This window comes from Zingiber officinale, chromosome 6A, assembly GCF_018446385.1.
Source record: "Zingiber officinale cultivar Zhangliang chromosome 6A, Zo_v1.1, whole genome shotgun sequence".
In the NCBI taxonomy this organism is placed as follows: Eukaryota; Viridiplantae; Streptophyta; class Magnoliopsida; order Zingiberales; family Zingiberaceae; genus Zingiber; species Zingiber officinale.
This window is the reverse complement of record NC_055997.1, coordinates 116,446,068-116,577,691: the sequence shown is the minus strand read 5'-3', so window position 1 is coordinate 116,577,691 and position 131,624 is coordinate 116,446,068. Positions and strand designations below refer to the sequence as shown.

Here is a 131,624-nt window from a genome sequence, read left to right as displayed (position 1 = left end):
CCTTTCACGCTGCTTTTGACTCTTCCACCTTTTCTTGCTCTTCCTACGAAGACTTCCTTCCAGACTTGTCTCTTGCAAACATTTCTTCTCCTCCTCTTCATCCTCCTCGCTTCTCTCATGGCTAAAGGTAATATGGTACCCTGATATTTGTATTATATTTCAGACTTAGATGATAGCGACCTGCCCCAGATTCAGGCGAGCCTGCACCTTACTCATGATTACCAACTGTGAGCTCCCCGACCGAATGAGTACCCTTCTTCCCCTCCCCAAGGTTTTGTAACTTTCTTTAATGACCTGTTCTTGGGAGGTCTCCGTTTTCCTCTTCATCCATTTTTCTCTTCCCTGAGTCAGTATTTTGGTATTCCACTCTCATAGTTTGCTCTCAATGCTTTTCGTGCTATCTGTGGCATGATCATCCTCTGTAAGGTGTACCAGATTCCCTTGACTGCACAACTTTTCCACCACTTTTATTTTTTGAAACGATCTGAGCCCAGGCTATTCATGGTGCAGTCCCGGGTCAGGTGTAAATTCTTTCCTGACATGCCCTCCTCTAATAAGGGTTGGAAGTCCCGCTTCTTCTTCGTCCGACTGCCTGAATCGGTATCTTGGCCGACCAACTCGCGTTTCAGCCTTCCCTCTCCTTTTGAACTGTATGAACATAGGCACGAACCTATCTGCCAGACAGCTTCAGATAAAATGAAGGGATTCCAGCTTCTTCTGTTGGTAATACTACGAGAGGGCTTTTTGTACTTTTTTGGAATCAGCCCAGTCCCTGCAGAGATAGGAGCTCCATTTGGTAAGACGTTACTTTCCCTTCTGCTAGTCTTCGTTAACTGAGGTATTTTCTTCTTGCTTTGCAGAGGCTGCTATGTTCCAGGATTACTCGCGAGAGTCCAGCAAGTTGCCCAACAATGTTTTGAAGGTCGTGGGCGCCGACATCTCAAGAAGCCTTGTAGCTCCTTCGATTGCTTCCTCCCATGACACAACGGAGGAGCCATCGGAATCCTCCACTCCCCTTCTTCTAGACGCGGGCCTGAGGCCGACCCTACATCTCTGGAACCCATCGAGGAAGAGCGGGCTCCTTCTCCTCCTCCAGATAAACACCTGCGCCTCCAGCACAAACGTAAGAGAGTCGCTCCTTTAGCCCAATCTTCTCCCTCGCTTCCTCCCCTCGGAAAGACTTCTTCCAAGGTCCCCAGAATCCAAGCACAAACAGCTAGAGTTCCTGCTCAGGAGTCCCCTCGGGTGGCGGAAGTCTTGGCCCCTACTCTTGTCCAGGTCTTGGCTCCAGAGCAGGCTGGTCCCTCTACTGGAGACCAGCACGGGAGCTCTGCTACTCCCTCTACTCTTCCTGCCGCCCCCTCCCCGTCAGCTGCTCGCACCAGGGCACGATCCAAGAGGAGCGAATAAGATTTCACAGCTTTCTGGCGCCTACCCTCCGTGGCCGAAGCAGACCCAGTGGGGACTTCAGTAGAGGCTGGGGACTTCAGCTGCACGGTGACCTAGCCACCTTTTGGCGACCAGCCAACGAGCAATTCTAGGGAGGCTCTTAGTGGAAAAGCCTAGACCTGGTTTCCCAACATATTATATCGGTGAGTTTTCCTTTTCCTGGCCTGGCTCTGCCATTGTTTCTGACCCTCTTCTTTCTACCGGGCAGGCCTGCTCCAGTGGCATGAGCTTGACCCAGTTTGCCGCTGACTTGCTGTGATAAAACAAGTCACTGAAGGCTCGTCTACGAGAGTTGGAGTTGCCACTTACTCCCCGCGATCCGCTTGACCCGCTCGATTCTTATCTACACGCGGTCGGAGAGTCCACTCAGTCTGCTTGGAACCTGGCTCAGGAGTCTTTCGAGAAGATAAAGGAACTACAGGCGGCCTTGAAGACCAGCGACTCCAAGCTAAACTCGGAAGGGCAGCGTCGCCGCCAACTGGTGACCAAGCTGGAGGAGAAGGAGGCAAAGCTGGCCACTCTTTCTGCGGATCTGAAGGCACTCCAGGAGTCCAATAAGGTTATACAGAAAGACCTGGAGGTTGCCCGAGCGAACCTGTCTTCTAGTACTGACCGGGAAAAAACTCTTAAGGCGCAGCGGGATCGGGATCATGCCACCATCAAGTCTCTCCAGGCAGATCTCCTCAAAGTCCAAGCGGAGGCCTCCACCCTTAAGCGGGAGAATGCGCTGGCTCTGGCAGCTGCCGACACAGTAAGGGTAGAACTGGTGGAGTACAGGTCGGGTGAAAATGATCGCCTCAGAGCTTACAGAATTTCCTACGTGAAGTCTTCATTCTTCCGGAAGAAGATAGGCGATCTACTCGACTCGTTGCTCTGCTATGGGGGTGCGGGTGCTACGCGCTAATTATTTGAATAAGGACTTCTTCGCTCTGCCCCTTCAGATGACTTCCTGGATAGGGATCGCCTGATGCGAGAACTTCCCGATGAAGCCTTTCCCTCCTTTATTGATGATAACGATTTTTTGACTATTTCTATACCTCTTCTGAGTGATGTACCCTCTGCAGATCCTCAACCATGATGTAAAAACTTTAATGCATAAATATTCCAAATCTGCCTATGTTCGATGTTACAACTCTATCGGTCTATTTTTATCTTAAATTTCTTAAACTTAGTCAATGTCTTGGTGATCGTCTCTATTTTTATTTGCTCATGGACCCCAAATCTGTTTTGCCCATGATGGCCTTCCAATCGGTGCCCCTGATCTGGGCTTCTGATGATTGCTTAGTACCCCGAGCTGGGTTAGCCCCCCGACACTTTGGCAAACCAGGACGAAGGAAGGAGAGAGCGAAAACATGCAAAGATCCCAAACACTTCGTGCTACAGTAACGCGCTTTCCCGAAGCAACCCATGAGGACCCTCGTATATCGTGCCTTCTACAGTGTCTTCATTTTCTGTGATGATCTGACGGCTCCTTTTACTTGGATACCCTAAATCACTTTGATTGTGAGCCATTGGATGGTGATTTGACCGTGATGCCCTTGTGCATATCTGCTATAAATAGATCGCCTCCGTTGCTCCATAGAACTTTTTCGTCTGCTTCCTCTGTTATCGCTCTCTGCTCTCGCCTACCTCTTGCTTCCTTGTGCCCTCTGCCTCATCCGCTTATTCCTGGCTTCCTCTTAATCTTTCCTATGGGCTTTCCTAATATCGTTTACCCCCTGGAGTTTCTATTTTTGTTGGTGTAAACCTGGATGACCTTCGCTTCACCTATGAAATCTCCGATGACCTGCATATCATCATCCTAATACACTGCACCAGGCCTCTTCTCCTCCAGCAGGCTACATCACATTCTACAAGGAACAATTCGTGGCAGAGCTTCTTTCCCCATTCATCCTTTGTTATCCGACATAAGCCGTTATTTCAGAATTTCTCTGGGCCAGCTAATTCTCAATTCTATAAGGATTCTATGCGGCTTTGTAGTCTTGTGTGAAGTCTGCGACATATCTTGGTTTGCCCGCCTATTCCACTATTTCTTCACCCCTCGCCAACATAGTGAGGGTTTGTTTCGCTTCCAGGCCCGCACATGGGCTACCTTCTTCTGTCCCATTCCCTCATCTGAACCTACTTGGAAGGATAAGTATCTTTTCCTCAAGTTTCCTTCTGCTGTGGAGTGGCCTGCTCGATGGCAGTGAACCCTTCCTATAATGTCTTATATGGGGGACTTCAGTAATGACCTCCTCTTTACAGATGCTCTGGCTCAGCTGAGGTGATAGCGACTGGATTTGACAAGGCTGCTATCTGAGGACATGATGTCCTTCTTTAGGCTGAGCCACATCTCTTCTGCCGAGCTGCCATGTTCTCTGGGTGAGTTTTGCCTGACCTTGAATGACTTCACCGTTATTTGATGTGGTGACTACACTCTGGTTTCCCTGTGCAGCCAACACCTTGCTCCGCGCATCAGACGTTCAACCTCTTCCCTTTAGCGAATAGGAAATAATGTGGAGAAGCAGAATCATATTAGATAGGAGACTTCTCCCCCACGCTGCCCCTGCCAGGCTAGGAACAACTATCACTGTCATTCCTCAGTCAGTCCCTCAATCAACTCCCCAGTCTGCCCCTCAAAAAGTTCCGGAACCTTCTGTCAAACAAACCCCACGACCTCCTTCAGGGTCAGTGGACATTCCCCCTGTCAGTCCTTTCCGAGAGACGTCCCGGGCAGCCTGGCAGGCGCGTCTCGCTATCAATCCCACCAGCAGACCTGCTGCGCCCCCTTCGGCTCGACGATCTTGACCTTCCTCTGAAGAGTCGAACTCGGATGACCAGCCCTTGGCTTGCAGACTTTGTCGAAGGTATGTTGAACCAGACCTAAGTGTTTACAGTCCGTCCGCCGAACCAGTCGCCAGGTCTCCTATTCCACTTCCGGCCTTGCACGTCCAGGATCTCCTTGTGTCTATCAGTAGTCCTGCGACCACCACGGATCTGTTGGATCGAGACGCGCTAGAGGGGGGGGGGTGAATAGCGCTCGTGGCTATAATCGTTCGATTATCGGAATCGTAAAACGTAAGAGTTAATGCAGCGGAATAAAATAACACAGAGAGACAAGGGATTTTTACTTCGTTCGGAGCCTGTGACGACTCCTACTCGAAGGCCCGCGATCCTTGATCGCTTTCCCTGGGCAACAACTATAAGCTCGACAAGAGTACAAGTATTACAGTTAAGTATTAAAAAGAATACAGTTATACCGACGACAATATCGTAATCTGAAGATTCAGAGCTCCGGGTCGTCGATGTCTCGCAACAACACTTTGGAATCGTCTCGTGAGCAGCTTGTAGCAGTAAGATCACTTAAAAGTTGTTATTTGAAGCTGCTGGTCGAGACCCCTTATAAAGGGGGTTCAAGGCGCCTTATACTGTTCACCAAGGCGTCTTGAACGAGCCGAGTCACCCGCGTGGATCAGCACGGACCTGGTCGAACTCTATCTGGTTCAAGGCGCCTTCAGCCTATCCTTCAACCTCCGGTCCAAGGCGCCTTGAACTCCATTCAAGGTGCCTCGATCTTCTGGCCTTTTCTGGCTCGCACCGGCGCCTCAAGCTCCATGGGCGCCTCGGACATATTCATCAAGTTGTAACTTGCCCTTTGTTTACGCAAAATGTGTTAGTCCCAAACACATACCTGCAAAACAAAGTTAGCACGAAAACATAATGAATGATAATAATAAAAGTTTTGACATTGAGCATGCGGGTTCGACTTGGGTTTCCAGGAAACCCTAGGTCGACCTAGCGCCTCTATTCCTCTCACGGGGGCGTCCTCACCTACTCCCTCGGAGATTTACATTGCCGATCGATCCTCCGGATCGACTGGACTTTGCTCGACACTTTCGATGCTTCGGACTTCTGCTGAACATCCGCTTCACCGGCGATTCGGACTTTCACCGTTCGCGACACGGGACTTTCCACCCAGGGTTACCACCCCTAGGACTTTTGCTGAAGCCATCGACCGCCAAGGCTTTCCGCAGGGTTACCACCCCCTATGACCTAGGGTTACCACCCCTAGGGTTTTACTTGCCCACAGTTAGGACTTTCTGAAACACTCATAGAAATGCCTGACTCACCTTAACTTTGAATCCTTTGCCATTATCAAAACTTAGGTTCGATCGTTAGATGCTTCCCGCACCAACAATCTCCCTTTTTGATTCAAAGTTAAGTAAAAACAGATGCACAGGTAGCAAAAAAATGTAATTGAGCAAGCTTAAGTATATAATTTCAAATGAACGCCTAGCTTAAGCTAACACTTAAACTTTTGTGATGCTCCCCCTTAATACAGGGTTCCCTTTTTAAATTTTTACTTTTGAATTACTTTTGAATTTCCTACTCTCCCCCTTTGCCATTTATAAAAAAAAATAAGCCAGTTTTCAATTTTTTTTCAAAAAAAACAAGATTAGTGCTAAGTTAAAAACTAAATCTTAATACTTTGAAGAATATAGCTTAAGTGAAAGAGACTTAGCTTAATTTTGAATACAAAACCTTGTTAATTTTTAAGTTGAAGAGAGAGAGTAGCTAGAATCTTAATTTAGGTAATTTATTCAGTTGGTCCTTAAGTCCAAACATGAGTCAAGTAAATTGGTGTTGATTAGGTATCAGAGCCTTAAAATAATCTGGTAAAGTAATTTGATTAGAACCTTAAAGTACAATCATGCTTAAACAAAAAATTGAAACACACTTTTCCCAATTGTCTAACCTTTAGCTACTTGCTGATTGCCTAGAGGGCAGTAGCTTTCACATGGTTAGTCAAGTTGAGTTATTTTGATCCAGGTAGACTTGACTAGAGCTGGAGAACTTAACTTGATTAATGTTTATTGCATATTTAACGCCCAGACTCATATTGATGCACAGATATAAGCATTCTTGAGTCCAGGCAATACCCTATGCATCTCACGCCTTTTTTCTAAGTTTTTCAAAACACAAGCAAGGTATACCTAGGTGTTTGTGAGATGCTCTGGCTTAAAGCTAGAGGAACATGATTTCTAGGGGGAAACCTAGGCGTAATCCGACTTTTTGAAAATTCTAAGAAATTGGAGTTTTGAAATAAGTATTTTCCTAGAAATTTTAAAAGCAAATGATAACCAATTTAAAAAACATTGTCTATTCTACCCAACACATTCCTATTTGTCTTCTAAGTGAGCTGAACTCAAGTTCAGGTAAGGGTTTTGTGAAGATGTCAGCTAGATTTGATTTTGACTCAACATAGTTGAGTATAATATCACCCTTAGCTACATGATCCCTTACAAAATGGTGTTTTACTTCTATATGTTTAGTCCTTGAGTGATGAATTGGGTTTTTTGTTAAATTTATGGAACTTATATTATCAATTGAGATTTTTGTGTTATGATAGTTCAGTTGATAGTCTTTAAAAGTGTGCATCATCCAAAGCAATTGAGATGTGCATTCACCTAAGGCTATATATTCAGTGGTAGATAAAGCAACACAATGTTGCTTTCTACTTGACCAACTTACTAGGCAGTGTCCTAGAAATTGACAACTACCACTTGTGCTTTTTCTATCTAACTTGCATCCGGCGTAATCCGAGTCAGAATAGCCAAGAAGGTCAAAGGTGCAAGTTCTAGGGTACCAGAGTCCTATATTTAGAGTACCTTTAATGTACCTAAGTATTCTTTTAACATAGGTTAGATGTGACTCTTTTGCACAAGATTGGTATCTTGCGCACATACCAACCGCAAATAATATGTCGGGTCGACTTGCAGTTAGGTAAAGCAAGCTTCCTATGGCACTCCTATAGTACTTTGGATCTACTGGTTTTCCTTCAGGGTCAGAGTCTATGTTAATGTTGGTTGCCATTGGAGTATTTATTATTTTTGAATTTTCCATGCAGAATTTTTTAATTAATTCCTTTGCATATTTAGTTTGATAGATGTATATTCCATCTTTAGTTTGTTTTATTTGTAAGCCTAAGAAAAAATTAAGTTCACCAACCATACTCATTTCAAATTCATTTTTCATTAATCTAATAAATTCTTTTAAAAATTTAGAGTTATTTGATCCAAAAATTATATCATCAACATAGATTTGAGCTATGAAGATGTCTTTTCTCTGATTTTACAAATAGAGTTGGATCTATTTGACCTTGGTTGAAACCTTTGGATATTAAGTGATTTGATAATCGTTCATACCATGCCCTAGGGGCTTGTTTAAGTCCGTACAAGGCCTTTTTTAACTTAAATACATGATTAGGATATCCTAAGTCCTCAAATCTTGGGGGTTGACTTACATATACTTCCTCCTTAATAAATCCATTTAAGAATGCTGACTTGACATCCATTTGGTATAGTTTAAATCCTTTGTTTGCTGCATAGGCTAACAACATTCTAATGGATTCGAGTCTAGCTACTGGGGCATAGGTTTCATCATAGTCCAAACCTTCAACTTGGCTAAATCCTTTAGCTACAAGCCTAGCCTTATTTCTAATTATTTCGCCTTGATCATCTAGCTTGTTTCTAAATACCCATTTTGTATCGATTATTGATTTATTTGAGGGTTTAGATACAAGTTCCCAGACTTGATTTCTCTCAAATTGGGCTAACTCTTCCTGCATAGCTATGATCCAGTCCGGGTCAGGTAGTGCTTCTTCTATTGTTTTTGGTTCGATTTTAGAAATTAGGGCAATCTGACTGTGGATTCTATAGGAGGATCTAGTTCTGACTCCTAGGTTTGGATCACCCAAAATTTGATCAGATGGGTGAGAGGTACTGACCCTAGTTGGTCTTATAAGTGGGTCAGGGGCTGGTTCCTCTAGTTTATTAAGACTTGGTTGAATTTCATCATCTTCTATATTTCTTGGATCAATATCAACATTCTCATTTATATTTGGTAGATTATTTTCTTCATCAAATATTATATTAGTTGTTTCTTCAACCTTCAGGGTGTTTTGATTGTAGACTCTATAGGCTCGACTGTTTGAGGAGTATCCTAAAAATATTCCTTTGTTAGATTTGGGTGTGAATTTTCTTAAATAATCTTTAGTATTTAAAATGTGAACTTTACATCCAAATACTTTTAAATAATTTAAGTTAGGAATTTTATGATAATATAGTTCATAAGGAGTTTTCTTGTGAAATTTGTTGATCAAGATTCTATTTTGAATATGATTTGCAGTATTTATTGCTTCAGCCCAAAATTGGTGATTTAAATTATATTCATTTAGCATGGTTCTAGCGGCTTCTTGTAGTGTTCTATTTTTACGTTCCACTAGACCATTTTGTTGGGGGGTTCTAGGACATGAAAATTCATGTTGATATCCATTTATTTTAAAAAGTTGGGTAAACCTATGATTTTCAAATTCTCCCCCATGATCACTTCTTATTCGTTTAATTTTAGTGTCTTTTTCATTTTCTACTAATTTGCAAAAATTACTGAATATTTCATAGGTTTCATCTTTTGTTTTTAGAAATTTTACCCATGTGAACTTAGAGTAGTCATCAATTATCACTAAACAATACTGGTTTTTGTTTAGTGACTTGGCTCCATGTGAATCAAATAGGTCAAGGTGAAGGAGCTCAAGTAAAGTGTTAGTTCTTTCTAGATTGGTTGACTTGGTTTGTTTTCCTTGTTGACAAGCATTACAGATTGAGTTTTCAATAAATTTTAATTTGGGCAAACCTCTAACTAGACCATTATGACTCATTTTTGAAATGAGTCTAGTGTGAGTGTGACACAATCTTCTGTGCCACAAATCAGTTTCCTCTTCTTGTGTTAGAAAACACTTTGTTGAGGATGTCGGTAGATTAATTGAATACATATTATTTATCCTAAGTCCTTTAAGTAAGATTTCAGGATTTTCAATGCTTTTAACTAAACACTTGGTTTTGTCAAAAGTTACTAAGTATCCGCTATCACACAATTGGCTTATACTTAGTAAATTAAACTTGAAATTTTCAACTAAAAGGACTTTTCGAATAATAAAATCGGAGTTGAGTTCGATATTACCTCTTCCGATTACCTTAAGTTGACCTTCGTTACCGAATGCAACTGATCCTAAGTTCTTGTACGTGAGTTTAGTAAACTTCAATTTATCTCCAGTCATGTGTCTGGAGCAGCCACTATCTAACATCCATTGATCCAATTCCTACATAGGACGTGGTTGAATTGTTTTAATGGATTTCACGATAGTTAAATTGAAGTAAACTTGTTAGAGATAAATTTTGAAAGATTTTTGAAATTTAGTTTTGAAATAATTTTGAAGTTTAATTTCATTTCGAAGTTTAGTTTTTAAAATAATTTTGAAATTTAGTTTTTTTTAAAATAATTTTGAAATTTAAGTTTTTTTTAAAATAATTTTGAAATTTAAGTTTTTAAAATAATTTTGAAATTTAGTTTTTAAAATAATTTTAAAATTTATTTTTTAAAATAATTTTGAAATTTAGTTTTTAAAATAATTTGAAATTTAAGTTTTTAAAATAATTTTGAAATTTAAGTTTTTAAAATAATTTTGAAATTTAGTTTTTAAAATAATTTTGAAATTTAGTTTTTGAAATTTAAGTTTTTTTTTTAAAATAATTTTGAAATTTAAGTTTTTAAAATAATTTTGAAATTTAGGTTTTTTTTTTTTTAAATAATTTGAAATTTAAGTTTTTTTTTTAAAATAATTTTGAAATTTAGTTTTTAAAATAATTTTAAAATTTAAGTTTTTAAAATAATTTTGAAATTTAGTTTTTAAAATAATTTTGAAATTTAAGTTTTTTTTTAAATAATTTTGAAATTTAAGTTTTTAAAATAATTTTGAAATTTAGGTTTTTTTTTTAAAATAATTTTGAAATTTAAGTTTTTTAAAATAATTTTGAAATTTAAGTTTTTTTTTTTAAAAATAATTTTGAAATTTAAGTTTTTTTTTAAAATAATTTTGAAATTTAAGTTTTTTAAAATAATTTTGAAATTTAAGTTTTTAAAATAATTTTGAAATTTAGTTTTTAAAATAATTTTGAAATTTAGTTTTTAAAATAATTATGAAATTTAGTTTTTAAAATAATTTTGAAATTTAGTTTTTAAAATAATTTTGAAATTTAGGTTTTTAAAATAATTTTGAAATTTAGGTTTTTAAAAATAATTGTGAAATTTAAGTTTTTAAAATAATTTTGAAATTTAGTTTTTAAAATAATTTTGAAATTTAGTTTTTAAAATAATTTTGAAAAGAGTTTTGAATAATTTTGAAAAGATTTTTGAATAATTTTGAAAAGATTTTTGAATAAATTTGAAAAGATTTTTGAATAATTTTGAAAAGATTTTTGAATAATTTTGAAAAGATTTTTTTTTTGAATAATAGTTTTGAAAAGAATTTTAATACTTATTCATCTCACCAGATCTAAATTTTCAATCAGGGAATCCTATAATTGATGTGAGATGATTTATTGAATTCAGGAATCTGATTTAACTTTGTGTTAGATTCAGGTTTAGCTTTGGGTACAACAAGTAAGTATTCTTTGGATAAACTTCTGGGCTGTGGTGAGTCACAAGGAGCTCATTAAAGTAACCATGCCTTCGAAGTTTCCAAATAGTCCTACCCATTGAGCTTAATACTAAACCTTGGTCTAACTAGTTAGGATTCATTTAAGGGTAGCTTCGGTCAGTTCCACTTGGCCAAATGCACCAGGTTGAAGCCATATCTTCCTAGACATGCGATGCCCAAGCTTCCCTAACGTACTATCATCCAAAAACTTCACCAGTACTGTGGTTCAAGTTAAACTTATCCCGTTTTTAATCTAATCTTAATTACCCTGCCGGGTAATTTATTCTTGCTTTACCCATTCCGGGTAGATTAGGTTCAGTTACCTTGCCGGGTAATTTAGTTGGGGGTGCCAGCAAGTCTGGATCCTCCATCTTTATTTTGAGTTTTAATTTCAAGTCTTGAATTTAATTTTAAATTTTGAAGTTAATTTTAATTTCAATTTTGAATTTTGATTTTAACTTTGAATTTATAATTTAATTTTGAATTTTGAATTTAATTTTAAATTTTGAATTTAATTTTAATTTCAATTTCAAATTTTGAATTTTAATTTTAATTTTGAATTTATAATTTAATTTTGAATTTAATTTTAAATTTTGAATTTAATTTTAATTTCAATTTTGAATTTTAATTTTAATTTTGAATTTAGAATTTAATTTTGAATTTTGAATTTGAATTTTAATTTTGAATTTAGAATTTTAAATTTTTAGGATTGTTTTTCTTTTTGCTCCCCCTGGATCACGACCTCGATATGGTCTATCGAGGTAGTATATTTGATCCTTCGGAACCCAGTATTGGCCAAGTCCAACTTGATTGACCAAGTTAGACTTGGAGACCCATGCTTGGACTGATTTAATACTTTGTTTGTTTATTAATGATAAATAAGATCTATATTTACTTTTGTATCCCAGCCCAGTTCTGTTGTAGACGACTCTTTGTGTCCCAAGAATCAAGTCCAAATTCTTGGAGCCCAAAGTAAACCGTTCTAAGGTATTTTCTAAATCTTTAACCTGATTTGTTAGAGTTGAATTTTCTTCCTCAAGTTTTTGAACTTGAGTTGGAAATTCAGTCTGACTCTGGTCAGGTGAGAGTTTGGTGTCAGCCACTTCTTTAAGGACACTTACTTCCTTTAGAAGTGACTTAACTTTCAGGTTTGACTTAGCTAATTTGCGCAATAAATAGCTAACTAAAATGTTCAATCGGGAGATACTTACAGTGGGGCTTCGGAAACGGATGCGGATCGTGGCTTTGCTCGGAGTCTGCTTCTGATTCGCTGATCCGGTCCCGGGCCATCAATGCGAGTAGACTCGTTTGGTCGAGTTCGTCGTCTTAGTCCTCCGATGAAGATTCGTCCCATGTTGCCTTAAGGACCTTTTTCCTTCTTTGCTTTTGACCTCCTTGAGGTTAGGGCGATTTGGTTTGATGTGCCCTTTTTGGTTACACGTAGCATGTAACTTCAAACCTCATCTTTGTATTTTGTGGGCCTTCCTTTGATTTCATGCCTTCTTTAGATCTCTTTTGTCGAATCCTTTGCGTCTTGTAGAGCTTCTTCACGAGGTTTACCAGCTCGGTTGTAATGTCACCTTCTTCATCGTCAGAATCTGGTCCAGCTTCCGATGCTGGTTCGGTTCTCCGTCGTGGTCTCGGTTCCGGGTTCGCTTATACCTGCAACCAACACAATACCTTTCTCGGTTGGCTGTGCATTAGTCCGCTCATGAAGTTCAAATTCACTAAAAAGTTCATCTAGTTTTAAAGAAGATAAATCCTTGGAAACTTTGTAGGCATCTACCATTGATGCCCACAATGTATTCCTTGGAAACAAGTTTAGGGCATACCTTATTACGTCCCGATTTTCTATCTTTTGGCCAATTCCGTGAAGAGAGTTAAGGATGTCTTGTATTCTCGCGTGAAGAGAACTCGTCGCCTTCCTGCATTTTTAGATTATATAATTTATTAAGCAAAGATCTCTTTACTTACCTTGGTGTCGTCAGTGCCTTCATGGAGTTTGATGAGCTTTTCCCGAGCTCCTTTGCGGAGGAGAACGGCCAACTCTGTTGAGTTCTTCCTTGGTAAGACCACACTGGAGGTGCAGGTAGCTTTGGCGTCGGCTTCCACCTTTTTATTAGAAGCGTCCCACTTCTCGCGGGGTGTAGTTTTGCGTCGTCATCGATTGGCGCTTTCGGTCCGTCTTTATGATCATCCACGTTTCGAATTGTATCTTTAGATACGTTTCCATTCTTCCCTTCCGGTAGCCAAAATCCTCTCCGGAGAATAGTGGGGGCGTACAGTGCTGAAACCCTCTTGTTGGGCCATTTATAATATGTAACAAAAGAAAACAATAGAATATGTTCCAAGACTAAGTCTTGGATTAGTAGTGCTGGAATAAAGAATAATAAAAACGAACTCGAGTGGGGTTGCACCTACTTAGAGCAAAAGTCGATTCGAGGGAAACAAAAATTAGAATATAGCTATAAGGCTAAATTCTAATTCGACTCAAAACGAAAAAACTGCGAAAATTTGTTTTGAAAGGTGGTTGAACCAATTCAAAACGACCTCGATACCAATTGTTGGATCGAGGCGCTAGAGGGGTGAATAGCGCTCGTGGCTATAATCGTTCGATTATCGGAATCGTAAAACGTAAGAGTTAATGCAGTGGAATAAAATAAAGTAAGAGACAAGGATTTTTACTGTTGGAGCCTGTGGCGACTCCTACTCGAAGGCCCGCGATCCTTGATCGCTTTCCCTGGGCAACAACTATAAGCTCGACAAGAGTACAAGTATTACAGTTAAGTATTAAAAAGAATACAGTTATACCGACGACAATATCGTAATCTGAAGATTCAGAGCTCCGGGTCGTCGATGTCTCGCAACAACACTTTGGAATCGTCTCGTGAGCAGCTTGTAGCAGTAAGATCACTTAAAAGTTGTTATTTGAAGCTGCTGGTCGAGACCCCTTATAAAGGGGGTTCAAGGCGCCTTATACTGTTCACCAAGGCGTCTTGAACGAGCCGAGTCACCCGCGTGGATCAGCACGGACCTGGTCGAACTCTATCTGGTTCAAGGCGCCTTCAGCCTATCCAAGGCGCCTTCAACCTCCGGTCCAAGGCGCCTTGAACTCCATTCAAGGTGCCTCCAGTCTGCTGCGCTGGCCTTTTCCTGGCTCGCACCCGAGGCGCCTCCAAGCTCCATGGAGGCGCCTCGGACACTGTTCATCCGAGGTCTTAAGTGCTGAAAATTGTTAGCACATAATCGTGTTGAACAAGTTAGCATGAAAAATAATGAAAGATAATAATAAAAGTTTGTGATGAATGTCTTGCGTTTTTAATTCGTAGTTGCGTGTTGATTTCCTAGCTGCTCTGAGTACGGAACGGGGTCACCTACTACTTTGTGAGATTTAAGTGTTGATCCAGATCGACTGGACTTTTGCTCGGCACTCGATGCTTCCGGACTTTCTGCTGAACATCCGCTTCACCGGCCAGTTCAGACTTTCACCTGGTTCGCGACACCAGGACTTTCCACCTAGGGTTACCACCCCCTAGGACTTTTGCCTGAAGCCATCGACCTGCCAAGGCTTTCCGCATAGGGTTACCACCCCCTATGACCTAGGGTTACCACCCCCTAGGGTTTTTACTTGCCTAACCGCAGTTAGGACTTTCCTGAAACACTCAGCAAAAGCTGTTAGATCACAACTCACCTTAACTTTGAATCCTTTGCCATTATCAAAACTTAGGTTCGATCGTTAGATGCTTCCCGCACCAACAGGATCTCCCTCCCCCACGTTCACAGGAGCAAGCTCCCACTTCCTCTCGACCTGCTTCTTCCTCTTTGCCTGTCAATGCTCCTTCAAGAACACCAGGCAGTGTGACATGTCCCTCAACAATTCCCCTGCCTGATGAATCGCATCCAGGGCCATCTCACTCAACCCCACTCAATCCTCTTGATCCTGTGGAAACAGCTTCACAGCCACCGGGCCCCTCCTAACACCAGTATTGTTCCACCAAGCCTTCTGAGCCAAGGCTAATGCAACAACAAGACGCTCCCACTATTTGCCTTATCTTAAGAGGTCAACTGGCTACCTGTTGGGATGAAAGCGTTCAGCAGATGGAGGGCTTATCTGTACTTGACCGGATGGAGAAGTTCTCGGAGCTGTATGTCCAGGTGAGCTTTACCCATTCGTGCAACAAAACTCTTTCCGCCCTTCTCAAACACTTTACTTTTTTGGCTCAGGTTCATGCTGAATCTCTGGTGGTGAAAAAAATGCTTCATCTCTAGTTCCACCGTAATAAGGGGCTATCAGATAGGGTAGTTGAGCTGGAATTGTAACTGAACGATCCTGCAGCAGCCAACCACGTCCAAAGGGCCGAAATAGGGGCCCTGAAGAGGACCAACGCTCAACATCTTCAATCTCTGCGGGCAGCCAACCAAGACCTCCAAGCCCTTCGTGAAGAGAAAAGTCAGGCCGAGGGTCTCCATAAGCAAACAGTGGATCAGCTGACCCAAGAGTTGAAATCTAAAGAGGCCCTCCTACAAGAGCAGAGCCAGACTTTGGAATCTCAGGCCGCTGAACTGCTTGCCCTGAAAGCTGAACTGTCACAAACCCATTTTGGCCTTTCAGGAGTTACCTCAGCTCTGGAAATATATAAAGCGGGGGAAGACGAACGTTGCAGGCAGAGCCGAGAGGCCTACCTCCATTCTCGAGAGTTCGATGTCCAGGTCGGGGATCACCTCGTAACTTCCATAGCTTATGGTGCGACAGGGGCCATGCGACAACTATATGAGCAAGGATATTTCAGGTCTGCTCCCCTTGAAGACTTCTTAGATTATCGTCACATCTTGGACGAAATACCTGACGAAGTCTTTTCTGCCTTTAAATAATTTGTATTTGTATTCTGTATAAGCCGAACTACTTTCTACTTAATGTTCTATCTTAGCTTCTGCTTTCTGTGTATGCGCCCAGAATGAGTTTGATGATTTACAAAGAACGTAACAATCCTGACCAGGCAAACATTCTCACTGGCCGGTCGGGTAAGTACTCCCAAACTGGCTTATCCTACCCTCCGCAGACCTATACTTATCGAGGCCCGGTCTTACAAAATATTGTCTATGTGCGGTAAGGTCGAAGACAATTTGCACTCCAGGGCCGGTCTAGATTCCTACCCCGGTCGTCCTGTAAGTAGTACGCACCCGATGCCAACCTCTTAATAACTTTGTAAGGTCCATCCCATTAAGGTGCTAGCTTGGCTACGTCTCCCACGGGTTTCACTCGCTTCTAGACCAGGTCCCCTTCTCTAAAGAAGCGAGGAACCACCTTCCTATCATAATTTTGCCTCATCCTCTGTCGATAGGCAATTAGCCGGGTTGCCGTTCGCTCGCGAGTCTCGCTAATGAGGTCTAGCTCTACTAGTCGTCGCTCGGCGTTCTCCTCATCGTATAGCATTCTCCTAGTGGAAGGCACCCCGACCTCCACGAGTACCACTGCCTCACTGTCGTAGACTAGATGAAAAGGAGTGAGGCCTGTGCTCTCTCGAGGCGTTGTGCGGTAGGTCCAGAGAATGCTTTGCAATTCCTCCAACCAATCTCCTCCAACATTGTCTAGCTTAACTTTCAATTCCCGCACAATTTCTCGGTTGATGACCTCTGTTTGCCTGTTACTTTATGGGTATGCTATGGATGTGAACGCCTGAGTAATGCTAAACCCTCAACACCAGGCCTGGATCTTCTGACCTTGAAACTGTCTTTTATTATCTGATACCAGCTTATGGGGTATGTCGAATCTGCACAGAATGTTCCTCCATAAAAATTGAATAACTGCTCTCTCGGTAATCCTGGCCAGAGCTTTGGCTTCCACCCACTTGGAAAAGTAGTCCATGACCACCAGTAAGAATCGCCTTTGACCGGATGCCATAGGGAAGGGTCCGACAATGTCCATACCCCACTGATCGAAGGGGCAAGAAAATATAGATGTCTTTAGCGTTGAGGTGAACATATGTGTCAGATTTTGATGTTTCTGGCAAGACAGGTAAGTGTTCACCAGTTGCCGAACATCCCTCTGTAGAGTGGGCCAGAAATATCCGGCCAACAACACCTTACGAGCTAGCGTTCGGCCTCCAGGATGACTGCCACAACACCCCAAATGCATTTCTCTCAAGACCTCATCCGCCTCTTCCATGCTTATACACTTGAGTAAAGGCATGGAAAACACCCGCTTATATAATTGATCTCCTATCATGGTATAGGCATGAGCCTTTTTCCTGACCAGTCGTGCTTGTTCCAGGTCTGTTGGCAGGGTACCTTGTTGAAGATAGCTAATCATCGGTGCTCTCCAATCAATAATCTCGTCCCTATTATTTTGCAGATCTATCTAGGTTATGAGAAAGGTCTATGCTATTGACCTATCCAGTACCCATGTGGTCAGAGAACTGGCCATTTTGGCTAACTCGTCAGCTCGACCATTTTCTGCTCTAGGAATCTTGCTCATCGTGACCTCTTTGAATTCTTCTTTCATCTTCTCATAAGTCTCCCAATATACTTGCAGCTTGTCGCTGTTGATCTCAAAGTTGTCGGTTACTTGCTGAGTTACTAATTGGGAGTCTAAATAAATGATAACTCGGGCAGCTCCCACATGTCAGGCTGCCTGCAGCCCTGCCAATAAAGCCTCATACTCTACCTCGTTATTGATAGCTCTAAATTTAATCGTACAGCTAGCTGCAAGATGTCTTCTTGAGGGGATATCAGAAGAACTCCGACGCCACTCCCCTGACGTGTGGCTGATCTATCCACATATACTTTCCAAGTTTCTTCTGAATCCGTTTAATGAACCTTGGTCAAGAAATCAGCCAAGGCCTGTGCCTTAATAGCTGTGTGAGGTTGATAGGTGATATTGTACTCTCCCAATTCGGTCACCCACTTGATAAGTCGACCAGCAACTTCAACGTTGGTAAGAGCTTTACCCATAATGTTATTGGTCAGAACCATGATGGGATGCGCCAGAAAATAGAGCCTTAAATGCCGAGCCATAAGCACCAATCCATAGACCAACTTTTCCAGAGCTGTGTATCGAGACTCAGCTTCCTTTAATAAATGACTGAAAAAATACACTGGCCGCTGTACATTGTCTTGCTCTTTCACTAATACCGCCCCCACGGCCTCAGGGGTAGCTAATAGGTAGATCCAGAGCGGTTCTCCTACAGGCTTGAACAAAGAAGGCAAGGTCTCCAAATACTTCTTCAGCTCTTCAAAAGCCCGCGTGCACTCCTCGTCCCACTGGAATTTAGAGACTTTCTGGAGAACTTTAAAGAAGGGTGCCGCCTTGTCTGCTGATCGGGAGACAAATCTAGACAGGACTGTTATCCTGCCTACCAACTTCTGGGCCTCTTTCAGGTTTTACGGGGCCTTCATGTCCCGAAGTACTTGAACCTTCTCTGGGTTGGCTTCAATTCCCCGCTCAGTGACGAGATAGCTCAAGAATTTCCCTCCTTTAGCTCCAAATAGGCACTTCAAGGGATTTAATTTTATCCCATACTGCCAGAGGTGCTACAGGTTTCCTCCACGTCAGCTATCAGGTTCGCAGCTAAGGGAGATTTGATAAGTATGTCGTCTACATAGACTTCCACATTATGCCCGGCCTGCTCCCGGAAGATTTTGTCCATCATCCTTTGGTAAGTAGCTCCAGCATTCTTGATCCTGAAAGGCATGACAGTGTAGTAGAAAGTACCATCTGTCGTGATAAAACTAACCTTCTCTTGATCTTCCATGGCCAGGGGGATTTGATGGTACCCCTGATAAGCGTCCAGCATGCAAATTCTTTCGCAGCCGGCAGTTGAATCTACTAGCTGATCAATTCTGGGTAAAGGATAACAATCTTTAGGGCTGACCCAATTAAGATCCTGGAAGTCTATGCAGACTCTCCATTTACTATCGGGTTTAGCCACCAGGACCACGTTAGAGAGCCAGGACGGAAACTGTACTTCCCTAACGTGACCCACTTTCCTGAGCTGGTCCACTTCAGCTCGAATAATTTTATTTTGATCAACTGAGAAGTTCCTCTTCTTCTTATTGACTGACCTGGCGTCAGGCAAGAGATGTAGCTTGTGCTTGGCTACTTCAGGCTTGAGCCCCGGTAATTCTCTGGTAGACTAGGCGAAGACGTTCCTATTGCGGATCAAACACCGGATCAACTCTTCTTTAAGCTCAGGAGGTAGATCTCCAGCTATACAAGTGAGAGTCTCCGAACGTTCAGGATATAACTGGACCTCTTCACAGGGAATGAGCTCCTCAGCTATAGGCATAGGCTCCTCCTGAATGGCATGAACGACCCCGTCTTGCGTCCTCTGAGCCTTGAGAGCTTCCACTTTGACCATGTCAATATAGCATCGCCGAGAAACCCTTTGCTCCCCTCTCACTTCCTCGACCTGCTCTCCCACAGGGAACTTGATCTTCTGGTGGAAGGTGGAGACGACAACCCTGAATTCATTCAAGGCTGGTCAGCCTAAAATAACATTGTAAGAGGAGGGCGAGTCTACTACGATGAAGGTGCTCCTCCTGGTCCTTACTAATGGTTCACTCCCTAAGGATATAGCCAACTTGATCTGGCCCATGGGTTTTACTTCGTTGCTAGTAAAACCATATAAAGAAGTGGCCACCGGCTGAAGCTCGTTAGCGTCGATCTGCATTTCTTCAAAAGCAGACCTGAACAATACGTTAACAGAGCTTCCAGTGTCAACGAAGACTCGAGCCACCCGGCTATTGGCTATGACAGCCTTGATGATGAGGGCATCGTCATGGGACAGCTTCAGTTCCTCCAAGTCCTGGGGCCCAAAGTTAATAACAAGGCCAGCAGCTTGCTCCCGGCTACATCCTACAACATGGATCTCCAACCGACGCTCATGGGATTTACGTGCCCTGCCTGAATCTCTGTCGGTGGATCCTCCAGAGATCATACTAATGTCTCGGATGGCCACATTGCCCCTATTTTCGGCTTCACGAGCTTCTCCTGGCTCCCCAGTGTGTCCTTGTTGTGGTATGCTATGTCCTCCCTGATCTACTTGGGGTCTCCCTGCTTGTTCCATTGAGTTGCGTCTCTCCTCCATCATTCTTTGGACCTGAGGAGCCAGGGAGGTGGCAAGCCCAACTCAGCAGCACGACGGGAGTCTCGAACGAATTGCACATAATCACTGGTGGTATGCGTGTGCGCCCGGTGGTAAGTACAATAACGCGGCCCCCAAGGCCCAGGTCGGGGGACCTGGACTACAACTATACGCGGGCCCGACCGAATGTCCTGACCGGGGGGGGGGGGGGGGGGGGAAGGTAGGTCAGGCTTCCCGACCACGCAGGAGAGGTTGAGCAGGCGGTTGAGGTGCTCTTCTTTCCGGTCTGTTAGTAGAGGGAGACAGTTTGTCTGCCTTCCTTCGCGCCGCCTGCGCTTTCTCCACATTGATGTAGCTAGTCGCCTTCTCCAGCATCTCGTCAAAATTCTTTATGGGATTCCTGATGAGATCCCTAAAGAATTCCCCCTTGGTTAGTCCATGGGAGAAGACACTCATAAGTATTTCTGATGTGGCCGAAGGGACGTCCTGGGCCACCTGATTGAAGCGCTTGATATAGCTTCTCAATGGTTCAGCGGACCCTTGCTTGAGAGCGAACAAGCAGTGGTCGGTCTTTTGATATTTCCTGCTGTTGGCAAAGTGGCGTAGGAAGACAATCTTGAAATTTGAGAAATAGGTGATGGACCCGTGCGACAGTCCATCAAACCATTTTTGGGCAGAGCCCGATAGGGTATTCAAGAATACCCGACATTTAACTGCATCGCTGTACTGATGTAGCAGAGCCGCATTTCTAAACTTGCGGAGATGATCTTCAGGGTCCTTGCTGCCATCATACTCCCCAATAGCAGGGGGTCGATACCCTTTGGGTAGCCTTTCCTCTAATATTTTGGAAGAGAAAGGCACTTTTTCTTCTGGCTCCCCCCGACATTTTTCACGAAGGACGGTAGACTTTCCCTTTTTTGAGTCTCTAGGCAGAGAGATTTCTGCCATAGAAACTTGTGGTTGCTCCTTATGGCTGTAGCATCCAGGTTCTGATTGATAATAACCCTGGCCCAGCTCCCTATAGAAGGCCGGGGGAAATTCCATGGGTTGTTTCCTCTTGGAACCTCTATCGGAGGTGTGAGCCAGTTCCTTGGAAACCTCAGGTAACTTTTGCGGGCTGGAGGCGGTAGTTTGTTGCTTTTCAGAGGCCGCCCGCTTCTTGGCCTCTTTGAAGAGCTCGTATTCTCCTGCGGTCATGGTCACATTGATTCACCCAAAATCCTCCATCTTCACGTTCCGGAGCAGGTAGTTGTGTTTGTTGGACCCCGTGGTAGTTTTGATATGATCAACCAAGTTAGTTAGGTCCTGCTGTGTTTGATCCCTGTGTCTGAGTGTGCAGGAGCTTAGGAACACAGGAAGTCGAGCGGAAGACGCAGCTAGCGAGAAGGACGGCACGGGAAGGGAGCCGACAGGCTCGGTGCGTCCAAAGGACGAGAAAGCTGCGGAAGAGTACTCCGGTGGGCGTGAAGAGCGTACGCGACGTTCGAGGGACGTTAAGCCGGGACGGAAGGCTGCTTGAGGAAGGCCAGAAATTGGGTTCGGGTGAGCCCTATTTCGGTTGGCCACAATCTCCCAAAAGATCGGAGCATCGGAAGTCGCAACAAGCTGTAAACGAACTCAAAGGAGCTGAGCTGCCAGCTTGGAGGCGCCTTCAACCAGGTTGAAGGCGCCTTCAGCTAGGCTAGAGGCGCCTTCAGCCTGATTGGAGGCGCCTTCAACAGGTCAAAATGACTGTTTGCATTCGGATAGAGTTCTATCCGCTGACCGAGCTGTGGAGGCGCCTTGAACCTTGTTGGAGGCGCCTTGGACCCTCGGGATAGAATTTCCAGAGGCTATTTAAAGGCCCCTGGAGCTAGGAATTAGACAACAACTCAAGCAATCAATCTGTTAGCAATTCCTAAGCAACTAGTGAACTTCAAAAGTGTAAAATGCTTCTCCGCCTTCAGAGAAGGAGATTTTTCTTACTACGCTTTTCTACAGTCCTGGATTAACAACCTCCTTGGTTATAACCAGGTTAAATCTCTGAGTCTTTTCCATTCGTGTTTCTTTTTCTGTTTCATTAATTTAGTTGCTGATTTAAATTATGAGTTGAAATCCGAGGAGGGTATAGTTTGTTTTTGTTTTCAGCAATTCACCCCCCTCTTGCCGGTCTCCGCTGCACCAACAAGTGGTATCAGAACCTGATCGCCTCAGATGGACTAACCGCCAACTGAAGCACTACGATCAAGACGATGGCCGGAGCAAACATCCATCCTCCGAAGTTTGACGGAGACTTCGCCACCTGGAAGCGCAAAATGGAGGTATTTTTTCAAAACGGATTTTGATATTCTTATTACAATGAAATATGGTTTTGCAGCGCCGAAAGACAAAGAAGAAAACACATGGAGCAAGAAGGAGCAAGCCGATTTCGTCGCCAACGGAAAGGCGGAGTTCCACCTGCTTAGCGTGCTGCCACCACAAGAAGTAAATCGGATCGGAAGCTACGTCTCAGCGAAAGATCTCTGGGAAAAATTCCTGTAACTACACGAAGCTACTTCCGAAGCAAAGCTAGCGAAGCGCGACATCCTCCGGAACCAGTTAACGAACCTCTGGATGAACCAAGGCGAGAAGGTAGCAACTCAAGCGAGAATCAAGGAGCTAATAATGCAACTAACGAACCTTGGAAGAGGTAACCAAGCGGACTCCATCGATGCAGCTCAACGCCTTCCTAGAACTCAGTGGGCTTCCTTAGTAGATCGTATTACATCTCTAAGGATCTCGAGGTAAGTACTTTAGAACAATTGTTTTCTTTTGAACTTCACGAATCTCGAGTTTGAGAACCAGCAGACAAAGAAGACAAGTCGAACATTGCCTAAAGGCAAAAATAAGCGATTCGACTCAAGCCTCGATCGACGAATCGAAGCGGCACTCTTGGTAAAACACTTCAATAAATTTTTAATACTAATAAATTTAAATCGCAGAGGCATGATCGAAAGAAGAGGACGGTTCGATGCTACAACTGCAACGAAGAGGGACACATCAAAGATGATTGTCCAAAGCTAAAGAGAAAGGAGAAAGAAAAGGCAAAGCCAAAATACAAGAAATCGAACCCTCCAAGCACAAGCAAAGGCTACTTGGTGATTCGTCATCCTCCGAATCGGAGTCGAAGAATTCTCGGGACTAGCGATGGCCAACCATCGAAAAGAAACGCAGCTCAGAGATGAGCATCGATGAAGGGAGGAACATAAGAAGAAAGCAGCAATGAAGGCGTCACGGACCAGGTAAGTAAGGTACGCAATCTAACCCCAACTCAATCTTTCAAATTTATCAAGTCTCTTTCTAAAGAGTTAGATCAATTAGAAAAAGAGAATACTGAACTAAAATTGAACTTAGCAAGAGCATGCCCGTTAGAAATGTATGATCATCTAAAATCAGAAAATGAAAATTTAAAATTAGAAATTGAAAAATTGAAAAATGATGCATACTTAAAGAAATTTCCAAAGTAAAAAATTAGGACTTATGGTAAATTAAATTGGTATATAAGGAAACATCAAGGTCAACTTAGAAAAATACCAAGAAACTATGTACCCCCTAGATTTTTGAATAATCCTGTAGGAGGGAACCTCTATTGGGTTCCAAAATCTGTGCTTAATTAATTTTTCAAAAATTAAAAGCTTATAGTGAGAGAATTAAACATTGAAATTCTTTATGGAAGCTTTGTCTAAGGAAGTGGTTGTTGCTCCAATAACCAAGAAGGCCTAGTGCCTCGCCACGACCTGGAAGCTAAAATATTGGAAGAAAATGTTTAATTAACGTTTTTGAAAAAGCATTAAACTAGAATCAAATAATGCTTTAAAAGTTTTTCAATCTTTTTAAATTCTAAAACGTCAGATTGTGAAAATTTTTAAAAAAAAATAAAAATAAAAATATTTATTGACTTAGAAACTTTTATTGACTTAGAAATTTTTTTCTGGAAATTCAAAAATTTGACTTAAAATTTTTTTTTGTAGAAAATTCAATTTGACTGAGAAAATTTTTTTTCCCTAGAAATTTTTTTTTTAAAAATTCAAAAATTTAACTTAGAAGATTATTTTTTTAAATAACTTAGAATTTTTTTTTAAAAAAAATTCTATGCATTTCACTTAACTTATTTGTTTAATATTTTATAACCCCATTTTTGCTGTGATCAAAGGGGGAGAGAAAAGTACAAGTTTAGGGGGAGTTAGAAGAAATTTAAAATTTCTGTTATTATTTTTTATAAAAAGTGTTGCAATTTTACTAATTGCAAAAATTATGCATAACTTGTTAGTTTAGTAATTTTTCTTTAAAATTACTTTTTATGTCTAGTTTAACCCTAACTTGAACTTGGGTTGATGCACATCAAAAAGGGGGAGATTGTTGGACCCCGTGGTAGTTTTGATGTGATCAACCAAGTTAGTTAGGTCCTGCTGTGTTTGATCCCAGCGAAGGATGAGGAGGAGTGGAGGATGAGGAGGAAGAGCGGCTGAGAAGGACGGCAGGGAAGGGCTTGAGAGAGAGTCGCGAAGGGCGAGAGCTGCGGAAGAGTACTCGGTGGGCGTGAAGAGCGTCTGCGACGTTCGAGGGACGTTAAGGCGGGACGGAAGGCTGCTCGAGGAAGGCGGGAAATTGGGTTCGGTGAGCCCTATTTCGGTTGTCCATAATCACCCAAAAGATCGGAGCATCTGAAGCTAAAGCGAACTCGAAAGGATTCCCGCATTCTGTGAACTTGATCCCTCCGAAGGCGCCTTCAAGCAGGTTGAGCGCCTTCACCAGCCGGGCGCCTTGACTGATTGAATCGCCTTCAACAGTCAAATGACCGTTACGTTCGGATAGAGTTCTATCCGTGATCGCTGGGGGCGCCTTGAACCTTGTTGGAGGCGCCTTGGACCCTGGATAGAATTTCAGAGGCTATTTAAAGGCCCCGGAGCTAGGAATTACATAACAACTCAAGCAATCAATCTGTTGCAATTCTAAGCAACTAGTGAACTTCAAAGTGTAAAGGCTTCTCCGCCTTGAGAAGGAGATTTTTCTTACTACGCTTTTCTAACTCTGGATTAACAACCTCCTTGGTTGTAACAGTTAAATCTCTGAGTCTTTTCCATTCGTGTTTCTTTTTCCGTTTCATTAATTTAGTTCTTGATTTAAATTCGAGTTGAAATCGAGGAGGGTATAGTTTGTTTTGTTTTCAGCAATTCACCCCCTTCGGGCATTTCCTAACAAGTGGTATCAGAGCCTGATCGCCTCGGAAGGACTAACCGCCAACTGAGTACTACGATCAAGACGATGGTCAAGCAAACATCCATCCTCAAGTTTGGCGGAGACTTCGCCACACAGGCGCAAAATGGAGGTATTTTTCAAGCGGTTTTGATATTCTTATTACAATGAAATATGGTTTTACAGCGCCGAAAGACAAAGAAGAAAACACATGGAGCAAGAAGGAGCAAGCCGATTTCGTCGCCAACGGAAAGGCGGAGTTCCACCTGCTTAGCGTGCTGCCACCACAAGAAGTAAATCGGATCGGTAGCTACGTCTCAGCGAAAGATCTCTGGGAAAAATTCCTGGAACTACACGAAGGTACTTCCGAAGCAAAGCTAGCGAAGCGCGACATCCTCCGGAACCAGTTAACGAACCTCCGGATGAACCAAGGCGAGAAGGTAGCGCAACTCCAAGCGAGAATCAAGGAGCTAATAATGCAACTAACGAACCTTGGAGAAGAGGTAACCAACCGAGACTCCATCCGGTACGCGCTCAACGCCTTCCCTAGAACTCCAGAGTGGACTTCCTTAGTAGATGCGTATTACATCTCTAAGGATCTCGAGGTAAGTACTTTAGAACAATTATTTTCTACTTTTGAACTTCACGAATCTCGAGTTTAAGAACCCAACGGAGCAAAGAAGACAAGTCAGAACATTGCCCTAAAGGCAAAAATAAACAGTTCTGACTCTGAAACCTCAGTCGACGAATCAGAAGCGGCACTACTGGTAAAACACTTCAATAAATTTTTTTAATACTAATAAATTTAATGTAACGACCCAATTTTCCTTATTTTAAGTTCTAAAAGTCCATAAAAATATTTGGAAATACTTTTAAAATATTCTAGAGATTTTTAGGAATTTTTAGAGTATTTTTATGCAATTTTTGGAGGTCGTTTAGTAGGGTTACAAAAAGAAAGAAGTTTTGATAAAAAACGTTGAAGGTGAGACTCGAACCCGAGACCTTGACCCGAGCCGAATCTCAGCCGAACCCAGCCAACCAGCTGAGCTACACGGTTTTATTAACCTAGTATGGAGGGAAATAGATATAAGCATAGTTGGAATCGAATTAAAACTAAATTAAAAGGGATAAGTGTTTTTCCCGTGACCTAAACCTAAGCCCTTTTCCTCTCTTTTTCTTTCCCCGACGGCGCGATTCTCCTCTCGGGCGAAACCGCAGCCAAGGCGAGGGTTTCCTCCTCTCGACGTCGGCGAGGTGTTTTCCGGCCGGTCTCCACCCGTGGGTGACCTTTCCGGCAAGGAAAGCTTGGGGAAACACAAGGAAAAGGGAGAAACCGAAGCTCTATCGAAAACCTAGGGCGCTCCTCGGGTTGTAAGTCCAAGAACCACCGTTGTAAGTGCTTCTCACCTGCGGTAGGAGTAGCTCTCGGGTTTTATTGGTGTTTTGTTGTAAGATGAACAACAGTAGCCTTTCATTCTAGTTTGTGGTTTCGGATTTGACCTTGATCTAGCAAATTGGTATAGTTTTTCTGGTTTAAATCTGTTGGTGTTTTTATTTAGTGCACGAACAGAAGTTTTGAAGGTTTTCCGTGATTACCACAGCATGCTAGTTAGATGTATTTACCTTACACTTCAAGCATGTTTAAGTAGATATAAATTACTTCAAGCCATTGTATGATCGAATGATTGTTAGGAGTCAAGAATAAGTTAGTTTTTACAAGCTTGAAATGTGGAAAACTCTTACTGCCATGAGCTGCTTAAAAGTTGTTCCTTATGACCATGTATTCTCCTTTTAGTGGCTGAGGAATTCTGTTGGAATCGGTTTGAATATATATCCGGTTACATTTCAGTGATATAGTAGTTCTTTCTTTAATTATTGTGGAGTTTTGTTTGAATATGTACTGGATAATATTTTATATCAGTGCCATGTAGTTAAATATCTCTTGTTTGCTGAATAAATGAGAGAAGTACAAGCAAAGCAATACTAAGATGCAATCTGATCCTAAGTTTCAGAAATTAGAATCAAGGCACACTAAGTGCTTAAATAGATGCCAAGGCATTTATTTAGAAGAAGTGATTAAAGAAGTATATAAAGAAAAGTATTTTACTTTTAAAGGGCATGTACCGGACACAAGGTCCAAGGGATGGGCTCCAAGTTGCCCCATATACATAAGGTCTAGAAGTGTCTTAATGGTTTTGGGATTAGCTACCTCAATTCTCATTAAGAAAGGCGCGCAAAGTGGTACAATGCCGGGCCCAAGTAAAGTTGAATATTATTTTAAAGTATAAAAGTATTAATTTGGAAACAAATAGAACAAGTTCCTTTATCCAAGTTGCAAATTCTAGCAAGTTAAATGGTTGTTTCCTTTAGAGATGCATGATGTAGTTCTATATTGCTATTTTCATGTTGAGCATGTACTCTCTGCTTTCTTTAATGTTTATGCATTCCTTATCGGATTTTGTGAGTAGAAAGCACTTACTAAGCTTTTAGCTTATAGATGCTACTTTTCCTCCTACTGCAGATATGGGTAAAAATAAAGGAAAGGCTAAAATGGCATAGAAGAAGGCGACAAGGAGACACTGGTGATGTGTGCGTGGATGGCGGAGATGGAAGATTTGGGGACCTTGCTAATAAATTTCTGCAAGTTAATTTAATTAGTTTTCTTCTTAAATAACTAGGAGAAGTTAGAGAGATACAGATTCTTTTGCTCTTTCTGTTTTGCTGTTTTGAAGTTGTTCAGATGCTTTTGGTTCTGTTGAATTTCTGGAACCATTCGGATGGTTAAATGCATGGTTAAATGTTTGCTTAAATGCTCAGAAGTTTTATGCATGCTGGATTGTTATATGCTCAATATTTTCAGTGGTACTCTTATGCTCAGTAATATTGTTACAGTTGGTTGTTATAAGCTCAGTACTTTTATGTGCATGTTGGTATTCTATATGAGTTTTGCTTTAATGGAAAAACTGCCACATGATAAATTTCTGCTGTAGTATACATAAATGGCTAGCAACTTTTCTATGCTCGGAATCCTGTTGTACTGCTGGGATTTTGAATTGCTGTAAGTAGTATACATGAATAACTAGTAAGTTTCTATGTTCGGTATTCCTTTGTTTACTGCTGGAAATTCAATCTGCTGTGAAGCAGTGTGCTCAACATCCTCTAATTGCTGCTGAAATTCTGGTCTGCCGTGAGTTCCCTAATTGTTGTAGTTTGCAAATTTTGTTAGAAGGGTGAAGTGATATGCTAGTATTTTGTATCTTTATATGAGTCATTGTTTTATGAAAAACAGCGAGGAATTATGTTTTGACCATTAGAAGGCAGTAACAGATTTGATGCATTTCAGTTGCAGTAAATTGCATGTCTATATAGCTAAACCGTAGCATGCCTTCATCATTATATAATTATGCTTTAAACCATTGCAAATAAGCTAATTCATTGTTTGAATTGGTTCGGTTTGGAAGTACTGTGGCTGATTTCCTTTGATATAACTAAAAGTTTAATTAGATTCTTTATTCAAGATATTGGAAAAAAAAAGTAGAGATTTGTTCTTAATGTTTGATTGCATGCTCAATTCAAATTCTAATATGCTGCAGTAGCTATAAGTTTCATGCTGTAGGTAGCCGAATTTATTGTAATTGCTAAGAAATTGCAGTGAGATGTTTTTAATTGGTGGCAGAATAATTACTACTTTCTTGTATGTATGCTAGCTGTTGATAAGTAGAGGCATTAATCTTCTATAATTTTCTTGATAGCAATTGCCATGTATGTTTGCTATAAAGTGTAGTAAGAACTAAAATAAATGATGGAGTTTTATGCTCAGATTATTTCTCCGTAGATCTTTAATATTTCTGATATTAGAGTAAGTAACATCAGTTAAGTAGAGTTTAAGTAAGTAACAGTCACCCTCAGAGTAGTAGTAGGAAGGGTGGCCGTTACAGTTGGTATCAGAGCAGGTCCATTTTCCAGCAACACACACACATCAGCATCATCCTTGCCGTTTTCAAGTAAGAAAGTATTTAAGTTCTTTCTTTAGTGCTTTCCTTTATTATTATTATTTGCAGTATGGATGGATTGTTTATATGTGATTAAGTAAGATAAGAGTTTTTAGCTATTTCCTTTCTTAATATATAAATGTGTATGTTTAGAAAGGGTAGAGAAATTATCAAATTTTCTTATTTGTTTAACTAGATGTCGAGAAGAGGACGTCCCGTCTGCTCGTCTTGAGGACCAAGTTCGGGAGGAAGAGGGCCGAGCTCAACTGGCCCAATCTTTCAAGTTGTTGCCCAACTCGAGAAACAAGTAGGCGACAACAAGTAATTTCAATCGATGGCAAATCAACAACCCTCCTCCTACGCCTCAAGCGATGGCATGGAGACTCCGGTGGTAGCGAGGTTCCACCACAAGAGTCGACAAGATCCCGAGACAAGAATCCTACCTCATTCGGGTGGCTGAAACAGGAGAGTTTCTCGAGCTGGCCAGGCCTGGATGCCAGGCTTGGTTCAAAACTCGAAAGCACCATGGAGCTTCTTGATGCCGGAAGTCGAGAAAGTCAAGTGTGCCTCCTTCTGTCGGACATGATGCATATGGTGGGAGAGAGAAGAGCAAGAGGGCAATCAATCGGATGAAATGGATTGATTTTGAGACGAATTCTATGACGAGTTCTTTCGCCAAAAGATCACCAACAAGCACTACGAGGAGTTTATGGAGTTCAGACAGGGGGATCTGACAGTGGAGGAAGCAGTTAAGAGATTCAACAGGCTAGCCCGCCTCTGCCTAGAACTAGTGAGTACAGAGAAGGAGCGAGTCAGACTAATGCTCAGGATGCTGAAGCCTGTGATATCACTTAATGTGTGCAGTGGGACTCATCAGCCCCTGACTGGAGAAGAGTTGGTCAGTAGAGCCTTAGTAGCTGAGCACTACCTGAACAGCATTAAGGCACAAAGAGAGCAGCACAAGCCAATCAAGATGGAGACCAAGACTGGGGGAAATCAGAGACCCCAGTTAAATAATCAGAACTGGAAAGGCAAGGGCACTAAAAGGAAGCAGTGGGATACGGGAAGTAACCAGAAGGGAGGATCAGAAACCAAACAGACTAAGCTCCTTCCCTGCCCCAAATGTGGGAGAACGCATCCAGGAGCCTGCCTCTTGGGTAAAACTGGATGTTATTCTTGTGGTCAAGAAGGAAACATGGCTAAACAGTGTCCTAACAAGTTCAAAGCACCCCAGCCACAGCCAATACAATATGGGGCCAAGCCTCAACTACATTATATGCCTGCAACTCTGGAAGGACCTCAGATCAGTCAAGGAAGGTTGGAAGCTCCACCAGTTCCAGCCTTTGACAATGCCAGAGTATTCTCCCTTACTAAAGAGGAAGCTGCTAGTGCCTCCACGGTCGTAACATGTCAAGTAGTTATTTTTCAGCATGTAGCTACTGCACTATTTGATACTGGGGCGACCCATTCTTTTGTATCCATACCTTTTGCCAAAGAATTACAGGTACCTACAGAAAGCATGAATTCCAAGTTCCTGACAACCCTACCTTCTGGGGAAGTCATGGAATCTAGTCAGTGGCTTCGGTCTGCACCAGTCAGAATTTCAGACCGAGAGCTATGTGTTAATCTGGTAGTCCTCGCTATGCAGGATTTCGATATCATTTTGGGTATGGATTTCCTCAGCAAGTACAGTGCTTCAGTGGACTGCAGCAGAAGAAAAGTGATCTTTAGTCCAGTAGGTGAACCATCCTTTGAATTTACAGGAGTGCCAAAAAGGAAGACTCAGAAATTTCTCTCTTCCCTCACAGCTCACCAGATGCTAGCTAAAGGGTGTGCTGGTTTTCTTGCATGCATTGTGAGTACAGAGGAAGAAGAAAGACCTAAGCAGGAGGAAGTTCGGGTAGTCTGTGAGTATCCAGAGGTGTTCCCAGAAGAGCTACCTGGACTACCTCCCAATAGAGAGGTGGAGTTTGAGATTGAACTGGTTCCTGGTACCGGTCCAATTTCAAAAGCTCCATATCGCATGTCTCCAACAGAGCTAAAAGAGTTACAAGAGCAACTTCAGGAGCTACTTGACAAGGGTTTCATTCGCCCTAGTCACTCACCATGGGGAGCTCCTGTGTTGGTTGTCAAGAAGAAGGATGGATCTATGCGGATGTGCATAGATTATAGAGCTCTAAATCAAGTGACCATCAAGAACAGGTATCCACTGCCCAGGATCGATGATTTATTTGATCAATTGAAAGGGGCAACAGTGTTCTCCAAGATAGATCTGCGCTCTGGGTACCATCAGTTAAAAGTGAAGGAGAGTGATATACCCAGAACTGCTTTCAGGACCAGATATGGACACTATGAATTCGTGGTCATGCCTTTTGGTGTGACTAATGCACCTGCAGTCTTTATGGACTTGATGAATAGAGTGTTCAGTGAATACCTTGACAAGTTTATCATTGTGTTCATCGACGACATTCTAATCTATTCCAGAACCCCAGAGGAGCATGACACGCACTTGAGAATAGTCCTGCAGACCCTTCAGCGAAAGCAGCTCTATGCTAAATTCTCAAAGTGCGAGTTCTGGTTGGAGCAGGTGGCATTTCTAGGTCACATTGTTTCAAAAGAAGACATTCAGGTAGATCCAGCCAAAGTAGAAGCGGTCAGCAACTGGAAGAGACCCAAGAATGCCAGGGAGATCAGAAGCTTCCTTGGTTTAGCTGGGTACTACAGGAAATTTGTGGAGGACTTTTCCAGGATAGCCTCTCCACTTACAGCCCTCACCAGGAAGGACAAGAAGTTTGAATGGGCAGATAAATGTGAGCAGAGTTTTCAAGAACTCAAGAAGAGACTGACCAGTGCTCCTATACTGACTGTTCCAGAGAGCGACAAGAGTTTTGACATCTACAGTGATGCTTCCAAGATGGGCTTAGGAGTTGTACTCATGCAGGAAGGAAGAGTTATAGCTTATGCTTCAAGGCAACTTAAAGACTACGAGAAGAACTATCCCACTCATGATCTAGAGTTGGCAGCTGTAGTCTTTGCACTGAAACTCTGGCGACACTACTTGTATGGAGTCCAGTGCAGAATCTTCACAGACCATCAGAGTCTTAAGTACTTCTTCACTCAGAAGGACTTAAACATGAGACAGCGCAGGTGGTTAGAGTTGGTCAAAGATTATGACTGTGAAATCCTCTACCACCCAGGTAAAACTAATAAAGTAGCAGATGCACTAAGCAGAAAATCCAGTGCATCCCTGATGTCTTTGTCATCATTAGCCCTACCACTGCAGAAGGAGTTGTCAGATTTTGGTATGGAAATTATTTATGGGCAACTCTCTGCATTGACTCTAGAGTCAACCCTGCTTGAGGATATACAGAAGAAGCAAAGTGAAGATCCAGATATCCAAAAGATCAAGCAAGGGATACGAGAAGAAGAAAATTCCTGATTTCGAGTATCAGACAGTGGAATTCTTTATCAGGGGAGTCACCTTTGTGTCCCCAATGATAAAGAGCTGAGAAAGAAAATTTTAGAAGAAGCTCACAGTACACCGTACTCTATGCATCCTGGTTCTACCAAGATGTACCAAGACGTGAAACAGAAGTTCTGGTGGTCTGGACTCAAAAGAGATGTAGCTAAATATGTCAGTACCTGCCTGACATGTCAGAGGGTCAAAGCAGAACACCAGAGATCAGGAGGAGTCCTACAGCCTCTTCCTATACCAGAGTGGAAGTGGGAAGACATCTCTATGGACTTCATAACATGTCTCCCAAGAACTACGAATGGATATGATGCAATATGGGTAATAGTGGATAGATTGACCAAGTCTGCCCATTTTCTAGCCATCAAGGTGTCCCACTCTATAGAGCGATTGCGCAATTATATGTTAAGGAGGTGATCAGACTTCATGGAGTTCCCAAATCTATTGTTTCGATAGGGATGGGCGCTTCACCTCTCACTGGGAGTGTGTTCAGATCGCACTAGGCACCAAACTCAAGTTCAGACAGCCTTCCATCCTTAGACAGAGCGAGTAAATCAGATCCTATAAGATATGCTCGTGGCTTGTGCACTAGATTTTAAAGGCGATTGGTGCAAGTATCTGTGCTTAGTGAGTTTGCCACAACAATAGCTACCAAGCCACCATCAGGATGGCACCATATGAGGCGTTGTATGGCAGAAAGTGCAGATCACCTATATGCTGGCAAGAAGCAGGTGAAAGAAAGGAAATGGAAGTAGAGTTGGGCATTCAGACAGAGCTGATAGAAGAAACCACTCAGGCTATTCAGAAAATCAGACAGAGGATTGAGACCGCCCAGAGTAGACAAGCTTAAATTATTTGGCAGGGCGGGCCAACCCGACGGGTTTAACTCAAATTGACTCCTCTAGGGGTGATGAGATTTGGCAAGAAGGGCAAATTGAGTCCTCGCTATGTAGGACCTTACCTGATTACAGACAGGATTGGGAAGGTAGCTTACAAACTGGAGTTACCACAAGACATGTCAGCAATACACAATGTGTTTCATGTCTCCATGTTAAAGAAGTGTCTCCAGGACCCTAGCCAAGTGATTGAGCCTCAGACAGTGCAGATCCAAGAGGATCTTAGTTTTGAGAGTAGACCTACACAGATAGTGGACAGAGCAGTCAAGAGACTAAGAAGCAAAGAAGTACCACTAGTGAAGGTCGTTTGACAGAACCAGAAGCACGAGGAAGTCACTTGGGAGCGGGAGGACAGTATGAGACAGAAGTATCCAGAGCTATTCTAAGTTCGAGGACGAACTTTTTATAAGGTATGGGGAATTGTAACGACCCAATTTTCCTTATTTTAAGTTCTAAAAGTCCATAAAAATATTTGGAAATACTTTTAAAATATTCTAGAGATTTTTAGGAATTTTTAGAGTATTTTTATGTAATTTTTGGAGGTCGTTTAGTAGGGTTACAAAAAGAAAGAAGTTTTGATAAAAAAATGTTGAAGGTGAGACTCGAACCCGAGACCTTGACCCGAGCCGAATCTCAGCCGAACCCAGCCAACCAGCTGAGCTACACGGTTTTATTAACCTAGTATGGAGGGAAATAGATTTAAGCATAGTTGGAATCGAATTAAAACTAAATTATAAAGGGATAAGTGTTTTTCCCGTGACCTAAACCTAAGCCCTTTTCCTCTCTTTTTCTTTCCCCGACGGCGCGATTCTCCTCTCGGGCGAAACCGCAGCCAAGGCGAGGGTTTCCTCCTCTCGACGTCGGCGAGGTGTTTTCCGGCCGGTCTCCACCCGTGGGTGACCTTTCCGGCAAGGAAAGCTTGGGAAACACAAGGAAAAGGAGAAAACGAAGCTCTACCGAAAACCTAGGGCGCTCCTCGGTTGTAAGTCCAAGAACCGATGTAAGTGCTTCTCACCTGCGGTAGGAGTAGCTCTCGGGTTTTATTGGGTGTTTTGTTGTAAGATGAACAACAGTAGCCTTTCATTCTAGTTTGTGGTTTCGGATTTGACCTTGATCTAGCAAATTGGTATAGTTTTTCTGGTTTAAATCTGTTGGTGTTTTATTTAGTGCACGAACAGAAGTTTTGAAGATTTTCCGTGATTACCACAGCATGCTAGTTAGATGTATTTACCTTACACTTCAAGCATGTTTAAGTAGATATAAATTACTTCAAGCCATTGTATGATCGAATGATTGTTAGGAGTCAAGAATAAGTTAGTTTTTACAAGCTTGAAATGTGGAAAACTCTTACTTCCATGAGCTGCTTAAAAGTTGTTCCTTATGACCATGTATTCTCCTTTTAGTGGCTGAGGAATTCTGTTGGAATCGGTTTGAATATATATCCGGTTACATTTCAGTGATATAGTAGTTCTTTCTTTAATTATTGTGGAGTTTTGTTTGAATATGTACTGGATAATATTTTATATCAGTGCCATGTAGTTAAATATCTCTTGTTTGCTGAATAAATGAGAGAAGTACAAGCAAAGCAATACTAAGATGCAATCTGATCCTAAGTTTCAGAAATTAGAATCAAGGCACACTAAGTGCTTAAATAGATGCCAAGGCATTTATTTAGAAGAAGTGATTAAAGAAGTATATAAAGAAAAGTATTTTACTTTTAAAGGGCATGTACCGGACACAAGGTCCAAGGGATGGGCTCCAAGTTGCCCCTAGACATAAGGTCTAGAAGTGTCTTAATGGTTTTGGGATTAGCTACCTCAATTCTCATTAAGAAAGGCGCGCAAAGTGGTACAATGCCGGGCCCAAGTAAAGTTGAATATTATTTTAAAGTATAAAAGTATTAATTTGGAAACAAATAGAACAAGTTCCTTTATCCAAGTTGCAAATTCTAGCAAGTTAAATGGTTGTTTCCTTTAGAGATGCATGATGTAGTTCTATATTGCTATTTTCATGTTGAGCATGTACTCTCTGCTTTCTTTAATGTTTATGCATTCCTTATCGGATTTTGTGAGTAGAAAGCACTTACTAAGCTTTTAGCTTATAGATGCTACTTTTCCTCCTACTGCAGATATGGGTAAAAATAAAGGAAAGGCTAAAATGGCATAGAAGAAGGCGACAAGGAGACACTGGTGATGTGTGCGTGGATGGCGGAGATGGAAGATTTGGGGACCTTGCTAATAAATTTCTGCAAGTTAATTTAATTAGTTTTCTTCTTAAATAACTAGGAGAAGTTAGAGAGATACAGATTCTTTTGCTCTTTCTGTTTTGCTGTTTTGAAGTTGTTCAGATGCTTTTGGTTCTGTTGAATTTCTGGAACCATTCGGATGGTTAAATGCATGGTTAAATGTTTGCTTAAATGCTCAGAAGTTTTATGCATGCTGGATTGTTATATGCTCAATATTTTCAGTGGTACTCTTATGCTCAGTAATATTGTTACAGTTGGTTGTTATAAGCTCAGTACTTTTATGTGCATGTTGGTATTCTATATGAGTTTTGTTTTAATGGAAAAACTGCCACATGATAAATTTCTGCTGTAGTATACATAAATGGCTAGCAACTTTTCTATGCTCGGAATCCTGTTGTACTGCTGGGATTTTGAATTGCTGTAAGTAGTATACATGAATAACTAGTAAGTTTCTATGTTCGGTATTCCTTTGTTTACTGCTGGAAATTCAATCTGCTGTGAAGCAGTGTGCTCAACATCCTCTAATTGCTGCTGAAATTCTGGTCTGCCGTGAGTTCCCTAATTGTTGTAGTTTGCAAATTTTGTTAGAAGGGTGAAGTGATATGCTAGTATTTTGTATCTTTATATGAGTCATTGTTTTATGAAAAACAGCGAGGAATTATGTTTTGACCATTAGAAGGCAGTAACAGATTTGATGCATTTCAGTTGCAGTAAATTGCATGTCTATATAGCTAAACCGTAGCATGCCTTCATCATTATATAATTATGCTTTAAACCATTGCAAATAAGCTAATTCATTGTTTGAATTGGTTCGGTTTGGAAGTACTGTGGCTGATTTCCTTTGATATAACTAAAAGTTTAATTAGATTCTTTATTCAAGATATTGGAAAAAAAAAATAGAGATTTGTTCTTAATGTTTGATTGCATGCTCAATTCAAATTCTAATATGCTGCAGTAGCTATAAGTTTCATGCTGTAGGTAGCCGAATTTATTGTAATTGCTAAGAAATTGCAGTGAGATGTTTTTAATTGGTGGCAGAATAATTACTACTTTCTTGTATGTATGCTAGCTGTTGATAAGTAGAGGCATTAATCTTCTATAATTTTCTTGATAGCAATTGCCATGTATGTTTGCTATAAAGTGTAGTAAGAACTAAAATAAATGATGGAGTTTTATGCTCAGATTATTTCTCCGTAGATCTTTAATATTTCTGATATTAGAGTAAGTAACATCAGTTAAGTAGAGTTTAAGTAAGTAACAGTCACCCTCAGAGTAGTAGTAGGAAGGGTGGCCGTTACATTTAAATCGCAGAGGCATGATCGAAAGAAGAGGACGGTTCGCTGCTACAACTGCAACGAAGAGGGACACATCAAAGATGACTGTCCAAAGCTAAAGAGAAAGGAGAAAGAAAAGGCAAAGCCAAAATACAAGAAACCAGAACCCTCCAAGCACAAGAATCTGAAGGCTACTTGGTCAGATTCGTCATCCTCCGAATCGGAAGTCGAAGAATTCTCGGGACTAGCACTGATGGCCAACCATCAGAAAGAAGAAACGTCCAGCTCAGAGATGAGCATCGATGAAGGGGGAGGAACATCAGAAGAAGAAAGCAGCAGTGAAGGGGGAGCGTCACCAGACCAGGTAAGTAAGGTACGCAATCTAACCCCAACTCAATCTTTCAAATTTATCAAGTCTCTTTCTAAAGAGTTAGATCAATTAAAAAAAGAGAATACTGAACTAAAATTGAACTTAGCAAGAGCATGCCCGTTAGAAATGTATGATCATCTAAAATCAGAAAATGAAAATTTAAAATTAGAAATTGAAAAATTGAAAAATGATGCATACTTAAAGAAATTTCCAAAGTAAAAAATTAGGACTTATGGTAAATTAAATTGGTATATAAGGAAACATCAAGGTCAACTTAGAAAAATACCAAGAAACTATGTACCCCCTAGATTTTTGAATAATCCTGTAGGAGGGAACCTCTATTGGGTTCCAAAATCTGTGCTTAATTAATTTTTCAAAAATTAAAAGCTTATAGTGAGAGAATTAAACATTGAAATTCTTTATGGAAGCTTTGTCTAAGGAAGTGGTTATTGCTCCAATAACCAAGAAGGCCTAGTGCCTTGCCACGACCTGGAAGCTAAAATATTGGAAGAAAATGTTTAATTAACGTTTTTGAAAAAGCATTAAACTAGAATCAAATAATGCTTTAAAAGTTTTTCAATCTTTTTAAATTCTAAAACGTCAGATTGTGAAAATTTTAAAAAAATATATGTATTTATTGACTTAGAAACTTTTATTGACTTAGAAATTTTTTTCTGGAAATTCAAAAATATGACTTAAAATTCATATTTTATAACCCCATTTTTGCTGTGATCAAAGGGGGAGAGAAAAGTACAAGTTTAGGGGGAGTTAGAAGAAATTTAAAATTTCTGTTATTATTTTTTATAAAAAGTGTTGCAATTTTACTAATTGCAAAAATTATGCATAACTTGTTAGTTTAGTAATTTTTCTTTAAAATTACTTTTTATGTCTAGTTTAACCCTAACTTGAACTTGGGTTGATGCACATCAAAAAGGGGGAGATTGTTGGACCCCGTGGTAGTTTTGATGTGATCAACCAAGTTAGTTAGGTCCTGCTGTGTTTGATCCCTGTGTCTGAGTGTGCAGGAGCTTAGGAACACAGGAAGTCAAGCGGAAGACGCAGCTAGCGAGAAGGACGGCACGGGAAGGGAGCCGACGGGCTCGGTGCGTCCGAAGGACGAGAAAGCTGCGGAAGAGTACTCCGGTGGGCGTGAAGAGCGTACGCGACGTTCGAGGGACGTTAAGTGGACGGAAGGCTGCTCGAGGAAGGCCGGAATTGGGTTGGGTGAGCCCTATTTGGTTGGCCACAATCACCCAAAAGATCGGAGCATCGAAGCTAAAGCGAAGTCGAAAGGAGCTGAAGCAGTCCTGAGGCGCCTCACTCGGCGAGGCGCCTCACACTGGACTGAGGCGCCTCAACAGGTTGGAGGCGCCTCAAGCAGTTTGAGGCGCCTTCAACACAGATTGAGGCGCCTCCAAGTCGGTCAACTCGACCATTTGAGCCGCCTTGAACCTTGTTGAGGCGCCTTGGACCCTCGGGATAGAATTTCCAGAGGCTATTTAAAGGCCCCTGGAGCTAGGAATTATATAACAAGTCAAGCAATCAATCTGTTAGCAATTCCTAAGCAACTAGTGAACTTCAAAAGTGTAAAAGGCTTCTCCGCCTTCAGAGAAGGAGATTTTTCTTACTACGCTTTTCTACAGTCCTGGATTAACAACCTCCTTGGTTGTAACCAGGTTAAATCTCTGAGTCTTTTCCATTCGTGTTTCTTTTTCTGTTTCATTAATTTAGTTGCTGATTTAAATTCTGAGTTGAAATCCGAGGAGGGTATAGTTTGTTTTTGTTTTCAGCAATTCACCCCCCTCTTGCCGGTCTCCGCTGCACTAATAGTGTTCTCACACACGGCGCCAAATTTGATCCCGTCCAAAAGCTGAGTTGGACAGAGGTGGGCTGCGCTATCCTCAAGGTTGATGGAAAGTCACTGAGATGCCTGGTCGACCTGGCACTTCCGGAAAAGGTTTCCATGGGCGGATGACGAGGGGTGGTGACGAGGACAATCAAGCAAGGGTTCTGCACGCACTCAGACAAGCACCCAGGTCATTAGAGACCAGAAACCAGGGGAAAAGTCCCCAGGTCAGGCCCTCCGACGCTCAAGTCAGGTACTTTTTCTCCAGAAAAATAGTGAAAGGACGAAAAGTAAAAGACGAGTGCGAAAAGACGAGTGAACATACTGTTGGATCTAAAGCGCTAGAGGGGGGATGAATAGCGCTCGTGACTTTCACAATTTTTGTATTGGTAAAACGTTCGAGTTAAAGCAGCGGAAATGATAAACGAAATAAGCACACACAAAGGACACCAGGGGTTTACTTGGTTCAGAGTCTGTGGGCAATCACTATCAATCTGAAAAACTTTTACAATTAAGGATTACAAGTGCTGAATAAAGAAATGATACCGACAATACACAAGAATTGAAGAAACGAGGTCATCAGTTGTCGGAGTAGCAGCGCGTGGTGGAAGCGTTCGGAGAGCGTTCAAAAGCACTGGTTGTTTTGTTCGAGATTGATGATCAGGCTGCTTCCCGAGGCTCCTTTTTATAGGCTCTATAAGACTGATCCAGATCCTCAAGTCTCGGGATCAGGTTTGACCCGAGGCGGATCGGTCGACCGATCCCCGCATTCGGTCGACCGATCAGTCGATCTCCTCCTATCTGATCCGCCTGATCCGCTCGCTCCGCTTGCTCCGCTTCGATCTAGTCAAGCCTTATCCCCGGTTCGGTCGACCGAAAATCTGGTTCGGTCGACCGATCCCCTGGTCGAGCTCGGTCCACTCGCTGGAAGTCTGATCAGCTGCTCTGGGGGTTCGGTTGATCGATAACCCGGTTCGGTCGACCGATCCCGGTCAATTTTGACCCTGCACAGAAATTGTTAGAAACGTTCTCCTGCAAAACAGAGTTAGAATATAGCATATATATAAGTAAATAGATTGACAGTCTTCGGACTGTCCGATTCTGACTTCGGATTTCCGACCGGAAACCCTAGGTTGAACCGACAACTACTGTTCCCTCTTCCGGGGAACGCATCCTCACCTACTCCACTCAAGAGAAGTTACCTTTTGCCAGTTCGGTCCTCCAGACCGATTGGACTTTTGCTCGGCGCTCGAATCTTCCGGTCTTCATGCTGGACGCTCGCTCCATGACTTGTCTAGACTTCCACTTGGTTCGCGACATCAGGATTTTCACCTAGGGTTACCACCCCCTAGGATTTTTGCCCAAAGCTCCGACCCGCCAAGACTTTCTGCCTAGGGTTACCAACCCCTAGGACCTAGGGTTACCGCCCCCTAGGGTTTTCCATCTGCCTAACCGCAGCTAGCACTTTCCTACAAAGTTCGATCAACATATCAGATAACAACACACCTTAACTTTGAATCCTTTTATCATTATCAAAACTCGGGTTCGATCGTCGGATGCTTCCCGCACCAACAATCTCTCCCTTTTTTATTATGGCAACAAAGATTCAAAGTTAAGTAAAATAATGCTATAAAGAATATTCAAAGAACAATACAAAATTAAGTACAGTAAGTGAAGAACTCCCCCTTAATAAAAGCTCCTCTTTAAATTTTTTGAATATTCTTAATTTCTTTGAATTTTCTTATACTTTTTCTTATACTTTCTTATACTCTCTCCCTTTGTCATATATCAAAATTTTCTTATACCCTCCCCCTAAGCTTAAGTGACCATTGGCTTTAGCAAGAAAAAATATTGGTACAACTTAGCTTTAAAAAAAATATTGACTTAAAGAAAATAAATATGTAAAATATTAAAACACTTAGCTATGTGAACAAAAAAATGTTTATCAAAAACAAGAAAATGATCTTAAGATAATTTGATTTTGGGAAAGATTTAGCTAATTTTAACTTAATACACTTAGCTTTTTAGAATAAATTTCCTTGTAACACTTCTAAGTGAAAAAATTTTATTATAAGTTTAAAAAGCCTTTTGAAAAAATACTTAGTTAATGTTAATTTTTCTTTAAGAATACTTATCTTTAGAGTGAATTTCCTTGTAAAAGTTTAAAAAGGCTTTTGAAAAATACTTAGTCAAAGTTCGGAAAAATTTTGCAAGAATACTTAGCTTTTTAGAGGAAATTTTTGGCCTAAGTAAACTAAAAATTTCAAAACTTAATTTTAGTTAAAAAAAATTTGGTTAACGAAACGTTGAAAAATAATTTAGCAAAATTTTTTTGAAAAAATAGATGAGAAAACTTTAGGATAAAAGATGTTTAACAGATCTTAAAAAAAAATTATTTTAAAATTCTTTGATTTAAATAATTTTAGCTAAGGCCACTTTCACAACAAACATTCAAAGAGTCCTACAGTTCAAGCATGGGTAACTTCAATTCCTTAGCCACATGTCTAACTATTAGTTATTTGCTGTTTACCTATATGGCAACAGTTTTCACTTGATTAGTCAAGTTAAGTTAGTGATCCAGTTAGATTTGACTAAGACAGGATTACTTAACTTGATTAATGTATTTTGGTATTTAACGCCCAGACTTATGTCGATGCACTGACATAAGCATTCTTAAGTCCAGACAGTACCCTATGCATCTCACACCGTTCTAAGTATTTTCAAACATAAGCAAGTTAGTCCTAGTGTGCTTGTGAGATGCTCTGGCTGAAACTAGGGGTACATGATTTCTAGGGGGTAAAATCCTAGGCTAAATCGGATTTTTGAAAAACCAACAACATTTGAAACTTTGAAAAATATTTTTCCTAAGATTTTAAAACCAAACTGATTTAAAGACAAAATTTTCAAGTAAAGATAAGTCCTATTCTACTAAGCACATCCCTATTTGTCTTTTAAGTGAACTGAACTCAAGTTCAGGTAAGGGTTTTGTAAAAATGTCAGCTAGGTTTGATTTTGACTCAACGTAGTTAAGTACAATATCACCCTTAGTTACGTGATCCTTTACAAAATGGTGCTTTACTTCTATATGTTTAGTTCTTGAGTGGTGAATTGGATTTTTTTGTTAGATTTATTGAACTTATATTATCAATTGAAATTTTTATTTTCTGATATTCTAGTTGATAGTCTTTAAGGGTGTGCATCATCCATAGTAACTGAGATGCACATTCACCTAGGGCTATATATTCAGCTTCAGTGGTAGATAAAGCAACACAGTGTTGCTTTCTGCTTGACCAACTTACTAGGTATTGACCTAGAAATTGACAGCTACCATTTGTGTTTTTTCTATTTAGCTTGCACTCAGCATAGTCTAAGTCAAAGTAGTCAGTTAGGTCAAGGGTGCAAGATCTAGGGTACCATAGTCCTACATTTAGGGTTCCCATTGTTGGACCCCGTGGTTGTTTTGATGTGATCAACCAAGTTAGTTAGGTCCTGTTTGTTTTTTATCCCTGTGTCTAAGTGTGCAGGAGCTTAGGAGCACAGAAAGTCGAGCGAAAGACGCAGCTAGCGAGAATGACGGTACGGGAAGGGAGCTGACAGGCTCGGTGCGTCCGAAGGATGAGAGAGCTGCGGAAGAGTACACCGATGGGCGAGAAGAACATGCGTGACGTTCGAGGGACGTAAAGCCGGGATGGAAGACTGCTCGAGGAGAAGGTTGAGAATTGGGTTCGGGTGAGCCCTATTCCGGTTGGCCGCAATCACCCAAGAGAGCGGAACCAAAGCAAGTCAACCGGGAAGTTGACTTGACAAGTGTTCGGTCGATCGAACGCCATGATCGGTCGACCGAACCCCTATCATCAGAAGCCAGCCGTGGGTGACACGTCAGTAACCAACTGTTGGCTGATTGGTCAATCGAACCTTCTGATCGGTCGACCGAACCAGAGATAAACCAGAGACTTAGTCGAGCATGATGATTGGGCCTGCTCAGGGAGAGACCGTTGGCTGATCGGTCGACCAAACAATGGGATCGGTCGACCGAATGCAGGCTCGATCCACACAGACTACATCTGGATAAAAGGCTGGGCAAGTACGCAGGTTTGGTCGACCGAACCTGGGGATCGATCGACTGATCCGTCTCGAATCAAATCCTGATCCCGAAGATCAGGTGAACTGGATAAGTCTTGGAATCCCTATATAAAGGGGTCTCGAACAGCTATTCTAGTATAACGAAAATCAACTCTGTATTTCATTTCCAAGCAACGTATAAGAGCTTTCAAAGTGTAAAAAGCTTCTCCGCCTTCAGAGAAGGAGACTCTATTAGTGCACCTGTTCAACCACCTTGAATTAACAACCGTCTCGGTTGTAACCAAGTCAATTCGCTGAGTCCCTTTTTCTTTTCTGTCATTTTTACTCTACTTTATTGTTGCTTTTATTTTGAGTTGAAAGTCTTGAGGAGGGTATATTTTTTTGTTTGCAGGCAATACACCCCCCTCTTGCCGGCCCTGCTGCGCCAACACCCTTAACATACCTAAGGATTCTTTTGACAAAGGTTAAGTGAGACTCTTTTGCACAAGATTGGTATCTTGCACACATACCTACTGTGAAAAAAATGTCTGGTCGGCTCGCAGTTAGGTACAGTAGACTTCCTATCGCACTTCGATAATATTTCAAGTCTACTGGTTTACCTTCTAAGTCTGAGTCAATTTTAATATTAGTAGCCATTGGTGTATTAATATTTTTTGAGTTTTCCATTCCAAAATTTCTAATTAATTCCTTAGCATATTTAGTTTGATAAATATAAATTCCATCTTTGGTTTGTTTAATTTGTAATCCTAAGAAGAAATTAAGTTCACCTACCATACTCATTTCAAATTCATTTTCCATTAGTTTGGTGAATTCTTTTAAAAATTTAGAGTTGTTGATCCAAAAATAATATCGTCTACATAAATTTGGGCTATAAAAATATTTTTTTCTAAGCTTTTTACAAAAAGAGTTGGATCTATTTGACCTTGGTTGAACCCTTTTGATATTAGATAATTGGGCAGACGTTCATACCAAGCCCTAAGTGCTTGTTTTAGTCCATATAAGGTCTTTTTAAGTCTAAAGACATGGTTTGGATGTTCTAAATCTTCAAATCCTGAGGGTTGACCTACGTATACCTCTTCTTTAATAAATCCGTTTAAAAATATGGATTTCACGTCCATTTGGTATAACTTGAATCCTTTGTGTGCTGCATAGGCCAGCAGCATCCTAATGGATTCAAGTCTGGCTACAGGGGCATAGGTCTCGTCATAGTCTAACCCTTCTACTTGATTGAATCCTTTAGCTACTAGTCTAGCTTTGTTTCTAACTATTTTGCCTTGATCATTTAATTTATTTCTAAAGACCCATTTAGTATCGATTATGGTCTTGTTAATGGGTTTAGGCATTAACTCCCAGACCTGATTTCTTTCAAATTGGGCTAATTCTTCTTGCATTGCTAAGGTCTAGTCTGGGTCTGGTAGGGCTTCATCTATAGTTTTGGGTTCAGTTTTGGAAATCAGAGCTATTTGGCTTAGGTTCCTGTAAGATGACCTAGTTCTGACTCCTTGAGTTGAGTCACTTAAAATTTGGTCAGATGGGTGATTAGTACTTGTTTTAGTTGGTCCTATATTTGGGTTAGTAATTGGTTCTTGTGATTCATTAAGTTCAGGTTGAATTTCGTCATCATCTTCTGTGTTTCTTGAATTAACATTTTCTGTATTATTATTTATTATATTGGGTGGTTTATTTTCTTCATCAAATATTATATTTATTGTTTCTTCAACTTTTAGGATATTTTTGTTGTAAACTCTATATGCCCTACTGGTTGTTGAGTACCCTAAAAATATTCCTGGGGTTGTTTTTGACGAGAATTTCCCTAAGTAGTCTTTAGTGTTTAAAATGAATACTTTACACCCAAATAATTTTAAATAGTTTAAGTTAGGAATTTTTATTATAATATATTTCATTGGGTGTTTTATTTTGAAATTTATTAATTAAAGTTCTATTTTGTATATAACAAGCTGTATTAATTACTTCAGCCTAAAATTGATTAGACAGTTTGTATTCGTTTAACATGGTCTTAGCGGCTTCTTGTAGAGTTCTATTTTTATGTTCTACTAGACCATTTTGTTGAGGGGTCCTAGGGCAAGAGTATTCATGCTTATACCCATTAAGTTCACAAAATTCAATAAAGTTATGATTTTTAAATTCCCCCCATGATCACTTCTGATTCTTTTTATTTGAGTATCTTTTTCATTTTATATTAATTTACAAAGAATTTTAAATACTTCAAAAGTTTCATCTTTAGTTTTTAAAAATTTTACCCAAGTAAATCTTGAGTAGTCGTTGATAATTACTAAGCAATATTATTTTTTGCTTAGTGACTTGGCTCCATGTGAATCAAACAAGTCTAGATGAAGGAGCTCAAGTATTGAAGCTGTTCTGTTTAGGTTGGTTAACTTGTGGTTTGACTTGGTTTGTTTGCCTAGTTGACAAGCATCACAAGTTACATTTTCAATAAATTTTAATTTGGGCAAACCTCTAACTAGACTGTTTTGACTCGTTTTGAAATGAGTCTAGTATGAGTGTGACCCAGTCTCCCGTGCCACAACTCAGTTTCCTCTTGTTGTGTTAATAAACACTCCAGTGAGGAAGTTGGTAGGTCTATAGTATAAATGTTCTTTTTTCTAATTCCCTTAAGTGTGATTTCAGGATTTTTAATATTCTTAATTATACATTCAGTTTTTGAAAATGTGACTAAATATCCTGAGTCACATAACTGGCTAATACTAAGTAAATTGAAACTAAACTGTTCAACCAATAACACTTTTCGAATATAAAAATTGGAATTTAATTGAATATTACCTATTCCGATTACCTTAAGAGTTCCGTCGTTATCGAACGCGACGTACCCTAGGTTCTTAAGTTTAAACTTAGTGAATTTCAGTCTATCTCCAGTCAAGTGTCTGGAGCATCCACTATCTAACATCCATTGATCCAAATCTTTATAATCCTACATAAAGTATTTGATTTGGGTCAATTTACTGGATTTTAGAGGATAGTTTGACTGAAATCAATTTAATTTTCCATCTCACCCAATCTAAATGATCAAAGCATGGTATTCCTATGGGTGGTTTGTGAGATGGTATATTAAATTAGTTAAATTGAATTGATTTGAGTAAATTGAGTTAATTTAAATTGAATTTATTTTGAATTAAATTGAATTTATTTAAATTGAATTAATTTTAAATTAAATTGAAGTTATTTAAATTAAATTAATTTTAAATTAAATTGAATTAATTTAAATTGAATTTATTTTGAATTAAATTGAATTAATTTAAATTGAATTAATTTTAAATTAAATTGAATTAATTTTAAATTAAATTGAAGTTATTTAAATTGAATTAATTTTAAATTGTTAGACTAAATTCAACTTAGGTCCATCTCACCTGATTCTAAGTTATCAATTAGATAATCTTAAGTAATTTTATAAGATGATTATATTTAATTTAGGTTATTTCTAAAGATTAATTTACATTTGAGTTAAACTTAAATTTTCCAATTAGTCAATTAAATATGTATTTCAAAGATTGGTTCCTAGGTCGTGGCGAGACACTAGACCTTCTTGGGTATGAGATCATCCACCACTTCCTAGACAGAACCGCTCAAAGAAATGACATATTTAACTTTCTTTTTGAAATCCCTAGGTTTAACTGAACAAGTGTAAATTATGCCTAGATCCTTAGTCTATCCTAATCTAGACATGCATATTAACAAGAAAGTAAATAAACAATCATCAAACAATTCTATTTGTTTATTAAGATAGTTTTCCTATTGGCTCCCCTGGATCATAGCCTCGATATGGTCTATCAAGGTAATGAACTTGATCCTTAGGGACATAATATTGACCAAGTCCAACTTGATTGACCAAGTTAGATTTAGGTACCTATGCTTGGACTATCTTATTATTTGGTCTATTAACTAAAGATAGATAGGATCGATATTTAGTTTTAAATCCTAATCCGGATCTGTTGTAAATGGCTCTTTGTTTTCCAAGAATTAGGTCAAGGTTCTTGGAGCTCAAAGAAAACCGTTCCAACATTTTCTTCAAATCCTTGACCTGAGTTTTCAGGCTGGAATTTTCTTCCTCAAGCTTTTAGACTTGAGTTGAGTTTCCAGTCTGAATTGGGTCAGGCAAGGATTCGAAGTTAGTCACTTCTTTAAGGGTTGCTACCTCCTTTAGAAGTGACTTGATCCTAATATTTGATTTTGCTAATTTTCACATTAAATAATTTGCTAAATTGTGTAAACGGGGGATAATTACAGTGGAGTCAGACCCTTCGGAAATGGATACGGATCTGTGGCTTCTCTCGGACTCAGCTTCCGATTCGTCCTCACTTCCGGATTCTTTGATGTAGTCCCGGGCTGTCATCGCGAGAAAACTTGTCTGTTCGAGTTCTTCGTCGTCGGATTCTTCCGAGGATGAGTCGTCCCAGGTCGCCTTCAGAGCCTTTTTTTTTTTCCGTTGCTGCTTCTTTGCATCCTTTTGATTTGGGCAATTGACTTTGATGTGCCCCTTCTGATTGCAGTCGTAGCATGTCACTTCGAATTTTACCTTTGACTTTGGTTGAGCCTCCTTGGATTGAATTGCCTTCTTGAGGTCCTTCTTGGTGAAGCCTTTCTTTTTCTTGTAGAGTTTCCTTACTAAGTTGACGAGTTCAGTCGTAAGTTTGTCGTCTTCATCGTCTGAGTCAGGTTCTTCATTTGACTCTGGTTCGGTTCTGCGCCTCGATCTCGGTTCGCGCGTTCTGCTACTACCTACAACCAAAGCAATACCCTTCTGGACCGGGCGTGCATTAGTCTGCTCATGCAATTCAAATTAAGAGAAGAGTTTGTCTAATTTAATTGAAGATAAGTCCTTGGATACCTTGTACGCATCTACCATGGATGCCCACAAGGTATTCCTAGGGAAAGTGTTGAGTGCATACCTTATTACATCTCTGTTCTCCACTTTTTGTCCTATTGCGTGGAGTCCATTCAGCAGATCTTGAATTCTGGCATGAAGCTGTCTTGCTGTCTCTCCTTCCTACATTTTGATATTATATAATTTATTGAAAAGCGGATCTCGCTTACTTACCTTGGTTTCTAATGTGCCCTCATGCAGTTCGATTAGCTTTTCCCATAACTCCTTTGCACTTGAGAACGATCCTACTCTGTTGAGTTCCTCCTTTGTCAGACCACACTGGAGTATGCAGGTTTGCACTTGAGAACGGTCCTACTCTGTTGAGTTCCTCCTTTGTCAGACCACACTGGAGTATGCAGGTTGCCTTTGCGTTCGCCTCTACTTTCTTTATTAAGGATGCATCATAGTTCTAGTATGATACTAATTTGTCCGTGCCGTCAAGTGGGAGTTCGAGGCCTGTCTTGGTGATCATCCAGACTTCGAACTGGGTTTATAGGTACGACTCCATTCGCCCTTTCCAGTAACCGAAGTCTTCACCGGAGAAGAGCGGGGGTCGGGCTGTGCTATAGCTTTCTTATTGGGCCATTTGAAAACTTACACACAAAAATAAGGAAAAAAAATCTGTTCCAAGACTGGGTCTTGGATTAGTAGTGCGGGATGTATAATAAAAATGAAAATGAACTCGAGTGGTGTTGCATCAACTTTGAGCAAAAATCGATTCGAACGAGAAAATAGATCGGAATATAGCAACTATCTTAATTCCGATCGACTCCAAAAAATTGAAAATACCACGAAAAAGTGCTTGATTGGTCGTTGCACCAAATCGAAGCAACCCCGCTCTGATACCAATTGCTGGATCGAAAGTGCTGGGGGGGGTGAATAGCGCTCGTGGCTTTCACAATTTTTGTATTTGTAAAACATTCGAGTTAAAGCAGCGGAAATGATAAACGAAATAAGCACACACAAAGGACACCAGGGGTTTACTTGGTTCGGAGCCTGTGACGACTCCTACTCCAAGACCCGCGATCGAAGATCGCTTTCGGTGGGCAATCACTATCAATCCGAAAAACTTTTACAATTAAGGATTACAAGTGCTGAATAAAGAAATGATATCGACAATACACAAGAATTGAAGAAACGAGATCATCAGTTGTCGGAGTAGCAGCGCGTGGTGGAAGCGTTCGGAGAGCGTTCAAAAGCACCGGTTGTTCTGTTCGAGATTGATGATCAAGCTGCTTCCCGAGGCTCCTTTTTATAGGATCTGTAAGACTGATCCAGATCCCCAAGTCTCGGGATCAGGTTTGACCCGAGGCGGATTGGTCGATCGATCCCCGCGTTCGGTTGACCGATCAGCCGATCTCCTCCTATCTGATCTGCCCGATCCGCTCGCTCCGCTTCGATCTGGTCAAGCCTTATCCCCGCGTTCGGTCAAGCTCGATCCACTCGCTGGAAGTCCGATCAGCTGCTTTGGGGGTTCGGTCGATCGATAGCCTGGTTCGGTCGACCGATCCCAGTCAATTCTGACCCTGCACAGAAATTGTTAGAAATGTTCTCCTGCAAAATAGAGTTAGAAAATAGCAGATATATAAGTAAATAGATTGACAGTCTTCGGACTGTCCGATTCTGACTTTGGATTTTCGACCGGAACCCCTAGGTCGAACCGACGCCTACTGTTCCCTTTTCCGAGGAATGCGTCATCACCTACTCCACTCAGGAGAAGTTATCTTTTGCCAGTTTGGTCCTCCAAATCAACTGGACTTTTGCTCGACGCTCGAATCTTCCGGTCTACATGCTGGAGGCCCGGTCCACAACTCGTCCAGACTTCCACCTGGTTCGCGACACCAGGATTTCCACCTAAGGTTATCGCCCCCCAGGGTTTTTGCCCGAAGCTCCGACCCGCCAAGACTTTCTGTCTAGAGTTACCACCCCCTATTAACATTCATAAAAAAGATTTTCCCATCTTACCTTCATAAAAAGAGGCCTAGCAAAGGCAAGACGAGGCAATAAAGGGCTCATTATTTGGAAAGCTATTCGGACCATTGCCACAGAACTCACTGGGCGTAGATGCTTAATAATTGTGTGTGTTGATTCCAGCCATTCATGTGGAAGATTGCTAAAGAAAGCATGCAGTAGAGACACAATGTTTCCTGCCACAGAAAAGGAGCAACTTGGCTTGAAAATGTAGATAAAATATGTATAATAGACGAGAAATTGTAGTTAGTCTAAGAGGACATGTAGGATTTGCACCATAAAAATCAAGAAGCTAATGGCCATGCTTAATTTCATGGTGGACCAGTAAGGGCCTTTGCTAGTCATTTTTAATCCCATGAGATCAATAAGTTTATAAAGTACAGATACTTGTGGTGCCTCAGAGAAAAATATTGACATTATTTGGCTTCACCATATCCGCCTATCATTTCAACACAACCTATTGGACTTCCATTACTAGCAAACACATCCATAAAATACAGAAACAAACTGTCTTCACTGCCTTAAAAACACTTTGACATTTAAAGCCTACTCTTCAAGCAAATAATTTCTAAATTTGTTTTATGTGATGACAAACAGAGAACTGATGGTCATTCTTCCTGAAAAATTTTCTTTTCAACGGGCCACTTATTTCAGCACCCAAAAATGTAGAAAACAAAACTTGACTAATTTGTGTCCAAACACTTTGGAATAATGCATAAAAATGATCAAACAAACCAAAGACACGATCATTCATGATAAACCAATTAACCCAATTAATACCTATGGCAGTTGATGTGTTATCCTGAGAAGCCCATGTGGAATCTAACAAAGCATTGCCAACAGCGGATTCCAGCTCATCCAGTGATCTTTTGCCATCCACAAGCCACCAACAATCTTTTATGATGCGTGCTGCTTCAGAATACAGTTGTAGATGAAATTCTGGCGGTAGCTGGGCAAGCAAAAGTCCACATGCTTGGATCATTAAACAAGATAACTGCTGACAAGAATAGCCACTTTTTGAAACAAAACTGTTAGCATTGACCCAACTTGTTGAAAAAGTTGAACGACTTGTGTTCATTGATTCAGTACTTCCAGCAGAAGGTGAAGTTGGAAGACCAGAAGTTTGCCCATGTGAAATTCCACTGCCAGACTGGATAAGCATTGGCTGTATGTGGACAATAATTTGTACAAGAGAAGCCACTACCTGAGAAGCTGATGCTGGAAGAGAAAGGATTTCAATAGCTGCAGTTTCTAGGACAAGTTGTGTATATGTTCCAGGATCTTGATTCTCATAGAAGGCCTTCTGTCCATCGGAACTGGTAATTGAAGTTGCTTGGGTTCTATTTGAAGTTGCACGGCCAAAATTGCCAGAAGAATCTCCTGAATTGTCCGATTTAGATTTACTATTTAGAGAGGGTATGACATTATTTACAAGACCCAATAAAAGATTAGCAAAATATTCTTGTGGCGGGCATACAGAAGAATTTGGCGAAGCCATATATTGCGGAAATGACTCTGAAAATGGAATCTGAAAATCAAGAATAAAATAGGATGATATTGACAAAAAATTATATATATTTATATATATATCATGTTCATTTTCTTCTCAGAAATGGATGAGGACTCCTTAGTCCTTCCCATTGAATAAGAGAAAAAAAAAGGAAAAAAAAAATGTACCTTTGTGAGATCAAGCACTTTTAGTATTCGGAGAATAAGTTTATTTGGAAGATGACCATAAAAATATGCAAGTGTATCACGAACAAAACTGAACCTCAAAGGGTGAAATGCCATAAGTTGAGTATAAGAATTAAGAACTCTATCAGCAATATCAGTAGCATCATTCTCAATGAGCCAATAAACTACAAGAGGAATAACAGGGATTAACCGTGCGGCAATGTCATCAAAAAATGTGGGGTACCTGCAATAGCCCTTTATGATTCAACCCATCAAATATGAAATGATTGGTAATTTCTTACTTGCAAAAAGTATATTACGAAAATAATTAGAAAAATTAAAGAGTAACAGATTCTTATCTTCTAAATATGTGGAGTAATCTATGTCAAGTATGATTAGTCATGAACCTGAACTAAATCAATCTTGGTTTGCGTAGAGCTGCAATGACTTGCCGAACAATAATAACTTAGCAGGTTAGTATATTTCCATCCTGAGATGTGAACAAGGCTCAAATAAAAAGAGCAGCCCGATGCACGAAGCTCCCGTCATGCAGGGTCCCAGGGAAGGATCCATTGTACGCAGCCTTACCCTACTTTTTGCAAGAGACTGTTTCCAGGATTCGAACCCGTGACCTTTTGGTCATATGACAACAACTTTACCGTTGCGCCAAGGCTCAAATATAACTCTAAATCAATTATTGTAACCTTTAACCGAGAACTAATTAATTTGAATTTAAATTAGGCCTAAAATTCATTTGTAATTTCACTGAATTTCTTTGGGTTTAATTATTGGATGATAAATGCCCCTACAATGTTGATGATACCTCTATGCTGTTGTGCCCTATTTTTACCTGTGCTCATGTTCTTGAATCTTGCTACATTCTTATTTGTCATGTGTATATTCCTTGTTCTGCCTCCAGTTCCAGGCATGGTTGTCGAGATGGCTTGGCCAAATTCTTTTGGGAGTTATTCGGGCTACCGGATAGAGGTATGGTTTATTTTGCTGTGTTTTAGGGGTTCTTTTGTTTACAACACACATCATTATGTGATGTCAAACAGTCAATATATAGAACATAAGTGGGCATAACAAAGAGAAAGGGAGGAGAGAGACAAAGAAAGAGGAATAAATTGTCATCAGATCTCATCAACATTAGCTGTTCAGACCACATTTTGTGAGAAAGTCATTGCTAACGATGAAACACTGCACAAAAGTATTCTCCAAAGCACTAAATTAAGATAGAATGTTGCCCACATTTATAATTTCTTGAACTAATCATATACTTTTAACATTAGTATGAGAATTGTGATAAATAAGTTATTTAGCTATGTTGTAGCATGTTTGATAGTCATCCAAATGACATTTGTTTCACTAGCGGAGGTAGTTCTAAGTAAGTTTTGTCATCTTTGTCAATATCTAAGGGCCAAGATGAGTCCTAGTGGTTCATATGAGAGTCACTTAGGCAATACTAGGTTAAAATTCTCCTGTGCATGATTTAGGTGATGAGCTAAACTAGAATTGTTTCAGAGCTTAAACACTAATCAAACTACTCAACTACAATTCAATATTTTAATTAGTGTACTATATTCTAGAAGAGATTATCATGTAAAATATCTAGGTTATCTAGGTCCTCATTATTTATAAAGGTGCAGATAGTTAGCCAGCAACCTTGAGAGAAATACTATTTATGATTACTTAATTGAAAAAGCTACACACTGTATCACCCATGCTAGTAGTTATATATTTCTCTCTACATTTATTATAAGTCTAGAAGTACTAGTCCAAGGAAGCAGGTGATAGGAAAAGCATAACAACTTCTTGAAATAAATTTGGATACTCACAAACAGTCTGAGGCAAAGATTAACACATCCGATTGATATTGAAGTATCAATCATTGATGTACAAATAGAATGACAATAGAAATCATCTACAATAAGCCTCACCGATCCTTCCATGAGAGATGGTTGCCAAGAGCTTTTTGCAGTTCAACTCTTTTTGAAAGTTGATTGTGGGCCCAATGTTCAGGAGAACGACTGGTGCAGTACATTCTTATCCGTTGTTGAAGTTCAGGCTTGTCGAGAAGACTTATCTATGATTAAAAAATTTATCACGCATTAAAACAAAAATCAAGAAAATACAATTGATAATGTTCAATATAAGAAAAAGAAATGCTGACAGATTTTAATTCCTACAATACTGATAATTTATGAGAATTATGGTAGCAAAAGGTGGAATCCGCCACAGAGCGGCCTCACACAGTTAGCCCCACGACCATCTGTGAGGAGGTAAATCGGGAAACTGTAGTTGGCCAATGCGGGGAGGGCTTTTTTCCTGCCGAGATTCAAACCCTTGCCCTATGGTTGCAACTTTGCCCCACACTAGCCAACTCAACCCTACCCCAGGAGCTTAATTTATGAGAATTATGAGTATATGCTTGATAATTTATTAGTTGAAGTAATTGGTGAATCTATGATATTTTAGTATTTGGTTGGATGTTTTTTCCTGGCACCTCAGAGTATGCTTCATTTATTTTGAAGTTTACTTTTAGGATAATCACTCTGTGCAATGATTGTTTCCTTTTATCTTGAAAATCTATAATTTCTCAATAGAATATTTTGCTGCCATTTTTGAAGGGGAATCACATAAAGCATGTTTAGCAAAGACATCTTTTTAGTTTTAGCACAAGTTGTTTGCTTTATTTTCTCTTTCATATGGCAAATGATCAACATTGACTAGCTTTACAATTTGTTTCTAATGCTTGGGTATTAATTTGATTCAATTAAAGGCCAATTTTGAACTTTGTGCCAAAATGAAAAAGGTGTTATGAACACAAACAAGATCAGATGGAACAAGTTGTTTGTTAATCTCAACGATAACTTAATACTCACCTTTTCTATCTTCCACATACAAATTAAATATCATCTTTCACAATATGTTTTAACAGGAACATAAATGCTGATTGAAATTAGCCTTGCTAGGTCTAACATGAATTAAATGCAAATATAACAAAATAGCAAGCAAGATCAAAATTAAAAGCATAAAGAAGTAAAGAACCATGTTACTCCAAGGAGTCGAATATCATCAATGTGAGATAAACTAAAGATGTCACACTCTCATACTTCACTAGCTTATTATGAATTTTCTTCATTAATATGTAATAGAAGCATACTCCAACGAAAAATATCAATAAAGTGTTCGACAAAGCATACCACAATGCGCAGAGCATAAGGGTCATCATCCCGATCAATAAGAGTAAGAACTATAATATCCAATGGAAGTAGCTCAAGCGACCAAATAAAAAAGGAAAAATTTGAAACTGCTTTTGATAATAGATCCTGCATCACACATATCCAAACAAACAGTTATGCACTCCACATATCAAAAAAAAGATGATATGATTGTATATATATGTTTCTAAAAGAGGAAACAAAAACCTGAGCAGGAAGACCGTGTTGCAGCTCAACCTGAATTTGATGAAGGAGGGCATCCACCATTGTATATATATTAGATGTCACTTCTTCAGGTGGCAATTCTCTTAAAACACGGCCCTGGAATCACAATAACTTAGTTTGAAATACAAAAATAAGGGTCGAGCAGGTCACTATTTAGTAGAAGATGAATGAATAAGGTCTTACAAGATTGGTACTGTTGATGCTTTCTGGCAGTCCATTCATAAGCATCCAAGCACCAGCACAGAGATATTGACGATGTTGAGGAAAGCTATGACTAAGGTATGCCATAACATAAGTAGGATCAGCAAAGGGAGAAAGAAGTTGAGTACATTGATTAAAAACTGTTGCCTCTGCCTGACAAAATAAATTACCAAAATAAATATCAAAGAAGAATATATAGCATTTACTACTGAATCAAGTAACCATCAGTATATCACTTTCCCATGTTAAAGAAAAACCAGTTAGACAGCAACATAGGCAGCATGAATGATCACATGTGAGTCAAAAGTAGAAAGATACAAACATGCAATCATTTGTGATTGGCGAGGTAAAAAAAACAAAGATAACCTAGTCATGCTACCTCAACTCTTATTTCAAAAACAATGGATACAGTCAAAATTCACTTTCTTGAGACTGTAAAGGTTCTAGACGAGTTTTGAACCTAAAGCAACCTTCACATTTTTCATCAACAGCCTGGAATGGCAGAATTGAAGCACCTATTTTGATTATTCTCATACATATTTAATCTTGTGTACTTGTTTTCTTATATTTCTTTTATATTCCTGGTCCTTTTCAACGAGGTTTCAACTTTGGACAGAACTTGAAGATCATAATTGTATTCATAAACAATCTATATATACAAGCTTACAAAATTGACAAGCTTTTTACTTACTAGCATGACAGCATTACAAACTTAAATTACCTTCCAAAACTTCAAAGATGCATAATGTATATTTAGTTGAAATGTCTAATGTAAATCCGCCCTTGCTCATCTTGATCTCAGATCTTTAATTACATTAACAAACAAATGATGACAACAATGTTTGTGCTTGAACTATATCTTGTACCATCCACAATTATCTGATAACAAGCGAGTATCAAGGTCAGTGTGGGGTGCCAGTTTTGGTGCTTGACCAAACTATAATGGTAGTGACAACACATAGTATAGGTTCACACTAGTCACAGTGCCAACCTTGTCATAAATTGAAGACCATGAATTCATGTATTCAACAATCCACAATGGATGGTAATGCTGGTGTTGTGTCTCGACACAGTACTGTATTAGCGCCAATCTGCATGCCAGCAATTGCTCATACTGGTAAATGCCACCATAAAGGCAGCCTGAATGGAAATTTGAATCACTCAGATATATTCAGCCATAACAAAGCTTCTATGATACAATTGGAGTAGCTTGTAAATTGTACTATTTTATTGAATCTTATTTAGTGCTTATTAACTCCGCCCATGACGACCGGTCATGGCCGGTCCCAAGCCCAGATAAAGGAGGAGGGTTGCGTTAGGTTGCCAGCCAGCATCAAACTATGGCAAATATTCAATGAATGAATCCATTAAATTATTGTGTCAATGCTAAGTTGTTACCCGGAAGGAACTCGTTGTAGGGTCCGACTGTAACGTCTCGGCAAGGACCGCTACATCTCCAGAACTCAGGTGTAGTGATAAATATGCAAGAGTTCGCGTTACAGGTCCGACTGTAACGTCTCAGCAAGGACCGCTACATTTCCATGAGAACTTGGGTGTAGTGTTAAATAGGCAAAAGTTCTCACACCATAAGTTAGATAAGAACAAATATGATAGAAAAACTAATAATCTAAGATTTGAAACATGGAACATAGGAACTCTGGTAAATCAATGGAGGTAGTAGATATGATGATTAGAAGAAATATTAGTATTTTGTGTGTACAAGAGACAAAATGGACAGGTGAGAAGGCAAAGATGATAGAGAACTCGGGTTTTAAGTTATGGTACACTGGAAAGAGTAAAGTAAGAAATGGAGTGGGTATTATTGTAGATAGTTTGTTAAAGGATGAAGTTGTAGGAGTAGTTAGAAAAGGGGATAGAATTATAGCCCTTAAGATAATAGTGACGAAAGAAACTATGAACATAATTAGCGTATATGCACCACAAGTAGGATTAGATGAAGCTACCAAATCAAGATTTTGAGAGGACTTAGATGAAATATTACAAAATATTCCACCAAATAAAATGATTTTAATAGGAGGTGATCTAAATGGGCATGTTGGAGTGAAAAATGAAGAATATGAGAGAGTACATGGGAGTTATGGGTTTGGAACGAGGAATGAGAAAGGGACAACTATATTAGATTTTACGATAGCATATGACCTTATATTAGTTAATACATTTTTTAAGAAAAAAGAAGAACACTTAGTCACATTCAAAAGTGGGAATAATAAATCGCAAATTGACTTTCTTATGGTTAGGAAGAAGAATAAAAAGATTTGTAAATATTGCAAAGTCATCCCTGGAGAAATCTTAACTACCCAACATAGAAAATATATACAATTCCTATAATTAAGTGGTGGAAGTTAAAGGATGGGAAACAACATATATTTAAGGAGAAGGTAAAAGTACAAGCATTAGGTGAAATATATGATGACTCTAATACAACATGGGATAAGATGGTATCAAAGTTGAAAATAGTAACTAAGAATGTACTCGGTGAGTCAAAGGGACACGCACTACTAAGTAAAGAATCTTGGTGGTGGAATGAGAAAGTATAAGAGAAAGTGAAGGAAAAACGAATAACTTATAAGGAATTATATATTTGTAAGAACGAAGAAAACTTTAAAAAATATACAATAGCCAAGAAAGAAGCTAAGAAAGTTGTGAGTGAAGCAAAAAATGAAACTTTTGAACGGTTATATCAAAAATTAGATACAAAAGAAGGGGAAAAAGACATTTATAGAATAGCTAAAGTGAGAGAAAGAAAAACAAGAGACCTTAGCCAAATAAAATGTATTAAAGATGAATGTAATAGGGTATTAGTAAATGATGGAGAAATAAAAGAGCGGTGGAAGAGGTATTTTCATCAACTTTTTAATGAAGGTTTAGGTGACCAACTTAACTTAGGTAATTTAATTAGGTCAAATGAGTATATAAATTTTAATTTTATCGTAAAATTCAAACTTCAGAAGTAAAACAAACTTTAAATGAGATGCACAATGGAAAAGTCGTTGGACCAGATGATATTCCGATAGAGGTATGGAAGTGCTTAGGGAAACAAGGTATTGAATAACTTACAAAAATATTTAACATGATATTGAAAACGAAAAAAATGTCTGATCAATGGAGGATAAGTACTCTAGTTCCCTTATATAAGAATAAGGGAGACGTACAAAATTGTACAAACTATAGGGGTGTTAAACTAATGAGTCATACTATGAAACTTTGGGAAAAAGTAATAGAAAAAAGATTAAGGAAGGAGACCACATTGACAGAAAATCAATTTGGGTTCATGCCTGGAAGGTCGACAATAGAAACTGTACATCTTCTTAGACAATTAATTGAAAAATATCAGGAGCAAAAACAAAATCTACACATGGTATTCATTGACTTAGAAAAAGCTTATGATAGAGTCCCAAGACAAATTATATGGAGAATTTTAGAAAAGAGAGGTATTAGTGTAATATATATTGAACTAATTAAGGATATGTATGAGGATGTAACAACCAAAGTAAAGACTTCAGGCGGAATAACTGAAGCATTTCCAATAAAGATAAGGTTACATCAAGGATCAGTTCTAAGCCCCTATCTTTTACACTAATTATGGACGAACTCACTGCACACATTCAAGACACAGTATCGTGATGCATGTTGTTTGCAGATGATATTATTTTGATAGATGAGACACGTGAAGGAGTAAATGCTAAGCTAGAATCTTGGAGGGAAACACTAGAAGGGAAAAGTTTTAAGATTTGTAGATTAAAGACAGAATATATGGAATTTAAGTTTAGCAATATTATAAGTAATGAAATCATTGTTAAGATAGGAGAGGACGAGTTGTCCGGAACCGAGAGATTTAAATATTTAGGATCATTTTTACAAAATGATGGAGGGATTAAGAGAGATGTCTTACACAGAATACAAGTAGGATGGGTGAAATGGAGGGGAGCGTCGAGTGTTTTATGTGACCATAACGTACCTCTTAAACTTAAAGGTAAGTTCTATAAAACCGCAGTTAGACCTGCTATGTTATAAGGAGCTGAATGTTGGGCTATGACTCGAGCACATGAGCAGAAAATGAGAGTTGCAGAGATGAGGATGTTAAGATGGATGTGTGGACATACGAAGATGGACAAAATAAGAAATGAGAGCATTAGAGAGAAAGTCGGAGTTGCATCTATTGAGGAAAAACTCCGAGAGACACGTTTAAGATGGTACAGACATGTACTTAGACGACCAATAAATGCTCCAGTTACGCGATGTGAAACTATGATAAATATGCATATCAAACGAGGAAGAGGGCAACAATAAAACAAGATAAAATTTATTTAAATATAGATGATGTATAATAGGAGATAGAGCTCAATGGCGTAAAAGGATTCATTCAGCCGACCCCACCTAGTGGGAAAAGGCTTGGTTGTTGTTGTTGTTGTATTTAGTGCTTATTAAGTTATTAGCAGCCAGTCAAGGATGACTTGTAATAAAGCTTAGAAGACTTTTTCTTTTACTGCTATCGTAATGCTGGGCATGAGATTCAAATCTGTCTGATACCATCTTAGATGAACCGACAGATAGATCTGTCCAGCATTGCAGGTGTCAAACTAACACTGACCAAGACTATTATACGAATTTTTAAATACAATATTGCTACAGATGTAACCGACCCCACCTAGTGGGAAAAGACTTGGTTGTTGTTGTTGTTGTTTGTAATATTGCTACAGATGTATCTATACCATTTATTATACTAGTACGGTACTTATCCAAAAGTTATCGAGGTGACAAACCAATTACTTGTTCCAGACCATGACTGGGTGAATAGAACTAAATTTTAATTAATTGATAAGCAGAGCTGAATAGGTACCAGAACATTAAAAAATTCATAGATACTACAACTTATATAGCTTGCAATATCAAACTATTGTTCATAACAATCAACTAAAAGCCAAAGATACCTTCAAATTTTGATTGTATAGGTCATAACAGATGCCAGCAAAAAATAGAAAATACTATAGTCTCTTCCCACTCATTCGGACAACTGTTTGCCCTAAGAACTCCTTTCAAACTTGTTCACTACTTTAAATATAGAAGTATGCTCCATTGCAAATTAAGAGAGTAGGCTTAAAGAAGGAGCAACGAATGACCATTATCATAATTTAGATATAAGAATGTTGAGCTTCACTTACCTATGCACGCCTCTAAACCTCCTTTTACTTTCCTCTTAGTACTATTTGTGCACAATTTTGTTTTATATACACAATGCAATTTATAGAGAGATATCCATTCACAAATGTTCAGTCAAATACTGAATTTAATGGCCTATAATGATGTCAAGAATTTGACTAAAAAGTTAAATTTTAGGAGTTATACAACAAAAGTTTACTTTTGTGACAACCAATTTTAATTTTTCACCAAGTATATGTTTCATCCTGTCTGCAAAAGAGTTACTCCTGTATTTAGATAGCAAAGAAGTTGGTGTATGTCTGACTACAAATTCAGAAAGATACATATAAATTGGTTCTTTAAGTCACTAAAAACCCAACAAATAAATAAATTTGCATCATAACTACCAAAGGTATCCATACACCAATGTAAGATCCTAGAAGAAAGAATTCTCACTTGTTGCCATGCTTGGATAGCTTGTCCCCTCTTATCTATCCTTCCAATCAAAAAATCCCGAATAAGTGAAGGGAAATATCGCATAGTTTTCTGGGACCATGTATGCTGACTAGTAGCCATAATCTGCTCCAACAAAGGCTGAAGGTAAAGCATGTGCTCCACGTCAGCAACTCCACGTGTCTTAATGGTTATAGCCAAACTAATTATTGTGATTCGATTAATTGTCTCTGTAAAATCAGTTGGCCCCTGTAAGATCAGCCAAAATAAGAAAGAAATTTGCACTAATCTTTATCTAAATGACATTAATACTAATTCCTCAAGAAAAGGTTAAACCTTCAATTCTTTCTTGACCACGAAAAAATCTCGTATTGAGAGAATCAAATTCATGCACAAATTTTCAGCCAATCTAAAATGGCGATGTTCTCCACGCTTTCCCTTGATTGTTGAGATTATCTTAGTAACATCATTCATCAATGCCTTACTCTTGCCATAGTACCTGAAAAGATAAAACATTAGCATGATCAAAATTTTAAAATAAAGATTAGTGAGAATAGACTAATCTTTCCAATGAACAGATCATCTTTACAAATAATCCTAAAAGAAAATCTGACAAAGGGAAGAGAAATAGAGAGGGCTGAGATCTAAGAAAAATATTATTATTTGTTTATAAAAAAAGATGGAAATTAAGTTGATGTGCTGTTAAAGCCTTTATTTTACTAGCAGTTTTTTTTTATCAACCATTACTCTTTTAATATACTGTTTTACACAGAACTTAACTAGAGTCCAACAGAGTTGAATTGAGCTTAAATTAAACCTGAAATGTAATATATGATTCCGTTGAATTTGTTTAGGCTCAGAATAAGATGCTAGCAACTGAGAGGAAATGATAATGTCAAGGTCAAGTCATTTAAGACATCAATCTGGGATCAAATTTAGCAAACGTGAGTTCTTACCCTTTTCATGTGACAAATTTGTTTCAATTAGGTTGCCCATTAATATGTTGATAAATTGGGATATGTTGATTTTGTGCAATTGAAGGGTGGTAAATGGTATCAGATTCGTTTAGGTCAAGGTTAAGTGAGCAGGTTTCAGCAGCTCAACTTCAAATGAGAAAACCCTGAATGAAGGTAGGATGTATGACCCTTTTGATCTCGAGATCATCGTTGATTTGGTTTGGTGGGTCATTATATGTTGATGAAGTTTCTAATGTGTTATTCCAACTTATGATCCATGCCGGATAGCAAATTTTCCCTGATTTGCGTTGGGATCAGCATTTGGTAGTAATTGACATTCAATTTTGTAAGGTCGAATCCAGATTCATAAGATCCACAACTTTGGTTTTAATGATATTATTGACGTTCCTATTATCAAAGTTTGTTGAATGCTAGATCTGTCAATGGACAGTGCATAAATATGGTTCTCTTGGATTTAAGTCTGGCTTTAGCTGTGTATTCTTAGCAATGATTAATTGATAAATAATTCTTCCCATGTTCTTTTTATAGAGTGATGAATTTTCTATCTCATTGTGACTATGATTTAGGTGTTAAACTATTCAATTAAGAAGGATGGCGAAATTTATTCAATGTTTTATGAGCTTTTATGTTGATGGAATGATGTATGTGTTAGTGCAATCATGGCCTAATTGTTCATGTCCATCCACATTGTTTTGATGTGTTTGGTAAAAAGTTTGAGTTGGGTTTGTTCATATGACTTGTGTATGTATGAAGTGTATAGGAACTTAATTGGATCAATGACCAGAGGTCTGCTACAAATTGGAGAAGAATGGAATGGGACATCCAAAGGATTGCATGATGAGGAACATAGAGGAGGATATCAATGGCAGATATTATGGCCTATCAAATATGGAATTTACTTTGCCATAATTGTGCTAATTAGCTGTGTATATATTATTACCTAGAGTAGATTATTTGTAATTAGTACATACTTAAATTAGATTATCAGTAATTAAAATGGTAGCTATATTTACTTTGTTACTAAAGATAAATTGTAAAGCAATTCTATTTAATGAGAAAGCTCCGGAGAAGAAAGGGACACTTTTTTCTGGAATTTCAAAGCTGTTTTGTCATGGTATCAGAGCCAAAGGAAGGCTAAAATTTCTTCTGCCCTTAAAGCTCTCTGGTTTGTTTCTTTTGGTTTGATTTCCAATCAACAATTTTTTTTTTCTCTCGGTTGATTGACTTGTGATTGAGAGTTTGGATTAAGATTTCTGTTTTTCTGGATTGACTTGTTTTTCGGATGGCTAATGAGAATTTTTCTGGAAGAATACCTACGGAGACTTGGCAATCAAATTTACCGGAAAGAATTATGCAACATGGGAATTTCAGTTCCGGATGTTTCTGAAAGGGAAGGAGCTTTGGGGTCACATTGATGGGTCTTTAATGGCTCCTGAAAACGCTAAGGACCTTGGTCAATGGGAGACAAAGGATGCCCGAATTATCTCTTGGCTTCTCGGATCCATCGAAGCTCATATGGTGAACAATTTACGTCCTTTTAATACGACTAAGGAGATGTGGGATTACCTGAAACGAATATATCATCAAGATAATACTGCAAAGCGATTCCAACTAGAGCTTGAGATTGGTAACCTCAGTCAAGGTGATCTTTCTATTGAGCAATATTATTCTGGATTTCTTAATCTTTGGGGTGAATATTCTAATATTATATATTCAAAAGTACCAAAGGAGGCCTTAGCTAGTATTCAGGCAATTCATGAAGTTAGTAAACGCGATCAATTTTTAATGAAATTGAGATCAGACTTTGATGTTGCTCGGGCTGGATTGCTAAATAGAAATCCAGTTCCTTCTTTGGATATATGTCTTGGAGAATTGTTGCGTGAAGAACAAAGATTGGCTACCCAAGCTGTTCTAGGTGCATCACTAGAAAAATCTACAGTTATCAATGTTGCTTATGCTGCTCAAGGGAGGAACCGTGGTAAGGATCAACTGCAATGTTATAGTTGTAAGGAGTTTGGGCATATTGCTCGCAACTGCAGTAAGAAATTCTGCAACTATTGTAAGCAACATGGGCACATTATCAAGGAGTGTCCTACACGTCCGGAAAATCGACGAACCCAAGCTTTTCAAGCTACTATTCCAAATCTGAATGTTATTGGTCCTACATCTACAGTCACTGGCACCAATCAATCTGTTCTTACGCCAGAGATGGTCCAACAGATGATTCTCACAGCCTTTTCTACTCTTACTCTTCAGGGCCAAGGTATGAATATTTCTTCTTCATGGATTGTTGATTCTAGGGCGTCCAATCATATGACTGGGTCACCTGATCAGTTGCATAATGTACGACAGTATAATGGCTCACAAAATATTCAGATTGCTAATGGCAGTAATCTTCCAATTACAGCCATTGGTGATATAGGGTCTTCTTTTAGTCATGTATTTATCTCTCCTGGGTTGTCTACAAATCTAATTTCTGTTGGTCAGATGGTTGATAATCACTGTGATGTACATTTCTCTCGTGATGGTTGTATTGTACAGGATCAGGTGTCGGGTCAAGTGATCGCGAAGGGGCCTAAAGTGGGAAGATTATTTCCGTTACAGTTTTCTGTTCCTAGAAATTTGTCCTTCTCTTCTATTGTTACTGCAAATAAGGCTGATATTTGGCATAAACGATTGGGCCATCCGAATAATGTGATTTTATCTAATTTAATGAAGAATGGCTTTCTTGGTGACAACATTCAGTCTTTTAAACATCTATTACCTCTTGCCTGCACTACTTGTAAACTTGGGAAAAGTAAAGTTCTACCTTTTCCTACTCATGGTGGTCGTGCTAAAACATGCTTTGAGATAATACATAGTGATGTTTGGGGCATTACTCCAGTTACTTCCCATGCACAATATAGATATTTTGTGACGTTTATTGATGACTATAGTCGATTCACGTGGATATATTTTCTACGTAGTAAAGCTGATGTGTTCACTGTTTTTCAAAAATTTCTGGCTTTTATTGAGACACAATTCTCTACGTGCATTAAGATTTTACGGTCTGATAATGGTGGTGAATATCTATCACATGAATTTCAAGCCCTTTTGCAAAACAAAGGTATTTTATCACAACGGTCATGTCTTTATACTCCCCAGCAAAATGGGGTGGCTGAACGAAAACATCGTCACTTATTGGATATGGTACGCACACTCCTCCTAGAGTCCTCAGTTCCGCCTACATTTTAGGTGGAAGTCTTGTCTACTGCTGTGTATTTGATTAATCGGTTGCCCTCTCAACAACTGAATTTTGATTCTCCTTACTATCGTCTTTTCGGTATGCATCCTGATTATCACATGTTGCACACATTTGGGTGTGTTTGTTTTGTCCACTTGCCGTCTCATGAGCGTCACAAGCTTACAGCTCAATCTGTACGGTGTGCTTTTATGGGTTACAACAATGTTCAAAAAGGTTTTCTATGTTATGATGCGATTGCTAATCGTTTGCGTATTTCCCGAAATGTGATTTTCTTTGAGCATGAGTATTATTTTCCGCAACATGTTTCTCCTTCTGGAAGTATTCTTCTTCCTCATTTTGAGAATACCTCTCCATCAACTGATCGTTTTATACCTGGCGTTATATATCAACGACGAAAAACCTCACCATTACAAACTCTTCCCGATCCTAATCCAATGGTTCTTCGAAAATCCTCTCGCACTCGTCATCCTCCTGATAAATATGGTTTTTCTGCCACTTTAGCTGATACTACAGTTCCTACCTCTTATTCGTATGCGACTAAGCAGACATGTCGGGTTAAAGCTATGCAGGATGAACTTCAGGCCCTTCAGGAGAATCACACTTGGGATATTGTTCCTTGCCCAAGTGGTGTTAAGCCCATTGGTTGTAAATGGGTATATTCTATTAAGCTACGATCTGATGGTTCAATTGATAGATATAAAGCAAGGCTGGTGGCACTTGGTAATCGCCAGGAGTATGGAGTGGATTATGAGGAGACATTTGCTCCTGTAGCTAAGATGACGACAGTGCGACTTATCCTTGCTATTGCTGCTTCCAAGGGATGGTCATTACGACAAATGGATGTGAAAAATGCCTTTTTGCATGGAGATCTTAAGGAAGAAATTTATATGACTCCACCATCAGGATTATTTTCTACACCCTCTTTTGATGTTTGCAAACTAAAACGTTCACTCTATGGTTTAAAGCAGGCTCCACGTGCTTGGTTTGACAAGTTCCGCTCTACGCTTATTAACTTCTCTTTTGTCCAAAGTCAGTATGATTCTTCTTTATTCCTGTGCAAAACTGCAAAAGGAATCGTCTCGCTCCTGGTATATGTTGATGATATTGTTATTACAAGGTCCGACTCTGTCTTAATTTCTCAGCTTCAAGAGCATCTTCAGGGGTCTTTCCATATGAAAGACTTGGGATCTTTACACTATTTTTTGGGGCTTGAAGTACACTCTACTCCAGCTGGAATTTTCTTACACCAACATAAATATCTTCAGGGGATAGTGGCTTTGGCTGGTCTACAGGATGGTCGTTCTGTTGATCATCCTTTAGAGGTGAACGTTAAATATCGCCGTGATGAGGGTGATTTTCTCCCAGATCCATCTTTATATAGACAACTAGTGGGGAGCTTGAACTATCTGACTATTACCCGGCCTGATATTGCCTTTTCTGTTCAACAAGTTAGTCAATTTCTACAAGCACCTACACATCTTCATTTGGCTGCAGTTCGATGCATTGTTCGCTATTTGCATGGTACTTCTTCCCGGGGACTTTTCTTCTCTGCGGGCTCTCCTATTCGTTTGGTTGCATATAGTGATGCTGATTGGGCTGGTTGTTCTGATACTCGACGCTCAGTTACAGGTTGGTGCATGTTTTTGGGTACCTCTCTTATTGCGTGGAAAAGTAAGAAGCAAGATCGGGTGTCTAAGTCTTCCACAGAATCAGAGTATCGCGCTATGTCCTCTGTTTGTTCTGAAATAGTTTGGCTTCAGGGACTGTTGGGTGAACTTGGGTTTTCCCAACTTGAACCTACTCCACTTCATGCAGATAATACTAGTGCTATTCAAATTGCTGCTAATCCAGTATTTCACGAACGCACCAAACACATCGAAGTAGATTGTCATTCTATTCGTGAGGCATATGATGCTTGTGTCATCACTCTTCCACATATAACCACTGAATTCCAAATTGCTGATGTGTTTACTAAAGCTCTCTCCCGACATCGTCATCACTTTCTTATTGACAAATTGATGTTTGTTGATCATCCAGCATCAATTTGAGGGGGGATATCAATGGCAGATATTATGGCCTATCAAATATGGAATTTACTTTGCCATAATTGTGCTAATTAGCTGTGTATATATTATTACCTAGAGTAGATTATTTGTAATTAGTACATACTTAAATTAGATTATCAGTAATTAATATGGTAGCTATATTTACTTTGTTACTAAAGATAAATTGTAAAGCAATTCTATTTAATGAGAAAGCTCCGGAGAAGAAAGGGACACTTTTTTATGGAATTTCAAAGCTGTTTTGTCAGAGGAAGTGTTGACGACAGCCGAAAGAAGACAAACTATGTAGAGGAGTGAAGGATTGTTGAACGAGCGGAGGACTTAGTGCATCAGAGGGCTTAAGACCTGATGGGTAACGAGAGCTGACTTTGAAAGCAAAATCAACCTACGAAGGTAAGCTCTTAATTGAGTTGTGCGAGTCAAATGCCTTATATTTAGGGTTCAGATAGTTTTTTACTTAGATGTAAGATTACACCAAGAACCAGTGAGTTCAGAGCTTAGCCGATGGTTCAATGAACTGGAAGTTGACTCTGGTCTTCTGATGTGCTAAATCCACTCGAGAGTTAACTCAAGCTGAATTGCTCACAAATAGATTGTCTATCTTTGAAGCCGAGTCAACTGAAATAGATTTTAGTCGAGTTGACTAAAGGGATTGAGTTGATTGGACAGTGAATTGGATTCCCTATTGAATTTGAAAATGAGTTGATTGGAAGAGGATCTTATCCAATTTAATTGACTGACAAGATTTGAGTGTCAATGAAACTAAAGACGGCAATTGATGGATAAGGATCCCATGATTTAAGTTTCAATCGACTAGTGGCCTAAATGAGTCAATTGGCATTAATGCAAAATAATTATGAAAACTTATCCATGTACATTTGGAGGGTTATAAAAGGAATGGCAAAGAAAGCTCGAAGGATAATAACAAAGTCATATTTCTTAGGTCATTCCACAACTCCACAAAGCTTAGTTTTATTTTATATAGACTTTCATATTTAGGACTCCACCTCTAGTATTAGAGAAAATTAGTGGCCTTTTCGAGGGGTGACTCACCTTAAGAGTTCATAGGCCATGGAGTAAAAATCAGGGGTTCCAAACCATATAGATCATCTATAGTATTTGTACTTTTCTCTCATTGTGTGTAGCCTATTTATCCACTGCACTTACAAGAGAGAGAAAGAATTTCTATTTTCAGATCGAAGTGCTATTCAGCACCCCTTTAGCCATCCAATCACAATCATATCAATCCTATCAGTATGATCTGATGAATCTAGATAAACTCAGATTTTGTGATTCTGCTAAGACTATCTACTTGCATTAGCGTTTAGAATTATTGAGCTTAAAATTCTCTTTATTTTTTCCTGTTCATGTTTGTTCTAATGTTGTATACTACAACATAACACTTACAAGATAGCTATGTATGGCATGTGATCAATCAATTTACATAAAGGTGTTGTTAGGATATTAGACACAAGTGTTGTGCAATTGGCGTATATTGAATGTTGGTTCAAGGTGATGACAGTTTGCATATAATGATAATCATAGTATTATTAATTCATAATCACTCGCATCAATATAATAATTCACCTTATAACAGAAGATGGATATATATATATATATAACAAAAAACCGTCAAATACAAAAAAGTGGTACGTGGTTAAGTTTTAAATTTTTAAAAAGATATTATTGTTTTAAGTTTACTATTTCTAGAAGTTCTAGTTTATTCTACACTAGATCATAAAAGATTGGGTTATTGGCCTCTCACCTACTTATCAGTCATTCAATTGCTCAAGCAACATTATAATAAAGTCTGCTATTTAGAGATGATTTGATCTTGTAAAATCACAGATTGAGGCACAAAATCTGTGAGATCACTTGCTGAGTCACCCAAACAGTCTCAAGCTGCACCAACCTTATATCTACATCAGAAAACCTAACACTAAATAAAATTCATTAGCGGTTCAGGGAGTTTTTCTCTGAAAATAACTACCAACTAATCCCATTAACCCTATCCTTCCAAACCCAGTTAACAGCGTTATTAACCTCATTACACTAATTACTTAATCTCACTGTGAAGAAGAAAAAAAGAAGACAAAGCTCGCGTGGCATATTTATGGTTTAATACTAGACAATATGATCTGATGGAATCAAGGCCATGGAGTTGAATAACATGCACAATTAGTTTCGACAATTGATCAAATTGGTAATTCAAATGCCCAGCGTTACGTTAACAGGTATTGCTTGATATTCGAGAATAAAATAAAAAGGGAAAGTAGAAAATAAGATATCTGTAGTTACAGAGTCTTTATTCTGTTCCGCTTTCATTGACCAGTAGATAGTAGATAGTAGATAGTAGATAGTAGATAGTAGATACCATTTACATTTGTCCAACCCATGCTTCATAATATTAGCAATAGCCTTTTTAAAGATTCATAACTTCATGCTAACCTAAATTGACTAGCATATGACCATTTTCGAGAAGAACAAGCTATCTATTCATATGTTTGGCCAATCCAACTATTTAATAGTTGGAAAAAAAAAATACAATACAGGATGAAATAGAAAATTTAGACAAGATCAAGGCACAAAACAGTTAGACATGGTCTTCATAAACTACTTTAACTCGTTCAATGCTTATCTAGTCAAAGTTGTAATTGCAGATCTACAAGATTTCCATCATCAACAAAACTAAATATGAACCATGAAATATCTAAGTTAAATTCTATAAGGAATAAACAACTTTTTTAGATTTTTAGAGCGACCATGGTAAAGGATATCTCATTGTAGCACCTGTATAGAGGAAGTAGTCTGTAGTTTAATATCTCAAGGAGCAATATAGACATTCCAGGTTTGTTCAAAAAAGATGATGATCGTTGGGTCAAATTCTGCAGATACAAAAAACAAAGTTACAAAAGAGCACATTGTTCTAGTATATTGCTAGCAAAAAAATAATGTAAATTTATCAATTAGGTAAGGTTTTTTTTCGGTTGAACAATTCAATTTCCTGAACCAGTACAGCAGAGGTCACTTCAGTGAGGTAAATTTTCACAGTTAACAGCTCCAATCAGATCTATCATACATAGCATCTCAATTAAGTTGAGAGATGATCAAGATTGTTGCAATAACCAAAGCAAGATTTGATCTTACTGCTTAAGAAGCCATAAAGGGCATCGCACTAAGCAATTAACATCAGCCAAAACCTTATTATCATCAAGCCTTATTATAAATTACTTGAATTTTATTCCTCCAATAAACTACATGCAAGATTATATTATTAGAAATATTCAAATTAATTAAATCGTTCATTATATTGTTTCCTTTGTGCTATTTTGCCCTTTACGCTTTCCACTCTAATAGATTTAATTCTTCTAAGCTCTAACTGTTGAAACTAGCCATCTTCAACTATGTCCATATCATATGACCTATTTGTTCTCATTATAACTATCTATTGGATCTAAACTTAATTGCTCAAAAATATTCATATTTTCTATTTTATCCTTTCTAGTAACTCAGTACATCCATCTTCACAGTCATTGTACAAGCAACTATTTTTTTTCTTTATTTACTTATTTGGTTTAGAGTGAATTAGCTATAAATTTGACTAAGTATCACTGCTATTACTAGCTTTTAGTTCACTAGACAACCCCTTCAATAACACTCTATGTGGTCCTACACTCACAACTACTTGGCATTCAATTTACACTTTTAGTTCACTGCTGTGGTGCTTCCACAATTGTTACTCATGCATCTTGTCATATGTATTATTTATATGAAGACATGATCCAACTATAAGAACTCATAGTGTGATTCAGTACCATATTGAGCAATTCATCCTTATTCAGCTTTATATGTGATCCTGTCCGAAAATCATGAAGAAAATTGGTTGAAGATGTGGCTTCTGGGTTGACTGCTTCTAGACCTCTCTCCGCTCTGCAATAAAAGAAACGTCAGTGTCAAACCAGAGAAGGGGTCCCCGGCATTGACCCTCCGACGCTCAATTCAATCACCGGAAAAATGGAAGGAAGCGGAGCAACAGTAAGCATAGGCGTGAATAGTGGTGCATGGTTATATAGCACCCCAACGGGCAACGTGCACGCTCCTCAAGGCATGGGCACATTCTCCAAATTGTTCTATGAAAAGACATGTCAGAAAAGTGGCTCTATCACCATACCTTAACAACGCACGTAAATCTTGACAAGATAGTAGAAGCCGCCTGTTGACCATGCATCGTTGTCAGCGGCATTATCTCCCAAAGGGTTATCAATGGATATGGGAGGGGTCCCACTGCTTGGCCGAGCAGGGAGCCGCTCAGTCGGGGATCCCCTCTCAGTAGACCTTTGCTGCTTCCCTGTAATGACATGGTTCGGTAGATTATTTCCGCCCGACCGGGTAAGTCGCCTTAATGCTCCACTCCGCGCAAGTGCTCTTGGTTGTATGGGCATTCTGCTCGGACAGCCATTCACCGATTAGCAACTGCAGTAGACCTCCGCTACTCGGCCCACCTTTGGTGAGTCCGTTGGTTCTCTAGCATTGACCACCCTGATTTTGACCTCCACATTGGCTGCTATCTCCGCCTTTGACCCTCACTTGGTGGGCCTCTTTTATCACCGCATCACAAGCCTTCCCCTCAAGTCTAGTCGAAGGATGTTGTAAGTCCGACTAACTAGACTCGTAGTGTCTTTGGTGACCTCTTGATCAGGCATTCTCTGTTCTCGAGCTTCCGATCAGATTATAGTCTTCTTAGTGGTCGTTCTGCTTTCGTCTTACTGACCTAAGTGTGTAGCTGACGCTCAGATCTAACTTCACAAGCCTAGGTTTTACACTCTCTGCTTTCCACTCTCTGCCGCCGCACGCTTGATGTGACAGGCAGATATCCGCTGATGGTGTGACAGACGCCTTTTCAAATTCCATGGCCAGATCTTGTCCTTGTTTTTTGTAACCCATGATCGGACGGCTTGGAGCGATCATTCGCTGGACTTTATAAGCCCTTATTTATTCGTCGTCGTCTTTACACTTCCTCGCGTTTTCGATCTCGAGCACGTTCTGTGAGGCTTCTCCTCCTTATCTTTGCCAACGAACTTTCTCAAAGCGTCTCCTTTCTTTCCTTTGCTAAATCCACGCTTCGCTTCTTTCCCGATTTCTTATAGTTGTCTCCCCTCACCCTCCTCCGTTCATTCCTGGGCTTTGGTACACTTCCACCGGAACTAAGTTTAATGGGGATGAGATTGACCAGATGATACTCACCTATTGTTTCCCCTCCGACTATCAGATTCTCATCCCCTCTACCTACGACTGGCCCCATGAACCTCCCGTCGGCTTCCTACCCTTCTTTAAGGGTCAATTCTGCGTTGATCTTCGATTTCCCATTCACCCTTTCTTCTCGGTCGTGTGTAAATACTTTCATATATCCCTGCACCAATTGGTGTCCAATTCTTTTAGGTTGTTGTGCGGGGTGGTCGTGCTATTTCGTCTACACGGCATTCTCTTAGTCCCCCAAGTATTCCACTACTTTTACTATCTCAAATTGTCCGAGCCAGGGACCTTTTTGTTTCAAGGTCAAGTGGGCTCTGTCTTTTTTGACAAAATGCCGACCTCCAATAAATACTGGAGAGAGCACTAATTTTTCGTTCGCTTTCCCCCTCGGCTAGACTTCCCGACCAGCTAGCAGATGGAAGTGATGCAGTCTCCGTCGCTCGGAAAATACCAAAGTCGATCAGACTATCTCCAAGCAGCCTCCAGTTTGGTCGATCAGAAGTATCGCATCCACCGGCTACTGTTAGAGAGTGTCCTTTACGTGTTCGAGCTGAGCCGATCCGCACGCAATTGCCCATGACCTTAGGTATGCTCTGTCTTATCATTATCTTTGAATCTAACTGATTTTTCCTCCTTTTTTGTAGTTCAACAAATCATGTTGAGGGCACGTCAACGGCAAGAGCAGGCTCGTGGACACAGAGATTAACGTCGCAGGCATTGCCGAGTTGCAGAGTCGCAACCTGCAGCAGGTCGAGCAATCCAATGACCCGACCAGCGAAGTTGGAGGGATCCACGTGTCGGCCAGTAAGGCTGGAGCAAGTCAGACAACGGCCATTGATATCGCAGCTGCTACAGCTGACCTCCCTCCTGATCAGCCTTCGATGCTACCGATCGTGGTGCCATCGGAGTCGGCCACCTCATGCGAACCTCAAATACGACGCAAGAGGCACCGCGGGGAAGCTTCTTCCCGATCAACCACTTCCGCCTTACAGACCCTCGCCCGTACCGATTCACGCCCCTCCTTCGAACGGGGTGAGACTTTGTCACCCACCTTTCTCGAGCCGACGGCCGTCCCAATTCCTACATCTGTATCATCTGACCGAACACCTTCTCTGTCCAGGTTACTGTCGGAGACCATATGCGCGCCGCTACTCCTCTTTCCCGACCGCACGGGTATTTACTATCCGGCCATCCCCGATGCCCAAGTCCACGGGCCAAGTGACTTTCGAGCCTTCTAGTCCGAGTAGCCAGAGGCATATAACGGTCATCATCCACTTGCCCACTAATGAGTGGAGCCACACAGACGACGTCGAGCCCCGTTCCCTCGAACACCATATTCGGATCCAAGGGTTGCTGGCACAAGTATGGGTCGATGCTTGGCGACCATCTCCCCGGGGGAGCTCGCGGACAGACATACCTAGAAAGCTACTAGGGTACGTATATTACCCTTATGCTCACCTGTTTATTTCCCAATCAGCATTTACTAATTTTTTCTGCAGTTTTGGGTCGAGAGTCTGGCCATGTGCTAAAGACTAGCCTTTTTCGAGCATGAAGTCCAACAGCTGCACGCTCCAAGCACCCCATCAAAGGCTTCCCAGGCGCGTTTGGAGCAGTTGACTGGCGAGGTGGCCCAACTGAAGGCCGATCTGGAGAGGAGCTCCAAACAACTACAAGCTTAGCAGAACAAGAGTGTTGAGCAGGCCTCGCGAATTGAGAGGCTCAACAAGCAGGCTAGCAACTTTAGCCCAAAATCAACTCCGCCAATACCCGAAAGCTTCGCGCCATAGAGGACTTAGAGATTAAAAATAAAGAGGCTAGGGTCTTGGCGCAAAGTCTGAAGGATGCTGAGGCCGCTCTGGTCACCGAGTGGGAGAGCCGATCGGAAGAGCAAGTGGCTACTAAGCTTCAGCTCGACGCCAAGGATACGTTGAAAGCCGAGTTAGAGGCGTCCTGAGCGGCCTTCAAAATTTACCAAGATGCAGAGCACGACCGGTTTGGAGTTTTCAAGCCTGATTATCTCTGTTCGGACCCCTTCAACGACCAACTCACTAATCGAGCGCTTTGCCTCTTCAATTTTGGCATCGATGGACCCTTCAATAGCTGAAGGATGGCGGTTTCTCCCTCTCGCGATAAACAACAAGATCATAAACAGAGAAAAACTGACCGAGTCGTTGCCAGACGATGTGCTCGACTATCTTGAGTAATCCTCCTCTCTGTTTCGCAAGCCGCCTTTTGTACTCTCTACAGATGTGCTGTAAAAATTTTTCTAAGTGTCAACGAATGAACATTCATTCGACACCCCCTCCTTTTGTTAAATTTTGTAAGTATTCCTCCATGTATCACCGTTCAGCCCAATGGAGCTATCTAGCGTCTTGACCACCTTATAACGTTTTGTGAAAATTTTCTAAGTATGCATTCTTGCACCTCCGCTCGTCAATGTAACTAGTTGGCGAGCCGTCTAACCGCTTGTTTCGGTGTTTGCCGAACAACCTCTTTGTTTTTGTTAGCGAGAATCTTTTCTGCCAATCGGTAGTAGGACCAGTGTTTATAGTTGTCACATGACTTATCACTAGTTGTGATCTCAGGTTTATAGCTGTCACTCGGCTGTTGTCGTCGACAGGAGGGTTTATAGCCGCCGGTCGATTGTTGCTTCATCAACAAGGGTTTATAGTCGTCGCTCGATTGTTGATTGCGTAGACCAGGGTTTATAGTCACCGCTCGACTGTTAACGTAGACTAGGATTTATAGTCGTCGCTCGATTGTTGACGTAGACTAGGATTTATAATCGTCGCTCAACTGTTGATTGCGTAGACCAGGATTTATAGTCGCCGCTCAACTTTTGATTGCGTACACTAGGATTTATAATCATCGCTCGATTATTGATGTAGACTAAGATTTCTAGTCACCACTCGACTGTTGATTGCGTAGACATGAGTTTATAGTCGTCGCTCGACTGTTGATTGTGTAGATATGGGTTTATAGTCGCCGCTCGACTTTTAACTTGGTCGAACGACACAATAGTCTGGAACACTTGGGATCTTTATTCATTATTTTCCTGCACACACAGGACTTCCATTCATACAAGTATATCTAGATTTAACCACAAACCTCTCACCCGACCTTATAGGGCTGGAGATGATTTGCACTCCAAGCCCGCTCGAGCCTTCTCCTGTCTTCGTCCTGCAAGTAGTAGGCTCCCGACCGGAGCTTCTGAATTACTCTGTAGGGTTCTCCCTAAGAGGATTCTGGCTTGGTGACATCGTTGACCAACTTCACCCTTTTCCATACCAAGTCGTCGACCTATAACGATCTCGAGATTACCCTTCTATTGTAGTTCTGCTTCATGCGCTGCCTGTACGCCATGAGCCAGACGGCGACCTTATCCTGTGCTTCATCTACCAAGTCGAGCTCAATGAGTCTTCGTTCGACGTTTCCATCGTCGTAGAGCTGCATACGGTCGAACTCTACTCCCATTTCCACTGGAACCACTGCTTCACCTCCATACACCATATGGAATGGGGTGACACCGGTCGCCTCTCTTGGTGTGGTGCGATAGGCCCACAATACGCTTGGGAGTTCATCGACCCAGCAGCCTCCAGCATGGTCGAGCCGAGCCCGTAACTCTTTGAGGATTTCCAGTTGGTGACTTCCGCCATTGTTCTAGGAGTAGGTCACTGAGGTGAAAGCCTACGCAATGTCATAGCCTTCGCACCACTCCTTGAGCCTCCGTCCTCTTCCGTTGTCTGAGACGAGCTGGCGAGGGATGCCGAACTGACATAAGATATTTTGCCATATAAATTTGATGACAATATGCTTGGTTATCTTGGTTAGCGGCTCGGCCTCCGCCCACTTTGATAAATAATCTACTGCAACGAGTAGGAATCTTCGTTGACCAGTTGCTATTGGAAATGGTCTAACGATGTCCATGTCACTGGTCGAATGGACAAGACACCCACTTTGATAAATAATCTACTGCAACGAGTAGGAATCTTCGTTGACCAGTTGCTATTGGAAATGGTCTAACGATGTCCATGTCACTGGTCGAATGGACAAGACACTGTGGACGCTTTCATCTTCTCGGTGGATCGGTGTGGAATGTTATGATACTTTTGACATGACAAGCAAGTGGCCACTATCCGAGCAACGTCATCTTGCAATGTGGGCCAAAAGTATCCTGCCAATAGGATCTTTCGAGCCAGTGATCTGCCACCCGAGTGACTTCCGCAGGAGCCCTGATGAACCTCTTGCAAGATGTATTGAACGTCCTCCATTCTGACACAGTTGAGCAACGACCTTTAGAAAGCTCTTTTATATAGCTGATCCCTGATCATGATAAACCGACCGACCCTCTTTTTCAACAAGCGAGCTTCCTCCTGATCGGCTGATGTGACGCCCGATCAGAGGAACTCTGTCAATGGTGTCCTCCAATCGCTTGGGAAGTTTATTTCGTCCATCCTATTGATATGCGTCACCAGTGAGACCTGTTCGACCAACTGATATATCACGATCGGTGATAATGAACTAGTTAACTTAGCCAGCTCGTCAGTGGTCTGGTTGTTCGATCGGGGGATCTTCCAGATAACCACTTCTTGAAAACTAGCCTTCAACTTTTCGAAAGCTTCGGCGTATAGCTTGAGCCGAGCATTACTTATCTTAAACATGCCCAATTGTTGTTGAGCTGCTAGCTTTGAATCCGAGTGGATGAGGACTCTCGTAGCTCGTACATATCAAGCCTCTTGTAAACCAGTTATCAAGGTCTCATACTCAGCTTCGTTATTTATAGCTCGATAATCCAGCCGCACGGACAACTGCATCATGTCTTCTCGCGGCGAAATCAAGAGAACGTCGATTCCGTTGCCTTGCCGAGTGGATGAGCCGTCTACATGTATCTTCCAAGCAACGTCCGGCTCGGCGGTCTGGTCCTCAGTGACAAAATCAGCTAAAGCATGAGTCTTGATCACTGTCCACGGTTGATATTGTATGTCCAATTTGCTCAGCTCGGTGGTTCATTTGATCAGCCGTCCAGATGCTTCTAGGTTAAGGAGGACTCTTCCCAGTGCACTGTTGGTCATCATTACGATCGGATGTGATAGAAAATATGGTCAGAGTCTCCGAGCGGCAAGTACTAGTGTGTATGCCAATTTTTCGAGACTCGTGTAACGGGATTCTGCATCTTTTAATATATGACTTAGAAAATACACCGATTTTTGCTCAGAGTCGTTCTGTCACACCAACGTCGAGCCAATCACATATTCTGTGGATGACAAATAAATCCAGAGCGGCTCGTCGGCATTGGGTTTCGCCAATACAAGTAAGGAGGTAAGGTACTCCTTAAACTCTTCCAGCACCTTGTCGCACTCCGTGTCCTACTGAAACTTCGTCGCTCAACCCAGTATCTTAAAGAACGGGTGACTCCGGCCGGACGATTTGGAGATAGATCTCGATAATGCTGTGATCCGTCTGGTCAGCCATTGGACCTCCTTCAAGTTGCGGGGTGGGGGCATGTCCTGCAACGCTTTCACCTTGCTCGGATTCGCCACGATCCCTCGTTCAATGACGATATAGCCTAAGAAGCGGTCACTCTTTGCTCCGAAGAGACACTTGTTTGGATTTAGCTTGATTCCATACGCCCTTAAAGTTTGGCAAGTTTCTTCATATCTGCGCAAAGGTATGCTCGAAGGGATTTTATTAAGATATCGTTGACATATATCTCCATGTTACGGTCGATCTGCCGTCGGAACACCTTGTTCATCAACCTTTGATAAGTGGTGTCGGCGTTCTTTAGTCCGAACGGCATGACATTGTAGCAATACGTACCGTTAGCCGTGATGAAGCTGACATTCTCTTAATCTTCCCAGACGAGCGACACTTGGTGGTAACCTTGGTATGCGTCAGCATGCAAATCAGCTCGCAACCCACCGTAGAATCCACAATTTAGCCTATCCGAGGCAGGAGATAAAAGTCTTTTGGGCAGGCCTTGTTCAGATCGCGAAAGTCCATGCAAACTCGTCACTTGTTGCCCGACTTGGAGACCAGCACGACCTTGGCAAGCCAGCACGAAAATTGCACCTCGCAGATGTTGTCAGCCTCCATCAACTTCTCTATCTCCGCTCAGATGATTTGGTTATGTTCCGCACTGAAGTCCATCTTCTATTTCACCGGTCGAGCGTCCGGTCGGACATGAAGCTCATGTTGAGCCACGCTTGGCGAGATGCCCAGGAGCTCATGTGTTGACCAGGCTAACACATCATGATTTCGCCTAAGGCAGGCGACCAGCTATAAGTCTCGGGGGACGAAGCTGATATTAGATCCCTCGGCCTTTTCCTTGTTGTATCCAACAGCATGTATCTCCAGCCGCCGGGCATGCGACTTTCTCGCTGGGTTGGAATCATCGTCGGTCAGCCCATCGGCGATCATTCCAATTTCACTCCGAGCGGCATTGCTCCGGGTTTCCTCCTCTCAAGCCGAAGGTCTGTTCCACTCAGCAGAAGCTCGGGCGAGACTTGTGTTATTTCTCCTTTGAGGCTGATGATGGTGCTGTTCGGCCACCGTTCTCTCTTCATCCCTCCGCTTGGCTGATCGGCGACGATGATGCCGATCGGGAGATGGTGACCAACGGCGATATCCTCAAGGAGCCGGTTTGCTTGAAATTGGCGTCAGGTCATAGCAGTCACACGTGTTATGCGTCGCCGACTGATGGAAGGAGCAAAACAACGGCATTCATGACTTTCCTTTCGCACTTTCGGGTGACCTGCTGCTATATGCAGCACGGCATGTATTCTAGGCTCCGAGTGCGGCTGCGCTACTCCCGATCGAGGGCCCTTGGGTGGTTGATGATTGGTGGTAGGCCGCCGTTCTGCAGTATGCTCAACCGGTGCTTCCTTCCTCCACGCCGCTTGGGCTTCCTCCACGTTTATATATTCAGTGGCCCGCCTGAGTAGGTGGTCGAAGTCTTTTGGCGGTCTCCGGATGAGGGAACGGAAGAATTCTCCTTTGGTAAGCCCCTGGCCGAAGGCATTTACCAATATCTCCGAGGAGACCGATGGAATATCCATGGCCACCTGATTGAACTGCTTAATGTAAGCCCTCAGTGCCTCCTTGGGCCTCTGCTTCAACGCGAACAAATTAACACTTGTCTTCTAGTAGTGGCGACTACTGGCGAAGTGGTGCAAGAATGTTGTTCGAAAATCTTTGAAACTGTGAATTGTTCAGATCGATAGACGTCTGAACCAACGTTGAGCTGATCCTGAAAGGGTGGTGAGGAAGACTCGGCACTTCACTCCGTCGGTGTACTAATGGAGTGTGGCCGTGTAATTGAACTTGGCCAAGTGGTCGTCCGGATCGGTCGTTTCATTATATTCTCCGATCGTCAGTGGTGTGTAATGTTGGGACAAGGAGACATCCAAGATCCCCTAAGAGAACTGTCGGTTGATCCGTTCAGGCGAATCATCATTTCTTGGTGCTTTCCTTTCCGTGCGTCCCGAACGGGCGCGTCGTCCGAAGAGGATCCTGGTTCCCAGTCCACTCGGCACGGTTCCTCTGATGGAGTGTAGAACAACGCGCGATAAAAGGGGATCAGCGCATTGGGTACGTCCCCATATATGTCAATAGGCTTCTTATTCTACCCCCGAACGAATACATGTTCCGCTCGGTCTGTATCCAGCTTGCTGACCCGCTGCTGATGCCACGGGCTCATATACCTGGCGTTCAACTAGTGCCTATTGTTGTTGTTGCTCCACCATTTTTACTACTTGGGCTTGTATCAGCATATCTAATTCCTCCGTCAATGTCATCGTCGTGAGTCGTCTAGCGTCCTCCATCTTCGCGTTTCAGATAGAGGCTACATTCCTACAGACAGCGCCAATATGATCCTGTCCGAAAATCGTGAAGAAAGTTGGTTGGGGATGTGGCTTCTGATTGACCGCTTGTAGACCTCCCTTCGCTCTACAACATAAGAAACGTCAGTGTCGAGCCAAGGAAGGGGTCCCGGCATTGGCTCTTCGACGTTCAAGTCAGTCATCAGAAAAATGAAAGGAAGCGAAGCAACGATAAGCACAGGCGTGAATAGTGAATAATGCAAACCTCCGCCGGTGCATGGACCCCCTTTATATAGCGCCCCAACGGGCAACATGCATACTCCTCGAGGCATGTGCATGTTCTCCAAATTGTCCTATGAAAGAACATGTCAAAAAAAGTGACTCTGACACTATACCTTAACAGGGCACACAAATCCCTGATAAGACAGTAGAAGCTTCTGTCATACGATCCGCCTATTGACCATGCCTTTGTTGTCAGCGACATTATCTCACAAAGGGATATCAATAGATATGAGAGGGGTCCCACTGCTTGGCCGAGCGGGGAGCCGCTCGGTAGGGGATCCCCGCTCGATAGACCTCTATTGTTTCCTGCAATGACATGGTTCGGTAGATTGTTTCCGCCTGACCGGGAAAACACTCCAATCGCCTTAACGCTCCTCCGCTCCGTGATGAACACCTGATGTTCTTGTCATAGTGTTCTTGGTTGTACGGGAGTTCTACTCGGACTAGTCATTCGCCGATCAACAACTACAGTAGACCTCCACTGCTCGCCCACTTTTGGTGAGTCCGTTGGTTCTCTGACGTTGATCGCCCTGACTTTGACCTCCACGTTAGTTGTTATCTCTGCTTTTGACTCTCGCTTGGTGAGCCCCTCTTTATCACCGCAACAATATGAATCAATAAAAATTTGACACGATAGTCATGGCAACACTAATAAACAAGCAAAGCCACTGGATTTTCCATTTCTGTTTTAAAACATTGATCACGGACACTAATGACAAGCCACTAGATCTGAATATTACACATCAAGATTTGAATTCCAACATGCCCCAACCAAATCTGAAAGTTCACTGGACAAGAAAACAAGTGCAAGCAATACCCCATGAAAAGCGAACCTATTTATATGGAATATATAATTGCCTTTGCTTGACAAAAAAAGGGAGAAATTTTCATTAATATATTTGCATATACCATGTATTTACTAAATATAAGCCATCTAGCATTCACCCTATCCGTGTTTCAGTTCTATCACGACAATGTAAGGGGGTCAACAGTCACAAATTATACCGTGAAATGAGGGCGAAATAAGGAGGAGCAATAAGCAGCAATCTGACATAGGTTTCGACCATGGCAATGCTAGGGATGGCCTACAACAAAATGTTGTCAAAATTAGTCCACAGAAATTGCATGTTGATTGATCACAACCAACATCTTTGATATAATTTATTCAATTTTAAAATAAATAAGTAATCCAGCAACAAAATGAAAGATGCCATCACTAGTATGCAAAATATTGCATGTTGATTAAACATAACCAACATCTTTGCTGTAATTTATTCAGTTTGAGAATCAAATAGTTGTATTAACTAATGCTAACCTAGTAGGTGGAAACAAGATTGAAGTTTCAGGGGGGAAAAAAATTCTCCAACCAACCGAAACAATTTAGCAGTAATATCAACCAGAAAATATAAACACAATCTAATGCAACCAACCTGGCAAAAACAGGATCTGATTGTCTAAACACAAAGATGGTAGTTTCTGCATGGTGCTTAATAATCTATTGGACAATAGTTCATGCAAGAAAAACATTGGTGCACGAGGTTTAAGAATGTCCAAGGTTGATGCTTAAGAACTCTAATAAACTTGAATAAAGGTCCCACAATTTAAATCTCTTAACACCTCCAGAAATTAGCAAGATAAAATCCAAGATCCTAACCAGCATATTAAGTTAATTCTTATAATTTGCAATTTTATATATAGAGGATAACGTGTTAGCTTTGAACAGGTGAGTTATTACAGTGTTAAGATACCATAACATGATTTTTCTCATTCTGAATGAAATATCTACCAGCCTGTAACTAGGACTCTAGTATCTAGGTGTAGGATGCCTCGTAAGTTTTTGCAAGTGGATAACAGGAGTATCAGTGTTGAACTAGGAGTGATAGTCTTATATGGTTTAGTTTTTGAAGGGTCTAATTATGATTTCTAAAAAATTGCAGACATTTTCAAAAATGCAAATTTAATTAACCTAATCCTACTGCACAAACCTGTGGCTTATTCATTTGACTCCATTTTGACAATTTTGCAGTCAAATGTAATAAATTGGTGTTTGTTGACACTAAAGGAGTATTGTGGTCATTTGGTTCCATTTTAATGGATAAAATGAGGGAAACTAATAGGCCCATACTTGGTATGTGCATCAAGGAGATGTCATTCCAGCCCAAGCTCATCTTTGATTCATGTCTGGGGCAAGCTCAAGCACATGCTGTATTTGTGTCACCCAACATCAATAAAGTATTGCCTATGACAAGTGAATCAAGTTTTATGTAAACTTCTATGATCAAGACCAAGCAAGAAAAAGCTCATCATAGAGGTAGGGCTGGAGGTGCAAAGAGTAGAGGTTGAGTAGAGAATTGGCAATAGAGGTGAAAGTTGAAGCGAGGAATTGTGGATAAGGTGAGTATATGAATAAGGGTAAAGGTAGGAATTAGAGGGAAGTGGAGTGAAGAATGGAGGAAGTGCAAGTGGCAAACTCAGTTGTGGTAATAATTTGATACATGTGATCACCTATTAAGTTAGTACCTAATAAGCTAATAAAAAAACTAAAAATCAAAATACTTGCTATTACTAGTTACACAATTACTTAGCCTTTATTAATTAAATATTATTGATTTATTAACTATTTAATTAAAATATTTTCATTATTTATAAAAAATAACTATTAAATGCTTATAGTTTACTACTAATTATTATTTAAGCATTTTCCATTATGGTTCATTATTTAGATATTTTTCAACTTGCTTCAATAAAATTTAGGGTTTAGGGTTTAGATAAGGCTTGGTGGTGGTTGTTGTTGTTATTGCTTCAGCAAAATTTAAATTTAATTGACCATGAAACTGTAAATTTCTTATTGTAGAGAAAATAAATCATGTAGGAGGAGACGCGAGAGGTGGGCCTGACTTAGAACTAGGTCAGCATGGTCCAACCTTTGCCAACCCTTATCATGTGTTAACTCGGTTTGGTATTCACTAATATAAGCTGATATTAAAATCAGTATTAACATTGAAATTTCTAAACTTATAAGTTCATTATAAAAGAAAAGATAAGATGAAGATTAACTCAAAATTATGAGAACTTTGTGTAGAACCATCCCAAGGCTGCGTGTCTTGAGTGAAAAAAACCTTGACATCCAAAGCACTTGTTCTTAACTCCTTACAATGTTTGATTATTACTTATCTAACAAAAAATATCCATTATTTCTCTTACACTAGTGAAAGTGATTCATGCAGCCCGCCATATTAACAAAGTCTGCAACCATATAATAGTGCATGATAAAAGTGGCCACAGATAAAAAGCGTAGTTCTTTAGAAAAGTTTTCCAGTGTATAAATTTTCTATACCTGACCGAGAAATATGGCTTCTTCAAGTTCAAATGCAAGCTTTGAGCATAAATTGATTGACAACCCGGAAATTAATGTCATAGATAGAGGGTAAGTTTCTCGCATCATCATCATCCTATCATTAGGTTGCATATTAGGTCCTTGTAGGATTTCTGTTACTCCAGCTGATGAAAGCCAATTCATAACTGCTTCACATGTTTGCTGATCCATTGTAAAAGAGAGAACCCAAAACATTCCCATAGATCGATCATCTAAACTCATAAAATCCAATGTACGTTCTCCTGAAACAAATTATAGGGAATAAAATTCTATGATTGCCAAATTAAGCAAATGGAACATCTAGATAGCTCAGGAATCAGGCATCACTATGATTAATTCAGATGTCATAGATATGTCGGAATCAGGCATCCTCTTGGACATGATGTGTATACATGAATAAGAAATGTCGGAAGTACGAATGCACCAAGATAGCAACAAAACAAAAGTAGATATGAATAGCCCAAGATAGCAGGTAGATACTATTAACACCTCTCTGAAGATGTCTCAAGTATATATATATAAAGTTTAGGCCCAAGATAGCAGAATCCTTCCGTGCAGACACAATCAACATAACAAATTGTTAGACATTGAAGAGATTCTTGTATTGCCGACTGAAACCATCTCTGACGTTTTATTTGACCCATAGGATTATTTGTAGAATCTTCAAGTCCATGAGATGCTTATAAAATCTTCATCAATGCAAAAATTCCAAATTATCATCTTCGCTAAATCAGATGGCCAGTTTGTCTTATAGATGATCCTCATGGACCATAATAGGATGTCTGCTAGGCAATGGATAATTCAAGATGCATGATTTAATCTGAGTCGAATGGATGAGTACTTAACCAAGGATCCTGATGGTATGCAATAATTAGTGAGCAATACTCCAGTTTTGAGGGATGGATGCATATATTGACAAGAAGAATAAGATGCAACAGCATTTTCACAGATCTAGAAGGGATAGAGAAAATTTTCTGGCCCTTGAGTTGAAATGAGCTACTGAGGTAGATGGAGAGCTCAATGATGATGACTTCACAAATGAGGTACATCCAAGCATGCAACAGTTAAGTTCATCTAGAAAAAGTTCATGAGAACAATTGGCAATCAGTTGGACGAATTGGGTGAGGGAGGCGCAGTCAACTGGGAGCAAGATGAGGAGGGAATATCCACAGAGGGATCCCAGCAGTGACAAAGTACCAAGATACACAGTAGATATCTTACAATAAAGGTGCATCCAATCCCAAAGCCAACAATCGAATGCTTGGTGGAGAATGTCTAAGCAAATAACCTGGCTGATGAAAGATGATCATATTGAGATCCCAGAAGGATCTATGTGGGAAATATCGTAGTTCTTGACCAAGATATTAAGCCTTCTGCAAAAAGGAGACAACAAAGGCACTAAGCAAAGAAAAAGCTAAAGTTACACGTGAAGAGGGAGAAAATGTGATGGGTATCCATCTTAGGGAAGACTAATTCCTTCTTAGAGCAGAGGTAGAAGCAATATGGCAAATGTGGTGGAAAAGAGAGTTGAAGAGGGCATGCCAGGAGGAGCTCAAGAAACTCTTCAGTGCAACTAGATATTAACAGACATTGAGAAAGCCAGTAGAGGTACACTACCGATGCTAAAAAACATCATGATCGTCAATGACTTGACCGAAGGACCGTCACCCCATCAAACCAAGAACTCTAGTGGAGAATCAAAGAGAGATGACTCTTTAATGCAATGAAATAAGGAATATTTAATGATAATTTTCAAGTCTTGAGCTCAAGCTAGTAAGAAAGGAAATTTGTATGCATATATATAGAAAATTGAAGTGTCAATACAACAAAATAGCAACAGAACAAATTTAGATATGAAATTGAATAAAATGGAACAAAAATAGCTATGAATGATGAATACACCATATAACAGTTTTCAGTAATACAATAGACTAAAGGCGTAGGAGCATATCCAACCAGGCTCTCCTATATGCTTGTGCCTTTGTGGAATAAGAATGGCCTAACAATTATCACAGACATTCTGGTTATTGGAGGTTATCAAAGCGAGCCTTAACTTTTCTTTGCTGTTTAAAGTAAGTATGATGCAAGCATCAATTTCTCCACGATGTGAAAAAAAAGGCCAAGGTTTATCAGGATATAGAAACAAGCACTGGAAGCAAATAATGAATATTTTTGCAAGGATATAGAGAAATATAAGTGCCTTTGGTTACTTGTCTCCACCATTCATCTATCTGCTTTCCTTTCTGAAGCTGATCATTGTTGATGTACTCCCTAATTGAAGTGTTGAAAGACCAAATACGTACAGTTTGACTGCTACTAATCAAATCCAATAGAATTGCTTGAGGACTGACATTACTTGGATCAATATTTTTATCTTCTTTATGAAATGAAATGAACTTTTTTGTAGTCTCCACCTGACATACCACAGCAGCATAAATCTAAATTATAGATTTATAGATGCAAATGAAACATAATATTAGATGCAAACATAACATAACATTACAAATTAGAGGAGCTACAACTCTTAAATAGATTTAGATTTGAGTATATTCCAGATACTTAAAAACTTCTCACAAATTAGATAAATTTCTTATTTTATAAAGAATAAGTCATGTTATCAATCTATAAAAATGGGTTAGGAATACAATTTTCAATCTCTGTCATGTACATCTAATCAACTCTTATCAATTTTATTTGTCGCTTCACTAGTAGATTTTTATTTTTCTTATAACATTGCAAACCATGTTGGTATTTTAAAAGGTCCTTATCATATTAACTTCTTGCATGTTTCTAATTGTCTGATATTTTGATGCAGAGAAAACTGAATCCTATCACATCAAAGGCCTATTAAATTTTGTTTTTGGCATAGGAATGAATGATATAACACAAGAATCCAAAAACTCCTGTCCCCTTCAATCTCACTCTTTATTCTAATAATCTTAATGATTTCTTCACTTTAACCAGGCACTCTGTATCAACTTGTCCAAATAGTTACATGTGCAATACAAATATGAAAATACCTAAATAACTCAACAAGAGTATGATGCACCATGCAACACTATACAACTTTTATTCCTAGGTAGCCTAACTTTTCACTAATTAACCTAGTCAAGCAACTTTCGTAAAATTATATTATAAGTGACAAATTATGATCCTAGATTAACAGCAAAGTGTGATGTCAACCTCAACCAAATAGGTAAGAAGATATAAAGATGAAAATTTTATTTAAACCGACTGTTCTGTTTCTTATAGAAAAGCAAAGAATGTAGAAACATAATAGGTCAGGTAGCAGTCCTTTTATGATTAACAAAATGAAAAGGATGACAGAGTTTTGCATCCAAACCAGCTTCTTTGGGTCTGAACTCAATGTATTCATCACAAGCTCAATGCGAATAATCTGTGCAAGCAGCCAAGTCACATGATTACTATGCAGAATCTGTTGGTCACCTCTTGTGATTCGAGAGGTGAGTTTGTTAATGAAATCAAGAAAATCAATGCATCCATTCTTCATTAGAAAGAAGAAAATGTCTGCAAATATAAGCCATTCCTGCCAGCATTGTGTTTCTGGGAAAGTGAAAAAGGACATGGATAGTTATTCTCCGAAAGAGCAATAAGAACATCTGTCTCAGAAAAAAGTTCCTTTTTTCAAGAAATCAGAAAATACAAACAAGAGCAGCATGTTTTGTAGAATTAATGAAAAGCTTCAATAAGCATTAACTAAGGTTAAAATAGATTTTTTTAATTGTTAGTGTCACTGATTGTACAAGTTTCTCACACCTACAATTTTTAAGTTCTATGTTGGTCTTTAGTTATATAATGTATTTTATCCAAAGTTTCATATCCACTGAGAAAGTTTAAACATATGTGCAGAAAGTAATTGCTTTCTTAACAGACTTTTAAATAACATAATTTGTGATTGATTTCTTAATGTCCTTTTGAAAAACATAAACTGGTATAGAAAAATGCAATAAGTCTAGAATTTCAAGATTGTAGGATATCTTTGTATCTAGAATAAATAAAATATAAAAAAAACAGTCTGATGCACGAAGCTCCCACCCCCCGGGGAAGGGTGTACGCAGCCTTCCCTTGCTTTGCAAGAGACCCGAATCCGTGACCTTCAAGTCACATGGCAGCAACTTAATACATATTGGCCCTAAGCTGCAACTGAAATGTTAGTGAATCAGTGAAGTATTACAGACTGAGACAGTGCTGTAACATCTACAGCAAAGGTTTTAAAACAAGAGAAAATATGCACTAGTGAAATATGTAGTCATCCCTTCCCTCAGACACCAAGTTAATGAGTGACTTGGGAACGGAATTTGAAATCATCAGATCCCTCAAACACCAAGTTAGGGGATATTTATTTTATTTACCCTCGAAAAGAGGCAGCCTAATGAATCAGAGATTCTATTATAAATAGTACCAATACTTCCAACTCAGGATAGAGTCTAACATCATCCCTCCCTTCCCTCCAGCAAACAATCAAACAAAGAAAAAAGTGCCCAACTCAAGAGGAATTTAATATCATCCCTCTCTCAAGCAATGCAGCTAACACTCATATTTGATAAGAGAAAAAAGAAAAGGCATGTATTTGCAAGAAAATAACGTCTATTGATCTATGAACATATGCAGTTCGATACGTAGTTAATCAGTGTAGTTCAGTCCTAGGATCATTAAGATCTAAATATGTATTTCTCATTAACCTCAGAGACAAGACGCACACACATACGCAAACACTTATTTACCATCAAAAAGAGGTAGCCTAATAATTGAGATTCTATATAAACACTTCCAATACTTCCAATAATTCCAACTTGGGCATGCATGCATGCATATATACACACACATGTACATATATACATATGCATGTGTTGTGTATGCATATAGATATTCTAGTAAGAAAATCTTAAGTTGGCACCTTATTACCTGAGTTTGTGATCTTTAATAATTCTATTGTTCTGTCAACAACTGCCTCACAAATCATTTCAGGGGAGAAAACAGCACCAGGTGTTGATGTCTGTGGAGGTTTATAACAAGGGGCAACAAGGAGTACACGTCTCCACCAATCAGGCGAAGGAGTTGTACGAAGCGCATGTCTAAGACAACGCAAGGCTCTTTCCCAATCCAAACTTCCTTTTGGAATAGAGGCGGCAAGATCCTATAAAAAAACGAAAGCTTCAATTAGAATAAGAAACCAAAGTGAATCAAGAGATATGGAAGCAATTAGCCCACAAGTACAAAACAATTTTCTTTTATTGCCCTTGAGCATAATTCATGAATTCAGAAAATAGGTGTCTAATTGCCAAGAATCACACTAATATTTCCATTCACATGTCTGCACAAAATGATCCATGCATCGTAGCATACTATATACCAAATGAGTACATATGGGTACAGAGTATCCTGGCCAGAACAGTGTCTTGAATTGCATAAGGGACCTCAAAAATATTTTATTGATTCTATGTGATATCATTTGCATTGGTGTGAAGTGCATAGCTTCCTTGTGTTTTGTGATTTTTTAACTACTTTCAAACAATAACAACAACAACAACCAAACCTTATCCCACTAGATGGAGTCGGCTATATGAATCTCTTACACCATTGAGCTTTATCTCCTACTATATCATCATCTATATTTAAATAAATTTTATCTTATTTTATTGTTGCTAACCAAGTCTTTTTTGATCTTCCTCTTCCTCGTTTGATATGCGTGTTTGTCATAGTTTCACATTGCCTAACTGGAGCATTTATTGGTCGTCTAAGTACATGGCCGTACATCTTAAACGTGTCTATCGGAATTTTCCCTCAATAGATACAACTCCAACTTTCTCTTTAATGCTCTCATTTCTTATTTTGTCCATCCTCGTATATCCACACATCCACCTTAACATCCTAATCTCTACAACTTTCATCTTCTGCTAATGTGCTCGAGTCATAGCCCAACATTCAGCTCCATATAATATAGTAGATCTAATGATTTTATAGAACTTTCCTTTAAGTTTTAGAGGTACTTTACGGTCACATAAAACACCGATACTCTCCTGCATTTCAACCATCCTACTTGTATTCTATGTAAGACATCTCTCTTAATCACTTCATCATTTTGTAGAAATGATCATAAATATTTAAAGCTCTCAGTTCCGGCAACTCGTCATCTCCTATCTTAACAATTATCTCATTACGTCTAATATTGCTAAACTTAAATTCCATATATTTTGTCTTTAATCTACTAAGCCTAAAATCTTTCCCTTCTATTGTTTCCCGCTAAGATTCTAGTTTAACATTTACTCCTTAACATGTTTCATCTACTAAAACAATATCATCTGCAAACAACAGACATCACAATACTGTGTCTTGAATGAGTTCGTCCATAATTAGTAAAAAAAGATAGGGACTTAGAGTTGATCATTGTTGTAACCTTATCTTTATAGGAAATGTTTCAATTACTCCACTTGAAGTCTTTACTCTAATTGTCACATTCTCATACATATCCTTAATTAGTTCAATATATGTTATGCTAACACCTCTCTTTTCTAGAATTCTCCATATAATTTCTCTTGAAACTCTATCATAAGTTTTTTCTAAGTTAATAAATATCATGTATAAATCTTATTTTTGCTCCCGATATTTTTCAATTAATTGTCTAAGAAGATGTATAGCTTCTATTATCGACCTTCCGGGCATGAACTCAAATTGATTTTTGGTCACTGTAATCTCCTTAATCTTTTTTCTATTACCTTTTGGCAAAGTTTCATGGTATGACTCATTAGTTCAATACCCTTATAGTTTGCACAATTTTATACGTCTCTCTTGTACTTATATAAGGGAACTAGAGTACTTATCCTCCATTGATCAAATATTTTTTTCATTTTCAAATATCATGTTAAATAATTTTGTAAGTCATTCAATATCTTGTTTCCCTAGGCACTTCCATACCTCTATCGGAATATCATCTGGTCGAACGACTTTTCCATTGTGCATCTTATTTAAAATTTGTTCTACTTCTAAAGTTTGAATTCTATGATAAAAATTTAAATTTTCAATTACCTAAGTTAAGTTGGTTACCTAAACCTTCATTAAAAAGTCACCGCTCTTTTGTTTCTCCGTCGTTTACTAGTACCTTATTACATTCATCTTTAATACATTTTATTTGGATGAGATCTCTTATCTTCCTTTCTCTCACTTTAGCTATAAATGTCTCTTTCCCCTTCTTTTGTATCAAATTTTTGATATCATCATTCAAAAGTTCATTCTTTGCTCCATTCACTACTTTCTTAGTTTCTTTCTTGGCTATTATCTATTATTTTAAGTTTTCCTCGTTCTTACAAATATATAATTCCTTATAAGCTATTTATTTTTCCTTCACTTTCTCTTGTACTTTCTCATTTCACCACCAAGATTCCTTACTTAGTGGTGCATGTCCCTTTGACTCACCGAGTATACTCTTAGCTACTATTTTCAACTTTGATACCATCTTATCTCATGTTGTATTAAAGTCACCGTATATTTCATCTAATGCTTGTACGTCTACCTTCTCCTTAAATATATTTTGTTTCATATCCTTTAATTTCACCACTTAATTCTAGGAGTCGTATATATTATCTTTCTATTGATACTATGTTTGAGGCGTATATCCAACACTACTAACCTATGTTAGGTAGTTAACCTTTCTCCAGGGATAATTTTGTCATCTATATAAATCTTTCTATCCTTCTTCCTAACAATAAAAAAATTAATTTGCGATTTATTATTCCCACTTTTTGAACGTAACTAAGTGTTCTCTTTTCTTAAAAAATATATTAGCTAATATAAAGTCATATGCAATCGCAAAATCTAATATAGTTTTCTCTTCCTTATTTCTCGTTCCAAACTCATAACTCTCATGTACCATCTCATATTCCTCATTTTTCACTCTGATATGCTCATTTAGATACCTCATATTAAAATCATTTCATTTTGCAAAATGTTTTATAATATTTCATCTAAGTCATTCGAAAACCTTGATTTGGTAGCTTCATCAAATCCTACTTGCGGTGCATATACGCTAATTATGTTCATAGTTTCTTTCGCCACAATTATTTTAAGAGCTATAATTCCATCCCATTTTCTAACTACTCTTACAACTTCATCCTTTAACGAACTATTTACGACGATACCCACTCCATTTCTTACTTTACTTTTTCATATGTACCATAACTTAAACCCGAATTCTCTATCATCTTTGTCGTCTCGCTTATCCATTTTATCTCTTATACACAAAATACTAATTCTTCTCCTAATCATTGTATATACTACCTCCATTGATTTATAGTAAGGGTTTCTATGCTCTATGTTCCAAATTTTAGATTAATAATTTTCCTATATTTGTTCTTATCCAACCTATAGTGCGAAAACTCTTGCTTATTTAACACTACACAAGTTCTCATGAAGATGTAGCGGTACTTGCCGATACGTTATAGTCGGACCCTGTAATGCGAACTCTTGCATATTTAGCACTACACCTAAATTTTAGAGATGTAGCGATCCTTGCCGAGATATTACAATCGAACCCTACAACTCGTTCAACAATCTAGCATTAGCACAATAGTTTAATAGATCCATTCATTGAATATTTGTCATAGTTTTAACGCTGGCTGACAACCTAACGTAACCCTCCTCCTATATCCAAGCTTGAGACCGACCATAATCGGTCGTCATGGGCGGAGTTTCAAGAAAACTCTTAAAAACTTTTTAAAAGTATAGATGTCTATTTCCAAACCTGAAATCAAGCATCATTGTGGGCCCTGGAAACTTAAGCATATCAAAGAGAGTACCATTCAGCCAAGTGGAGCTAAATGGAGGAGGTCAATCTTCTTTCCAATTCAGATCCCCTCAAAGACAAAAGTGAGGGACTAACATTGGTACCATGGAAAAGTCCAAGGAAATTTAACAAAACACAAATGTCTAGGCATTTAAGTGGGCACCATGTGATACTTATATATATTCTAAGAAAGTTTCACTTAATCATGTGGTACTAAAGGAGGTGACTCTTTCTATTCTTTTGACTAGTATTGAATTTCAAAATGAATGGAATGAGTATGCAGGCATTTCCATCCTCGGCCTCTTCATCCATTTCCTTTATACTTGTGTTCAACACTTCTCAATGAGTTGACAGCAGCTGTTCTTACTGATCTGAAGATTTTTAGAAGTATATGTTGTTGGTTTCAGTAATTTGGCGCTACAATTCCAAGTTACCTTCGGCGAGAATCTTGGACGTGTGTAATTAACTTACCATTCCTTCAACATTTCTCTATAAATAGCACTCCACTCAAGGAAAGTTTAATGAATTATTTCATATATAGAAGTCATTGAAGTTAGAATGATAGCTTTCGACTTTCAAATATTACATAAACTAGACATTAGAAATTCATAGTCAGGTAGATTTAACAATACAACTAATCATCTTTTTAGTTCATAGTTTTGGACAACTAAGGTACATAGACACTAGTATAACAACAATGAGAATTTGGGGATTGAAATCCAATCGGCCTCCCATGTTTCTGCGGACATAATTCAACATCTAGGGATTGTGATAACGAGTGAGCAACATCCACACTTGACGGAAGGTTTAAGCAGACAAGCACTGGTACAAGGATCTAATGATTTTGCTGAACAATCTGGGTCTCCACTGGGAAAGGAGCTGGCTGTCCATCATCAGAAACCAAATACATTGGGCGGCAAGAAGAGTATTGTACAGAGGAATGATGGCTCGATGTGTCCTAAGATAATTGAGAATGCAAAGGTGTTAATCGCTGCAGAAAATACAATGAACACTCATTGTCCTAATCCGGCAGTACCAAAGCTGGTGAGTCAAGTTAATGAACAACCAGTTGTGGAGATAGGTGTGGGAGTTGCTTCTCATCAGGTTGTTCAAAAGGGTAAGGAGGCTCTCATATAGGATAATGATCCACCTTTGCAAGGGGATAACGGGAAATGGGAGGTCCAGTATCAGAGGAGAAGCTACAAAAGACAAAACCAGATTCCTATGGTGCAACAAAATAGGCTGCTGGAAAATGTTACTGGCCTCCCTGTTACAGAGTGAAGTCAGAAAACATATCTTCCAGTTACTCGCAGCGAAGGAAAGGCCCTAGCGAGTGTGGTTAAAGTAAGGGAGGATGAGAGACTGAGGATCGTGGCTGGTTCATCACGTCGGCCTGATACACAGCAGAGACTAGAACAAACAGCAGCACCGACTAGTACAAATACAGGGCTGCAGCATACACATACCTCTGGACGGCTTAAGTCGTTTAAGGCCGCATGAAGATCGGTTCTTGAAACATTCGAGGCCTTAACAAAGGCCTTAAGCAAAAGGGGGTGGAGGGGGTGGAGTCCCACTTTCGCAGTGTGAAGTAATGTATATTGGCTGTGTTGGAGACAAAACTATTGGATGAGGGATATCAAAAGTTGAAGTTATGCCAGTTCCAACATCTACAAGAGAAACAAGAAGACAACCAAGGGAGTAGGAGCTGTTTACTACTAATTTGGGATGACCAGAGGATTGATTTGGAGGAGATGGAGTGGCATGAGAAATTTGTTCACTGTCAGGTCCGTCGCAGGACGTCTCATAAGCTCATTGTGGTCACGTTTATGTATGGTCAGATTAACATGGTGGGGAGGAAGGTGTTGAGGAAAAGGCTTCAGCACATTATGCAGATATGGGAATGCCATGGTTGGTCTTTGGGGATTTCAATTCTTACTTAGAGGACAAGTGGGGAGGGTTACCGATCACTCAACATTGCATTGCAAACTTTTAGAATTTTGTGAACCTTGCTGGATTGGAGGATTTATCGTATATGGCTGCAGATACACATCGACAAATGGTAATATATGTAGCAAACTAGATCGAGCGCTTATTAATAGAAAATGGTTAGAGGCTGAGTAAACTCAGAGCTTCACAGAATTTACACCTCCTAGATGTTTATTAGAACACTCAGCGCGTTTGAACTCTATCTTGGGTGGAAGAATCCAAATTCAGAAGCCATTCAGATTCTTCCATATGTGAAACCAACATGATTTGTTCTCGCAACTAGTAGAAACGAAATGGGTGGTACAAGCAACAATTAGAACGTACCAACAAACAACGCTCTCACATATCTTAAAGACTTTAAAACCGGATTTGAAGAGGTCAAACACCGAGCATTATCAACATATATTTGTCCGAGTTGCGGCTACCCAAGCACGCCTAGAGGAGGCGCAAAGTGATGGTTTATTGCATGGTCATATGACAAAGGATTACAAGGAGTTACAGCAAACTGCAACTCATGTAAGTGTTGCAGAACACTCTTTCTCTATGCAATGTGTAAAGATTGACTACTTCAAGCAAGTGGACCAGAATTCTACCTTTTTAAATGCTCTGGTAAAGCATAATAATAAGCGTAATGAGATCATTGCAGTGGAGAAGCCGGATGGTAATCTTATAGAAGCATTTGGGGAGGTGGTCAAGGTTTTCACGGAACACTTCCACCGACAACTCGGAGAGAGTGTTGACTGCATAATAGATTTTCATCACTCTTGCATGACATTCAATCAGCATGTTCTAATGGACCCGCATGATGCTTTGGAGCGACTTCCTACAACAGAGGAGATAAAATATGCGCCATTTGATATTGGAGATCAGAGAGCTCCAGGCTCAGATGAGTATAGCTCTAAATTCTTCAAGCACTCTTGGGACAGTAAGGGGTTGAACTTCAATACTGCGGTTATGGAGTTTTTTACGGGTGGGAGATTACTACGGAGATGGAATCATACTTTGATTGCGTTTGTCTCGAAATCTACCCACGCTAGCAAGGTGACAGATTATAGATCGATCTCCTATTGTACGATATTCTACAAGGTCATCTCTAAGATATTGGCTTCGAGATTGTCCGAGGTAGTAGGAGGGATACTTCATCAATACAACTTCTGTATAGGGACGTCTCATTACATATAATATCCACCTGGTACAAGAGCTCTTCCAAAGATATAACAGGAAACATATCTCCCTTAGATGCATTATGAAGGTTGACCTTCAAAAGACCTTTAACTCAGTTCAGTGGGAGTTTCTACGTGAGGCACTTATTGATTTACATTTTCCTACAAAGTTTATATCCTAGATAATGGAGTGTGTAACCACTACATCATCACTCTGGCGATTAACAGGGTCTTTTGGATTCTTTAGATGGGCGAGAGAGCTATGACACGAGGACCCTCACTCTCCTTACTTATTTGATATTTGTGTGGAGATCCTTGGGTGACAGATATGCATGGTCAGTTCAAATTTCAAATTTCATCCTCGGTGTGGTCATCTTAGATTGGTGCACTTGGCGTATACGAATGACATTAATATTTAGTCGGGGGATGAGGCATTAGTGGGAGCATTATCTTCTTGTTTGCAGATGTTTCGTGACCGCAAGACTTCAGGTTAATCATCGAAAGTCGAACTCCTATCTAGCTAGAGTGGATAACTCAACGCGCATGCGACTTCTTTCTCTTACGGGCTTCCCGGAGGCAACTATGCCCTTTCGATATTTGGGGATACCGCTTGTTGTTGAGCGTCTACAAATATTGGATTACGGCCCACTTCTTGCGAATTAATTATTGGTCGAAGGAGACACTTTCTTATGCAAGAAAGACGCAACTCATCACCTCAGTGTTATAAGGAGTGGAGTGTTGTTGGCTCTATATACTTCCTATCCCCCTTTTATTATAGACGACATTTATAGCATATGCAGGTCTTTTATGTGAACGTCCAAACACCCCCCGGTGTCTTGGGCAATATGTGTAGGCCAAGGAAGGGGGATTGGGATTCCGTGACTTGAAAGCTTGGAACCTTGTCTTACTGGCAAAGGTACTTTGGCGGATACAGGCAAAGGAAGATGTTCTTTGGATCAAGTGGGTGCATCATACATATTTGAGGCGATCGGGTGTATAGACTTGTGAGGCTAGTGCACTTAGATTCTTCGTTGATCAAGCGGTTGTTACAGATCCGTGGCCTTATCCTTACAATTACTGGATTGTCGATAGGTGCTATGCAGAGGTTGGCAAATTGGTTTGACCAAGACGGAGGTGTAGCTAGGCTTATGACTTCTTTAGGCATCCTAGTCCTAAGAAGCCTTGAGTGAGAACAATGTGGAAGCCCTACATCCAGTCGAGTCATGCAGTTACGCTTTGATGTTGGCTCAAAGGCAAATTCCCACCCGAGACAGACTCGACTACTTGGAGGATCAGTATTGTGTCTTTTGAATGCGGGAGATGGAGTCACAGGAGCATTTGTTCTTTGGGTGCCCTCCTGTAGAAATCTTATATGGAGGGTCAAAGAGTGGCTATATATGAGGCAAGAGATGTCTACCTACTAGTGGATGCTATGAGTCTTTGGGCGTGTCTTCAGAGGAGGTCATCTCTTGACTAAAGCCAAACACCTTGCTATGTCGGTTTTGATACATTTTGTATAGAGATCTAGAAACAATTGCATCCTTGATGAGAGATAGATGGAGAGTGAAAAATTTTAGAAATATACAAATCCATATTTACCAGACTTTGGGAGTGTTTTCTGATATGACATTATGGTGGACATGAGACGCTATTGATTTCTAAGTATCGTGCCTTGGTCTTGCTTTGATATATATATATATATATATTACTTATCCAAAAAACAATGAGAAATTTGGGATACATATGTAGTTAGTAGCAGAAATAATATGAATTATTTGTGGCCAAATAGTTACAGCCATGATAGACAAAAGGATAATAATAATAATAATAATAATAATAATAATAATAAGTAGTAGTCATGATAGATAAAATGAGAAAAAAAACATAATACAACAGTATATACGCCTTCAAATTTTAAAGGCAACTGATAAATTGCAAAATTAACCAATCAAAGCTAGGGGAAAGAGATTAAGCATACAAAAAAAAAATAACAATATATATATATATATGGCATGATACTAATGATATCGCTCTATGTGACTATATGAGGGCTTCATGATGGCATAAATAGAGGGAGCTCACCAAAATACTCTTAGGGCATAAATTCTTGAAGTGGGAGTTGCGAAATGAGAAAAAGAAAAACTAACCACTTGTATTAATCTACTTTCAGTCTCAAGTAAGTTAAGAAGACAATATGATTAAGATAAAGGAAATAAAAATTTATTAACAAGCATGTCTAATATCAATAATTTAATCCTATGAACAAAATTTTTGCTTACCTCTCCATGCAATGGTTCTCCTAAAACACCAGGGTAAGTGATGGGAGAATAACGGACATTGGCCAATGATTCACCCGTTAAACTTGGATAGGATTGTGTCAAGAACCTATGAGTAGCAAATGTAGGGCAATGAAGGTGCTGGTCCAACATCTGCATATGCATTGCAACCATATCCCTTCTTCTATGTATTTCCAGAATGATGCTAAACATTGCCTCATCATCAGGCATATTGTCCATAAACTGCAAGCTGCTACGGAAAGCTCATAGAAGGGAATACGGCACTTATCTTCATCAACCAACACCCACACAACATCCAGACATGTGTGCCTCCACTCGTGCAAAGGCCTTTCAGGCTTCCAGGTCTTCTTGTTATCACTTTCCTCTGAAACTACAGACCTTTGATCCCAATTAACCAACCAATTAAGCATATGAGTAAATACTTCTGCATGGGTTATTGGTTTTAGGCTAAAATCTAGACCGGCTAGAATAATTCTGCATGAGAACTGACGGAGCGAACCAATAGCATTGCCCTTTACTATATGACTGGACCTAGTCAAACCATGATGCCCAGAGACAGAAAGTTCCGATGGCTTAATTGGTGATAGAGTTGTGCCAGCAGATTGATCAGTAGTAGTTTGAGCTGGTGAACTGACACCATGCATAGTTGGCAATGGGGATGCTGGATTAGAAGCGTGTATGTTTGAAGCATTTGACATAGTAATATTAGATGATGATGAAACATGTAGGTTTGATGCATTTGGCATAGATGATGACGAAATAATCAAAGGTGATGATAGCCCAACAGGAGTTGTGGGAGCCACCTGCCCAAATGTTGCCTCAGCAGAGGAAACTGCTGAGAGGAGTGAAAGAAGGAACGTATCCCATTTCAAATAACCTCTGCTGCACAAGCTTCTTATTGCAAAAAGGAGAAATTCTGATTGTGGTGCATGACTGCTGCACTGCACAATGAAAGATATAAGAACTGCTTCAGTGGTTGTCCGCAGTTGCTCCAGATCCTGAAGTATCATATCATAAACAGTTGGCTAGTAATGATTATCATGGCAGCAATAACGTTGAAGATCCCAAGAAATTCTTATACATACTGAAAATTGTCCTTGTAATTGCTCAAAATCCAATATAAATTGTTCGTCGCGACGTGGAAGCTCCCCATGAGAAGCAATAATCCTTTTCTGAAGTTTGGTCCTATCACAGACATAAATGCAAATGAATAAGTTCGATACTAAATGGTCCAAACAAACACCATATCGTAACTACAACCAAGATTGCTTTGACTGCTAGTCTATTTCAGGAAAGGTTTTAAGGTGGAAAAGGAAGAAAACAAGATTCAATGAGTTACCAAGAAAATCAGGTGGCTAGCCTAATGTGTATTAGCAACAAACTTGGGTTGTGTATTTGAAAGGGATGGAAAAGGATGGAAGGGGAGACACAAAATTGGTTTTGTTTGGATGAAGAGAAGGGGAAGAAGAAAAGAAGTAAGAAAGCACAAATTTCCCTAATATCCTCTCCTCCATGGATGCCAAACTCGAGTTGTGTCACCCAACTCTGAACACAAACAGGATGTTGATTGTTCGATGCCCATAAGTATTCTCATGGCACAACACCCAACCACAAGATCAATGTCAGGTTCGGATGCGATCTTGTCACCCAATGTAGAATGCAATTTTGTCGCTGATGTTGAGCACAAGTTCATCTTCGAGTATGAATGAAAATGGGTAACTTTGTCTTCTACACTTTTCATCCACCCAACTTTTTAGGTGTATGCCGAAATTAACCAAATTCAATCCACAGAAAGCATCTTGCATCCCTATCCACAGCAAAAATTTGAAGTACTCTAAGGAAAAGATCTCAAACTCAGCCCTTTCCCTCCCCATGTATCCAAATGCAAAGGCTCTTACTGATAAGCACAATCAATAAGATCAATAAAAAGTATGCTTCTAACATTCTAGCAATTTCCCCTTGATCATGCAAAACCCTAGTTCAAAACCAGCAATTGTCTAGCTCAATAGCTCAGATAAAGCTTGCTTCAATTTGATTCTAGTGGATACGACCGTGTTACCTGTGCTAATTTCTTTCTTCACAAAATCCTTTTATAGGACAACAGCTTTACTCGCTGATAAATATCTTAACTTCCTAATTAAAAGCAAGATGCCACTAAAGGTTCTAGGGTGGAACAAAGGGAGGAAACAAGATTCAAGGAATTGTGAAAAAAATAAAACCTTTGGAATAACCAGCATGTAATGTGTATTGACGCAAAATTTATTGATGCCAGCAAATAGCATAATCAATAAAATCATTGAAAGGTAAGCTACTAGAATGCTAGCAGATCCTCAAAACCGTCAATTTGTATTGCCCAATAGCTCAGATATAACTTTCTTCATTGCGATTCATGGTTGACATCAAATCGCTTTACTTCTGCTAATTATTTCTGTATGAAATCCTTTACAGGACAACAGCTCCACTTATTTTAAAGAAAAAAGACAAAAAAATAATAAATGGCCAAAATAACCTTTACTTTGCTATTTAAATGTTAAATTATGGCTAAATAACTTTAAGCCCTTTTTTTTTTTCATCCAAAAGTAGTTTTCCCTGTATTTAAAAAATGACACTTAGCCCCCTATGTTTTAAAAAAAAGGAAAAAATAGTAAATGATTAAAATAACTCCTTTACTATTCTAAATGTTAAAATTATTCTAACTGAAACGTCCTTATTCAAGGTAACCTTAGATTTTTAGAAAAAAAGAAAAGTAAAAATAAAAAATCTCACATAATCATTGAAAGCTTAATCTTAACCAAACTTGATTGATATATTGGTCAAAAATTTCACTTGTTCCTAAAAAAACTCTCACAAAATTTTTACTGGTGCATGTATAAATTTTGTGAGAGTTTTTTTAAGAACAAGTGAAATTTTTGACCTATATATAAATAAGGTTTGATTAAAATTAAACTTTTAATGATTATGTGAGATTTTTTATTTTTTACTTTCCTTTTTGTCTAAAAATCTAAGGTTACCTTAAATAAGGATGTTTCAGTTAGAATAATTTTAACATTTAAAATAGTAAAAGAGTTATTTTGATCATTTACTATTTTTTTTCTTTTTTTCTTTAAAACATAGGGGGCTAAGTGTCATTTTTTCAATACAAGAGGGAAACTACTTTTGGATGGAAAATAAAAAGGGCTTAAAGTTATTTAGCCAAAATTTTAACATTAAATAAAGTAAGGGTTATTTTAGTCATTTATTGTTTTTTTTCTTTTTTCTTTAAAATATAGGGGGGCTAAGTGTCATTTTTTAAATATAGGGGGGCAAACTACTTTTGGATGGAAAACATAGGGAGGTTGAAAGTTATTTAGCCTATAATTTAATAGTAGATTACTAAACACCCTTAAATAGATAGAGTGGTGTAAAATGGAAAAATATAATAATTCATCCAACATCAATTAAATTAAATTAAATTAAATCAAATTAATTATCTATTATAGCACTTCTCTTTATATGATTGATAGAGAATTTAACACCATCACTAATTTCTTAAATGTCGACATCGTAATGTATCATTAGAATAAATATATTAGACATTAATATCACTTTTTTTTTCTAAAGTTTATGTGTATAGAAGAATTTTTTTGAAATAGACTTTATTATATCCCCTTTAATATACCCTCTCTTTAATTATTATTAGTCCGCATGATTCTTAAATATGTAGCGTTATGGATCTCAATCGTATATATTCTCGACTTATTTCATGCATTGCAATGATTTTAGAGTGATTTAATGATGTCGTTGTTAAAGTTTATTTTGCTAACTTCCATGATATAAGAGTGTCTCCTTGTATAAACATAATATGTTTAGGATCTAACTTTATATGGATCTAAAAGATAACCTACATCTGCATATCCTATTAAAGATAAATTTGATCTTATTGAATAAAATAATCTTATGTCTGTTGTACCACGAAGGTAACAAAATATATGTTTTATACCATTCCAATGTCTTTAGGTTGGAAAAGAGCTATATCTTGCTAGAAAGTTAATAGAAAATGCAATATTTGCACGAGTGCAATTGGTGAAATATGATAATGCATCAATTGCACTAAGATATGGTACTTCTGAACCAAGGATAATTTCTCCATATTCAAGTGGATGAAAAAGATCTTTCTTAGTATCAAGTGATTGAGCAACCATTGGTAAAGGCAATAGATGTGTTTTATCCATATAGAAGTGTTTTAGTAATCTTTTTGTCTATGAGGATTGATGAACAAATATTCCTTTTGGTAAATGTTCAATTTGCAATCCAAGATAAAATTTTGTCTTTCATCTCAAATTCACTTTTTAAATAATTGATAATCTTGTTGACCTGTAGTCCTTATAAAAATTAGATCATTGGCATATACTGCCACAATTGCAAAACCTTTTTCCATCTTTTTTGTAAAAATGCAAGGACAAATAGCATTATTGGCATAACTTTCTTGTAATAAATATTCACTTAGACAATTATACCACATACGTGTAGGACCGATGCATGTGAGAGGGGGGATGAATCACATGCTCTTAAAAAAAATATTTTTATAAATATTTAAATTGAAGTATGTAGCGGAAAAGGACTTACTAAGAAATTGAAAGATAGAACACGGTTGATTTTTATTTGGTTCGGAGCCTTTGGTGACTCCTACTCCAAGACTTAGGTCATTCAGACCTTTCTGATAAATAATTCACTAAAAGCATTGCAATCGAGTACAAAATGAAATAAAGGATAGTGTAACAATCTACACTGCCCTAGTAGCAAAGTAAACAACTTAAACTAAATTGTTATAAGCACAAGATTGTCAAAGTTGAGAGTTCGGGTGTTGGTGTTTGTCTGCTGGCAGCAGTTAGATGTAGCAGAGCAGTAGTGCGTCAGCAACACAACAAATTTCACATAGTCGGAGCAGCAAAAGGATCGTTGAAACTTGTATGGAAGTTGTGTATAAAGTGGCGGTTGAGCATGCCTTTTAAAGAGTGTTGAAGGCGCCTCTAACCTCATCCGAGGTGCCTCTTGTAATAACCCAAATTTTCTCATTCCAAGTCCTAATAATATTTAAAAATATTTAGAAATGCTTTAGAAATATTCTAGAGATTTTTAGAAATTTTTAGAGTATTTTTATGTAATTTTTGGAGTTCGTTTGGTATTTTTACTAAACGAAAGAAGTTTCGACAAAAATAATGTCCAAGCCAAGATTCAAACCGGAGACCTCCGGCCGAGCCAACTCTTAAGCAAATCCAGCTGACCAAGTACCCAAGCAAGCGTTGCTGATTAAATGAGAAGCATAATTTATTTAAGTAATAGTTAATAGATAGAAAATAAATAGCCATAAAAAGAGTTCGGCAGAGGATTCGAACCCGCAACCTCCGGGCAAACCAAAAATCCGGCTGACCAGGTGCCCAAGTAAGAGATACCAATCAAATAAGGGACAAAATTTAGTTAAGCAGTAGTTAGAAAATAGAAAATAAATGGGAATAAAAAGTTCGGATGAGGAATCGAACCCGCGACCTCTGACCCGGTCAAAACACAGCTAGCCAAGTGTTCAAGCGAGCGTTGTTGATTAAAGGAGGAGTGAAAATTATTTAAGTGGTAGTTAATAAACAGAAAATAAATTGGAATAAAAGGGTTGCGGCCGAGATTCGAACCCGCGACCTCCGACCCGAACCGAATCTTAAGCGAATTCGGCTGACCAAGCGCCCAAGCGGGTGGTTCTGTTTAGAAAAGGTAGCAAAATTTATTTAAGAAGTTAACAGAATATTGGAGATTATAAAAGGGATAAGTTAGGAGAGGATTTTATTTCCCGTGACCTAGAAACCTTTCTCCTCTCCTTTCTTCTGTGCGCGACGACGGCGATTTCTCGGGCGGAAACAAGCCGGAGCTAGGCTTCTCTCCGGCGGCCGACAAAGGGCAAATCCCGAGAGTTCTTCACCTCCTTAAGATCCTCTTGTCGAAGAGAAGACGTGGGCACGAAGAAGAGCCAAAATCTCAAGCTCTCCGAAAACCCTAGAAGCCTAATTCGGATTGTAGGACCAAGAAACCAAGGTAAGTGCTTCCTCACCTGCAGTAGAGTAGTTTCGGATTCATGTGTTTTTGATTTCCGACGCATGCCGCAAAGATTAATGATTTTGAAGATTTCCTTCCGTGAGTTTCATAAAGAAGATGAGAAGAGGTTTTAATTAATTTGAATATGTGGTTTAGTTTATTCCTTATTGTTTGATTGGTGATGCTACTATGAAACTAAATTTAGTTCATTTAGATTTGGAAAGGAGTAAATTGTTTTGTTATGCAGTGAACATGAGACAGATATCATATTGATTAATTTATGGGAAGAGAATACATAAATTTAAGGGAATATTAGATTCAGAAAAGTTGATGATCAAATGTTGATGACGTAAATTAAGGATGGAAACTTTACCTTTAGATTTTTGATGGTTTAGCATTGGAAGATCCAATTAGATCTCTAGTAGCTTAATTAGATTTGCAGAATTTTGATTAAGCTTATAGTGCAGAATTTTGATTAAGTTTGTAGGCAGATTTGATTAAGTTTATAGTACAGAATTTCGATTAAGCTTATAGTACAGAATTTTGATTAAGTTTGTAGGCAGATTTGATTAAGCTTATAGTGCAGAATTTTGATTAAGCTTATAGTGCAGAATTTTGATTAAGTTTGTAGGCAGATTTGATTAAGCTTATAGTGCAGAATTTTGATTAAGTTTGTAGGCAAATTTGATTAAGCTTATAGTGCAGAATTTTGATTAAGCTTATAGTGCAGATTTTTGATTAAGTTTGTAGGCAGATTTGATTAAGCTTGTATGCAGATTTAGTTTTAGTGCAGTTTCAATAATCATTTCAGTACAGTTCTATTAAGTATTTCCATGCAATTCTATTAAGCATTTCAGTGCAGAGTTAATAAGCATTTTAGTGCAGTTTTGTATGAGACACCTTTTTATTAGAAGTATTAACAAGTGTAAGAAAGATAAAGAAAAAAAAAAAGAGAAAGGTCAAGGCCTTAAGTAGATCCCAAAGTCAAGACCTTAGGGATTTTGACACACAAGGTGCTTAAAGAAAATGCCGAGGCATTATATATTAGAAGTAATAAAAGATAACAAGTATTTTACTTTATTTAAGAGGCTAGTATCCGACTTCTGAGGTTATCGTTAAACAAATCCACGTGTCCAATTCCGAGGTCTTGGCCCTGGTAGACCGAGGTCTTGGCCCTGGTGAACAACCCTAGTTAAGAAAAATTAGTAGTCCAGTAGCGCTCCGCCCTCACAAACTAGTAGTGAGGAGGGTGGGGTGCTACACCTCTAACCTCATATGTGGTGCTTCTAATCTCAAAATTGATCTCGAAAAGCTTGACTTCTTATTAGCTCTGCACTCTACGATTTCTATCTTCACGAGACGCCTCCTAGCACTCCGAGGTGCCTCCAATGCACCTCTAAGGTGCCTCCTGACAACAAAATTTTATCCGCAAACTTTATCTCTGTGAGGGCACCTCCAACCTATCCAGGCGCCTTTTACGCAGCTCCGAGGCGCCTCTAGTCAGCTCCAAGGTGCCTTGAATACTGTTCACCCGAGATTTAACTTTTGCACTTCACTCTTGCAATACACGTTAGTTTGAATAACAAATATATCCTGTAAAATAGAGTTAGCACAATAAAATAATTATTAATTATATTTTGTCTTCCTAAGATCAGAATTTAATCAAAATCTCAGCTTAAACATCCAAAATTGTTCCAAATTGGATTGCGCCTATAGTCCCACCAGGACTCATCCTCACTGAATCACTCTCCTCCAGTGACTCACCTTCACTTACCATTTACAGTCACTTGACTTGTCTCTTGATCCACTAGGTTTTCCTTCCAATTGTTAGATCCATAAACTCAATTGGACTTCAGCCAACTGTCAGGTCCGTAAACTCAGCTGGACTTCCTATCAAATATTATAGGTCTACATTAGGCTGGCTAAAGGAGGATTAATAGCCTTGAAACTAGAGTTAAGAAAATCTCTTGCTTTTTGAACTTAGCAAAGATATCAGTTAGTTAAGCATAAATAATGAACATTAAAAGAAATAACAACTTATAAAAATAATAAGTAAGAAGGCTAGAACTTTTACTTGGTTACAACCTAGATGGTTGTTAATCCAAGGCAGTTGCAAAGCTCCACTCAAAAGAATCTTCTTTGTTGAAGGCGAAAAAGCCTCTTACACTCTTTAATAACTCAAAAATTAGTTAGGAATTGAATACAGAAGTTGTTGTTGAATTTCTAACTCCAAGGGGCTTTTTATAGCCTCCTGAAAAATGTTACCGTTGGTTGGAGAAGCCTCCAGAGCACTCCAGGGTGTATCCAAGTGGATAAAATTTTATCCACCATGCAACGGTTAGCCAATGGCTAACCAACAACTTTTTGAATTTAAGGGCGCCTTCAGCTTCCTTGAGAGCGCTTCCATCAAGATGTGCGAGCGAGGACACCTCCAAAGGGGTTGGAGGTGCCTTCCACAAAAAAGCACAAGGGCACCTCTAAAGGAGTTGGAGGCGCCTTCAACCAAAAGGTGTGAGGCCGCCTCCAAAGGGGTTGGAGGCGCCTCACATCAGGTAGCGGGACTAGTTAACCTTGGAAATTGGTTTACTCTTCTTTGGTTGATTCTCCGGTGATCCGGAGTTGAGCTCATCTGAGCAACTCTGACCTTCTCCTCAAACATATTTCCTTCCTGGCTTATCGTTCCTTAAATGTCATGTATGTTCTTCTCGTCCACCGGTGTACTCTTTTGTAATTTTTCATCCCTCAGATGCACCGAACCCGTCAGCTCCCTTTCCATACCATTTTTCTCGTCTGCTACATCTTCTGCTCGACTTCCTATGTTCCTAAGCTCCTGTACACTCAGACACAAAGTATCAAAATCGCATGACCTAACTTAACTAGGGTTGCAAACGAATCGAGCCGGCTCGCGAGCTTTTCGAGCCGGCTCGAAAAATATTCGATTCATATTCGAATTTATCGAATTCGAGCCGAACTCGAACATGTTCGAACTTTTTTTCGAACCGAACTCGAGTCCAAATTATATTATTCGAGCCGTTCGCGAACCGCTCGCGAGCTTAATATTTATTAATATAAGTTAAATATATGTTAAATAAATAAATTTCGAGCCTTTCGAACATATTTTCGAGCAATAATTTGAATAGTTTACGAATATGTTCGAATATTTCGAGCCGAACTCGAACTCGAGCCCTAATTCGAACCGAACTCGAACTCGAGCCCTAATTCGAACCGAACTCGAACCAGACATTTAAAATTTTTCGAACTTCGAATCGAGTTCGAACTCGAATATACCTATTTCGAGCCAAATTCGAGCCTTACATTTTTCTATATATTCGGCTCGATTCGATTCGTTTGCACCCCTAAACTTAACCCGGTTGACCATATCAAAACAAACCACCAAGTACTTATAATCTCCTCTTTTTGATATGCATCAACTCAAGTTAAGTTAGGGTAAACAAATAATAAAACTATTTAAAAACATAGATTTGTAATTTATTATAAGTAACAAATCTACAATAAAATGGTTGTAAAAATTACTCAATCATTATGCAATTACTAATTACCTCCCCTTAACTTATTCCCTTTCCTCCTTTGATCACATAAAAAAAGCTTGGGGTAATAAGAGAGAAAAAAATCAAAATAAAAATTTTCTAAGGTTGAATGAACCAGGAATATTTTTAAATATTTTTCAGATAATTATTTTACAAATATTCAAATTTTAGAGATTTGATAAAATAATTTAAAAATTATTTTTTACATTTCATAAAATACTAAAAAATGGTCAAACAGGAAGAGAATTATCAAAATAAAAAATTTTATGAAAAAAATATTTATTTTTGCCAGTATGAATATTTTAATGAAGAATAATACTTTTCAAAGTTAAATATATTAAAAACAGAATCTGATATTTAAAAATCATGATAATTTTTTTGAGTATGTGAAATTAAATATTTATCTAAAAAAATAAAATTTTCAAAAATAATATCTCAATAATTTTTAATTATAAAAATAATATTTTTGATAAATAATTCAGATAATCAGATGATAGTAAAAAAGTATAAAAGAATTTTCTTGTAATAGTGAACATAATCCTTTATTTCTATGTAATAGTGACCGTAATCCTTTATCATAGAGAAATAAAGTTTTATAAAAATAAATATGTAATTTTTTTAATTTTAAAATAAGATTTTTGTTAAAAATTTATAAAAAGATATTTAATGGTTGAAAATTTCTAATTTTTTTTACTAATGAATAACAATTTTTTCCACATAAAAATTAAAATATAATTAATTTCAAATAAAAGGTATATAAAATAATTAATATTTTCTTAAACAATAACTAAATTAAACTAAATTTTTATTTTAGCATGCATAAAAATTAATTAAATCAAGCTAAACATTATTTGGACACTCAAGATAAGTTGATATCTAATGAATTAATAAGATAGTTTTTTGGAATAAATTTTCAAATTACTTTTCTAATTTGACCGTATGATTCATAATATATCAATTTAGCTCTCCATTATTTTTAAATTTTGAAGTTGTTAAAAAATTTGAGCATGCATCATTCTTTTTCAATAATTCTATTTGCTCTTTTAGTTTAATATTTTTAATTTTTAGTTTTTCAAAATTTTCTAAGGGACCTATTTTGGCTAAAATAGTTTTTAAGTATAAATTTTCCCTTTTTAATTTATTATTCTTAGTTTTAAGTTTGCATAAAGATTCATACATTAATTTTATACCTTCGGAAAGTTTGTTAGAAGGTTGTGTCAATCTCATAATTCAATACACTCCCTTCATTGTTGTTTTTTTTCTACAGTGTTTTTCTTTCGTCGGTGCTCATCTCTGAAATGCTTTCGCCATTGATCCTATCCGAAATCAGAGTCAGACGGACCGCCTTTTGGTGAGGTGGATAGAATGTTGACCAAATCATGATATCCTGGAGGGGGTATGCTGAGATGACTTCTATGTTGACCAAGTCGTCAGAAGTCCTCTAATCAACGCTACCTGTAGCTAGCGACCGGGTCATCCCAGTCCCTGGTACCCCGATGCTCGAGACAAATCTAACGAATATATAAGTAATAAACTAAGACGTATAATAATGAAATATGTATAGAATAAGAATGTAGAACGTACTCTGGCCCAAGAGGCGCCCTCAGGTAGATCGGTGAGTTGGTCGGGACGCTGCTCGAGTTGTTGTGACTCGGAATGGTAGATGAATAGGAGTCGGATGTGGAGTTGGGTCTGGCGGTAGAGCCGTCAATTTGGGTTGGGTCCGTCGGGTTGGCCCGCCCCGCCAAATAATTTAAGCGGGTTGGGTTGGAATTTTATCAACCCAAGTTTGCCGTGGGCCGACCCGCCTAGGCCCGCAACCCGAGCAGGTCGGCCCGCTCGGGCTTGGGTTGGCCCGCGGGTTGAAAAACACATGTAAACTAAGTTTTAGGCCAATTTATTATCTTTATTTGTTATAATTTTGAAATAAAAATAGTACTTTTCATCCAACATAAGTACTCGTTTGTGTTCATTTATATTTAAAATACATGTTTATGTATACATTTAATTGTAGAAAACTTTTTTGAAGTAAAATGTTGAAAATATGAAATATTTTTTAATTTTTTTAAAAATTTTTGATGGGCCCGCGGGTTGACCAGCCAAACAACCTGTCAAATCCGCAACCCGCCTTAGAATGGGTTGAGTTGGAAATTTCCCAACCTGCCAAGTTGGCGGGTTGGCCCGCCTCGCCCCGTCAAATGGTTAGCCCGCCACAGGCGGACCCGCCCCGCCACGGGTTGGCCCGTCTGACAACTCTATCTGGCGGCGCGGAGCCGAATGCGACGGTACGAAATCGGATGCGACCTCGACACGTAGGCCGAGATATGACGTCGGCATGCATGCAGGGATAAGACATCGGCACATAGGCCGGGAGATGTTGGTTGCTACTCGGAATATCGTACCGGTTCCCCTGTACAAAAATGTTGTACAAGTCCTGAACCTTTCCTAACAACCTATTGTGTTCTTTAGAAATTAAATATGGAATCGTAAACAGAACTTAACATTATTGATTCCAAATTTAACTTATATATTCTTAGAGGTTTTGACTTAAATCACAAACAATACTTAACATTATTGATCCAAACCCAGCCATATTACAAATTCGATTAAATATTTATTTCAGAGATCGGCTCCCAAGTCAAACATGGCGAGACACTTGGCCTTCTTAGGTATGAGAACATCACCACTTCCTCGACAAAGTCTTTCAAAGAAATTCAATATTTAATCTCCTTATAGTAACCCTAAGTTTAACCAAAAAGAACAATCGAATCACAAGATCGAAAAATAAAGAAACACAAATTCGAATCACAAATCCAAAACCTAGAATCACTAGCCTCTTGTGTTTGGTATTTCATGATCTAAACAAAAAGGATGAACTAGTTATAATACGGAAACTTAATAACTAGTTATACCTTTTATAGCGTATAGACATCGCGATCTTCTATCGTATTCCTCTTCTTATCTCGGACGTCGTGTGGGTGACGATCTACCGAAACGAAAACCCACCCAAGCTTCCTTTTTCTCCAAGAAAGTTTCGACCACTCCTAATCTCCAAGAGATGAAGAACTTTCGGTCACCAACCAAGTTCCAAGGGATGCAAAGAAACAAAGCCTCCTATCTCTTCTTCTTCCTCTAGCAAAATCCGGCCACCACCAAGCTCCTTGAGATGAAGATGCTGCCAGCCACACAAGGAAGAAGAATAGGAGAAGAGAAGGGAGAGAGGGTCGACCACCACTAAGGAATAGAAGAGAGGAATACTAGATGATATTCTTGTGAGGTGAGGCACCTTTACCCTTTCTTTTATATTCCTTAGCCTTGGCAAATAAGGAAAGTTTTAATAAAAACTTCCGTATTCTCCTTGCTAATGAAAGGAAAGTTTAATAAAAATTTCCTTTTTAAACTATATATGGTCGGTCACCTTAATCCCTCCAAACAAGAAAAGTTTTAAACACAAAGTTAAAACTTCCTAATTTATTTTCGAAAATTTTTAAAATAAAAATTTATCTTTTAAAAATTCCCTTCATGGTTGGTTATAAAAGGAAATTTTTATAAATTAAAATCTCTCTATTAAAACATGTGGATGATTTATAAAAAGAAAAGTTTTCTCTAAAATTAAATTTTCCTTTTAACTATAAATAAGGAAAGTTATCAAAACTTTCTTTTAATCTTTTGTAGAAAGTTATAAAAGGAAAGATTTAATTTTTAAACTCTCTTTTAAGATCATGAGGATGATTTCATAAAAGGAAAGTTTTATCAAAAATTAAAATATTCCTTTTAACTATAAATAAGGAAAGTGTAACAACCACCCTTCTTAATACTCTACTACTCTCTAAGAGTGACCGTTACTTAACTACCAACTCTACTTAACCGGTATAATTAAAAACCATGAGGAATCCCTACCGAAAAATTTCGACAGAATCTCCACCGTACCAGTGACCATAATCATTAATACATAACATAATATACACAGCCACAGGCGGCTGGAACATTTATCAAACAACCACGCAGTTTATAATACACAACAACTAAAAAAAATAAACTATTCTAGAAATAACAAATGAATAAAACTCGAACAGTGGAAAATAACCAAACTAACAATGCGGAATAGACTCAATAGCAACATCAGAAAAATAGAAACAACTCTTTATCAATCTTTATTGACATAAATCATAAAGTGTGACTCAATTCCCCTGATCTCTCCCACAGTCCACGCATCACACACCCTCCGCACCACCTTGTCGCCTTCCTTGCTAAATCTTTTCCTTTCCTTTATCTGCAGTAAGAGGAAGTGCATTCTATAAGCAAAATTTGCTTAGTAAGCGCTATCTAACTCACAAAAACACGAAAATGCATGTATACAGAAAGAACTAGAAACTATATGCTCTAAAAGAAAGTAAAGCATAAACATATCTGCTCATGTCAAACTAATAGCAAAGAAAAGCTAAGGAATCTACTCATATAATTCTAATAGCTAATCATGCTGCTCATCTAATAGGTAAACATGAAAAACTACTCATCTACTAGATAAACATGGTAGAATAAAGAACTAAACTTACTGATTTTTAGAACTATATGAAACTTATTTCATTTGTTCTAAACTTAATCTTTAATACTTTATGTTTATGTAAAACTTGCTTTACTTGTTCAAAAACTTATACTTATAATACTTCAAAATAATAATCAACTTCTTCTTGGGCCCGGCAACTGTACTTGCTTTTACTTTTGTAACGACCCGAGGTAGCTAGTCCCGAATCTAGTAGGGTCTACTAGGTTATCTAAACCTAGGGACGACTATGGGAGCCCAACCCAAGGACAACTGAGAGTCCAGCACAGTGCCACTGATAAAAGTAAAATACTTGTTATCTTTTAATACTTCTATATAATGTCTTGGCATTTTCTTTAGCACCTTGTGTGCCAAAATCCATAAAGTCTTGACTTTGGGATCTACTTAAGGCCTTGGCCTTTTTCTTTCTTCTCTTTATCTTTCTTATACTTGTTAATACCTCTAATAAAGACATATCTCATGCTCATCTAATAATAAAGGAATCAAACAGGCTGAAATATGAAACTGTAAATAACTAAAGGCTGAAAACTAAATCTGCATGCTTAAAACTTCCAACGGAAAGATCTAAAACAACAATTAAACTAAAGGCGAAAACTAAAATGCTAAATCCAGGAATCTGGAACAAATGTTAGAGTAGCACTCAAAGCTAAACTAAAACTAAAGGCTTAATGCTAGGGCTGGAATCTACACAAAGGTGCTAAAAATAAAGGTCGTTCGTGCTTGTTCAAGTAAGGAAAATGCACCACACATATATATATGTTCTGTTCATGCTAAATAAGGTAGCAAGGAAAGGAAAACTGCACTTCTATCAGCAATGGAAAAGAAATTTGCTCATGCTTACAAATAGCTAAGGTAAAGCAAGAAAAACTGCACTTCTATTCGCAATGGAAAAGAAATCTGCTCATGCTTACAAATAGCTAAGATAAAGCTAGAAAAACTGCACTTCTATTAGCAATGGAAAAGAAATCTGCTCATGCTTACAAATAGCTAAGATAAAGCTAGAAAAACTGCACTAAGACTTAACATAAATCTGCACTAATGCTTAACAGAAATTTGTACTAAATTACTAATCTACATCATGCAGTTCCTTTCTTCAAGCATTATCCAGATATATTAAATCATAAGTCTTTTCTTTGTTGACCACAATGTTCATCCTAAGATTCAAGATTTAGATTATATTATTAATGATGAACATAAATTTTTACTAGTGAAGGTCATTCTTGTTTCTCCTTTTTATTTTATTTAAAGAAAACTAGGAATTGAATCATTCTGCAACCAAGAACCCTTAACCTTCCTTAGTAACCAATTCCCTTGTAATGTGGAAGAACCCCCTTCACAACAATTACTCCTGTATAATATTTAATTCCTGACCAGCGCAAATAAATTGTTGCATACTCCCTATTAGTCTTTCAAGCAACATCACAAAATATATCATTCCTTCCAATGTTAACAATTGTTGCTTCATGAAGCTCACTTGAAACTCTTTTTGACTTCACATTCCTTACACTTAGGCATTGGTCTTAATTAAATCGTATCAGATTCCACATTGCAAACTAATTCTTAAGCATGGAGGTCGATCCTCAATCGATTCGAAAATATAAGCAACCTAAGCGCTTGAAGCAGAAATGAAAAGGCAACTACTGTATAAATGCCAAGTCTGAAACCAAATGGACCTGCCCTAGCAGATTCAGCCATTAGAAGATGGTAATCAAGTTGTTGAAACCAATTCACAAACACCATGTCATTTCCATAAATTCTTCAACAGAAACTAATAAAACCAACACCGCATTCATCCTATAACCCTCTAAATCTGTTTAGAGAATTAGCCATCATGAGGAAATAGATACAACATTGGAATCAAGTGAAAGCACATAAATCTGTCCAAATCCTAATTCATTAAACATGCTACTGTCGAATTAAAAAGGGGAAAACAAATCTCTTAAACCTCTAGCAACATTTCTTTAAACATACTACTGCCGAACGCAAGGAAGGGAGGAGAAATCGAAGCTCGAAACTCATCAATTCACAATTCCTACAGCATATTCCGAAATATGAAGAAATCCAAACCATACTCTTACTGCAGCAAACAAAACCCAAAAAACTTCACGGCAAAAACTCAAACAAACAAGAAAACATCAAAACGAAGTCGGAACTACTCTTACTACAGGTGAGAACACTTACCTTCGTTTCCTTGACTCACAGCCGAAGGAGGAACCTTCTAGTGCTTCTAGGGTTCAGGTGAGCTCCAAATCTCGGCGATCTCTTGCGTCTACACCTTCTCCTCGCTGAAGGGGTCTTGAGAACGTGAAGATCTCACAGGAAAGGTCCTTGCCGGCTGCCGGAGACAAAGCCCTAGGCTCGGCTTCATTTCCGCCCGGGCACAGGAACGTCGCGTGCGAGATCGAAGAGGAGATTAGGTTTTGGATCGGGAGAAATTAATCCCCTTTTAATACCTAGGTATTTCTGTTACCCATCACCGCTTAAATATATTTCGCCCTTACTTTAATCACAAACCATCTGCCTGAATACTTGGTCAACCGAGTTTTGCCGAATCAAAGGTCATCTGCTCCTTTTTATTTTAATTTATTTCCCAACTACTGCTTAAATGAAATTTTTTCTCTTTTTTTAATAAGAAACGATCACTGGATCAGTTGGCCAACTGGATTTGGTTAAGGCTCGGTTCAGGTCTGGGGTCCACAGTTCGAATCTCGGTTTTTTTTTTTTATTTTTTTCCAACCTCTTCCTTTTTGGTAAAAATACCAAACGAACTCCAAAAATTACATAAAAATACTCTATAAATTCCTAAAAATCTCTAGAATTTTTCTAAAGTATTTCTAAATATTTTAAAGCACTTTTAGGACTCTTAATGAGGAAAATTGGATCGTTACAGAAAGATATCAAACATTTCTCTTAATCTTTTGTAGAAAGCTATAAAAGGAAAGATTTAAATTTTAAACTCTCTTTTAAAACCATGGCTTCCACATAAGAAAAGATTTTTAAAAATAAAATCCTTTTAATTTATTGTGGTCGGCCACCTAAGCTTGGGTTCAAACTAGGGTCGACCACACCTTGGATCCAACTCACCTTGGTTTGGCCGGCTCTAGCTTGGGCTCCAAGCTAGGCTTGGCCGACCACCTTAAGGTGGGTAAGAAGGTGAGTATAATACTTTATAAATAAGAGACTACGATAGGGACCGAGAGGAGGAATTGGTTTTGGTCTCCCGATGAACTTGAGCTTCCCGTGTTCGCCCCGAACACCCAACTCGAGTTCATCAATAATAACTCATTCCACTAAAGAGCTATTATTGAACTACCGCACCAATCTCATATTACTATATGGGCTCTTTCTTATCATGAGTGTGTTAATCTCCCTGCATTTAAGATGTCGAATGTCCACTAATTAAATGAGTTACTGACAACTCACTTTAATTAATATCTTAGTCCAAGAGTAGTATCACTCAACTTTATTGTCATGTCGGACTAAGTCCACCTGCAGGGTTTATATGACAATCCTTATGAGCTCCTCTTGGGGACATTATCAACCTAGATTACTAGGATATAGTTTTCTTTTATAATCAACAACACACATTATAAATAATATCATTTACCAACTTATCGGGACGCTTGATTTATCGAGCTAAATCTCACCCTTTGATAAGTCAAAGAAATAAATACTAAGTACACGTGCTTGTTACTATATTGGGATTAAGAGCATATACTTCCATAATAATAAAGGTCTTGTTCTTTTTTGTAGTCAGTATAAAAAGAACTTACCTTAAATGGTCCGGCTCAATACACTTATAGTGTACTAGTGTAATTTTATAGTCAAGATAAACTATTACCAAATTACACTATAACTATTCCAATGGTTTGTTCCTATCCATCTTAGTCGTGAGCAACTGTTTATAATTTATAAAGATCTGATAACATGATCTTCTGTGTGTGACACCACACACCATATTATCTAAATATAAATTAATTGAACAACTACACTTAGTATATAAATGTAGATATTGACAAATGTGATTCTTAAATATTTATACAAAAAGCTAGACTTTTAGTATACACTCTAACAGGAGATAATAGCGGCACACAGGCCAGAATATGACATCGGCACGTAGGCCGAGATAAGACATCGACACATAGGTTGGGAGATAATAACGACATGTGGGCCAAGATATGATAACAACACATAGGTCGGGACACAATGATGGCTCAAAGGCTAGACTACAATGTCGGAACACATTAAGAAGGTAAGGCCACAATGCTCTGGAGGTCAGATCGACACTGAGATGGTACAACAACACCGATCGAAGGTCGGATCCATGTGGGAAGCATATGGCTGTGCGGATCGGAGACGGTGAATGTTGGCTGGTTGGATCAAAAGGCGGGGGCACCGGAAGGTCGAATCCAGCAGCGAGCACCGAGGAAGTGACACTGACGGCCAGGGGCTGCTCGCCAAGGGTTATGGAGCAGTGTTGATGAACGACACTATGTTCCCGCGTGAGGGACGGTGAGGGACAGGAGGTTATCGTCGAGGAGGGTTAGGCACCAGACTGTGCGGTCGATAGTGAGGACTGCGAGATGGAGGAGTTTGCTGCGATAACACCATGCCGGCGATGGCTAATTGCGGGATGATGAGAGAAGGCTATCGGCAGGCAATTGTTGATGCTAGAAGGGAGAGAAAAAGATGACTCATCGGCATGTTCTCATGCGGCGGTGCTAGCATGCGCTGGCGTGACGGTAGAGGCATGTGTGAATGGGAGAGAGGAGGCGTCGAGGGAAATGGTGTGAAGGTGTCGACGTAGAGAAGGGAGGAGGCGTCGGCGCACGTGGCTACAGTGGTGACGTCGGGAGGGAGAAAAGGAGGGGAATGGCGACCAACGCTGGCAAGGAGAGGAGCGTGAGGAGGAAGTCGGCTCCCTCTTGTGTGTCGGCGAAGAACACACAAAGAACCCTTCCCTTGCCTCCTTCGCGCACAATGCCCTAAAAGGGAGATTATCATCAAATGACCAAAATACCCCTCCCTTTTTTCTAATTCCTACTAGGTCCTTAAGATATATCCACATCAGTCGTCTTTTTGGTGATCTATCAATAATGATAGTCCGACGTATTCTTCTAGCTCGGACTCGGATGATGACGACTCGCTCCATGTTGCTTTGAGGTTCTTATGTTTTGAGTATCTTACCCTTTTTCTTTATCCTTTCCTTTGTTTTTGAAGTTCAGACAGTTGTCTTTGATGTATCCTTCTTATTAGCAGTTGTAACATCAAACATTCCTTTTGCTTTGAAAGAGTTTCCTTGCTTGTGTCTTATTGAACTTATCAGTTTTAAAGAACTTATTTGGCTTCCTTACCATATAAGTTTGTTCATCTTCGTTGAGGGAACACTCTGATTCTGGTTCATCTTTCTTGGCTTGTAGTGTCAGATTCTAACTTGGTTCTTTTTCTTTTCTTATATTTGTACATTGAGGTTCATGTAATTTGAATATAGAAAAAAGATTTTCTAGTGTACTTACCTCTAAGTTTGTTGAGATGTAGTAGGAGTCGACAATCGATGTCCACTCCGGTGTTCTAGGAAAAGCATTAGGCATGTATCGAAGAGAGTTTCAATTCATTACCATTTCTCTTGAATCTTGTCAGACCGATGATCAACTTCGATTCTTGCATGTAGATGAGCTATCATTTCTTCCTTTTCCTTCTGTAGGTTCGTCAGTTAATTCCAGAGCATATCTCCTTTTGCTAGTTTTACCTCTGAGGTTCCTTCATACAACTCTAGAAATTTCTCTCAAAGATTTTTTTGCTAACTCATAGGTTCTAATCTGATTGACTTTTTAGGGTAGAAGTACACTCAGCAGGTGGAATTCGGCTCATCCATTAGCTACAAAGTCAACTTGTTCCTTTTTGGTCCATAAGTATTTATTTTTTTAGCTCCATGCTAATCTTTAGGTGCTACAAAATTATATGTAATTATTAAAATAATTTCAAAATCTATTTTGAAGAATACCTCTATTTATTTTTTCCACATTGCGAACTCCCTCTTAAACTTTAGCATATGCATGCTAGATCCAGCCATCATCTTGGTGCTTCAGTCGATGTTTAGTCCTTCTGAGATAGTTTAACTCTGATGTCAATTGTAGGTCTGCATTAGGTTGACTAGAGGGGGTGAATAACCCTGAAATCAGAGTTAGAAAAACCTCTTATTTTTCAAACTTAGCAAGGATACCAGTTAGTTAAGCACAAATAATGAACATTAAAAGAAATAACAAATTATAAAAATAATAAGAAGGCAAGAATTTTTACTTGGTTACAACCTAGATAGTTGTTAATCCAAAATAATTGCAAAACTCACTCAAGAGAATCTCCTTTGTTGAAGGCGAAGAAGCCTCTTACACTCTTAAATAGCTCATAAATTAGTTAGAAATTGAATACAGAAGTTATTGTTGAATTCCTAGCTCCAGGGGGATTTTTTTATAGCTTCTTTAAAAAAATTACCATTGGTTGAAGGTGCCTCTAGAGTACTCCAGGGCGCCTCCAAGTGGGTTGGAGGCGCATGTTGGTGTGGGAAGCATCCGACGATCGAACTTGTGTTTTGATTATGTCAAATGGTTCAAAGTTAAGTTGTTTTGTTATCTGATATGTTGATTGAGCTTTGTAGGAAAGTCCTAAGTGTACTTAGATAAAAGTCCTAACTGCGGTTAGACAGGTGAAAAACCCTAGGGGTGGTAACTCTAGGTGGTGAAAACCCCTAAGGGGTGGCAACCTTAGGTCCTAGGGGGCGGTAACCTTAGGTGGAGAAAAATCCTAAGGGGCGGAAATCTTAGGTCCTAGGGGGTGGTAACCCTAGGTCCTAGGATGTGGTAACCCTAGGCGGAAAGTCTAGTCGGTCTGGAGGACCGAACTAGCATCAGGTATGCTCTCCTGAGTGGAGTAGGTGAGGGTGCGCTCCCCGGAAGAGGGAACAGTAGGCGTCAGTTAGATCTAGGATTTTTGGTCGAAAATTCGAAGTCAGAACCGGACAGTCCGTGACTGTCAAACTTTCATATTATTATATTTATATGCTAACTTTGTTTTGCAGGATATGTGGTTGATTTGTGGACTAACATGTTTTACAGGGACAAAGGAGCAAGATTAACCTCGGATGAACAGTACCCGAGGCGCCCTCATTGAGCTTGAGGTGCCTCGAGTGCAAAGGAGCAGAGGTTACCCGCAGTGGAGCTGGAGGCGCCCTCATGGTGGCTTGAGGCACCTCGGACAGCAGGTTGGAGGCGCCTTGAAGGCTTATAGAGGTGCCTTCAAAAGGATCAGCGAGGACTTCTTCAGCGTTTATCCACGCGACTGACTCGGTTCGTTGGAGTCGCCTTCAACAGCCTTTATATGGGGTATTCGACCAGCACCTCAGACCATCAATTCCAAATCGATTCTTCCTTCGTGTGCTGCTCAAGAAATGACCCGACTAAGCTACAACAAATCCTCGACGACCTAGAGCTTCAAGATTTCGATTTTGTTGTCGGTATAGCTTTTATTGCACTTATTGTAATATTCAGTTGTAATTATTTACGTGATTATAGTTGTTTCCCAAAGTAAACATTCAACGAACGTGGGCCTTGGAGTAGGAGTCGCCATAGGCTCCGAACCAAGTAAATAACTTATGTTCGCGATTGTGTTTTCTTATTTCCGCTGCATTACTCGTTAAGTTTTTTTAATACGAAACGTGTGAAAGCCACGAGCGCTATTCACCCCCCTCCTCTAGCGCATCTCAATCCAACAACGCCTTCCACTAAAAGATGTGAGGGTGCCTCCAAAGGGGTCTAAGGTGCCTCCCATCAGGCTGTCAGACCAATTAACCTTCGAAACTGGTTAACTATTCTTTGGGTGATTCTTTGGTCGTCCGAAATTGAGTTCACCCGAGTCCAACTTCGACCTTCTTCTCGAATAGACTTTCTCCTCGACTTCTTATCCCTCTAACATCACATACGCCCTTCTTGTCCACCGGTGTATTCTTCCCTAACTTCTCATCCCTCAAATGCACTAAGTCCGTCGACTCTCTTCCCATGTCATCCTTCTCATCCGCTACATCTTTCACTCAACTTTCTATGTTCCTAAGCTCTTACACACTCAGACACAAGGTATCAAAATCGTAGGACCTAACTTAACCCGGTTGACCACATCAAAACTAATTCAGGGTACTTATAGATATCAGGTCATTTCTTGACCTATCTAGACTTTGTGTCAGTTATCAAGTCCTCAAACCTAATTGGACTTTAGTCTGGTATCAGGTCCTCTAAACTCATTAATTCTTGTACACTCGGTAAAAGTATTAGCTCACACAACATCTAACTTTAACTATTTATTATTTATCAAAACCTGAGTTTGACATTGGTATTAACTACACCAACAATGCACCCTAATTGCTTTAATCCATATAATGATTTTTGCAACTTTATTAAGAACATGATCTTAGAGGTCACATCATTTGCTTCTGATGGTTTGAATCCTTCAAGGATTTTCATGTATATATCGCTATCGAGTGAATCATATAGATATGTAGTGACCGCATCCAGAAGTCACATATCTAGTTTTTCTAATATAGCCAAATTAATCAAAAATCAGAAAGTAACGATATCCATCATAGGTGAATGTGTTTCCTCATAATCGATTTCAGGTCTCTGTGAGAAACCTTGAGCTACAAGTCTAGCTTTGTATATCATAATTTCATCTTTTCATTCTTTTTTTTTTTGTATAAATACTCATTTATATCCTACTGGGATTACATCTTTAGGTGTTCAAACTACATACTCGAAGACTTAGTTTCTCTAGAGTTTTGGTTCAGTCCATATAGTCGTCTTCTATTTTGGCTAGTTATTTCTTTCTTTACAATCTTTGACAAATTGTGGTTCAAGATCTTCATCACCTTACACGATGTCAAGGGTCACATTGAGAGTGAAAATATCATCAATGGTTGTATTGTTTTGATCCTATATTTTACGAGACATTAAATAATTTATTAAAACCTTATTGTTTTCATGTAACTGTGATTCTTTAAGAACAACATTATCTATATTTGGTTCATTAATTTCTCTTACTGCATCATCTGGAATTGCTTCTTCTGGAGCTTTTGATTCTTCCTTTTTTGTACTTTTATTTTTTTAGGTACAGTATCTTTTGAGCCAATTGGTTGACCACGCTTCTAGCGTATTCTAAATACATTTGCAGGTAGAGTAATTGATGGTCCTATAGGGACATTGATTTTTACTGGAGTATTATATACTTGTATATATGACTTTGTCACAATTTTTATATTAATAAAAGCAGCAGACAATTGATTTGCAATTGTTTACAAGTGAATGATTTTTTCTACTTCTTGCTCACATTGATTGTTGCGGGAATCAAAATGAGATAATGTCTTTTCATTCCAATAAATTTTTCATTGTTCTTCGTGATACAATTTTGCTCCCCCAGCATTGGAAAATTTGTTCATCAAAGTGTCAATCTACAAATCTTGTAGTAAACAAATCACATGTTAAAGACTCCAAATATCTAATAATGAATGATAAATCATATCTTATGTAAATCCCAAGTCTATGTTATGGACCCATTTTGGTTCATTGTGTAAGTGAGATATGAACCTATATTGCACAACCAAATACTCGAAGGTGAGAAACATCAAGTTTTCAACCATAGACAAGTTATAATGATGAGTATTAGTGATAATTAGTTGGTCTTACACGAATCAATGATGCAGCATGTATTATGGCATTACCCCAAGCAAAAGATAAAAGTTTTGTCTGTTGGTGCGATTAGCACTAATGGTTTAACTCAAGTTTTGACGAATGACAAAGTATATTAAGTTAGTTTTATTATAATCTAACACTTTGACCAAGTGTGCAGAAGAAGTCCAACTAGGTCGACGGACCGACCGGATAGCTGGCACGAGGTCCAGACAGGTCGACGGGCTGATCAGATATCTGGCACGAAGTTCAGCTAGGTTGACGGGTTGACCGGATAGCTGGCAAAAAGTCCAGACGGACTGACCTGACATCTGACACGAAGTCCAGCTAGGTCGACGGGTTGACCTGATAGCTGGCACGAAGTCCAAACGAGTCGAAGGGTTGACCGGACGTCTTGCAGGTAAGTTAAGGTAAGTCACTGGAGGGGAGTGACTGTGAGGACACGTTTTCGGGAAGGGAACTTAGGCGTCGATCCAACTTAGAATCATTTCGAAACTCTAAGTTGAGATCTTGACTAGATTCTGATCTCGGTGAGATGAAATCTAATTAATACTCCTGTTTAATTATAAAAATTGTGCTAACACTTTGTTTTGCAGGATATATAATTTGCATTTGTGCTTTGGACTAACATTTTCTTACAGGGAGTTAAAGCTGCTAGAAAACAGAGGTCCGGGCGCCCGGAGCCTCCTATATAAGGAGGATGCACCCTGGAGCAAAAAATAACTCATAACAAGATCTTCCAATGCTTGCTCTGTCGTGCTGTGCTCCTGCGACACTGCGAAGCTACTCCGACAACAAGCGACTCAAGTTTTTCTTTTTAGTGTTGTCGATATTTCTTTCTAATAATTCTCGTATTTTGTTTTTGTAATAACTTTACAAATTATTAGTAATTGTCCAACGAAAGCACTCAATGAGTGCGGGCCTTGGAGTAGGAGTCAACCAAGGCTTCGAACCAAGTAAAACGATTATTGTTAGCGTTGTGTTTTCATCTTTCCGCTGCGTACTCGCTTAAACATTTTCGATCCATATTCACCCCCTCCCCCTCTATTGGCTTTCACAATCCAACATTGTCTTAAATAGTGGTCTAGCAATTAATTCCAACCGTTTAATAATGATTCTACTATCATTCTGTGTATGAACATGGATAATTAAATGCTTAATTAAAATTTCAATTGATATACAATAGTCATCAAATGCTTGTGACTTAAATCCAGCAACATTATCAAGGTGAATTATCTTGATTGAGTAATTAGGAAATTGAGCTATTAATTTCATAATTTTCCCAAGTAGTTTAGTGAAGCTATATTTCAAGATGAAAATAAACTAACATGTGACCATTTAGTTAAAGCATGCATCAACTAATACCATAAAATATCGAAATTGTCCGCATGGTGGATATATAAGTTCACAAATATCTCCTTGCGTCCTCTCGAAGAAGGTTGGAGTTCCAACATCAACCTTTGTGGAGGAAGATCTTATAATTAGTTTGTCTTGTGAATAAGCTACACATGAAAAATTATCATGTAAAAGAATCTTTATTTCTTTAAAGAATGTCCATATGAATTATTTATTATTTTTTACATTATTTTTGCTCCAAGATGACCAAGTCGATGATACCATATTATGAAATTGTGCTTGTCAACAAACTTCTAGTTTGTTACTATATTTGTCTCAACTACTTTCATTATTGTACAATATATTCTAGAAGGGAGTGCATGCAATCTTTCTTTTATATGCTTATGACCAAATATAATAAATATAATGTAAAAATATTCAATATTATTTTTATTTAATGTTTCAATATGATATCCATTTTGACGGATGTCTTTAAAGTTAAGCAAATTTCTACTAAATTTGCTACCATAGTGTGCATTTTCAATATATAGGATTATATCATTTTATAAAATGATATTTGTTTTTCCATGACCTTTAATAATTTTTGATACACTTGATATTATTATAACATTATTTTCAACTAATATTAACTTAAAAAAATACCTTTTGCTTTGAAGGATAGTATGGATTGTACCACTATCTGCTAGACAATAATCTTAAAGAATCAATGTATAAGTAAAAGAGTTATAATTCTAGTATAATTCATGCAAGATTTATAAATGAATACTTTATTAAATAAAGATATAAAGTAATAACTTAAATTTCATTTTATCATCTGGCAAGGTAAAGAAATCAAAGACATCCAAATGGGTTATGTCAACTGGATTATAATCATCAATAAAATTTGTCTCTATTTTTTCTTTTCCTTTTATTGAATTTTGGTATAGATCCACAAGATGTCTTGTTGTACAACATGTACGAGACCAATAGAGACATCTTATGCTCTTACAATCTTGGATCGTAAGTGTTTTAAATGTGGGATGAAGGGGATCTCCATCCCAAAGGAATTGTAAGAGCGCAAAATACTTATCTCCATATTCTTTTGTGCTCTTCTCTTTTACTTCTTCATTGTCAGATCTCCATTGTTGATAGCTTATTTTAAGTCTTTTATCATTTTGTTGCTGATAATTTTTTATTTGGCATGCACATAGTCACACCCACGACTTATCCCAATTTTATATTTTTGAGATCAATTAGCAATCACTTCAAAGAATAATGTTTCATTTGTTTCAGGAAACGATGTAGACAATTGATGATTTTTCATAAGTAGTTTATTATTCTATTAGGCAACTAGTAGGCATGAGATATGCTCAGAATATATTTTAAATCCATGCTCATGATATTGCTATTATAGGAGCACATTCGATTTATAAAAAATAGATAAATTTTTTTCTAATAAATTTTGATAATGATTTTCTCTCCATGAAGTGTGAGTTTGGAGCTAATCTTAAATAGTGACGAGTTATAATCTCTTACAGATTTAAAATCTTGCAAGCGAAGATGCATCCATTCATAATGAGATTTTGGGAAAACTATAGTTCTCTAATCGTCAAACATTTCTATCAAATCATTTTCAAAGTTCTTATGATTTTATTTTTTTACGGTGAAACACTAAACTTTCAATCCATCATCAAGATAGTGTCAAAGGAAAATAAGTATTTTTGTATCATCTGCATGAATTCGTTGTTTCCCTTTTTTTTTTTTTAATGTATCTCCTAAGCTCTTAAAGACAAGGTAGATCTCAACATCTAAAATCCATGACAAATATTTTTTTTTCAATTAAGTCAAATGCTTCAAATTCAAATTTTGTGATATCTGTTAAAGAAACCACTATATAAAAGTGAATTAAGAAATAGAATAGTATCATTTACAAAACAAAAATGTATTAATATTTGAAGCAATCAAATATGTGTGTCTACACAAAAGTATTATAATAACAAAAATTAAAAGGAAACAAATACTAAACTAGTATGTCATATGATCAAAACAAATATATATTTTAATATTCTTTAAGAATATTGATATATCTTATATCTTAAATTAAAATTCTTCACGAATATTGATATGCATTAAGTTATCAATATTCTCCAAAAAAAAACATTGATAAAACTTATATCTTGGATCAGTATTCTTCAGAAATATTGATAAATCTTAGATCTTTATATTTTAAATTATTTCGTGTTGTATTACTTCAAGAGCATCAAAATAAAATGTTTATATTTTAAATTATTTCGTGTTGTATTACTTCAAGAGCATCAAAATAAAATTAAAAGTTATGCTTCTTCAGGAGTATTAATATAGAATTAAAAATTATGCTTCTCTAGGAGTATCAATATAAATTTAGGGGGCGTTTGGTTCTTTCCTAGGAATAGGAATCGGAATGAGAATCATTGTATTGTGGAATGGGAATGGGTATGAGCATGGATATCACTCTTAAAAATAATGTTTGGTTAGTTGCATATTTTCTATCGGAATAAATTAAAATTTCCTTTTTTACCCTTAAAAGAAAATAAGAGAAAAAATTAGATGTGAGAGAAAGATGAATGTGAGAGAAAAATATGATGAAAGAGAATGATGAGAGAGAAAGTGTGATGAGAAAGAATGAAGAGAGAGAAAGTGTGCTAAGAGAAAAGAGAGTGTGATAGGAGAGAACATGATGAGAGAAGATGAGAGAGAAAATATGATGTGAGAGAAAGTATGATGGGAGAGGATGAAGAGAGAGAAAATGTAATGAGGAGAGAGTGTGTGATGAGAGAGATTGAGGAGAGAGATAGTATGATGAGAGAGAAAGTATGATGAGAGAGAAAGTATGATGAGAAAAAAGAGAACAGTGAGTGTGATGGGAGAGATTGAAGAGAGAGAAAGTATAATGAGAGAGAAAGTGTGTTGAGGAAAAAAAAGAAGGGAGTGTGACAAGAGAGATTGAGGAGAGAGAAAGTATGATGACAGAAAAAAAAGGAAGAGGGTGCGATGGAAGAGATTGAGGAGAGAGAAAGTATAATGATAGAAAAAGTGTGACGAGAAAAAAAAAAGGAAAGAGAGTGTGATAGGAGAGATTAAGAAGAGAGAAAGTGTGTGATAAAATGATGAGAGAGAAAATATGATGAGAGAGAACAAGAAGAGAGAAATGATATGAAAGAAAAAATAAATAAATATATTTTGATATTTGATATTAAGGGAGAAAATTTTAGTTTTAGGTCAAGGGTATTTTTGGAATAAGGGAATATTTTGATTGATGAAAATAGGGTAATGATTCATTGAAGGGGAGGTACATGAGAATGAGTTATTGCCCAATTTCAAGGATTCATTCCCTTATTTGCATTCCTATTCCTATAATCCAAACATTAACAATGACAATCAATGATTCTCATTCTCATTCTCCACTCCTATTCCCCTAAACCAAACGCCCCCTTAGTATTTATACTGCATTGAAAGTATCAATATTAAATCTAAATAATGCATTACTTTGGGAGCACTAATATAAAATTAAATTGGCATTTCTTCAAGAGCATCAATGTAAATTTAGAATTTGTACCACTTCAAAAGCATAAATATTAAATTAAAATATTATGCTACTTCACGAGCATTAATATAAAAACTAATGGCATAGGCATAAAATTAAAAATTTGTGCTATTTCGAGAGCATCGATATAAAAACTAAGACTAATAATATTTATGAGTAAATACTTAAAGTGTTTGGGCTGATAATGTTAGGGTGTATACTAAAAGCCTAGCTTTTGGTATAAACATTTATCTAGTAATAAGAATCACATTGGTCAAATGTCTATATTTATGATAAATGTAGTTGTTCAATTAATTTATATTGTAGATAACATGGTGTGTGGTATCACACACAGAGGATCATGTTATCAGTACCTTATAAATTATAAACAGTAGCTCACGACCAAAATGGAAAGGAACAAACCATTAGAAGGTCGTAGTGTAATTAGGTATCAGTTTATCTTAACTGTATAATTACACTAGTACACTTAGAGTGTATTGAGTAGGACCATTTGAGGTCGTTTCTTTTATACTGATTTTATAAAGAAACAAAGACCTCGGTTATTATGGAAGTGTGTGCTCTTAATCCTAATATAATAACAAGCACATATACTTGATATTTATTTCTTTAATTTATCAATGGGTGAGATTTAGTTCGATGAATCAATAAGCCCGATAAGTTGGGAAATGGTATCACTTATAGTGTGTGTTGTTGATTATAGAAGGAAACTGTGTCCTAGAGATACTAGGTTGATAATGTCCTCAAGAGGAGCTCATAAGAATTGTCATGTTAAACCCTGCAGGTGGACCTAGTCCGACATGATGATAAGGTTGAGTTGTACTACTCTTGGACTAAGATATTAATTAAATGAGTTGTCAGTAACTCACTTAATTAGTGGACATTCGATATCTTAAACACAGGGAGACTAACACACTCATGATAAGAAGGAGCCCAAAATGTAATTTGGGATTGGTGCGGTAGTTCAATAATAGTTCTCTAGTGGAATGAATTATTATTGATAAAATTAAGTTGTGTGTTCGGGGCGAGCACGGGATGCTTAATTTTATCGGGAGACCAAAATCAATTCCTCCTCTCGGTCCCTATCGTAGCCTCTTATTTATAGAGTTCTATACCCACCTATACCCACCTTATATACCCACCCAATAGGGGCCGGCCAAGCTAGCTTGGGAACAAGCTAGGGCCGGCCTAGGTATAAAATTGGGTGGCCGGCCCTAGCTTGAACCCAAGCTAGTAGGGCCGGCCAAATTAAAATAAAAAAAATTTTAATTTTAATTTTTATTATTATGTGGAAGATATAATTTAAAGAGAATTAAAATTAAAATATCTCTCTTGTAAAAGATCTACAAAAGATTAAAGAAAGAGATTAGATCTCTTTCCTTATTTGTAGATTGGAGAGATGTTTTATTTTTCTCTTTAAAATTATTCACATGTTAATAAAATTAAAATTATAGAAATTTCTTTTTATTAACCATGAAGAGATTTTTAAAGAGAAATTTTATTTTTAAAATTTCTGGAAACAAATAAGGAAAGTTTTAATTGTTGATTGAAACTTGTCCAATTTGCTTCCTCTTGATGTGGCCGGCCATTAGAGTTTATTTGGGAAATTTTATTTTATTTTTCTCAAATAAATCATGTCAAGAAAATTAAGGAAATTTTATTGTAAATAAATTTCCTAATTTGCCTAAGCCAAGGAATATAAAAGAAGGGGTAGGGGTGCCTTCATGAGACACAACCTCTATTATTCCTCTCCCTCTTTTGTTCCTTGGTGTGGCCGGCCATCCTCTCCCTCTCTTCCTCTTGTGGTGGCCGAACCCTTCTCTTCCATTGGAGCTCTTGTGGTGGCCGGATACTACTCGGAGAAGAAGAAGAAGAAGGAGAGAAAGCTAGCATCTCTTGGAGCTTGGTTAGTATTTTGGTTTTCCTCCTTGGTGAAGTTTTTCCTTTGTGGCCGAACCTTGCTTGGAGGAGAAGAAGGTGGTTGGTGGTTTCTCATCTCGGAAGATCGTTGCCCACACAACGTTCGAGGTTAGAAGAGGAATACGGTAGAAGATCAAGAGGTCTTTTTAGAAGGTATAACTAGTAATTTTTCCTTTCCGCATCATGCTAGTTATTTATGGAAATAATACCAAATACAAGAGGCTTACGTTCTAGAATTTCGAATATATTTTTTCGATGCTGTGTTCTTTTGTTTTTTCTTTTCCTTGTGATTTGATTGTTCTCTTTGGTTAACCTAAAGTTATTTTAGGAAATTAAATATTAGCTTTCTATAAAAGGTTTTGTCTAGTCGGTGGTGGTTGCTCCCATATCCAAGAAGGTCATGTGTCTCGCCACGTCAGTACTGGGAACCAATTATGGAAATTAATATTTAATGGAATTAATAACTTAAGGAGACTTGGGTTGAACGTGAAAAGTTCCGCAGGAGATCCAAGTCAAAACCTAAAAGAACAAATAGATTAAGTTTTGGATCAAACGTGTTAAGTTCCGCAGGCGATCCAAAATTTAATTTAAAAGAACACATGGTAGCTAGGAAAAGGTTCAGACCTTTGTACAAAAATTTTGTACAGTGGAACCTATAGGTTTTCCGAGTAGCAACCAACAGATAATGTATTATAATTTAATAGTAGAAGATAGTAGAAAAAGTGAAAATTAAAAAAAGAATTGTCTTAAGTCTTTTATTTCTACTAAACACCTCTCTCTATCTATCTATCTATCTCTCTTTATATATATATGTTTAGGCAAATATGTAAAGTGTGAAATTAAGAAGTAAAAGTTTTATTGAAGATTTTTTAGAAATATTTATTTATGAAATGATTATATGAATTTTTTAATATTTTTTATATATTTTAATGGGAAGTTTGTCTAATTCTAATTTATCGTGAGTTAAATTGAGTTGGAGATTTTCTAACCTATCAGGATGACGGACCGGCCAATCCCATCTCATTAGCTGATGAATTTTTAATTGGTCAACCCGTCTCATCCTGGACTTGTACATCTAACCGCTATATTTTATTTATTAGTCTACTTAATCTAATTGATATAATTAGAATAAAAAACTGAAATCGTCATCTTAACAACTTCTGCAAAATAATCCTACACCCTCTGAAAGATCTAAGGTGAATCACAAGTCCTAACAAACATCCAACAAAATATTTTTTCATCCGTTGCTATATAATTGATTACATGTATTCATCTTGCAGGCCTATGGAGTTCGACATACTTCTCTAAGAATACTCAAAGTAGGATGAATAAAATAACTTTTTATGGTATATAATACATTAGAGGTCTCCGAGCAATAAACAACTGTTAATATTCTTGTTACCCGTATTTAAGGTTTAATATTCGTACAATGATAGCATTAGGTTTGAGCTCGTTCGAAGTCTAAATATAAAATAGTTTCACGTCCAATGCGATAAGTAACACCTTTGGCAAAATGGTGCGACAGTGCATGATTGATACGGTAATAAAGAGAGATAGATGGATCAAAATAGAGAAAAGTGGTTATTATGGAGGTCAAAATCAAGATAATAAAGGCAGTCAAAATCAAGGACCACATATCAAGTTAAGCTAGTCGAACGGGCCTCTAACGTCAATCAGATGTAACAATCCGAACGGCCATCCTCTGAAGACTACGACTGGGGTTAAGAAGTAAACAATAAATTTCCCAACTCACAATCCCTATCGATCGGACAACATGTCCGATCGGACAAATGGTGGCCCTCAGACAACAGGAAAGCCGAGTGAAGGACAAGTCGATAACTCTAATCAGTATTACCGAGCCGGGGCGTCCGTGCCAAGTGTCCTTCAGTTGGCTTATAGTGGGACTCACCTATATATCTCATCGTATTCTTTTGGGAGTTTATGTCGTCGACGACAGAGCATGTCCAGCATACAAATCGTACTTTGGAAGCTTTTAGCTTGTCACATCAGAGATTTATGTATCCGCTAAGGAAAAAATATCAGAAACACTTTTTTACTTGTCTTTTTAATTTAGGATGCTTTAGAAAATGTACATACGCTTTGATATGCGTGCACAAACGCTACAATAAGAGGTATGTGATATCTTATTATTCTACACGCTTTAGCTATTGTTCATTACTACTATTCTTTTCCATTGAGCTAAGGACTAACTTAAGCGTCGGAGGGTCAATGCCGGAAACCCCTTCCCAGCCTGGCAATAATGCTCCTGGTTTTGCAAGACAGCGAGGAGTCTTCATCCAATCAGCTGTGGAGCCACATTCCTAGCCCGTCATCTTCTAAGTTTTCGGACATGATCATATTTGGTGTTGTCTATGGTATTCT

At 38.7% G+C, this 131,624-nt stretch overlaps 1 long non-coding RNA gene and 1 pseudogene across 1 annotated transcript; both read right to left on the bottom strand.

Moving 5' to 3' along the window:
* Nucleotides 1-49,426: 49,426 nt before the first annotated feature.
* LOC121995203 lies at nt 49,427-100,381 on the bottom strand (annotated as a pseudogene).
* An 11,776-nt stretch (nt 100,382-112,157) lies between these two features.
* On the bottom strand, nt 112,158-115,195 carry LOC121997628. Its single transcript, XR_006116325.1, has 2 exons — nt 114,861-115,195; nt 112,158-112,388 (listed from the first exon to the last, which is right to left on the bottom strand). It is a non-coding gene; the product is annotated as an uncharacterized LOC121997628 (long non-coding RNA).
* Nucleotides 115,196-131,624: the final 16,429 nt, after the last annotated feature.